This window comes from Phaenicophaeus curvirostris, chromosome 3 (genome assembly GCF_032191515.1).
Source record: "Phaenicophaeus curvirostris isolate KB17595 chromosome 3, BPBGC_Pcur_1.0, whole genome shotgun sequence".
Taxonomy (NCBI): Eukaryota; Metazoa; Chordata; class Aves; order Cuculiformes; family Cuculidae; genus Phaenicophaeus; species Phaenicophaeus curvirostris.
This window is the reverse complement of record NC_091394.1, coordinates 45,266,103-45,410,281: the sequence shown is the minus strand read 5'-3', so window position 1 is coordinate 45,410,281 and position 144,179 is coordinate 45,266,103. Positions and strand designations below refer to the sequence as shown.

Sequence of the window (144,179 nt, the reverse complement as noted above, 5' to 3'; positions counted from 1 at the left end):
AAAATGAAAACGTCAGTGTGGATCTGCTGGAGGGTAGGGAGGCTCTTGCAAAGGGATCTGAACAGGCTGGACCGCTGGGCAGAGTCCAATGGCATGAGGTTTAACAAGGCCAAATGCCGGCTCCTGCACTTGGGGCACAACAACCCTATGCAGTGCTACAGACTAGGAGAAGTCTGGCTAGAAAGCTGCCTGGAGGAGAGGGACCTGGGGGTGTTGGTTGACAGCGACTGAACATGAGCCAGCAGTGTGCCCAGGTGGCCAAGAAGGCCAATGGCATCTTGGCTTGGATCAGAAACGGCGTGACCAGCAGGTCCAGGGAGGTTATTCTCCCTCTGTACTCGGCACTGGTGAGACCGCTCTTCGAATCCTGTGTTCAGTTCTGGGCCCCTCACCACAAGAAGGATGTTGAGGCTCTGGAACGAGTCCAGAGAAGACCAATGAAGCTGGTGAGGGGGCTGGAGAGCAGGCCTTATGAGGAATGGGTGAGAGAGCTGGGGTTGTTTAGCCTGGAGAGGAGAAGGCTGAGGGGAGACCTCGTTGCTCTCTATAACTACCTGAAAGGAGGTTGTGGGGAGGAGGGAGCTGGGCTCTTCTCACAAGTGACAGGGGACAGGATGAGGGGGAATGGCCTCAAGCTCTGCCAGGGGAGGATTAGGCTGGACGTCAGAAAAAAAATTTCACAGAAAGGGTCATCGGGCACTGGAACAGGCTGCCCAGGGAGGTGGTTGAGTCACCTTCCCTGGAGGTGTTTAAGGGATGGGTGGATGAGGTGCTGAGGGATATGGTTTAGTGTTTGATAGGAATGGTTGCACTCGATGATCCGGTGGGTTCTTTCCAACCTAGTAATTCTGTGATTCTATGAAATAAACCCTCTAGCCTTCTAGTTTTTGTGTTTTAGAAAGTGACCATCCCTGATCAGGCCAGGCAGCTCGAGGCAGCAGTCGCCTCCACCGTGTGCAGCCGGACCGGGGTGGGGACAGGATGTGTTTCCCACCTACACACGTGTGCACAAATGTTCCCAGCAATCGTATCCCTATTCCGTTACTTTCCAAGGACGGGTTTTCCTGTTATTGGGACGTTCGCAACAGTCAAATCCGTTGCCGCTCGAGAGCTTCGGCTCCAGCTCAGCCTGGCCTTGCCCCGGAGCTGGGGAGAGGCCGCAGCCTGAGGGGCCCCCAGCAGAGACGCCTCAGCGCGGGGCGCACCGAGCACGGGGCAGCCCCGTCCCAGAGGCAGAGGGACTTCGTGCCTAACTTCCACAAGCCGGGAGGCAGCCGGGGCCGCCCGCCCAGCCCGGTGCCGATGGGGCGCGGCGCGGCTGCGCCCGGGGCGGCGGGGGCGGAGCGGAGCGGGGCAGGGGGTGGGGGCGGCCGGGGGGCCGAGGCGGGGCGGCGGGGAGGGGACGGGGCGCTTCTTTGTGCGGGGAGAGTTTCGGTGCGGCGCTGGAGGAGGAGGAGGAGGGAGGCTCCGCGTCCCCGCGCCGGGAGGGAGCGGCGGTCAGTCGGTCGGTCCGTCCGGGCCGAGGCGGGTGCGTTGCGGGGAGCGCGGGTCCCGCTGGCGGGGCGGGAGGGGGAGCCGGGACACCCAGTATCCCGCCGGCGGCCCGGGGCGCCCGCATCCCCCCGAAACTTGTCTTTCCCTGAGCGGGGAGGCGGCGCTAGCGACCCCGCTGAGGGCACCGCGGGGAGAAGGGCTGAGCCGGGCCGGTGCTGCCGGGGTTCGCGCGGTGGTTCGGTTCTGTGCTCTCCTGTAGAGCCACAGAACGGTTTGGGTTGGAAGGGACCTTAAATACCATCTAGATCCAATCCCCCTGCCCTGGGCAGGGGCATCCCACTAGACCAGGCTGCCCGAGGCCCCATCCGACCTGGCCTTGAGCACCTCCAGGGATGGGGCATTCCAGAACTGGACACAGGGCTGCAGATGAGGTCTCGCAAGAGAGGAATAGTTCTGGAATCCCCAACGTAAGAAGGATGTGGAGCTGTTGGAACAGGTTCAGAGGACGGCTGCAAGGGATGATCAGAGGGTTGGAGCACCTCCCGTACGAGGACAGGCTGAGAGAGTTGGGCTTGTTCAGCCTGGAGAAGAGAAGGGTCCAAGGAGACCTTATAGCGACCTTCCAGTACCTGAAAGAGGCCTACAAGAAAGCTGGAGAGGGACTGTTCATAAAGGCTTGTGGTGATAGGACAAGGAGGAATGAATATAAACTGGAGAGGGGCAGGTTTAGGCTACACATAAGGAGGAATTCTTTCACGATCAGAGTGGTGAGGCACTGGCACAGGTTGCCCAGGGAAGCTGTGGCTGCCCCATCCCTGGAGGTGTTCAAGGCCAGGTTGGATGAGGCCTTGGCAGCCTGATCTACTGGGATGTGTCCCTGCCCATGGCAGGGGGATTGGAACTGGGTGATCTTTAAGGTGACGTCCAACCCAAACTATTCTATGATTCTGTGATTCTATGATTCTGTGAATAGAGGGGCAGGATCCCCTCCCTCTCTCTGCTGGCCACGCTTCTTTTGATGCAGCCCACGACACAGTTGGCCTTTGGGCTGCGAGCGCACATTGCTGGCTCGTGTTGAGCTTCTCACGGACCAGCACCGCCCGGTCCTTCTCTGCAGGACTGCTCTCCATCGCATCATCCCCCATCCTGTACTGAAATTGGGGATGGCCCAGACCCACGTGTAGGATCTTGTTTGTTTGGGTATTGCTCATTGAGAGTGTGTGGTTTTTAGTTTATAAAGCAAAAAAACCCCACTTCTAGATACAGAAGGAAACCCTGTGCCCCAGTAGCACTTTTTCCGTCTTAGGTGAACAGTGCAGTCTTGCTATAAGCTTGCCCAAACATGGGCTGCTTTTTATTATATATTGGTATGGTGCCTAATGCAATAGGGTCCTCTTTTGACTGGGCTCACGTGCTAAGGGCAAGTAAGAATTCACTGGCACATCCCTAACGTGCTGTATTTGTAACAAATGCCACCTGCCAAGAAGCTGGGATTTCACAAAGAGAGAAAGGTGGAATGCTTTGAACAATCCCAGCTCTTCTGTCTGTTTGAAGTAGCAGATGCTCCTCTTCTGAATCTCTCCTACTTTTTCTTTAATGTTGATGGCTGTATTTTTTTTTTAAAAAAAAGAAGTTAACAACTTTGTGATGGAAGTGGAAGCCCATGTAACACCTAACTCTGACTGCATCAAAGATAACACAGCACTTACCTTATACTCTTCTTAAAAAGGTTGCTTTGTAGCTTTGGTCCTAGACACCTGTGTGTACCTTTAGCCTGGGGAGATGCTATTATATGTGAAACCTATCTGTCTGCTTTATGCATTTACAGAATTAGGTCGTCATTTCATGGACTTTTCTCTTCTGAGGCATTTTTTATTGTTGCTGTTTACAGGAAATCATACTTGATACTGCATACTGCAGATTGCTCACCTTGTGTTTATTCAAGTTTTAATCCAAATGTGTGATAGCAGAATGCTTCAAATGAACAAATTATCTTGGGGAGGAGGGCTTGGGTTTGTTGTTTAGCTCCCTTATTTGACCTTTGGTTTTATTTTTTCTTTTTTTTTTTAAAAAGAAAATGTTAATCTTTTTTGAAGGAGCTACAGAGGGGAAGGGAAGTAGGATTTAGCTTTTTTTTTTCCGACAGCCTTCTCAGTGGCTGGTTTTTATTTCAGTGCTGGTTGCAGTACTTGTGAAAATTGGTCACCTGCGTGAAACATGAGGTCACAGTACATCACAGCACCCACAGTCACTCTCCTTCTGTTCCTCCTGTGGATCCAGTCGTCAACAGGCTGCAACAAGGCTCTCTGTGCTAGTGATGTCAGTAAATGCCTGATACAGGTATGAGTTGTGTCTCCTCTATTTGCGTTTAAGTGTTAAAGAAACTGTTCTGAAGCTGCATCTTTAAAAGATCCAGTGATGCAAATAACCAACATTTTATGCTAAATGGTGGGTGGTTTTTTAACTTAACTTAATTTGGTCTTCTGTACATATAAATGCAGATTAACAACCATTTTATGGATAGTATTAAGTGCATGTATGTATGGCCACGTTTCTTTTGTTAATGGAAACATTTTCAGGTGGAGAATTAGGATTGTTAGAAGCCACTACCAGTTACACTGTTAGTTTTCAGTCTCTTTCTTCTTTATTAGTGATATTGCAAACAAGCAATGATTTAAAATGGACATTTTATTAAAAAGGTTTCTGGGGCAACAGTTGTTTGTTTGATTTAAAGTTTTTAAAGTTTGTTTTAAAGGTAATCTGTGATCCTAGCAGTTCAAATGTGCTTAACGTGTTCCTGTATCTGCCTGAGATGTTCCCCGTATCCGTTCCCGTTAACTTGCAATCCATCCACTTCCTTAACTCTCCCAGCCCAGGCAGAGTGTCAGTAGCTGACGCCTGATGCTCTTCATAACATCAGGTTCATACAGTTGATGAAAAGGCACCTAAAAACTCACATGAGAGAACTAACACGACTATGGACTTAGCTTGTCTTGAAGTCCCAAGGTGTATTTTGACAAGCTTTTTGGTCATGAGGGACCTGTGGATGGTAATGGTAATGAGCAAGCTCTGAAAGCATGCAAGTCTACCTTAAAAGAACCCAAACAACAGAACAACAAAAGCTAATGAGTTGAACTGGTTGCAATGGATATGAAACTCAAATCCAGCCATTGCTTTTGACTCACTGTGTGTCTGTCCGTACAGTGAAAGAAATTAACTGAGACCAGGTTGCTTTTCTTATAGCAGGAGTTGAGAGGCATGGAGTGCAGCAGAACAGAAGCACCTTTTGTAGCAGAATTGCAAGCAGCTCTGGATCTACCAAGTCTGTATTTATTGATGGTGTATAGAGCACACTTCTTGACTGCATATTGAAAAAAAAGGCCATCATGTGGTCAGTTGCAGCCTGTTTAAAAGACATGCTGCCTCTTCGTAGACTGGAAAGGCAAAAGCGGAGAGCACAAATAACACATGCCAGTCATGTGCTGGTGTGCTTTCTATAAAGGTATGATCACAGTATGAAGAGTGATGCAGAAGTGGCATGAGGCATTTCCACGTTTACTTCATTTCATTGACTTACATGTAAAATTTGCCTGGTTACAAATAAAAATACTTGTCAGATTCACAAATCTGTCCTGCAGAATGAAGACTGACTGTAGGCTGAACCGTCTTCTTTCTGGCTTCTGCACTGCCAGTGCTTTAAAGAAAAAGAACTTGCTGCTTATCCCAGCCCCACCGTGGTCTGTTGAGTTGTTAAATACAGGAGTAAGAAAGAGGCTTCTGACTTTTACCTTTTCGAAGACAATGCCAGTGTTTTCACAGTGTGTTGAGCATTGTGCACTGTGACAAACCGACACAGTTACAAGTTCTTTCTGTTGCGTTTTTCAATTCTCCAGTAGGCTTGAAACCTTTAAAAAGTAAGATGTGACTTGTGGCACTGGATATACGAGGCACTTAAATAGCAAGTGCCAGTGGTACGGATTTGTAAAAGTTGTTCTTCCAGAAGAAGGGGAAAATGGGCAAGATGTGTTGTCTTCTTTTCCTGTGCTACCAGTGGAGTCCACAATCCATGAAAGCACAGACAGCTCCTTCCCAAGTAATGTTTTACCTTCTGTTGAGTTAAGCTTGAGACACTCGGCATTTAAACTTTATTTTTATGAGTTAGTCTGAGTAGAGCACAGCCCAGAAGAAGTGGAGCTAATGCCACCAGAGTCCTTCCTTGGCTGGGAATAAGATGGCTGAGATTCAGCACTGCGTGGAAGAGGCTCACATTTACTTGGATGCTTTGCTTGGATTCTTTACTTGCTTTGTAGTGCTGCAGCCCTGTGCATGCAGAGACTCCTCTACTGCTTTATTTGTTGTAGGTGTGTTCTCTCTGTACCTGGTATAGGTGGTGTGAATCCCTTTTTAAAGGATTTCCTCAAAATCAAAATTATATGCAATTCTGAGACCCTAAAGTAACCCAGGCTGTGTGAATTGTGTACAATTATAGGGGAGTGACGCTGTTCATTTTCACTGTCTCTTCCTGTGAACAGGCCAGACATACCTGTCAGTATTCATTCCTTATAGAAGAACAGATCAGGTCAGACTAGTCTGATTGTGAACGTGAAGCCTTCTAAAGCTTTGACTTAAAGCAATTTTCATCTTTCTTCTTGGCTTGTTTTTTTTGTTTTCAAATGTTCAGCACTGCTGTGGCAGGAGCGCTGCACTCCCATGTGAGGTGCATGTTACCTCTTGGGCAGGCATACAAGTAGGGTATATCCACTTATTTTTTCCCCCTTTTCTTCCTTCTGGAGAAATCTGAACTTGAAAATAAATTACTGTGTTGAGTGAGTTTGCTTGACTGTCACATGACATTTTTCCCTAAGCTATTTTTATAACTGTTTTAGTTTGGCAAAATCTGTGGCTAGAAACCAAGATAAAGTCACTCAGAGACAACTGGACGAGCAAACAGATTGTGAATGTTTGTCATCTGCATCTGCATGCAGAAAGTGAGGCTACCTGTCTTGGAGACATAATGAGAGAAAAGACCTGGTCTCTCAAAAAGTGTACAGTTAACATAAATATTTTTGCCAGCATGGCTAGAAGTCACCACAGTCACTACTGCTACTCCTTAGGAGCTGCTGTGCTTAGGGGTGGTCCCTACATAAATATTTATTTTATTAGATCCAGAAGAGAGTATGTAATCAACAATTCACATGCGTTTAGCTTTTCTTTTACTTCTTGAGGCTCTAGCTCCATTGGTGGTTTCGTAGTCTACTTATTTTTTCTGTAAGCAAAGCCCTATAAGGAAATAGCTTCAGGCATCTCTGTACGTAAGCTTAGCCTTCACAAAAAAAACAACGTTGTGGCTTCCTGTAGTTGTTGAAGGGGTGGATAAGACTTGGGAGTCAGAGTAGGATCATAAAATTGGTTCCCTTGAAGACTTTGGATGTCGTGCCTTCCCAAGTCTCTGGGATTGGGGCACTGAAGTCAATAACTTACTGGTACCTTGCCTTTCAGGTAGGCCACCAAACTCTGGCTGCACGTGGTGTGCATATTGCAGTATTTATTCTAGCCCATCTGTTGTTGACTTGGACGCATGGTTGTTTTGATGTTTCCATGTGTGGAGGAGATGAGGAGGCCAGCTCTGCTTGCTGGGTGGAGCAGAGGCATATATTGTGTCCTTGCAACGTGGAGGAAATCCTTGAAGGCAGAATCCTCTAGGATGCGACATTCCCACAATTGTTCAGAGCAAACGGGTTTGAGGCAAGTCCCAGGCTGACTCTTGCGGTGCAGAGGTACTTGCAGTAGTCAAGCTTTGATGGTGCGTCCATGTTATGCTGGAAGCCGAGCTTTGCTGTCTCATCTGCAACAGTTCTTTAAACTGCTGCCCTCCGTAGGAAACAAACAGTGCTGTAGTTCAGGCATGGATTTCAGATCTTTTTGAAGAGGGATTGTTTTCTGGAGAATACAGACTTTTCTCTCCCTAATGCTACATGCCTGCAGTCTCCGTGGCTAGTGTGGTATTGTTCCGATTAAAACCTCTCTTCGTCTTTGTCTTCACCTCCTGTTAATTTTGCCTACAAACTTGTCACCGTGAAAGGATTTCCGAGACTTTTTAGCCCTGTGGTATAAAACAAACACCACTCCTCAACTCCAGGGCTTAGGCATCTGAAAATTACTTTTACTGCCTATGTTGTAGTTTGACTCCGTTACACAGTTGGGTTAACAAAACAGTTCTGGCTGGTTTGCTTCCAGGAGATTTTCTGTTATTAAACTGTTCTAGGAAAAAACATTAGTTTTTTTCCTTCCACTCCTCCTTCCAGTTTGCAAAGATGCTGCCAGTGCCTTCAGGTCCTGTTTCTCACTGCAGTGAGAAAATAGTCTCTTGTCGTTTCAAGAAAGCTTTGAAAAAATGCAGATGTAAAATATCTTGTAAAAAAAATCTTTATTTGCTCTCTAGAGCAGAAGTATCTTTATTGTATGAACATGCCTGTTTCCTATTTAACACTATATTTTTAGACTGAGAGGCTTATTTCTTGCCTAGCAAAATACATTCTTCAGTGCACCTTGGGTAGTTCAGCTTGGGAAGTTGCCAACTTGACTTATGAGTAATATTTTCTTTCACTTATGCCTCACTACCCCCAGCTATGAACAAGGAACATTTCTCATTCTGCCTCGCTTCACCCATGCCTCATGTAAGTGTTCGTTTAAAAAGATGTATCCTGTACAAGTATCCAATGTGGATGAGTCAGGCAGAAGGACTCAGGAGTGGTTAAGGAGACCATGTACGTGCAAACACATATGGAAAAACAGGCAATTATTGCCCTGAAGAGACAGTTAAACTATGAGAAGGAGGAAGCCGGAGAACTACGCACAAGATTAATTAGGTCGCTCTTTCTTCCCTCCTCCCCCTCCAAGCTGGGGAAAAAAAAAAGAAAAAGAAAGCAAAAAAATAGAAAATAAAATAAAAAATTACACTGCGCATAAGCCCATAAAGTTGCTAACAGGTAGGCATAGTGATGCTGTCCCAGGTTAGTGCTTACACATACTGAAGCTAAGCAGGATTATTTTTATTGCATTGCAAATGTGTAGTTTAAAGTTACATCTAATTCAGTGAGAATAATCTTCTCTTAGATTCACACAGTACGATCTGTAAAAATTGAAACAACTTCATCTTAATGAGTTTTCTGGCTTTGATTTATACACTGCCTTCAATAGTTGATGGAGAATTGCCTCCTCCCACACAGTGGCTTGTTGGTATTGTAATGTCTTTAATAAGTATGAAGTTATTTACCCATTTTTACTGTTGAGAAGCAAATACATAGGATTATTTTTAGTGCTAAGATGTTTTAATCCTATTCTCTGGCCAAGGTAACAGGACTTTACTCATGGTTGTTTTAAAAGTTGTTTTATTCAGGCTTTTTATTCTCAAGGCTGACACAATCTGTTTATCAAACAGTAAGATAAATATTTTAGAAATGCGTCATTCATTCACATAAGTCATGTTTCTAAGTTTGCGGTGTCTCCTCTTGTGGAAAAAAATTGTATATTTTATTAATGAGTGTTTTTCATCTTTCACTTGGAAACGGCATAGTGATAGGTGCCACTAATAAACTTTGAGGATGACAAAGTAAAAAATCTTGGTAGTTTTCCACTCTTTAAATAAAAATCCAAGACTTACTAAGACTGCATATTGCAGAAATGCATGTGGAGCAGGAGTTCACGCTTGATCACTCAGCAGGGCAAATAGTTCACATCAAACCATGCAGACAATAACATTTCTCAGTGTTAGTTTGTGAATTTGGTTTCTCTGATGCCTTCAAGAGATTTGTGACCTGGGGTGAAGAGTAACAGGTCAGTGACTTTATATTGCGTTAATACATGGTAGCACATCTGGAGCAGGCTTGGAAATTTGTGAAGCTGTAGTCCGGAATGGGGAGCCCTGCACATTCATTCGGTTTTCTTAGACCCTGTCCCCAGCTGGACTTTGCTCAGGCCTCACCCTCTGAAATGGATTTTTCGCTCTTCTGTGGGCCTGTGTGAGTTGGTGCAAGAGAGGAGCGATCCCCATGCAGCTCCACAGGCCACAGATGTTTGCTGTCGCCAGTTTTAAAGAACAAAGGTAGAACAGGGGTTGTGCACAATCCGGGGCATCTCTGTGCCTTGCCTAGCAAATGCACTCCTGATGTTTGGTGTAAAAATGTCTCCTTTCTTCACTGCCTGATGCTTCTAAACAATAGCAGCAAAGAATTACTTTAAAAGTGGAATTTTGCCCCCTCAGCTTCTTCCCAAGGCTGTCTGTTAGGAGTGGTGTCTCTGACCCAGCTGTGGTTAGCTGAGGTGGAGCCTCGGGTTTCTCCATGTTAGGCAAACTTCATGCCAAACCACCTTCCTGCCCTTCCCTCAGACCACACAGTGATGTGTCCGTTCCCTGCCTCTGAAGAAAGGGATCAAAGAGCAGGGATGGGTGTCGTCATGTCCCCAGTACAGTGTGAGGCAGAGATTTGCCAATGGCTCTTCCAATAAAGCTGGGGATGGGGAGGATCCTGTGGTCAGTGTTTCCAGTAACGGGATTTTGTTCTCTCACCAGTTGTGTGCAACATAATAGTTAGACAAGCCAAATACTTAGAACAAGCAGATGTGACTGCTTGACTGTCTACATTTTGCACTATGGCATGATTCAAGTTCATATATTGTCATCATATAGCCACAGTCTTTTAGCTGAACTGGAATTACTAGTACGGATTTGAGCTAGAGGAAAGGATACTGTCTGGATTTTAGATTTCCTTCATCTATGCAGGCTGTTTCCATGCTTTGAGGCCTACAAGTGTATGTCTTCAGCAGAACTTCAAAATCAGTGCCTTCAGATTTAGGTCATATGAAAAGTAAGGTTTGTCTTGCTTCCATGCCTTTTTTGTTTTTCTGGCTTAATAATGATTAAAGAAAAATGTGTATTCATACCATTTCACTTTCTGTAGTATGAGTATCCCAAGGTGTTTATCTGGGGAGAGGAGGGAGAGGTTTGTTTTAATAATAGCAAAAATTAATCAGCTGCATCTGGAGAAAAAATAATCCAGTCTCTGATATTGCAAGCGGAGAACAATGTGTGACAAGCATTCAGCAGTGTGCAGAATCCTGTGGTCAGATGCCATAACCAAGTAAGTTCATTTTAGAACCTACGAATAGGTGTACTGGTAGGTGTTGCGTATCTTCTCAAGTATGCACATGCTGCTTATAGTAACTTCCTTTTTTAGCTAAATTATAATGTATGCACGCTATTTATATATAAAGAAACATCCTTCTTTGAATTCCTCTTGTGATGGGACAAACATCCAAAGAACTTGTAGATTCAGGAAAACACAGAAGTGCACACACCTTTCCCACAAACAGTTTTGGGGTTTTTTTCTTTTTTTATTGCTTCTTTAGAAATCCACCTTTAAAAAAATAACCTTGCAGTAGATCCTTTTGTAAACTAAGATTTATTCTTTGGCTGGAACTGTTATACCATTTACTTACGGTATTAGCGCACTAAGCTTTTTTTAATGCTGTAATTTGAGTTGTGGCTTGAGGAAGCATTGCTGTGCCGTGCTAGCATTTTACATCTGGGGTTGCTGTGGTGTAATGGGATTATGTTGTTTTCAGGAACTGTGTCAGTGCCGCCCTGGGGAGGGGAACTGTTCCTGCTGTAAGGAGTGCATGCTCTGCCTGGGCACACTTTGGGATGAATGCTGTGACTGTGTTGGTAAGTTTGCATTTCTTTGGGATTTTCTTTTTTCTTATATTACTTCCTCTTGCCACATGCTGAGCTCACAGGCTTATAATAGAAGTAAAACACTGGACCTGAGTCTGTGCTTTAAACATCTTACAGCTCATTCTGTGGGTACTGAATGAATTACTGTGGGGAACCAAACGTCTGAGGGCTCCATGTGCCCTATGGAGTAGGGGGGGGCCATAGTCCAGATTTTGCTGGATTAATGTAATTGGCTCTTAATTTTGTCTGTAAAACATAAACTTGTTTTTGAATTGTCGTCTTGAGGAAACTGTGCAGCACCTGCTTTGTGGGGTTGGATGCTCTATGGAGGTTTCTAATTACAGAGTTTATTGACAGATACGACAGGTGAACAATTTCCCATCCTTGAGGACATGGAAATGGATATGGCCCAGCATTTTTATTGTTCTTTTATTTGCAAAAAGAGCTCTTTGTGGAGGGTAAGAAGGAGGCGTACAAGTTTTTACTGTAGGATTGGATGACAGTCTTTACAAGAACAGCATTACTGCTAACAGCTAGTGTTGAGAGTTGCCAGATCTCTGACAGTGAATGCTGCCATTGGTTAAGGAGGATATATTCTGGTTTTGTCTTGTTTTAAATGCACTGAAAGCTTCATCCTCTTCTGGTTGCTGCAGATCTCCCTCTGCTGCCATTCAAAATCCACCTGGCTTCCATGAAAGGAAGGTCTTGAGTGTTGTACCTGCTCTCAGCATCTCTGGCTGGCTGGGTCTTCTTTGAATTCATGAAGACGATGAGCTTCAAAATGCTCCTTTTCAGCACAGTCCATTGCTTCTCCTGTCCCACATGATGTGAATATGCTTTCTGACATCCTACTTTTTGCTTGATTCTGGCTAGCTTACCTTTGCTTTGGTGTCTTCTAGTAAGCAGTGGAGTGGCGTGGTCATGTGCATGTGTGATTCTTCCCAATGGCATGAAGTATTTTCAGCCCCTGCATCTGTGGAGAATATACTTTTAGAAATAGGTGTTAAAGTTTGTTTTTCTTATTTGATCGGAAATTATTTAGTGGGTTCCTCAAAAAGTAGGGAACAAAAAATGTATCTTTTTATTTTTCCCCCATCACCTTTGCCCTTCCAGTGTAATGCTGACGTGTGCTGTTGTCACGTTTGGTCATAGCGATAGGGAATATGATAGCAGGTTATTTCCCTAGTTCAGAAGCTTTATCTGCTGTAGAAAGCAAGGCTTAATGTGCTGATCTCCTCTAGGGAGAAGAAGAACCTACCGCTTAGGATTGTAAAGAAAAAGCTGAGTCCACACACAGGTTTTCTTTTTCTAAATTTGCAGATTACTCACTGTTCTGTTGCTCTTTCCCATGGTGTTATCCAGCAGAGAAGTTAATGAGGTTTTAGGTTCAGTTTTCCAGTACTGAGTAAACTAAAACATCTCCTGATGGTTCTGTGGATGCCTCAGACCTTATTGGTTCTATAATATTTTGCTTCTCTTTGGAACAGGGTTATCCTTGCTGTGGCCTTACTCGAATGAGGGAACAGGAGTGCATTCCATATCCAGCTTCCTGGAGACAGTTCTTTGCTCATACTTAAGTTGATATTTTAATCTCTTTATAAGCTGATTACAGCTAATGTAGATGCAGATAGGTTGTGATGTCTTCCAGGTCGTTCCTGCTCTGAAGTCAGGAATTACCTCCTACTTTCCAGCATTAATTTTACTTTCAGTCTACTGTTGTCCTGTGTTTTGCATGGATCTTCTCTCCTGTCTCTGACGGGGACAAAGCCACTAGAGTAAGGAGAACAACACGTTCCTCTTTCTTCTGTTTTTCTGAGCTTGGTGAGTTAAGCTTTTCTAGTCCCTTATGTAAAGGCTTGTTTGCTTCCATCATTTCAGTTTCCCATTTCTGCATCTTGTCATCCAAGAATCATAGAATCATAGAATCACCAGGTTGGAAAAGACCCACCAGATCATTGAGTCCAACCGTTCCTATCAATCACTAAACCATGTCCCTCAGCACCTCATCCACCCATCTTTTAAACACCTCCAGGGAAGGTGACTGAACCACCTCCCTGGGCAGCCTGTTCCAGTGCCCAGTGACCCTTTTCGTGAAAATTTTTTTCCCAATGTCCAGCCTAAAGATGGATTGGGACCGAGTACAATTCTGTGGGCTGGCTAAAACCTCCATGTGAGAACTGTGATGCTGGAAAGGAACTTGGATTTTCAGTAATGATAAGTACAAAGAGATAGATAAGAGGAAGGGACAAAAGAAGGAGAAATACTAAAATTGAAAGGTTTATTGTATGACTTGTTACAGTTGAATTTTTTTTTTTAATTTTTTTGTTGAATTTTTTGAATTTTTTTGTGTGTTTGTTTCTAGTGCAGAACACCTAGCTCTAGCATAATGGCGTAGTTCGGTTTTAAATTCTGGTTATCAAATTTTGTCTTAAATCATTGGCTTCCAAAGCAGTGATGTAGACATGCTTGTTCCTTACCAGTTGCACTTAAGCGTTTTTTTTTGCTTTAATCAAAGCTACTCTGTTGTGTAAATATTATATAATTATATTTATAATTGGAGGAATTTTTTTCACAATGAGAACTATCAGCCTCTGGAATAATCTCCCAAGGGAAGTCATGGATTCCGCAACATTGGATGCTTTTAAGATTTGGCTGGACAGTGCTGGGCCATCTTGCTCTTGACTGTGCTTTTGCCAAGAAAGGTTGGATCAGATAATCCTTGAGGTCCCTTTGAATCTCATATTCTAGGATTCTAATTATAATTAAAATACTTCTAAAAGTTGCAAGAGGGAAGGATCTTTGTGGAATGAGCAGTTACCCACTACACCACAAGCAATGGTTTCTTGTTACCACCTTAAGATAATACTTTTGCACTGGATTGATTGACACACATACTGTCCACATTCTTCAAGAATTTGATAAACAATCTTGATATTATTTTTCTCCCTGTGTGTCCTTCCTAACAGTGAGATTTATTTTCTGAATCCAGCCTTATGCAGAAGGGCATCTAGAAAGGCTCGCCAGTTTCCATTTCAGAGCATTAATAGAATGACATCAATTAAAGCCTGTGTCTTTTGATATATCTGTACAAAACTCTTACCTGGCTTGCTATCTTCCTAATTAAATGTTAGGTGGGCATCCTTTACCACAATTATATGGTGAATATTCCAAATGCTTACTAAAAAGTGATAATACAGTGACAAAAATATTTTATTAAAGCAATGAGTCCAGGGACATCTATGCAAAATAAACGTAGTTGAGATAAGTAAGAAAGTAACTGTTTATGGTAGGAAGTTTGTGTAAGTACAGTTATTTTTTTTCAGTGTGAACTGTTGTTGTTTGGAGGAGAAGCTTTTTTTTTATTTTTCCTTCCTACCTAATACTTGGCTCACCTTATTTTATAGGAGCAGACTGTCTTGGGTTGTTCATATCATTAAATGCTGGTAGTATTAACCACTTGCTTAAGATTTGCCAGATCTCCTGCTAATCTTCATGGACTAACTTCAGTCTGGTTTGTTCATTATGGAAGTCCATAGATTGAAAAGATTGTGGGTTTGCATAAGGCTCTGGTTAAAGACAATTTCTGAAGCTGGAGTCCTAATATATCTGCAGGGTAGGAGATGCTTCTCTGTCTGCGTGGGGCAGGTAGACTTTGAACATTTATGTCCCATATTGCTTTGATACTTTAAGGATTGGTGTGCTTTGCAGCTGTAGCTGTCTAAAACTGTGCCTGTGAAACTGCCCCAAATGGTATCCAGATGTACATGGATTTGTCTGTCTCTTGCCAGGTGACTTCTAATAGTGTTTTATGGCTTCCAAGTTGTATCTATCCAGATACAACTTTTCTTTTTTAATCTTGGTTGTTTCAATGTTCAGATTAAATCAAGATACCTTTCAGTTTCATTGCTAGTAATAAATGTTAGTGTTTGAATGGTTAATTTAAAACCGGGACCTGCACTGCAGGTCACAAAAACATTTTGTAGGAAGTGGCAAAAAAAATTACAATGCTTCAAAAAAGATACCGTGAAAGACGCAAAAAATAAGGAAGAGGTAACCTGGAAATAAGCATCTTGCCTGTAGTGACCCCTTCCACTAAGTAGCAAAACGAGGTTCATCTCAGCTGTCTCTGAGCAGGTAAAATAATACAGACTCTTGCTCCCCTCCTGGCAGTTACCTTTGCATTTCTGGTAGGCAGCTAGAAAGTTTCATGCACCTCTGGACTTGACAAGACACTACTATCTTCATTCAATTGTAAGCTTCCATTCTGGATTTACACTAGTATCAATTATACTGTTATTTGTCTCTTTTCCCAGGAGAAACAAACCTTTCTTTGAATTCTTCATACTCTAAACTGTAATGCTAGCATAAAAAGGGAAGCAAACTGCTGTTTAGGTGAGGTTTTTCTTTTCACTTGGGTCTCACAAGTCACAGGTGTGTTTTGTGAAAGGCTGCAGACATCTGAAACCTGCTCTTATGGAAAGCTTCTTTTGTTGTATTTGGTGGCACTTCTGCTCTTGACCTAAGAGTGGAAGATATATGAAAGGGCTCCCTGTTCTGCTTAGCAAAAAAACCCCAGTTTTAGTTTCCTAAATATCCCTGTCTGTTTCAACGAGAAGAGTTTAAAGAGTAACTTACCGTTTCATTCCTCTGCAGGGATGTGCAATCCTCGCAATTACAGTGACACACCTCCAACATCCAAGAGCACTGTAGAGGAGTTGCATGAACCAATTCCTTCACTTTTCCGTGCGCTGACAGAAGGAGATACTCAGCTGAACTGGAATATTGTTTCCTTCCCTGTGGCAGAAGAACTGTCGCATCATGAGAACCTCATTTCCTTCTTAGAAACAGTGAACCAGCCACACCATCAGAACGTCTCTGTTCCAAGCAACAATGTCCACACACCTTACTCCAGTGACAAAGGTAATGAGTGTGGTGTCTAAATTCCAAACATTTCCTCTCATCTCTTCCTGGATCCTTCTCAGTGCACGTTCTGTGTTTGTCTGTGCTTGCTTCTTCTTTTCCCATAAAGTGTGAAAAGTTCAGTCTAATTTTGAGTATGATGGAACAAAAGGAGTGAGGCAAAAGTATGGAGGAATGTGGAAGCTGTTAAAGTGAGTGATGATCTTTGGAGATGCTGAACCACTTCATCATAGAATCATCATAGAATCACCGGGTTGGAAGAGACCCACTGGATCATTATTTCTATAATTCCCCTGTGGCATGAGGCAGTTTGTTCATGTTACTTCACATGCACTGGAACAATTTGTTCTTTAACTTTGAAGAAGTTACCAGTAGCTTATGAGACAGGACAGATGAAAAACTGATTCCGAATCATGTGTCAGTGTAGAGGGAAGTAACTGAAGCGCATGGCTTCAGAGGTTTGAGAAAACCACATGCTGTAAACCATTGTATCTGGAGTAGATGTTCATTTCTTTCATCTGAGCTGGCATATCTTGAACTCTTTAGAAGGATGGTTTGTTGGAAATTTGGAATTAATAGTAAACCTGAGTAAGAGTAGCAAGATCACTCGTTATGTCAAGGAGGAATACGTGACAGACAGTCTTAAAAATAAGCAGTTTGGGGGTTGGTGTTCAACTTACGGACTCATTATTTTATATCAAGTGTTTTATATTCTCACATAATCACTTTAGAGGACAGATTTCAGAATATTGTTTGCTGGAGAGGCGAAGATGAGAATTTTTAGGTAATAAGAACAGTGGCGTAAGAAAAATACTCTCTGCTTTTTGATTTCCATACTATATCTGAAATATTTTTCCCTACAAATGATTATATCTGACTTAACAGAATCTCATAAACAGTTCATAGGAAAATTGCTGCTTAACAGGGAAAAAAGAGCATCTGATTTGTTTTATTAGTATAATTAATGCGTTGCTTCCTTCCTAATACACACTTGAAATATTTGAAACCCCATATGTTGCTGTGGTGGTGGCTTTTTTATCTTATCAATGAAAGATACAGCAATTGATGAACGTGTTGTTTTTCCATACCATTGTGAACCTTTGACCTAGTTAGGTTTCTAAGTGGGACTGCTGTTCATTAAATGGGACCGTAATGGCAACTTTTCTAATTTCCTTTGGTTAAGGCACGTTAGAAAAATAAATTAATTCCAGAACTGGGGAACCAGATGGTCAGAAAGCATTTCATTCATATGTCTTTGACGTTATTAAAACGCTTGCTTGCCATTATGAGAATGATGCAGAAAGCCATGTTAAATGGCAAGCCACAAAAAGCCCTGTGTGCAAACATTACAGTATTTTAAGATGTAAATTATATTTGGAGGGGTGGAAATTATGCTTAGAACAATCTTGAATATATCCCACTGTATTTAGGTACTGCAGCCCAGATGGCTGTTCCCTGGCAGTCCTTTACTACCACACCAACAGGATGGGCTAATGATAGTTTTGGATTAAACCTGGAATTTGAATTGCATCTCAAGGGTGTGGAGGAGTTTTGACTTTAACAACACAGACATACACATAACACTGCAAATTTTTCTTAGTCAAAAGTCTCCTCTATTTCATTTACTAAGAACACGTTAGAGATCAGGTTGAGAGAGCTTTCACTGGAATGATGACAGTCCAAAAACAACAGTAATATTTGGAAATAGTTACTGAATGCCACTGGTTTTCAGGCTTCAGTAGACATTTAGAACAGAAATAAATGTCAGAGCTGTTCTTTTAATCATTGGCTATGACTCCTCCATTTTAGTAATCAGCGAAGAACTGGAAAACGTAGAAAATGGGTTTCAACATCCTATACTTTAGGTATCTAAATATGTAAGCTTGTTGAGGAGTATCTCTTTTCTTGATCACAATGTGGATATTTTTGTAGTGTTTTGCTTTTTCAGAAGTCATATCAAAATTGGCTTATAAAAACATGGATGATTCAAGCAGTGAGAGCAGAAAAAGGTGGAAAGAAAAGCTGGCTGCTGGCCTTGTTCAGTTGATGTTCATTATGGTGGAAGCAAGGACAACTGTGGAATTGTACCTCTTATGCTGGGTGAGGTGTGAGCCATGGGGTAGTGTTGATTTTAATACTATTTTTGATGAGTTCATTAGGGAAGCAGTACCCAAAAGGTGGAGGGGTAGCAGGTCAAGGGAGTGAAAGCCTTGTGAGCATGGGCCTAGAGAGGGAGCCCAGGAAGTTGCTGGAGTTGAGTGGCTTCTGCCCATGCAAAGTTCAATCACAAAATCAAGGTGCTGTGGTTTAACAAGCTCACATGCGTTAGAGAACCATTGAGAGAGAGGGTGGGTCTGTGTGTATGTGTGTGTGTCTCTATATGTGTGTTTGTGTCTGTGTGTGTATGTGTGTGTGTCTGTGTGCATGCTCAGCCGCAGTAAATGCAAGCGTAGCCTGCAGTGGAAGAAACTGAAGACCATCTCTTTACCCTTTCTGTCTCCCCAAACATGCTGCTAGGCTTAAAGGCAGGTCTTGCAGATGGAGACATTCTTAAGGCGACTTGCTAAGCAGTTGTCTCCAGGGCTGTGATGTTCAGAAGTTTGAAAGAATATTCCTGTGAACAGGAAGATCGATGATATATGTTTATTTACAGTGCTGTACCTCCTCCGTTTTGTGGTTCTTCTGTGGCTCCTTGCATGCTTCACCCCAACATCTTCACCTTCTAGTGGGAGGTGTCCCTGCCCACAGCAGGGGGGTTGGAATTAGATGATCTTTAAGGTCCCTTCCAACTCAAACCATTCTATGATTCTGTGAACATGGTGTGCTGGCAGAAGCCTGTTATGTTGCTTTTAAAACGAGAGGGGCTAATGAGAGGTAGGTTTTTTGGTAAGGATACAGTGGTATCTATGCTGTCTCATAATTCGAATACATCCCAAAATTTGGAAAGGCTCTGCTTAAATATACCTCTTGCCATGTCATATGATGCAGTTCTGATTTTAATTCCAACTCACGTTTATGCAGTGATGGTCGAGGGTTCCACACTTGCTTGATGCAACTCTGGGTGAAGGAAAGGCCGCACCAGCCACAGGACCCAGCAAGTTTTTTTGTGTGAGTGGTGTGAAGCCACTGGCCCTGGGAGGGTGGCTGTAGATCCGGGAGGAGGTGGGGTGTGGTGGAACATAAAGCATTCCTTTCTCACCCCAGCCTACTGCGAGTCTGGCCACCAGACCTTGAACTTCCCCGTTATTATCTTAATGAGTGTCTTCCCTTTCCTCCTGTGAATGGCCTTTTAATGCTTTAGCTGCCAAAGTATGCATGTGCTGCTGGAGTTGCTGTAGTTCTTTGTATTGGTAGTTTCTGGTGTTTGAGCTGCTACTTCAGAGAGAATTGCAATAATTATTAATCTAGAGCTACATTTATACTTCATTCTTTTTGCTTTGCTTTTAGCTGATACCCTCAGACCTCTGAACTGTGAGTTCAGACGCTTAAATAAGCTTAATTGTTTCAGATGATGACAGGATGTTGGAGAGAGAGGGGGGAACTAGATAATCTTTTGGCAACTGGTGAAACACAATCTATGTTGCAGATAAGGGTTTCTGACTTACACTGCTTGGTGACACAGGGGACGGCATTGGCTCTGCGCTTCTGCTCCCCTCCAGTGCTAGCCAGGGAGAAGAGAGCTAGAAATCCAGTGAAGTGGCATTTACCTCCATATTTTTGCTAGGAAGATACATAAACATATACATTTTAATGTTTCTTTTTGTAAGCTCTGATTGGCATTTAACGTAGTGTGAATTTTAGGGTTCTCCTATGCAGGAGTTGTACTCGATGATCCTTGTGTGTCCCTTCCAACTCAGGAGATTCTAAAAAGTGCTATGGCTGCTGGATGGGCAATGACCTTTGTAAAGTAATTCTAGAGCTACCGATAAACAGACCAGCAGACAACTGAACTTACATAGCACCTTTAACTTCAAAGGTGGCCTGCATGGAATTGTCATTAAGTAGGAATTTTTTTTAGTGTAGATAGGCAGGGAAGCTGTGGCTGCCCCATCCCTGGAGGTGTTCAAGGCCAGGTTGGATGGGGCCTCCAGCAGCCTGGTCTGGTGGGAGGGACCATGGCAGGGAGGTTGGAAGTGGATGATCTTTAAGGTCCCTTCCAACCCAAACTATTCTATGATTTTTCCTTAATTTACAAGACCTGAATTGTTTTGTCTTCTCTGAGTTGCTAAATTCCTCTGTAGCGCAGCAATACAGATCTCACTTGCAGCACAGACAGTATCAGAGCAAAGCCTGATAACAACATGAAAAATGAGTTCTTCCGGTCATTTTGAATTTAGACTTGACTGTTGTTTCTCCCACACAATCTTAATAGAGTATGAATTGGAGGGGGCGGGGAGGTGGGAAAGGTGAGAAACTCAGATTCTGAATTAAAAAAAGGGAGAGGGGGTCGGCTCTGTAGCTGGGAGTTCCCTGCTGCTGCTTTATCTTCCTCTCCCCACCTCTAGCCTGTGGTCCTTACTGTGTGAAAACTGGCAAAATGCCAATGGAAAAGCTGTTGCTGCACTTGGTAACATGGTTTTACTTACGCTGAGGGAGTCGAGTGATGACTATGTAATTAGGTTTGTGAAATAATTTAAATACTCTCCTGGATCCCAACTGAGCCTGCAGGTATGTATTTTTTCCCCCTCTGTGTAACTTTGTTTCTGCAGCCTGTAAAGAGGGATTTATAATGCTCAAGGCAAGAAACAATCCTGCTTTCAGTAATTCAGCCTCGACACACGCGCACAGACACTGCTGAGGAAGGGAGCAGGAGTTGTCTTGTGACGCAGTGCACTCTGGGCAATCTGATTCCTTCAGACCTGGCAAGGTTTGGAGTGAGCAAGACTTTAGAAATTATTTGGTAGCATATACCCGGATCATGTACTACAGCTGTTTACAGGAGCTACTAGGAACCAGCCAGATCTACTGCTGGCTCTGGCTTGCCATGCGCAGTCTGTCCTTTCCCCTTCACAGTGTTTTTGGACTGGTCTTCTAGGACCTTTCAGTCCTTTGAGGAGATGATGCTTGAAAAGAGCAGAAGTTGTCTTTGTAGTGACAAGCTAGGTGGTGAGTCTGTGTGGGTCAGAACTACTGTACGGTTTCTCAGCAGTGCATGAAAAACTGGATGCTGCTGCTCTGAAAACAAGAGGAACAGCTGGGACTAGTCATCTCCTGCTATGTGGAGGAGTAAAAAGAGCCCTCAGGTAGACAAAGTCTGGACAGCAAGTCCTGCTGTTGGAGGAATAGCAGAGGCGAGACTATCTCGCACGGGTGCCAGTAAGAGACACTAGCTGCTTTATACATCCTGCTGCTGGAGGTGGACCAGAGCTGGGTTTTCCAGAAATGATATTGCCGGTTGTGCCGATCTGTACATGTGCTCTGGTGTTTGTGTTACAGCCTGCTTTTCCACAGGCTGTGCCTGTGTCCTGAGCTACCAATGTGGTGCATGCATTGCTTGGATTCCACTGAGCAGCAGACAGGAACATCAGCCATAGGCAGTTCAGTTGTTTTTGCATCCTAGAAATCACAGTTTTCTTCCACAAGAGGTTTATTTCAAGTTTCAGCAGGCATAAGCTGATGAATTTGGCTTCTCTAGAATATCTGGACTGGTTCTGTCACAAATAAGGCTGACATGAAGGTGAACACAGGCATCCCCTAACACAGATGGGACCGGTCATTCTCTGGTGTGAAGACAGACTGCAAGTCCTGAGAGCAGCCAACCCACCTCAGAGTGTGTACAACCTTCCTGACAATCTTCCCTGACCTACTGGCTCTCCTTTGCATGTTGCAAGTAGGAATGCAATGATCAACATGAAAGCAGTAAGCACTTCTAGTTACTCTTGGGAGAGGATTTTGGTTTCTTGAAAGAGTTGTTCCACCACTATCTAGAGAGAGCCATAACTCATTTTGCCTTTTCAAGCTGATCCAGAGTCTAGGTCTCTCAGGTAGAGATGGCATCTCAAAAGCTGATTTCACAGGAAGAAATTTTGTGGATTAGCCAGGACTGCATGTTTTGGGGCAGAGGCTGTGTGCCTCCAGCCGATGCCTTCTGAGACTGACCTTAGTCACGGCATTTAAGGTCAAACTTGAGAAATTACTAAAATTACTAAAAAGGGATCAAAGGAGTGAATTGGAATTAAGGAAGCTGGTAGAAAGAGTACGAATACTTAGACTTCTGTAAGGTTCCTGTGCTTGCACACCAGCACTGAACTGGATGACCGATGGGACACTGGTGCTTAGATCTCATGATGAACACTGAGTGGAGACTCGCCTCTACTTTTTCACACCTTTGTCCACTGAAAATCTCCTGTGAGGAGTGAGGGGGACAGATCACACCTGGGCCTCCTGAGAAAGGAGGCTGTATGCTCCTTCTTGGAACCCTGGCAGTCTTAGCTTTTTGTTGCTGGTGATGAAATATTGTCAAATCCTTGTGCGATCTCCATAAAAAGATGGAGCTGCTATGTAGCACCTAGGTGGACTCTTGTTTGTGAGGCTGTGGCTGCTGCGTCTCCCTACTGCTCTTCAGCTTTGGCTGAGCACTTCAGGTATGTACCTGACTGGTCAGTCTTTGCTGACGCTACCATAGGATGTGCTTCTTCTTTGCTCTTTTCCCCTCCCTTCTGGGAATAAAGTATTATTACTGAAGATCATAGAATCATAGAATCACCAGGTTGGAAAAAACCCACTGGATCATTGAGTCCAACCATTCCTGTCAACAAGATGTAGATATGTTTGTTGGTTTTAGGCAGTGATTTTGTTCTCTGAGAACTCTTCCTCTGGTTGTTGTGCCTTAGACAAAGGGTCATAGAAATAGAAATGCCAAGCACGGGACAGGACTTACACAGTATATTTTGTTGATAATCCCAGCAGTACTTCAGGTACTCCAAATTTTCTTGGGTAGTTGCAGCTTTACAGAGAGCACAGCCTTCCTGGGAGCAAAAAACTGCTTCAGCTATGGGTCTACTCTTCTTCCCCAAGATCTTTATTACCTGTGTTGCACTGCATATGGTGTCTGCAGGAAGTGTATGTCAGTTCAGAGCTGAACAATGCAGTTAATTGTCTTGCTTTCAGTGGGCTGGTGGCATGTCCTTTGACCCTCTTGCAGCTTTTGGGTGGTAGTAACGTAACATTTGACAGTGATCAGCATTCCTTCATACATGTTTTGACAAATGATAATTTTTAAAAGAAGAGGCATGGCTTCCAGATGTCATGGAGGAGGATGTGTCCACAGAAAAGCTGGCAGGTAGATTATGTTCTGCTCTATGTTGTGCTGTTCTTTGCCACGTGCCCGCAGAGATCTTCTTTGGGTGCTGGGGAGACTGTATAGATCCTATGATGGCCTGTTGGGTGTCGGGGATGCTTGCTGGCCTCAGCTCACCTTTGGACCTCACCTCAGGAGCTTGCCATGAGATGTGCATACTACTGAGATTGCTAATCTATGGAGCACCAGTGTTTTCAAGGGAAGATTCTGGTGCACTCCAGCCTCCCAAGACTTGCTCACAGATTAGTACTTGAATAAATCCTATGGTTAACAACTATACCGCTCTGAGAGTCCTTCTCCATATTTCCATAATCATTCAAAAAGGCCCCCACTGTCTTGATTTACTATTGGATTACTTTTTTTCTAATCCACATTGGAATGTGGGTCAGTATGTTTTTCCTGGATCCACACACTGTTATGTAGTAATAGGGTAGAAAGTTCCTTGACATCTCCTGCTTAAAAATCTGTCTTGTGCACAAGTGAGACATTCATGTTTGTAGACAGCTCTCAGTCATGCTTTTTCCCAAAGTGTGCCAGCTTACGCTGAGGGCAAGTGTGATGCAATTATGGTGCTTTGGAGGATGAGCAATGTTACACTGCAATCACCCAGTCAGCGGAAGAGAGCTGGTAGGGTCTGTTAGCTTGGAGAACTGGAAGTAGACTTAGGAGGGATGGTTTTGTTTTCTAGTTGTGGTGAATGCTTCAGCTCTAGCTTGAGGTCGCAACACCACATGTCGTGGCATTTCAAGTAATTGCATGGATATAGAAGAGTAAAGTTGGTGCTTAGGCAGAAGGAGTTTCTTAATCTTAGTAGTTAAAACTGGTGTTCTTGCTATAAAAATAAGAAAAAAGTATTCAGTTTCAAGTGGAGGAAAACAGGATTCTCTAGCTCTGTGATTAAGGTAGTTTAAGAATATGTTTCAGTTGGGGGAGGGGGATGTTTACAGTTAAATAAATTGGGCTTGGTGTTTTTCAGATAACTTCTCTGTAGCATATAGTAACTGCTGGCAACTGTGAAAGCAGTACCTTGGTGGTAAAGATACTGCCTTCAGAGGACACATGCTTGCTTCTTATTTTGGCATAGCCCATCCTTGCACTTCAGAAGATATCCTTTATAACAGTAGGACACAAAAAAAAATCCCAACAGAACATTCTGGCCTGTGACTATGGGAATAAATTAATCCAGAGCAGCCAACAGGTCGAGCTGTAGATGATGAAAACTTGGAATTGATAGATTGCACTTCGGGTCTCTGTCTGTTCTGTCTGCTTTCACTATCACTTGTTTCTTCTTTATGCCTCATGGTCATGATGTTTTACAATCCTACTTCAAAAGCTGCACATTTGATAAATTTTTAACTAACTTGAAAAGATGTTTTAAGTCCTTTTAAACCATTTATTTCTCCTTTTGGTTTAGAACACATGTGTACTGTGGTGTATTTTGATGACTGCATGTCAATACATCAGTGCAAGATCTCTTGCGAGTCCATGGGAGCATCCAAATACCGATGGTTCCACAACGCCTGCTGTGAGTGTATTGGGCCAGAATGCATCGACTATGGCAGTAAAACTGTAAAATGTATGAACTGCATGTTTTAAAGCAGGAAAATTGTAATATAGCAATACTGAGGCCAAAGTAACCTCTCTCAATTAAAGAGATGGTGGAGTGCTTACTGGTTGCAATGAAATATACCTGGTTGAAAAAAAGATGTATAAAATCTGAAAAGTTGCGTTTTTTGGTTTTTCTTTTTTTTTTAATTCATGTAAGCAAGGCTAACTAGTAGAAGTTTCAACACTATGTTTTAAGTTTATTTTCCTTTATTTCTACTCAAATGGTACGGCCACGCTCATCCTTGCTGTTCTGATTGCTTTCCTTTGATTTGAAAGTATTGACTATACTGGTTTTCAGAACATAGTACTATATCTCACAGTTTAGAGTAGCGAAACATTAAGATTATGGTAATGAGATTCCTGTCATCTAAGTTCAACAAATAATTAAATGGCTGCTAGGTTGGAGGGGTGCTTGTTCTCTAGGGGCTGGTTTTTTTTGGTTTTATTTCTCATTTTGTTTTTTAACTTTATTACCTTCCAGTTTTTGAGCTTAGCCTTCTATTGCAAAAATGGTATTGGGGAAAAAAGAAAAGCTCATGCTTTCTTTTCAAGTTCAACTCATGGGCTGTGATGGATAAAATCCTAACTTCTTAGAAGGGCTGCCCAACAAAACACTGTGTAGACATGAATAGAAAAATTTAGCTTATCATGAAGAAGTTGTTCTTCCTATATTTGACAATTCATGTTATCTTTTCTTCTGCTTGAGTTTCTTAAAATGAATGGAGAGACATAATATGTTAGAGTAGCTGTGATTGTTTTTAGCTGAAGGGTGATGCATCATCGTTCTGGACCGAGATAGGACACATTTAGTAAGCATTGCTACAGGTTGTTTGCATCCTTCGGATCCTTGCAACATTAAATTATTGGAAATGTTATAGTAGCTCAGAATCTCCTTGTGGGGAAAAAACAAGGCTGATGTTTCTGATCCGGTACCTGCTGCCCCAATGGATCTGTGACACCATCTCTATTTACATCACCGTGAGGTCAAGTCAAGGGAACAGCAAGGGTGGGAAATGGCTTAGCGGGTGTCCAGGAAACACTGTGGGCAACAGCATTAATATGTAAATACAGTTGTCTGTGTTGTAATGGCCTGGGAGTGGGCAGTGAGGATGCACGCCTTCTGAGGCTCGCCTTATTTTTTGCATTTCCTGATGCTGTCTAGAGTTTCCTGTAAGCGTTGTGTGTATGCAAATGTCATACAGCAACATCCAGTGTATTTTACTACAATGTCTGTTTTAAGAGGTATTTTAATAAAAAGACAGTATTGGTTCATGTGTTTTCTTTCTCATTATTTTCTCAGGGCAAATGTTACCCAGAAGCATAGTATAAAAGTTACTGACCTAGACGGATGGAAGAATAGAGAGGATTACGGAATCTTGAGCAGTTTTTTTCAGAAACTAAAATTTTAGTTTCCTTTTAAGTCTTTTTTTCACATAAATCAATAAAATAGAATTTTATTAATAGTCAAAATGTCCCTTCTGACAGAAAGCTAATCACTTGGAAGGTTGCTTATTTAGTCTTACTCCACTTTGCAAGAAAAATCATGATTTATTTTGGGGGCTTTTATTTTACCTAGGCCTGGATACCAGCAATCAACTACATAAATGCATTAATAACAATAACATGCTTCAGAAACTTTTCTGGGTAGGAGTCTTCTCCAAGTAAAACATCAGCCAGTTTTATCACTGTCCTTTGGGACAGAATTGTAAATCGCTGAAAAGGGAATGCATATGGCAAGAAATGGCTCTGACTGAGAAGGGGTTGATAGCCATTTGCTATTCTCTTTCTGTAAGTAGAGAAGATTTCATTTAGTTGCTTTGCTTTTTGGGTTTGGGTTTGTTTATTTCTCTCCACCAGGCACTTGTTCCTAAATTTCAGAAGCACTGATACCATGCAGAGAGGGTGAGTACCATGGTGGTTATAGTATGACATTGCTTTCCTGTCATTTCTTATGGTTCCTAGCTTGCTTTTATCAGTGCATTTAATGGATTTTACATCTAGTCCTTAAAAAACAAATATAAAAACACCTGCTCATATCTCTAATACCATACCTATGGTTTCTCCAGTATCCATACCAAAATTATGGCTCCTTTGATACCTGGCTCCCAAGCCTCCTGTCTTACTCACTGGCTGGTCTGGTTTGGAGTTTGCTGGTGACCACACACTGACATACAGACCCACAAAACATGCACCCACTCTGGTCTCTCCAGCCATGTGCATCTGAGGCACAGAGGCCCCCTTCCAGTGGCTGACACTTTAACACCTCTGTGCACACTGTATGGAGACTTCTCCACCCAGAAAAGAAGTTTAATAGGACAGGACAGATGATGGGTCATGAGGCACCTGCAGGGCACAGCCAGACAAGTGCACTGGCTGGCAATCTGTTTGCGGCTGGCCAGCCCTTTTTTGTCTTCTTAACCTTCTTTTTTCCCCATCTTTGTTGTTCCCCAAACAACCTTGATCCCTGCCTTTGGTCCTTCTGCTACAACTCCCATAATAGGTCTTGTGCCATCACAAAGTGCTCTTGCCCTGTGTCCCAGGAGTCACATAATCCTGTAGGCAGTAAACCCTATAACTAAAAGCAATGGCTGTAATGGGACAAACTTGGGAGATGCTTGTTTCTCTGGATACCATACTGGGATTCTCCCACCTACCATTGTGCTACTGTGCTCCTTCTCGTGCTCATAGAGAGAAGTGTTGATCACATATAATATAACATAACATTTTTGCTGATAATAATGTCTGCTGGGTTTTGCAAAAGAAACACCTGTACCAAGATTTGCCACATACTCTTGGTGTGACATCTTTCACCAAGCAGTTACATCACTAGAGTTTGTGCTTCTCACATAGGAAAACAGATAGAAAACATTGCAAGGAACAAAGCAAATCCATTTCATACAAATCTATCTAAGACGTAAGGCTGCCAAGACCCAAGTTTTCTTATATACTCTTCATTGTATAAGTATTTTTAAATGTTCTTCTTACTGCAAAGATTTTGGAATGGTGTGATTCCACAGGAGTGCTCAAGAGAGCTGTATAGGCTGAGGTCAGTGTCACAGCTCTTTTGACTCTCTTCACCTGCTGTGTGGTACTTCTCACAAATGACCTGCTTTCCCTCCGAAGGCATTAACTAATTATTCCTTCCAGGCTCTCATGGTTTTGCATGTGTATTTCCATATGTGGCCCACCGCTTTCTTTCATAAGCTACAGCTCTTCATGACTGCTGTGTATTGCTTTATTGCAATGAGAATTAAGTAGTGTGTCTAAAGCTATCCCAGAATAGTAGAGCCCATGTAGACTCCCATCTCTCCAAGATAAACTCAACGCCCAAAACAGCTTTCCTGAAGCAGTAGGATAACTGAGAGGGGATGGGAAGGAATTATTCATTCATTAACACAGCTCTGCCTTTCCCCCCTTTTTTTTTTCTCACAAAATGCTTCTAAAGCTACCCTCCATTTTTATTTTATTACATTTATGAGGCTCAGGTACATCGGCAAGACTGAATTTCAAAGCGGAAACCTTGCCACCACAGAATCCTTGCTTGACTTTGTCCTTAAAGCGGTGGATGTGGTGTGCTGAGGGTGTAAGGAAGTTCCTCAGTCTGTGCAAGCCTCAGACCACAAGTTTTATAAGTCAGAAGTCACCCAAATGTGTTACATATGGCAGTAAATTGGTATGGTCAGCACTGCACACAATCACTTGTTTGTCTGCAGCAAATGGAAGAAGATTCATTCTGGGTTCATTAGCTGATGGGCCCATTGTGTGTGAACTTGTGTTGGCCACAGCCTCTGATAATACTTACTCTTCAGAGCCGAGAGCCTCTCCTGACTGTCATTTCAAGTGGAGATCCTCACAGGCAATCATCTCAAATTACTACGGGATGTTACTGTAATAAACTTTCTTCTTTTGCCAGAAGTAACAGGGCCTTTGTGTAACAAAAAAACATGAGCTGTGACATTAAGTTAAATACACCAGTAAGCCTTGCTGTTAAGCTGTTTGTTCTGGAGGAGAGGAGATAAACTCGAGGTTGCGTGCTTATGTAATACGTTTCAGAGACAATATCTTTGTGCTGCAACACTAATCAGAGTGTTTACAACCCTCCCTTTTGTATTTTCTACTGAATAGCACAAATTCCTGTGGGGGACCTTTTACATTACCGCAGGAGGTTGCACAAAGAGCCTGTTTGACAGCAACTAAGCAGCATTGAATCTCAAGTGAATAAATGGAGCAGGTGGCACACTGCCACAGTATTCATGTGTCCAATAGCCCAGGGATTATGTTTGAGGCGGTGGGAATGAATCGGCCTGGTTCTTAGTGAAACAAATTCCCTTGTTGATGAGGAATCCTGAAAAGGCTCCAAGTTGCGCAGGTGCTTAACATAACAGAAACTTGCATTGTAAAGAGACTAAGAATACAAAATTCCTTTTAACATCACTGTAAACAGGATGCATGTTGAGATGGAGATGTGTTTCTTGGCACAGGTCTCCTCAAGTCACATCCAGAGCGTTTCTCCGTTTTCTTGTGTTACAGAGAGTGGCAGAGATGCGTGCGAGTAACAAACAATTCAAGGTCAAATTCCTTACGCAAGATGAAGCCAAAGTCAACGGCTGCTCCCTTTTGAGCTGCAACCATGGGAGTCAGCGGCAACGTTATACAGGAAAGCAGGCCAAACGCAAACGCTGACAGAGCCGTGTGAGCTCTTGCACTGACATTTGCCGACTTTCCACTGCTACACATTTTCTCTCACAAGGGGTTTGGTCATTTGCTGCTTTAATCATTGCCGACGCTTACATTTCCTCATAAACCTGCCCAGAAGAGCAACTGGGTTGCTGACCCTCAGCAGCTCCAGGAAACTTCTCCAGTGTTTTCACCGCCCTCAGTGAAGCAGGAGGGGGGCGACGGCTGGACTCGATGATCACAGAGTCACAGCATGGCCTGGGTTGGAAGGGACCTTAAAGCCCATCCAGTTCCAGCCCCGCGGCTACGGGCAGGGACACCTCCCACCAGCCCAGGCTGCTCAAGGACCCATCCAACTTGAACACCTCCAGGGAGGGATCCCAGAGGTCTTTTCTGACCAAACGATTCTACGATTCTACGACACTGGGGTACCCTCCAGCACCCCCTCGCTGCCGGCTCTCCCCTCTCCCCCCATCCCCCCAGTCCCAGGGCACTCCCGCATGAGGGAAGACCTTCAAAACACCGAGGGGGAGCAGGCGAGCAGTGTCTCGGACCCCCACCTTCGGGCGCTCCCCCCGATGGAAGTTGTAGTCCAGCGGCTGGAAGCCGCCCGGCCACCCATACGGAGCTGCGTCCCCGAGAGAACTACAATGCCCATCATGCCGCGCGCGCGCGCGCAGACACCCTCCTCGCGGTGCGCATGCGCAGCACAGTGCCCCGCCGGCGCACGCGCCTGCCGCCCAACAGGCCGCTCCCCGCGCCGCTCCCCCCTCCCCCTCCGCCCCCGGCCGGCCCGGAGCCGCGGCGCGAGGCGGCGGCGCGTGCGCGGTGCGGAGCTCGCGCCGCTCCCGAGCCGTCCCTTGCGAGCCGGGCGGCGGCGGAGGCGGCGGCGGAATGAGGGGCGAGGCGGGGCCCCGCGCCTGAGGACCGAGGCGGAGCTCCCTCCCCCCCGCCCTCCCCGGAACGGTGAGAGTGCCCGCGACGGCGGGCGCGGGAGCGGGGGCGGGGGGGGAGGCGGGGGGTGGGAGCGGCGGGGGAGGTGCGGCTGCCGGGGGGGCGGGGAGGGCCACGGGCTGGCTCCGCCCCCTCACCCAGGCAGGGGGCGGGGCCGGTAGAGACCCCGCCCCTGCGCTCCACTGGGGCTGTGGGCGGGGCCGAGAGGGCGGGGGTCGTGACCAGCGCAGACCACGCCCCTTCAGCTCCGAGGGGCGGGGCCAACTCCGTAGGCCGCCCTCAGGAAAGCCGGTTTCATTAGAAACGGGCGGGGTCATCATTGACTCCCTCCCCCGAGCCTCAGCGCAGCCGGACTGAGGGCGGGGCCAGCACAGACCCCGCTACACGTATCGACTTCTAAGGGTGTGCGGGAAGGTGGCCGTGAAGGTGCCCGGTAGGAAAAGGAGCTGGGGGTGCTGGTGGGCAGCCGGCTGAATGTGAGCCAGCAGCGTGCCCCGGTGGTCAAGGAGACAACAGCATCCGGGCTTGCGTCAGAAAGTGTGGCCAGCGGGACCAGGGAAGTCACCGTGCCCCTGTACTCAGTGCTGGTGAGGCTGCACTTGGAATACTGTGTTTGGGTTTGGGCCCCTTACAGCAAGAAGGGCATCAGGGTCCTGAAGCGTGTCCAGTGGAAGGCAACAGAGCTGGTGAAGGGTCTGGAGTGGCTGAGGGAACTGGGTGGTTTAGCCTTGAGAAGAGGAGGCTGAGGGGTGACCTTATTGCTTTCTCCAACTACCTGAAAGGAGGTTGTAGAAAGGAGGGTGCTGGCCTCTTTTCCTGCATGACAGGTGATAGGACAAGGTGGAATGGCCTCAAGCTGCACCAAGGAGGTTCAGACTGGATATCAGGGAAAAAAATTTCATAAAAAGGGTCATCAGGCACTGGCAGAGGCTGCCCAGGAAGGTGGTTGAGTAACCATACCTAGAGGTATTTAAACATGTAGATGCTCAGGGACATGGTTTAGTGGCAGATAGGAATGGTTGGACTTGATGATCCAAGAGGTTTTTTCCAACCTGATGATTCTACGATTCTAGAAGTGTTATGAGAAGTGGCTGAGGGAATTGGGGTTTTTCAATCTGGAGAAAAGGAGGCTGAGAGGAGACCTTATCGCTCTCTACAACTACCTGAAATGAGGTTGTAGCGAGGTGGGTATTGATCTCTTCTCCCAAAGAACAAGTGATAGGACAAGAGGAAATGGCATCCAGTTGTGCCAGAGGAGGTTTAGATTGGGCATTAGGAAAAATTTATTTGCCGAAAGAGTTGTCGAGCATGGAACAGGCTACCAAGGGAAGTGTGGAGTCTCCATCCCTGGAGGTGTTCAAAAAACACAGAGATGTGGCACTTCAAGACAAGGTTTAGTAGGCACACTTGATCTTAGAGGTCTTTTCCAGCCTTGATGATTCTGTGATTCTAAGGATGCTGTGTTTTCTACCCAATAATGCAGTTGAAGAAGCATACGTCATTGTATGTTGTACGTCAGGATGTAAGGTATGAGTAAATAAGCAGTTCTTGCTTTTAAGTGCTGATGTGTGTTAACACAAACCACAGAGAGAATGCCAGCAATGCACACTAGTAGTTTGAAAGCATCTGTTCATGAGAGTGATGTGGTTTGGATTTCCACACTCTGTCCCGGTGTCCCTTAGGTTAATGGTCATACCTAATGAGGAGTAATAACAAAAAAACAGTAGGCCAAAGCCTTCTTATCAGTTCAAATCAAAGATGGACTTTGTTTGAGTCTTCTGTTCCAGCACAGCAATCCAGTCATAATTACATTATTTTGCCTATTTCTCATCTAGAAAGCGCTGGAAGCGCTTACCGTGCATGTTCAGCATCACTATAATGCACTGATTCAAGGGTGATATTAAGGCTTTGTTGGATGTGACCTAGGATTGTAAGGCATGTAAATTTATCAGCGAGCTTAAAAATGGGAGAGTGATCTCTTAGATTTGGGCTTTGATGTCATTTGAGATGTTGCATACAGCTTCTGCTGAATGATTCTATACGGCTTCTTCAGTTCTTTTCAGTGGAGTCCATATGTAGTACAGTTATGCAGTCAGTGTGACACATACTCTTCAGGGGCTCTTTTCTACAGAGAAGTAACATAGAAAGGAAAAAAGCTTCCAAACTGTAGTGCTTTTGAGTGTTTGCTATTTCTAAGTGTCTGAAGTTTACTCAACACCTTGCTGTAGTGTTCTAGGTAACTTGGTCAAAAGTAGGATGTTTATTATGGAGAAGAAGGGAACTTTACTTTCCTTGTTCTCAGGTTCTCATTTCTAGTTTTGAGAAAGTAGATTGTGTTTTTAGTCTTTGTGTATCCAAAATAGGAGATAGGAATTGCTGCCTGAGTGCAACTCCAGCATTATTCTGCCTTAGTTAAGGTGTATTCAGGGGTGGAAGGGTGTGTCAGATGTTTTGGTTTGTTTTCTCTTCCCCCAGAAGTAAGAACTTCACTGTAAAACCCCTGATGTGATTGTAGTTATAGTGGGAGCAAATTTTCTTTCTGTGTAGTAGCTTATTTCCATTTCTGTATATGTGTGTCTATACTGGAATATGTTGGTTTTTATGTTTTTTATGGTTGGACTCAATGATCCTGTGGGTCTTTTCTGGCCTAGTGATTCTATGATTCTGTTTTGGTACTGCAATAACTGCATTCTTGCTTCAGAGCTGCACGGCCTCGTTCAGTACAAGTAGTTAAATCAAAGCTGATGTGCACATGCACTGTATCTGACACTTTGGGGTTCTGGTCTCAGCTGTACTCATTAGGCACCTCCCTGACACATTTTAGCTGTATTTTCTCACGTGAAAGGTTTGGATATTTTCTGAGTAAACACTGTCGTTTCTTACAAGCTCTTTTTAAACTAATATGGAAGATTATGCTATTTAGCAAAAAATACCAACAAATGCAAATTTCCTTTCCTTCTATAAAGTTTGGTGTCGTGTGGCTGACCTCAAAATGCCAAAGTGGAGTATCATATGATGTTTATCTTACATTTATTGTACATCTAGTATAATCTACTAAGCTGCTCCCTGAACTGATGCATCTGATCATTTTGAAGCAGTGAATGATTTACTACCTGTAAAACTATCCATGGTTTGCCATGTTCCTGCTTCCGATTATCACCTAAAGAATTCATCAGCTCTTTCTGCTGTTCACCTCAGCCTCGTGGCCCACAGTTTTCTAAGCGTTGTTAAAAACATACGTATATATCAGTTGAGGCCATAATGGGGCTGCAAGTGGCCTGTGGGAGGGAGGCTTGCACTTAGGCTGTGTCCCCAGACATGGTGGTGTTGAGCGGTGGTAGCTTTCCAAGTAACAATTATGTTCTCTGCCAGGTGTGGCCAAAACTGAAAGGGTGAGGATGCAGGTTTATTTTACAAAAAGGAAGGGTATTACTTTGTTCCTGTCCATAATTATCATTCCCATCACAGTCATCCCTCACCTTTTGGGTTAGATATCAGCGAATACAAACTTGGTCGAAGCTGTGAAGGTGTAGTTGAGTGACAGACTCTTTGACATTGGTGGCAGCAGCGGCAAGCCTTCTTCTCCGAAGCTGTACAGCAGCAGGGATCCCGTGCTCCCTGCTTCCAGTTTTTCTTTAGGCTGCAGTAGAAAGTGGGGGATAACAGCTTACTCAGGGCAGGTGCTGGGAAGTGGGATGGGGAGGGATATATACAATCGCCTTGAGGAGTGGTGATCCAGTAAGTAGGCTCACACAGCACTCAGTTCAAATATACCCAAAGAGATTTTACTTTATTCTATCCTGTTAGTAGTAGACAGTGTAGTAGGAAAAATACCTTTATTTAGGTTTCATCAGTAAAGTGTGGTGACAATTTTGAACCAACAGGGAAGAATTCGTGAAAAGATAAATACAAAGTGCAGTAATAAAGGCAGTGGATAAAGTTATTTATTAACAAGGTCAAACCCAAAGTTATTAAGTATAATACTTCTGACCAAAAATATTAGTGAAATATAACTGGGGTTTTTAGCGTCATTTACTATTAGTCATGCACTGAAAAAGCAGAAAGTGTCTTTTTTCTTGTCTAATATATGAATTCTAAGTATGCATGGGAGACTGAGCTCTATCAATTCAAAAAGCATGAGATCACAGCGTTTAGGAGCGATCAGTTCACTACCTAGAAGTAGTTATTTCCTCTGATAAGTAAATGTATTAAAATAGAGAACATGTTTTGGTATTTTTTTCCTTGTGAAAATTCTATAATACTAAGTAAACAAAAGTACGGATAATGAACGTGTCCCACTTTCTTCCAGAAGCAGCTTGATATAACATCATGGTTAAAAAATAGCAACTAATTATTTAATGAACAGGGAAATCTAGAGGAAGGGATGGAGGAAGGAAGGAAGGAAGGAACGAAGGAGGGAAGGAAGGATTTCTCACCACTTGTAATATAAACCTGAATAAGTTGTTTAATAGCGTGAATTAATGTGGCGTGTAGCCCTATATAAAAAAAAGTTAGTAGAGAAAATGGTATGTTTGGTTTTAAATAAACAAATTCAGTATTGTCTTCTATATGCAGAATTAAATCATGCAATTATTCTGATAGGATAATAATTGAAGGATGTGACACAAGTTGCTTCATCCTTGTTGGTGTGTGCCTAACTATTAGTAGTTTGTCACCTGTCCACTTGTTACTGGTGCTGGGAAGAGGTGTAGAATTATAAACCTTGAGCAATCAATGCGACTGTAAAAATTATTTCAAAAACCGTTTGCGATCCTTGGTGTTGCAGGTTGACTTCGTAGGCAAACCCTGGCTTGCTTCCATCTGGGCAAACGTCTTTCCTGGAGGAACCAGGGAAGCTTAACGATTCTTGCCAGCTGCAGCCCAACACAAAGCACAGTGCTGTGGAAGGCCTTGCCTAAATGTGCAGAGATGCATTGTTTTAATTTCTGGGGGAAATGCTTTTTCATAGGAATAGTTGCTGCTGTCTTCTTCAGAGCAGTGCAAGGGGCAGCTTTGGAACTATTAGGAGCACGATTTCTCAGTTTCACACTGCCTTCTTTATTCTTCTCGCTCACAAGGAACTGAGCTTTTTTTAGACTGGTTGTTTTGGTCACTGGAGACACACAAGTAAAAAAAAGGGACAAGTGATGACTGCTGGTATGAGGTGGGAAGGGGGCCAGGTGGTTGCTGTGAAGGAAGAGTGAGGAGTGAGTCCTTGGTAGTAAGGTTTGACATTCCAAATAAGAGCATGAGTTTGGATCAAACTGAAAATTATTTTAAGAAAATAAATTTAGTTTCAGGTTGCTTGCTTTGTACATTTAATAGCAGTGAATAACTCATCACTTGAGTCAATTAATTTAGTTCTGTATAAATAAAATATATTTCTGTTTCATTTTTGCCCTCTGTAACATGAAAATTTTACATTTCACTGATCTGGCTTAATTCTTAGATTAGACATCGCATGGAATTCACCTCCTGTTTTACAGTTTCAGTAGGATCCCGGGGCTTCTGTATTATGAGTAACTGAGTTTTGTGCTATAAGACAGACATCTGACTGGAGGGGACTGAGCATAGACCTCTGGTGTTACCAGTGCTTGAGCTAAATGCATGGGTTTAAAGAATGTATGCCGATAACACTGTTAACTTGACATTTGTGGAAAAAACTATCACTGTGACAAAAATTGCAGCTTCTCTTTTTCACAGAAAATTTAGGAAGAATTCTGCAAGACCATCACTTCTCTCTAAAACCAGACCTAAAATAAGAGTTACACCTAAGAATTGGAAACTATAATTTTAATGTTTTTTTCCATAGTAACTTTTGTGAAATTTAATATTTAATTTACTCTGATAATTAGGCTTATTGTTACTTTAATATTTCTGTCCTGTCTAGGTGGGTTGTTTAAATAAAAGTGTCACCTGTCAAGGTGTGAAATTTTTTTGGACGTTGCAATGAAAATACATTTTCACAGACTTTTCTAAGCATGAATTGCCTTGAATGCAAAACATAAATTCTAATTCTATATTGGTAGTGTTTTTCCATCATGTTACTATGAAAGCATGTAATTCTTGCTTATTTTTTTCTTCTGTCCAATACACTGCTTTTACATACTTAATATTGAGCGTATTAATTTAATATTGTGTCACATAAGGTAATAAAATTGGCAGGTATTTTACTGTATTTGTAAAAACGGAACTCCGATAGATTTTAATATTGTGAAGCAGATGCTATGTAAAAATGTAATGCTTATCTCTACAAATCCTAAAATACCTTTATTTTTAATAAGATTTGAAGAAAAGTGTCATCTGACACCCTCATCTTTTAATTTTCAGTTGTGATGGCGTCAAAGGACATGCTGTTCTTCTAAGATAGCCTAAAGAGCTTTTCATATTTGATGGTGTTTTTTTTTTAATTGGTTGAATGGACTTAGAGTGTAAGAGCTTAGGGAATAAAAAGCCAACCAACCAATGAACAGATTTACCCAGAAACTCCTTGAATTATTTCAGCCTTGTGAGTTTAGCTTTTCTTGTTCGTTAGGTGTTTTACTGTTTACAAATTCTGTTAAGTTTTCCTTGTGCTGGTCACTTGGAAGCTAATCTCAGATGGACAGATCTTTCACAGATCATGCTTCTGAGGTTTCAGTCCTGAGATTTGAGGTTGCAGTTCTCCAAAATTTATACAACTCTTGCCACTGGTAATCGGACAGGTTTTCTCGGTCATATTTTGAAAAGGATCTTCAAAGCTGTTGGAGGAAATGAAATGCAACTTATCAGCTGAAAGAGGAAGTGATAAATATGTGGAGTTCTTACTTTGTTGTCTAGATGGTTCACTAAATTAACGTGACTGACATACTGCAATGTAGATTCAAATCCAAGTTCCTTGACAAAGATAATTAAGAAGAACTAATTTTGTAGCAGTTACTGTTGCGTATGTATCTTGGAATATGCCAAAATCTGTATGCTTTACCAAAAAAAACAGCGGAGATGTTGGATTGGTTGGTTGTTACCTGCAGCGCTCCTTTTGTGCTCTACAATTTTATGGTATTTTGCTTATTTTATGATAAAACTGGCTTACAGTTTTCTGTAGAGGTTTGGCTGCTTCTGGTTCCTAGTTCTTTATATATCCTTATTTTGTAAGTGGGTTTTTAGTATGCTTTTTCAGTCAGAGTTTGAAGACATCTGAAAGGCACACAAATGTGTATCATCGAAGATTGCAGTTTGTATCCTTAGAACAGTCAGTTACAGATATATATTTTTGACAGGTGATTACTTTTTGTGGGTTTTGGTACTTAAGAACAAGCGTTTTGCTGCTTTAAAAATGCCTTATACTGATAGAGGCAGTTTATTTTCTTTTTGTGGCGAGGGGGAGGACAATGGCACTGCTTTATCTTATGTGTACTAGGGCTTCCATTAAACTACCTATGCTAATTTTATTTAAAGCAGCATGATTTTTCTTGTGTAGATAAGGCTATGTAGCAGATTTGAGAATCAGATACTGAACTTTTTTTTTGCCAGCTGTGAAACATAGATATTTTTATTGTCTATTTTTGTTATTATTCAGTGCATTTTTATTACATTTGGCAAGTAAATAGAAAATGACGATCATTCTCTATTTCAGAAGGCATGGGGGGTTTTATGATACCCTGAAGCCATAAGATTGCCAAAAATTACTGCATTAGGTGATACAGATTGAGTGGAAGTCTGTTTTAGACTATATATGTGAATTTGAATTTAAATTGTAAGGGTGTTTATACATTTTTCTAGACAGCTGGTGTTTCGTGTGGGTTTTCTTGTAAGGCTGATTGGCTGTGTAAATTGGTGTAGAAGACAAATACTGTGAACTTGTGGGTCCTGCTGCTGTTTCAGTAATCAGTAATTTAACTCATGAGCTCCGAAGAAGCCTTTGCTGGCTGTGGAGGCAGTTTCCTGCTTCCCAGCCATTTGCTGCAGAGAGGAGCACTGGAGACCAGCTGTTGCCCCAAGCTGGGTGGTGCCACACCTTGCCTTGAATGTTTTTGTAAGTGTTTTCAGTGTTCACATGCGTGATGTTTTGCAACATCTCAGCCCTGGAGGTGGTGGTGTTAATCATAATTAATAATCTGCTGCGTTTATAAATATTTAAATTTACTTTCCTCTTGGGTAGAGAGTGAATCTGGGGCAGAGGTGGAAAAGAGAACTTGTTTATCCCAACTCTACATATGAGTAACAAAAAAACGCCCTAAAACCTTAGAAATTTTCAGAAAGACTAAATACCTCATGTGGTCTTAATGAAGAATTGTCATTGGCATCAATGGGAATATGTCTGAAAAGAAGAGATGATATAGTCCTCCTCTTGTGTGGACACTTTTAGACCATGGTAAAAAAAAAAATTAAAAAAACTCAAACCAACATAGTTTTCTTTAACATATAGCATGAGTTTGTCAGACACCAGCATCTATTCCAGCAGGTTGCGCTGCTATAGATGTAACATGGATCAATAAAGCTACTATTTTGGTGGCTTGGCTCAAAACAGATCACCAAATGAAATCAGCTGCACCAGAAAAAGTCTTCTGGTGGATAAAACTGCATCTACAACAAGGCTTTGCTGCGAACAGCTGTGCTGGCAGCACAGAAGCATTGTAGTCCTATCCATTATATTTAATTTGGGAAAATGTTTGCATCCAACCGAATCTCCAGTTGATTTTACTCAGTATAGGCCTAATGAAACAACTGGTGAATGCAAAGGGGCGGACTTCAGCTTTACTTCGGTTTCTAGGTCCATAGCCACTAGTGTTAGCTTGATGATTTACAGGACTTTTAAAGTCACCAACTAAGGTCCTGCAGACAGACATAATTATTAAATAATTACTGAAAATAATCAGAGAAGCTGTTATACGAACAGTTTTTCTAGATCAAAGTCTTTCTTTTTCTTTCTGCTGTTATAGTAGTTTTTATCTTAACCACCATAGTTCTATTTTAATTTTAATATTGACTAAAAGTTGGATATGGTCGCCTGTGTTACACCAGAACATGCAGCATTTTAAACATGAAAAAAAATCATACATGGAAACTAGTCATCTATGTCGTGTCACAGTATGAAAAGATCCAAGCAAAGCTGTTCTTAGTTTCTTCTTACCTTGTAGAGTTGTCAGTTGAAGTGACTAATTTATAGATCTCTTCACATGTCTCCAATATGTGGTAGAAAACAATCAATGTAATGCACAAGAAATTTAATTTTTGCTATTTTAATCCTAAAGGTTTGTGTGTCATTAGTATGCTTCCAGAAGGTGCTTATTTCTGAGAATGATAAGTCCTTAGGATTAAATATTCTTTGTCTTTGGTAAGGTAAACTAGACTGTTCATGCTGACCTCCCAGTTAAAGGATTATCAAGTGATTTCTGTGAAATGAACTTAATGGTGTTTGAAATTTCTGTGAATAAAACGACGATCACAGTTCAGCTAATTCAGCGAAGAAGCATGATGCCTCTAATCGATTGTTTTTCTACATCCAGTCTAAAAGATAATATGTCAATACTGGATTAAAAAGCAATGCTGTGGATTCAGTGTGCAGTATTTTGTGCAGCATGTGTGCTCTTTGTCATTCCTCTGCATATGAAGCAGGTTCATGCAGCTGTCAAAGCGTAGCTAGGCTTCGTTTGTACTGAACTCAGGGGGCTAGTAGGTGGTAGCAAGTGGCTTTTGAAGGACAAATCAGCAGACCCAAGTTAAGTGATGTTTGTAGGGGGTCATACGTGTTCCATTTTTTTTGTAATCAGCACATGTAAGAAATATGATGATAACGCAGCAACATTGGCATCTGCCTGTACACATCAATGGAGTATGTTCCCAAGATTTCCATAGAGCTTGAACTTTACCTGCTGGTAGGAGCTTCACGATGTGTTACTGTATCTCCACTGCTGCTGTTGCTTTTGCCAGGTAAGTTATTGCTGTTACAGAAACACCACTGTGTTATGTTACTGGTGTGTAGGCATGTCCCAAATTTGTTACCAGTGGTAAATCCAAAGCAAAGTGCCTTTAATATTTGTTGTTACCCTTGTAATTTCTAGTGTTTTAGCACTCTTTAAAAAACAAAAAAACCCCTAAAAAACCCCATAAAACGGCCACAGAAAATCCCAAACAAATACACAACCGAAAACCAAACACAACCTCTAAACTAGGCTATGTATAGCCTTACATTGTTTTAACTGGGTGATGACTACACCCAGTCATTAAATTTTTTTGACTGGGTGATTGTCAGGGCAATCCCAAGCGCAATTACAGGCTTGGCAGAGGATGGATTGAGAATAGTCCTGAGGAGAAGGACTTGGGGGTGTTGACTGATCAGAAAGCTCCATGTGAGCCGGCAATGTGGGTTGCATCCCAGACAGCCAACTGTATCCTGGGCTGCATCCAAAGAAGTGTAACCAGCAGGTCAAGGAAGGTGACTCTGCCCCTTTACTCTGCCCTCATGAGACCTCCCCTGGAGTCTTGTGTTCAGTTCTAGAGTCCTCAGCACATGGAGGATGTGGATCTGTTAGAGTAAGTGAGGAGGAAATGATAATAGAACTGGAGAACCTCCCATATGAGGACAGGCTGAGAGAGTTGGGCGTGTTTAGCCTAGAGAAGAGAAGGCTCCAAGGAGACCTTCTAGGAGCTTTCCTCAAGGGAGATCTGTGGGAAAGGTGGGGAGAGGCTCTTTATCAGGGAGTGCAGTGATAGGATGAGGGGTAATGGTTTTAAGGTGGAAGAAGGGAGACTTAAATTATATATTAGGAAGAAATTTGTTCCCGTGAGGGTGGTGAGGCACTGGAACAGGTTACCCAGAGAAGCTGTGGATGCCCCATCCCTGGAAGTGTTCAGGGCCAGGTTGGATGAGGCTTTGAGCAACCTGATGTAGTGGACAGTGTCCCTCCCCATGGCAGGGGGCTTGGCAATGAACGATCTTGAAGGTCCCTTCCAAACCAGTCCGTTTGATGATTCTGTGATGGTTCTAATGAACTGAGTGTGCAGAGCTCTGCCTGTCTTGAAAACTAGATTCTCTTCTCTGTTGTGTGATCTGTCATGGTCAATCTGTAGATGATCTTGAAAGAATAGCTGACATGTTTAAAGCTGCAATAGAATATTTGATGTAAAGTCCATTGTTGACTTCTCTTCTGCTTAATTTGGTTTTTGGGTTTGGGTTTTTTTTTCACTGTGTTGATAAGCACTTGGGTTTTTTAGCAGTAGTTGATGATACATTCAGCTCAACTAGTTAGGGTTTTGTGGTTTGGTTTTTTTTTAACTGACTCCACTAAATGAACAGCTGTTCTCAAGTTGGCTGTGCTCAGATACAGAACCATGCTGTAGTTGAAAACTCTGATAAGGGGAGTTTGTCATTAACCAAACAGCCTGGGAACTGGTAGAAGTATAAACATTACTCTTAATTCGCTAGATCATCAGTTGCTGTATGACTTGCTGCAGGCTTTTGGTGACTAGGGATGTGAGAACTCTTCAAAAGACTTTTCAGAAAACATGAATTGTATAACACTTGTCTGTAGTCTTGAGGGAAAAAAAAAAACTGAGGTGATACTATGTTTATAGCAATTGCTAAAAAAGTAAACCACAAAGCTTTATTGTATTTTGCTCCCTTCCTCTGTTAGGTGGTAAAAGTAAAACTTCCTGTTCTGTTTTCCAAGCATTAGTACTGGCACAAGTGGGAATTTGAAGAGGTGGAGAGAGAAAAGGGACAGGTTTGTTACACCAGGAATAATTCTAAGGTTGATCTAAGCAATAACAGGTAATATATTATGTTGTACAATGTTGTATTTTTCAGAAGTATAGGAGAGTTTGATGTTCTTGCAGGACAGTTCATAGTATCCAGCTCTGCTTTGTTGTGGTTTAGCCCCAGCTGGCAACTAAGCATCACATAGCCACTAACTCATTCTCCTTCCAATAGGGTGAAGGGAAGAGAAGTGAAATGGTAAAGTGAGGACAACTCATGGGTTGAGATAAGAACAGTTCAATAATTGAAATATAACAATAAATTGTAATGAAAAGAAAAATAACAGAGAGAAATAAGACACGAGAGAACTGATGCAAATGAAAACAATTACTCACCACCAACCAACCAATGCCCAGTCGGTGACTACACCCCAGCCAAAACCAGCAGGAGCTCTCAATAGTTAAGCCCTTATCAAAAGTTACCACAACTTTCAAACATTTTCTGAGGATTAAACTAGCAGGAAAGAAAATCTCTTTACTGTAATTAAGAGTATTTTGGTAATCAAGCAAACCCTTTTAATGCAGTTTGTATTTTAGAGGAGAAACGTACATTTGGCTGGGTCTCACCTCCAAACTTCTTGCTTATGTGTGGGGTGTAATTTTCAGAAGCCTTAATTAGAACACAGTGTGCAAGAAATGGAAGGTGGTAAGGGAAAGCCTGGGAGACAGCAAGCAGCCAAAAGGAGAGATTAGATGAGGCACTGGGTGTGGAGAAGAGAAATGGTGAAACTGAAGTATCACGAGTCTAGGTGCTGAACCACCCGTGCAGTGAGGAGGAGGAGGTTGTGAGAGAGGAGAGGTACAGTCCCAATGGCAGGGGAATTGGACTGCTGGAGAGAGGAATAAAGAAACTGATGGAGACAGACTGAGCCTGGGAAGCAGCAGGACTAGACCACAGAATGGGAAACTGGTCTGCTGGGCTTGAGTGTGATTGGGGGGGGAACTGGTATTGGTTTACTTTGTGGTGACAAGACAGTGAGAACCAGGAGCAGGATTCACAGTGCCTAAGACCAAAGAATCTGTAAGAGTGGATCAGCACTTTCCCAAGAAGTCTGAATGAGAAATTATTCCCTGGGTGTGCAGTAGCAGTTGTGATGCAGGTGCCTGATAAGTCAAGGTACTTCTGCAAAAGTCTGGCCTGGTTGACGGTATCTGTCTGCTTCACAGTGAAGAGTCCAGACCTTCTACTTTTTACTTTCAGAAGGTGTGATGTAAAGCAATCAAACAGTAATCTTTCTAGTTGTTAGCTGGCCATTTATTTCCAAGAATGCATCTTAGATAAGCGGTTGTGATCATAATGGAATGCACCACTGAAGCTCCTTTCATGGCAGTTGGTTCAACTGGGGAAAGACATGTGGCAGGGCTTGCTGAGGTACCCCTGAAGGATGGGAATGAGCATGGAAGCCACATGTAACCTCTGTACATTACCCTGTAAAGATTTGTTCCTAGGCTTTTCTCCTAGACTGTCTGCCTTAGCTTACTCTGGAAGAGACAGTTGGATGTGAACAACCACAGCTTGCCTCACCAGGGAATTAGGATGTTAATGGCAAGACAGGCAGTGTGAAAGAATAGCCAGGGCAGGAGGCAGAGTCAGAGTCATGGAACAGGGACTTTCGTGTGCGGTTATAGTCAGTCTCTTATCAGGTGCATTTTATCTGTAACAAAGCAATTAACTCTCCCCTGGGCATCCAAGTTTTGTTTTCCCCAAGATGTCAGTTGGAAACGGCCTGTGAATTGCTTTACAGAATTTATAGAATAGAAGCTATCGAACTGTTTTTCCTGAAGTGAACCAATCTGGAAGGTGTATGCTAACACATACATATGTGGAGAATTTATACTCATGTGAGTGTGAGACTTTATCATAATATAATCAGAAGCCTTGCTTCTGGTATTTTTACAGTATCTATAAGTGTTTAAGGTTTTCGCTCCAGTGAATGGATTCATGAAGAGCTGCAGTAACCTTGATAAAAGGGAATAACCTGGACAGTGCTACATATTCTGAACATGAGCTGGCTCCTACAACAGTCTGCTCAAATATGCATGTGGTCTATGGGTCTGATTGGGAGAGCTAAGTACTTTGTGTATCACTGCTTCTGAGTCAGTATGGACTCTCAGAGCAGAACTTGAAACTCTTTAGATGGTAGTGTAATTGCAACAGAATTTAACCACCTCTGGGTAAATGAGAGAGCACACAAACCTGTTTAAGTTACTTTAGAGCTGATCTGATGCTGGCATTATTTTTGAAAAATGTACAGCTTGTTCCTCTGTGACTACAGTTGTGTGATTGCACGCTCTCTTTTAAAGTGAGTTTCCTGACATTCTCACGTATCCTGTAAAGACATCTTAGGTTTAGGAGTTGCATGCTGCTGCGCAGCTTGTATTTTATTCTTTTTATCAAAAAAATCTTGTGAAGGCCCTTCTTGAGGCTTTAATTATTGCCAATTACAAACAGTGCGTGACTCACCAGGGAGTTACTTAATGCCCTGTTTATGTGATTACTTGTGACTTGTGAAATTTTAAACTTGCTTTACCTGTCTAAATGAAGCATTTTCCTTTTCTTTCCCCTTTTACGGTCATGATGCGCTATTAAAAAAAGGAAAGGCCACTACTTATGTACTTGGGTACAGCTTGTTAAAGAAAATAGATGGCATCTAATATAATTTCACTCTTTGACTGCATGGCAATATTTCAGTCCAAGAAATGTCTGAGTGAAAGCAACGTTTTGTATTAAGCTTTTCAGTATGTTGTAAAAATGCATCTTTTTAAGCCTAAGCACAGCTTAAACTGTTGTGTTTTATTGCAGTAATAAAAATTCAGAACAATTTGAGTAAAACATTAATGGTTTCTTAGTTTTAAGCTGGTTAAAACTTTGCTCTTTGCCTAAGCTGTTGTTGTAGCTGACAACCATCAGCAATTACAAGATGATTAATTTAAGGTGTAATTAATGGTGTCCTCTCCTCTTGGAAGGCCCATGATTTTAATGGCCTCTCACACATTGCAATTATCTACTCAAGATATGGAACTTAAATGTGTCTCAGACATTGTATAGTCTTGGTAAATAACATCTAACTCTTTTTTTCTCATTGCTAAGACATCTTTTTCAACCATCTCAGAAGTTGTGTGAGCACCATTCATGGTTTGTGAAGTGTTTTGACATGCTTAGCCCACAAATGATAGGTTTTGTTCTTTTCTGTTATGGTTCATTACTTTCCAAATTGGAGCTATGCTTATTACTAAGATAATTTTTGTCCAAAACCAGGGTTCCTCATTTCTTCAGGTTACATCAGTTTCTTTACATACATGCGGATCTTTTGTCTTGAAGGCCTACAGTGATGAGGTGCTGCTGTGTTCTGGGTCTTCCTTTTGGGTAGTTACAATAGAGCAGGGTCTGTAATTGAGTGAGTGTTCCCACTGGGCCTCCATCCTTTGATTACTGACTTCTTGGGACTGTTTTCGATGCAGCACTCAGGTTTTCAGAGTATGCCTGTTTATGGCAAAATGGGATGAACTGGGAGCACCCACTGTGCTTCACGTGTGGTCTTGCGTAATGCTTCTTGCAGAAAAATTCCCCGTGTCCTTCATTCCACACAACAGCTTTACAAAATAACATTTGTGCATGCAATCACCTGCTCTAATTTGCTTCTGCTGTTGCAATGGGTTGCAAGGCATAAAGTCACAATACAGACTTAGTGCAAAATAGAAATGATGGAGCCTTCTGTACTGAACGAGAGCTCTAAGTTCAGTCTTTCAACCTGTGCTTCTCTTTAATGTGTTCAAACTGCCTTAGATGACATGCTGTAATAAGCAAGATCTACTGAAGTTGGTTGTCATGGGTCTCTGTTACTTCTCTATGTTTTTTTTCCAAACCTCAGCTGTTTAATTTTTACTTACTAGGTATGTAGCTTAGGCTGAATTTCTTAGGAGAGAGTTCAATTATTACAAAAAGTGAGACTAGGGAAAATACATTCTTTTGTCCACGCAGACATCATCCATCCTCTCCCCAGCCTGCATTCCTGTGCTTGGTGTATGATCTTGAAAGATGGTGGTGCCACAACGGCTAGGAGCTTTTGTGTTAAGGACGTACCTTCTGCTTTCCATGTTTAAAATCTCTTTTAATTTAGCCTTTCCTTGGGGTATAGAGTGAAGGCTGTTTATTTTTCATACTCAGTTATTCTGAAGGTTCAACTCCATGTTGAGCAGGAAGGTGGTTCAAGAAACTGCATTTGGGGAGTACTCAAAAGAATAGGTACATCTAAGCAGGCACTTGAACCTCTGGAAGCTCTCTGATGCTGTCAAGTAACAGCATTTGTGGCTCCTGTGGAAGAATCAAATGTTGAGTGAACGAGAACTGGTGGGAGTCAGGGAGGCTGCTGTTGGCAAGGAGGAAGGAAAGATGACTTCTTGTGATACTGGGGAGGACCGAGAGCCAGTGGGAGAAATGGGGACAGGGTGAGAGGATGAGGTGGTAATCATGAGGAAACAAAAGACTGTAGCAGAGAAGAAAGTCCAGAAGGATTTTGGATAGAAGAAATAGAGGAAGAAGAGGGAGAACTATTTTTGCAAGGAAGCAGTTTGCAGCTGGAGCACGGGAACCTGTAGGAAAATGAATATGGGGAGGGGAAAGTGGGAGACTGAGCAAGGAGCTTGGGTCACAGAGACCAAAGCAGAAGAACGTGTTGTGTGTGAGGGTGAAAAAGATAAATCAGTCAAAATGGCAATAATGGGAGTATTGGAACTAGGTGGGTCATAAAGAAATTTGAGCTTGAGGATATGGGGAAAAATACTAAAAATGAAGTGAAATCTTGGAAGATAAGGCTGTGCATGCAGTATCGCAGAACCAAACTGCCCAAGGAAGGGGTTGCACTCCTGGCATTGTGACTCTGCCTCTCCTCTGCTTTCCATCTTTAGTGATTGTTGAGCTTTTCCATGAGCCAGCTCAGCAGCAGAAGCCTGTTGGAGCAGCCTGTAGATCAAATTGTCTCAAAAGGTATCCTGGGAGAGGAAACTGGAATGGGGTGTTTGTGTTAGTGGGCGCAGCAATGTGACCTTCCCCACATGGCCATAGTGAGCTGGTAGATCTTCTGACAGATGAGAACTGTGTAAGTGGTGAGATACAATGTGAAGCAAAGAGCCTGCTGCACAAGAGAGGCAGGACTGAAGCAGGAACAGATTGGTATTCTACCAGTCTGTTGTGTCTGGTAGGGAGAAGTTGGCGGAAGAATCAGCCTGTTAGAAATGTTCCTTCTCAAAATGCTGAGAGGATCCATGATTTTTCAGTCTCAGCATTTCTTGCTATCAGCAAAAATTTATAAAAGTGAGAGCAAAGGTGTAGATCTTCATGGCATTAACATCGACACCCGTTAGTAAAAGTGGAAGAGGTTTTTGCAGTAGGCCTGAAGGCTCTGATTCTGCTGATAGGTATTGATACAATTCAAGCACAGAGAAATTTCTCCCTTATTTGAAGGCCTAGGAAATCATGCGTGCAGGAAAGTAAAGCTTTCTTGAAGTTGTAAAATAAACAAAAATACAAAACATAAGTGCAATCTGAATTTTTCGCATTTACAGATATCACAGAATCACAGAATCACAGAATAACCAGGTTGGAAGAGACCCACCGGATCACCGAGTCCAACCGTTCCTACCAAACACTAAACCATATCCCTCAGCACCTCGTCCACCCGTGCCTTAAACACCTCCAGGGAAGGTGACTCAACCACCTCCCTGGGCAGCCTGTTCCAGTGCCCAATGACCCTTTCTGTAAAGAATTTTTTCCTAACGTCTAGCCTAAACCTCCCCTGGCGGAGCTTGAGGCCATTCCCTCTTGTCCTGTCCCCTGTCACTTGGGAGAAGAGGCCAGCACCCTCCTCTCTACAACGTCCTTTCAGGTAGTTGTAGAGAGCAATGAGGTCACCCCTCAGCCTCCTCTTCTCCAGGCTAAACAACCCCAGCTCTCTCAGCCGCTCCTCATAAGGCCTGTTCTCCAGCCCTTTCACCAGCTTTGTTGCTCTTCTCTGTACTCTCTCCAGAGCCTCAACATCCTTCTTGTGGTGAGGGGCCCAGAACTGAACACAGTATTCGAGGAGCGGTCTCACCAGTGCCGAGTACAGAGGGAGGATAACCTCCCTGGACCTGCTGGTCACGCCGTTTCTGATACAAGCCAAGATGCCATTGGCCTTCTTGGTCACCTGGGCACACTGCTGGCTCATATTCAGTCGGCTGTCAACCAACACCCCCAGGTCCCTCTCCTCCAGGCAGCTTTCTAGACAGACTTCTCCCAGTCTGTAGCACTGCATAGGGTTGTTGTGCCCCAAGTGCAGGACCCGGCATTTGGCCTTGTTAAACCTCATGCCATTGGACTCTGCCCAGCGGTCCAGCCTGTTCAGATCCCTTTGCAGAGCCTCCCGACCCTCCAGCAGATATGCACCATTATAGTTATTTTTAGTCAGTGTTTCTACTTTACCCAAAACAGAGAATGAACAATGTTAAAAGGCCTCAGGAAGATGTTGTTTCTCACGGAATCATAGAATCACTAGGTTGGAAAAGACCTCTTAGATAATTGAGTCCAACCATTCCTATCTGCCAGTAAACCACGTCCCTAAGCACTTTGTCAACCTGTCTTTTCTCGTCATAATTCTGTGTTGCACTGTGCCCTATTCAAATCCAGATCTGAGTAACTGTTAATTTCCATAAGCACTCTGTGAATGGTCTCCTGTGGTGAGATATTTTATTTCATAGAACTGAACGATGAGAGGGTTTGTTTTTGTGTGTTGGTTTGGGGTTTTTTGTTGTTTTTTTTAAACCTACCACTGCCCAAACCCACTTAGCTGCACATGTTTATGATTATTAACCTGGAAAAATGCAATTCCATGTTATGTTTTTCTGTACCAGTCTGTAAATAAGGCCCAGGAGTTGAGTAACTGAGTAAAACACTGCTAAAGAATATTTTCGGACATATGGGCTAAGTCTGGCTTCATCCCAGGAGCTCTACTGGGCTCCAGAGGCAAAGCACATGTGTCCTCATTTCCCAGGGTGATGTTCATGTGCCTTTGCAATAACAGTGTCCTTTCCCTCTGTGCATTTGCCCGTCTTACCCACTCAGGACGTGGACTGATTTGTAGGTGTGGTTCATCCTGTTACATGTAATATTTCTAATTTAATTCCTTGAGTTCCTATTGTTTTAACAGCTTTTCATGGGGTGGTTTGGGTTCCTTTTTACGGGGTAGAGCTGGGAGTTTTTTGGTGGATAAAATACAATGGATGCTGTGCAGGGATTTTACGGATCATTCTCATACTCAGATGAGATGCAGTAGTATTGCCAGTCTGTGTCATTGATGATATTGAAAATGGTTGTGTAATGGAAAGACCTGACCTTTTTTTTGGTATCTGCAGGTCTGAAGCTTTAGATAGCTGGACATTTCTCCTAAAATGTCTTGTTGGAGCACTCCATTTGTTTGTTTAAACACAATATAAAGTTAGCCTAGCATTAGAGTATTTGACACTTTCTGCTTTTGCATATAAAATTGTAGTCTAGTTTGTATGATCATAGAATCATAGAATCATTAGGTTGGAAAAGACCTTAGAGATTATCAACTCCCACCGTACCTGTCTGTTACTAAATCCTGTCCCCAAGCACCACCTCTACTCGCCTTTTAAACACCTCCAGGGATAGTGACCCAACCACCTCCTTGGGCGGCCTGTTCCAGTGCTTGATAACCCTTTCTGTGAGGGAATTTTTCCTAATGTTCAATCTAAACTTCTGACACAGCTTGAGGCCATTCCCTCTTGTCCTGTCACCTATCACTTGGGAGAAGAGACCAACACCCACCTCTCTGCAACCTCCTTTCAGGTAGTTGTAGAGAGCGATAAAGTCTCCCCTCAGTCTCCACTTCTCACCTGCTCCTTGTAAGACTTGTTCTCCAGCCGCTTCACCAGTTTCATTGCTGTTCTCTGGACACGCTCCAGCACCTCAGTGACTTTGTTATTGTGATGTATCAGGAGTCCCTGCTTAGCCAGTATGCATTGTTTATTTCTCTGAATGAGGATTTTATACGTACTGGGCATCCATGGTTGCTTACCTAACTTAACGAAGAGTTGACAGCTTTCTTCTTAATAGTAATCCACAGTTTAACATTAAACAGCAGGAGTACCAGAGGTGATTGCAGAGTCTGAAGGTTAGTGCAGAAGCCACAGTTATATGTGGATATATTCTTATCATAACTAAAATATTTATGTAAACAGGTTTGATATGGCTTTTGTGTGCCATCTTATAATGTATTTTAATTCTGTTATTTTGGGGCCATGGCTCCACAGTTACCTTGATCGCTATAAGTCTGCAGTGCAGGGTACCATCCCTCCCCAGTTTCCTATTGCTTGCCCTGACACTGGTAGGGCTGCACAGAGAGCCATGCTATGAAATGGATGAGTTTTGTGTTGGTTTTTTTTAAACAGCTTTTTTTCTTCCAATTGTCTTCCAGTAGATACATTTCTTTTCAGCAGCAACACAACAGCACACATTTAAGTTGGCTTAAAGTTAGCATGTAACCGTGATTTGACCTCTCATCCAGGCATACCAGTAGGTGTGGAAAATAGCTTTTTCTTTTTCTGGAGTTTGTTCTATTTCTGTTTTCTTTTCATCCCTTGAAAGAAGGGCTTGTATCTGAGGGTGACCATTTAGACACAAAGGGCCAAATTCAGCAAACGCTCTCCAGAAGTGTGATGTCCTGTACAGCGTATCTGTTCTGTGGAATTCCTGAAATATATGTGTGCTTATGAGTTCCATTGTTGAGAATTTATGTATTGGCTTCCTTCAGCAATTTTAATCTTAGCTTTCGTTTGGCTGCAACTCTTAAGCAAAGAATGTACCAGTGTCGGGGTGCAGATGACCTGATATAGCCTCTTCAAATGTGAAGTTGTTGTCGTATACCAGAAAAATGTAATCATTCTTTTTCTACCTTCTTTAATTTGCATTAGCAAAATTAGAAGATGGGTTTGACTTTAGGGCTCTCTTTTTTTTTTTTTTTTTTTTTTTTCCCTTGTTGCAACAAGTTAGGCAAGTTCTTATTTGCATCTGTGAAATATGTTTGGGAAAGGTGAAAATTATCTCACAAACACTTTCAGCTTCCACACTGACCTATTGTACGCAAAAAAATTAAAGTTAAGCAAGTATTATTAATAAGTATTACTAATTGGTAGGCAAGCTGCCTATGAATTTTGAAAGAATTATAGGAATATTTTAACATTTGAAATACTTAATATATGGTGCTTTATGTAGGCTAAAGTAGAGATGGCTAAAATAGCAGCTCTCATGTTAATGTGGCTTAGGAGTTATTGGACAGATTCTGCAAACACTGAGCTCAGGACCTGAGGTTTATATTACTGTGTCCTGACATAAGTTGGAACCTTCATTGTAGAAGGTACTGCCGTTTGTTGTGTTTTCAGGACAGAGTTCTAAACAAGGTGTTCTGAAACCCATTGCTTAAAATTTTGTGGGGTTTCTTTTTGTTTTCCCCTGCTGCAGGTGTGATGGACAGGTAGCAGAAGACTTCGCTTTGATATCAGGGAATCAGAATGACCGAGTGCTTCCTGCCTCCCACTAGCAGCCCCAGTGAACACCGTCGGGTAGAACATGGTGGAGGTCTTGCTCGTACTCCCAGCTCTGAAGAAATCAGTCCTACAAAATTCCCTGGATTGTACCGCACTGGTGAGCCTTCACCACCTCATGACAGCTTGCATGAGCCTCCAGATATAGTATCTGATGATGAAAAGGAGCATGGGAAGAAGAAAGGAAAATTTAAGAAGAAGGAAAAAAGAAGTGAGTATGCAACTTCTCTTACTTCATGCCTATAATTTCTATTTCTCTCTTTCATTCTCTCAAAATTGCTTAATGTTCTCAATGGAATTTGTTTAGGTGTGAAGGAAGTTAAATTGTCCAAGCAGGCTTTGTGCAATGCCTGTTTCTCTTCCAAGGAAATCCACACCTTAACCAAAAAATGATTTGGTTTTTGTTGCGCATATATGGATGCCAAGCGCATGCCCAGTTACTAATAAACATGTTTATCTAAAACCTTTAGCGACACATTGGTAATGGCCTGGTATGGAGTTCTTCTAATCTCATTACCTGTTCACGTTCTGAGTGGAGGTTTCCAAGTGTATTTCCAAATAGGTGTGTGGTTTTTTTTAAATTGTAGCTGAGGTGCTAGCTAAAATAAAACTCTTAAGTTTGACCTATATTTTTTACTTTTAAATGTGGAAGAGTCAGTTTCAACAACTTTGACCCTTCTCCCTTATGTCTCCCATATTCCCAGTTTGCTATTGTGCACCATCTCAAATTTTCCTGTGCTTGCTGCACCATTATTTGAGGACCAGTAAAATCTGTGTCCTTTCTTTCCTCTAGCGTCTGAGTTCAGTCTGATCATGCAGTTTCCTCCAGGTGTGCCTAATTATTATTGCAAACTTAAAAAATGTGCAAGCCAATGTTGGGATCTGAATTTACCAGAACTGACAGAGTAAAAGTTAGGAGAAAGTAAAGTTTTTGCTATAGAATCCATTGTTTGTCACTGTATCAGTGTCCAGAATAGAAGTTTTTTCTTAAAAAGACGTACCCCTCCTCCTAAACTACAGAAGAGGCATCTTCTTGCCTGCCTTTAGTTTTGTGCAGAAAATATTGGAAATGTGAAATAGTTTTTTATTCTAGCTTTTCTACACATTCTGAAAGAGCAAAGCACTTGGATATACTAAGCTGATATCAGTACCAGAAAGATCATTACTGTCTAAATATTCCAGTCCAAATGTTAGTGCTTTTTCAGCTGATGTTTCATTTAGCAAAACTTCAATATAAAGTTTGTTTTCTACAACGCCCCAATCTCTGATGCCTGGAAGTTCTGGATGCCTGTGTGCCTTGCTACTCCTTATATGTGAAATATATTGGGAAGTTCAAAACTGATGAGACAGCACATGATATTCTGGGACATTAGGGTGAATATGGGGACTCTTTGTAACATGCATGCACATATTTAAATAATTACTCTTTAAGAACTTTCTGCTATTGCACTGCTTTTAATCAAACCAGTCTCCTGGAGTGCAGGATTTGTTTCTACCACAGTTTAGAAAGGCTATTGTTATTAACTAAAGACTGTGTGTATAAAGGACACCGTAACTAAAAGATATATTGTCCTCCAGTTAAAAACAGCAGTTTAAATTCCTGCAGATTTTAAGAGAACTGATTCTTTTAAGTTTTTCTCTAATGCAAAAAACATTAACCTAAACCAGAATATTGGATTGGTGATGAAAATTCGGTGTCGATTTTATAGGTCTAAATTTAAGCTATTATTAGTAGCTTCTTTTTTTCTTCTTCGCATATCTGCTTTCTGTTATGGGTTAGACACCTCTAAATTTGGAATCGTTAGAGGTCAGCATTATATATAGTGTGGGTTTCTTTATGGTGTAATTCTGTATGTCTCATGGTGATTGTCTGAGCGAAGAGGGAAAATGCTGCTTCAGCAAATATGAGCAAGTCTGTGCACATTAGCACTGTAACAGCTTTCTTCCACAAGTGATTACAGCACATTTTATAACTGATGTAAAGCAATTTCTGATACTTAAAAGAAGCTTTAAGCGTATGAAAAATCCTCAAAACCACAAAATTGAAAACTGTAGGAAGAATCAAATTCCTTCTTGCAGCTATAATGTAAAAAACATTCAACATTTCTTAGCCCTAATCTGTGGAATAATTGCCATAAGTTGCATACAGAGCATTTTAATATCTCTCGTACAGTCCAAAAATGGTCATTATTGTAAATATACCCTGAATGGACATTTTACTTATGTAAATGACAAGGACTCTTTACAGTTGCTTAACATGGTTGTTTTTTGAAGAATTCCCCTTCTAGTTTTGCCTTTTATTATTTCTCCCATACTTTTGGTTCTTCGGGTTCTCCCACATTTTAAATTCTACTGCATGTGGTTTCTTTTCACTTTTTGGGCCACCTGCTTTGCTTCAGACAATACACAACCTCATATGGGCAAGTAATGAATGGCAAGGTCTTCTAAACTCCTGTAACTTTAATCCTATAAAGATTTGGTGGTATTTTGATAATACTCTAAGCTTCAGAAATGCCTGAAGAGCAAGTGGATATGTGGAGAGGGAAGGATAAATATTCCAAGGTTACTGGTTTTAATTTTTCAGGTAAATCCTGTTTGCAGGAGTAATGTACTCTTAGCTCTAGTATTATTTCCCTGATCAAAAAAAGCATTTTTGTATGTTAGCAAGGGATCTCTTTTCTTATGTGGTTAATACTAACATAATGATTTGATATTTTTCATGTTAATGGCAATAACCAAATCATACACAGCAGTTATCCTGTGGGGATAGTGCTAAAAATGTTTTGGAGATGGTAGAAAATTCAGGGAATTGGGAGTCCAACTGCTCAGTTTTAGCTGTCAAAATTGGTCGGGACGGGGCTAAATCACGACAGTGGAAGATTGTTTTGTACGTGGAATGTCATCTGCTGGAAAAATGTTTCAGCCACTAATGTAGATTCTTCACTCCTCTGTGACAGTCTGTGTGTTGGTTCACTGTAAAACGAATTGGTTTAAGGCCTCTAGTAGGGATTAAAATGATTTATCTTTTCCCTGGGATAGTTTTAACGCTCATCTGTTACCTGGCTCTAAACATCCCTTGCCCATACTAGAACTTGTACTGGGCAGCAGAAAAGTGAAAATAGATTTTTTTTTTAAAGCAGTAATGATTTATATGAGACAGTAGCCAGTTTAATTGATTTTTTCAAAATGGATGTTTAACCACCTGTCACTAATCACATATCGATAAAGTAATAACATACACAGTTCTCTGCAGAAGAAAAAGGTTATAAGAAATACTTAGGAAGAAAAAGCTATTCTGCCTGTTAGAATTTCTATAGATCGGCTGTATGTAGTAGGTCTTACTGTGCTCATTCATTTCACTTCTGAGACTGATGGCTGCCCCATCCCTGGAGGTGTTCCAGGCCAGGTTGGATGCAGCCTTGGGCAGCCTGGTCTGGTGGGAGGTGTCCCTGCCCATGGCAGGGGGGTTGGAACTGGGTGATCCTTAAGGTCCCTTCCAGCCCAAACTGTTCTGTGATCTTTGTTCCCCAGCTGGATGTTAACTTTTATCTTCTTCCCCTGGGTGGCTGAGTTGAGGTTCTAGCTACCTGCAGCTCTCTGCTAGATACCACCAGGTAGAAGACACCAGCCTATTCCCTCATCCGTCATTTTAAGGGATTTTTCCGCCAAGTAATTTCTGCTCAGGAATGTGGGTATCCAGCTACCATGCAAAAGCTCTAATAGTATTCCAGCTGTTGCAGGTAGGGCAGTGACATGGTAAGGTGTCTCCCTGATCTTTCATTTCTGTGCAGAGTACTAATGGAGACGGGTTCTGTGGTAGCAGTGAATGCTTCATGTCTGTAGGGGGAAGTCTGTTAGAAATTGTAAGGAGGCCATTGGCATCCTACAAAATAAACAAGCAGTTGCTATTGCAAACAAAACATTATTTTTACTGACCTGTTGTGTGGAGAAGCTCTAAATACAGTTTCTAGATCTACAGAGTAAGAAGTCACTAGAATTGTCTAGCCGTGATAAACATTAGAGGCTCTTCATACCAAGGTTTATCTTTCTGTGTTGCTGTATCCTATTCTGCTAACAAATTACTGTGTATATCTGCATACCTCTGTTTGCTTCTTTAGCAAAGTACTATTTGGAAATAGTTTAAAAGTCTGCCTTTCAACACTAGGAATTATTTTGAATCAGAACAAAGTAAGGCAAATCTCATATTTCAACTTCATTTGCTGTCCTTGCATAGGGCTGCACGGTAACCTGAATGCAGAATTTGTTTGGGTGTGCTGTGCTTGTATCAGTGAGTTGGAAGTATATTAAAAGCAAACTGGTGTAATTGAAAGTTGGATACTAATTGTCAGTAGTGTTTGTGAGGTTTCTGTTAGTAATAACAATATATCTTGTGGGTGAGGAGAGGAAATGGAAGCTGCCTACACAAGCTCATTGTGCATCCATGTCTGTCTTACCATTTTATTTACAAGTGGCGTACCAGTGAAAATTACAGATGCACATGTATTTCTCCAGGAGCCAAAATCAGGTGTAGAGATAGAAATGACTTAAAAACTCATCAGAGACCTAATATGCAAAATGTATCTTGCAGTGGTTTTGAGAAGTGGCAGTTCTAACCCTTTGTGTTAACAATCGGTGCCATAGCCTGAATTTGTAGCTTTCTTAGAAGAGTTCAGCAGAAGTATTCCTGAGTATGCAGACACAGTGGCCTCACTGAAAAACAAAGCTTTTAAGTCTGTGAGTTAGTTTTTTTCTAGAGTAACATTGGAATATTTTTCATTATTGTTTTTAAAAGACATTTTCATAATTTTCAGTAAGACAAGGGCTGTACGTGTTACATCATATTTAAAATAACTGCAGCAAGGCATGCTTGTGGAAGATCTGATGAAGCCTGAGCAAGGAACTGGCAGATGGTCCGGTCACTATGCCAGCGTAATTACAGTACTTATTAAATCAGTACTGGTCTCATATAGGTTCAGGAAAATGGTGCTGACATCCATGAGAGTGGTTGGAAAATGCAGGCTATTTGTACTAGGAGTCTTGAGGAAACAGTGAACAGAAATACCAGTTTACTAACAGTAGGGAATATTTTCCACATTTAATATCAAGCACTTTTGATAACTTTTCTTCTCCATAAATTTAGGTTGCTTGTTTTTCAATATATCACTACTAAAGGAATAAAGCAATTATGTTACTAGAAGTGTGGTTACGTTTAAAGAAAATTGGTCTACTCTGAAGGGTTGGGAGATTCTGTGTGAGTTTGTAATTAGTATGTATTTCTGAAGTTTGTTGACTTTTGTTACCGAGACAAATTAAAATAGACTGTATTTAACTTGCTCCTTCATGTCTTTTCACACAGTCAAGAAATACCAGTTTCAGTAACATGCTATTGCTGGTGTAACATTCCCACAGATCTAGAAAAGCACCAAGATTTGTATTGCAACGTGGAGTGTTGAAACATGTAAGGCAGGTGCTGTGTTTGATGGTGAAGCCAGCCTCCAAGCTTGGGTCCCCTGCGCTGATCCAGAGGGTGCGCTGATGCACGTGTGTGGGCCACCCTGTGTTGTCTGACTGGGAGCTGTTACAGCTAGCCAGGAGGGAAGGAAGATGAAAGGACAGATTGTTCTGGGCACTGGTGAATATTTGGCTTTCAGATTGGAAATTACATCTTTGAACCCCTTGAAAACTTGGTGCCAGCCCCATCTCGTTCTCGCAAAACACAGTGGGGATGCCTGCTCCTCCTTTTTCCCATAGCTGGTCCATCAGCTGAGTGAGATTTGAATCCTTAATTTATGCACTGCAGATTTTCTTACCCATTTCTGGTTGTAGTTTACGAAAACAGTGAATGATGATTTAGCCAATAAACTGGGAGGATGAGAGCTGGTTGCCAAGTTCTCCAGTTAACATTTGTATTTTTATATTAAAATTCATTTGGACGGGAACAGTGCTACTGCTGCTGAGGTGTTTTCTCAGTCTTCTGTGGAAGTGCATGTTCATTACTCCTAGGGAAGAGTCCAGGATGGAAAGGGTGAGCTGCTCACACAACTGTAATTAGTTTTTGGCAGTTCCATGCTTTAATGAATTTCTTACTTGATTATTTTAAGCTGCCTTCTACAGAGGGGCTGAGGAGGCTTCAGAATGTAGGCAGCTCCTTGGCTGTGCTGAAATAATGCTGAGAAACCCTGAAGCTTGGTTTAGGTTAGAATTGAAAGAATAAAAGACCAAAATGAAAGAACAAAAGGCCCCTGGTCTTTTGCATAAGATCTTTCACCTGTGAAAGTTACAGCCTATGATCTCATCTGTGATGCGCTCTCTCAAATCTAAAGGTGTAATTTTCCACCACCTAAAAGTACTCAGCACAGGAGGAGCACTTGGCTGTCACTGTGCTTCCTCGCTCAGGCAGAGGCACTGCCTGTTGGTAGCAGAAGAGCCCCTAAGGGTCTGTGTAGTGGGGGCTTCACGTTGAAGCAGGAGCTTGCTGCTCGCTGCCTTGGGGGACCTGGCTGGTGCGAATGGTATGTAAAATGTCATCTTTTTTTTGACCAGGTTTCAGGCTTACTTCTCTTAAATGGGGTATGGTGTGTGTAAAAACAGTTAATTGTGTTGGAGATCCTTCGCATGTTGTTGGGTTTGGTCGTGGGTTGTTCTTTGGGGTGGTTGGTTTTTATTTTTTGTAATCCACCTTTAAAGATTTCCTTGTTCTTGCCAGAAGAGGAGGCAGGGCTGGCTGCAGAGGTGTAGTTAGTTAAAAGCACTGGCGCATGTTTTAGATGGCACTTGGTGATTTGCTGCTGGAACAGTGTGCTCTGCCCATGGACTTGTTTGAAACTCTTGCCTATTCTTTTTAAGGCAAATACGGACCTTCACTGACAGGTATTGTGGTAGCGTTACTGGAATTGTTCTCTTTGTCTAGTGGAAAAGTAAGTGTGCTTGGGCTCTTTTACTTTTTTTTTTCGGTATTTTATTTGAGGCTGAAACTTGATTAATTTCATACTTATCTTAAAATTCTGGAGAGGAATTGGGGAGTTAAGTGGCTGAAATTTAGTTGGTTCTTAATAAAAAGTTTGTTAGACTTCTGTATATGTAGTGGATGATCCTTAACAGTGACTCTTATACTATTGATTACAGGAACATAGAGAAGTTGCCAGACAGTTGTTTTTATTTTGCATTTCCTTGACTATTAGATGGGAAACTAGCCCATAAGATGGACATTGCCATTATGAGTAAGTATATAAAGTATTAACTGTTTGGATTGTTCAGGAGCTTTGTGGCTTATTTTTTATGCGATTATGAAACCTGGATTTAATCCCTGTCCGCTTAATTGTGTAACAACTAAAGACAACCTTCTGAAGAGTCAGGCAGGTGCTGTGTTTTAATTCACGTTGCTTCTTCTTGCTCCTTCTTCTCTCCCTGTTACAATAGGCTATCTAGAAATTAAACAGATTTACAACTGCCCTCTTGCTTTCTCTTCCTTTGCCTTATAGCGGAAGGTTATGCGGCATTTCAAGAGGACAGTTCTGGTGATGAAGCTGAGAGTCCTTCAAAGTTGAAACGGTCCAAGGGAATACATGTCTTCAAGAAGCCCAGCTTTTCCAAAAAAAAGGAAAAGGATTTTAAAATCAAAGAAAAACCCAAAGATGAAAAACACAAGGAAGACAAGCATAAGGAAGACAAACATAAAGAGAAAAAATCAAAAGACTTAACTGCAGCAGATGTTGTAAAACAGTGGAAAGAGAAGAAGAAAAAGAAAAAGCCAATTCAGGAGACAGAGATACCTCAAGTGGATGTTCCAAGTCATAGACCCGTCTTTGGCATTCCTTTGTCTGATGCGGTAGACAGAACCATGATGTACGATGGCATCCGCCTGCCAGCAGTTTTCCGTGAATGTATAGATTATGTAGAGAAGTATGGCATGAAGTGTGAAGGCATCTACAGAGTTTCAGGTACTCTGGGCATGCTGACATGCAGGTTCCTAAGGTCTTTACTTGCAATTTTCTTATTGTTGTACCATTTTCAATGCTTAGAGACACTGTTTAAAGCTGCATTAATTTTGATTATCCAGAAGATAAACAGATTGATAAAGTTAAGCAAACTCGTAGGTCTGAAGTACCATCGAGAAGTTATTAAATATGGTGGCACCGCTTAATGGCAGTGAAATACACTTGGTTTGGCCTTTTGTGATAGGATGGTAACAATGGATAAAATTTGTCAGTATGGTCAGCTTGTACTTTTGTACTTGGGCATCAGAAATGCAGTCCAAGTTGATTGCAGAAGCGAAGATAAGCTACAACCATTTCATCATCTAACTTCCCCACTAAGTTGATTTTTTTTTTCTTAAAAACTTCTTTCCTTTGAGAAAATCTACTAATAAGCAGAAAACGCAAGTTTCACTGTATAAGCTGAGCAACAGCCGGCTAATTTACCATGGTAGTTGCGTAACGTCAGCTTACATAAAAGAAACATCAGTTTTAGTCACATCAAACAAAACAAGTCCCTTTATTTGTGAACTGCATCCGCAGTAGACTTATATAAGTAGTTCTGTGGGTATATCTTAAGGGAGGAAGAACAAGCAAGAAAAGGAATTTGATGTAAACCATTGGAAACGAGCTGCCTAGCACTGTAAAACAGTAATCAAATGATTTCAAAGGCTTAATTAAGCTTTTTTCATGCTGTCGATCTCCATGGTATTTGGTAGGCATGCATAAATAGCGTTTGGGCAGTTTCTTCATCTTGCCTATTGGAACATTCTGGTTGTGTGTTTCTTTCAAGACACAATGTGTTGGGAATTTTCACTGAAGAAGGTATGTTTACTGTAAAGCATTTTTGAAGTTTGTGCTTTCTAGATGTTCTCCAGTGCAATAGCACCCTCTTGTGTGTGCGAGGGTGTTTAAATTGAGAGCTCGGAGAGGATTGCAGTGGCTGAACAACCCCCCAGCCCTCATGATGCCTGACTAACTTCATTGGCTATTAAACTGAGTGTATTTTACCTGGCATTTACCCTGGGCTGAGTGCACCCAGTGCTGCTTATTTATTGTGTCTGAGCCAAGCCATGCAGAGCATCCAGTCGGTGTAACTCAGGTGGGAGTTTGAGCTTTAAGAACGAAGTTTCCCTGAATCTGGGAAGATTGGAATGTCACCCAGTTATAAAAACATCTTACCAAAAATCTTGGCCGGGTTGAATAATTGTATGGACACGCTTTTATTCATGCAGTGTCTCAAATCGAGAATCCTGTGTTGGATCCCTCTGCTGAGGAGGGACAGCTGGAAATCTGGAAATTAAAAAGTATGGGGTTTGTTTTGACAGAGGAAAGCTGTTCTAGGTGGAACTTGTTTTACAATATTTGGGTTGATAACATATTTGCTACTTGGCTTAGGGCTGTATAATTGAACAGCCTGAAAGACGCTGAATGCAAACACACATTTGATTTTACATTCCCTTACCCTTCCTCATCCTATTTCATGTTCCTTGATGTGAGGGAATGCTGGCGCCAGTTCTGATTCAGAACTCCAATGGTGCTGTGTTTTTCCTTTACAGTAGTAGTCAGCGCATGTAGAAGCAGCGATTGCATCATTTTGGGTCACAGTTTTAACTTTGTTACGTGTGGATAACCTTGAAAAGGTGCTCCTCAATTAGCTTAAATTGTAAGGAGAGGTAAAATAAATGCACATAAAAAAAAAAAGCATGCATGTAACTATTATACATTTACAGTCGAAGATTTCTCTTAATTCTTGATCTAAATATTTTAAGGAATAAAATCAAAAGTTGATGAGCTAAAAGCAGCATATGATCGAGAAGAATCTCCCAACCTGGAAGAATATGAGCCCAACACAGTAGCCAGCTTGCTGAAGCAGTACCTACGAGAACTGCCTGAAAATTTGCTTACCAAAGAGCTAATGCCCCGCTTTGAAGATGCTTGTGGAAAGAGCGCTGAGGCTGAGAAAGTGCAGGAATGCCAGAGGTTGCTGAAAGAGTTGCCAGAGTGTAACCATCTCCTAATTTCTTGGCTGATTGTGCATATGGACCATGTTATTGCAAAGGAACTGGAAACAAAAATGAACATCCAGAATATTTCTATAGTGCTCAGCCCTACTGTCCAGGTGCGTACCACACAACAAGGGTTAGAGCCCAAGAAACACTTCCTTGTAGGATTCTCTTGCAGATGAGCACTGGGTGTTGTCTCATAGAGTTAAGCTGAATTACAGCCTCTCTTTATACCTTGGAAACCTTAAATGCTGGGTAATGGGGGAACAAAAGACTTTTTGAATGTATATTTGCATACAATGGGTCTGATATTTGGGTTATTATGAGACTATTTCAAAGGCTGCTGTCAGGGTTTTAATTCTAGTGTGAACAGCAGTAATTCAGTGTTGTATTCATACAGTAATTCACGCAGATACATTATTTCTGTGGGTTTGTGATTCAGTGACAATTTACTGAAGACTATATTGTTGCTTAATTTTAATACCAAGGCAATTAACCCTGTCCTGCAAATAGATCTTCCTGGTGCAGTAATGGCTTTGGTGTCTGCAGTCAAATGGCTGGGAAAAAACAACTTTGTTTTCCAGAAAGGTTTTGTGGTTTCTGGATTGATTAATTCCTTAATGAGCATCTTGGAAATATTTAATTTAAATACAGCTCAGAATCAGTCCTGTGCATAATGGAAACATGGCATTATTGGGTATGGGTCATCCAGAAAAAAACTCACACTGCAGGAAAACTTGGCTTTATAATTAAGAGTCCAGGTGGAGGCCCAGTAGCAAAAGGGCTGGGTATTATTCTTGGCTATTTTGCTGTGCCAGACACTTTCTAGCTAATAAAAGAAGTAACAATTAACGTAAAACAATGCACACCCAGTCATGTTTTGTTGTTAAGTAGATTTTAGCAAGTAAAATGCAGGTAGTGACAGCACTCTAATCAGGATAAATTTTTGAATTTTAATATAGAAGATCTAGTATCAAAATAAATGCTTCTGTCTCACAACAGGAATACAACAGCAGCTCCTTTCAAACTACTTTTACTACTGTATTAAGTCATCTGAGAGAGAAGTTGTAGAAAATGCTTACTGGTTGGGGGAGAAGAGAGAAGGCAGCCAGCAGCCGGCTGTGTTCCCTCTTACCGCTGCTGCCACTGCCTTTACATAAGTAAAAAGGAAAGATTGAATACAATTTGAATAATTTTGAATAATTGTGGTAGGCTAAGAAGTGTGAAATTCTGAGCTGAGTATGAAAAATGCCTCATATACACAAGTAAGAGAGACAGTGAAATGATTCCTTGAGGCCAGCACTAGGCCATTTAAAAGTATCATTTTTAATCCAGAGTTTAATCTCTGAGGACACACTAACATGACTGTGACTCACAGAAAGGCAAACTAAAGGCTGCTCCGTTTCTGTAGGAAGATACTGTGTTTCACAGGTAAAGATGATGTGAATAAACCATCTTAACCAATATTCTGTCTGTCTTTCCCTTGCAGATCAGCAACCGTGTCCTGTATGTATTTTTCACACATGTTCAAGAGTTCTTTGGGAATGTGACCCTAAAGCCGGTGACAAAACCTCTTCGCTGGTCAAATATGGCAACAATGCCAGCACTTCCAGAAACACAAGAAAGCATCAAAGAAGAAATCAGGCGACAGGTTAGCAGTTACTTTAGTGTTTTTCTGTTTACCTTTGCCCTCACTTTTTATACATTCAAGTAGTAAATTCTCATAACCTTGTAACATGCTCTTTCATTCCACCACAATGGTCCCATTAGTGGAGACTGGAAAGAGGTGGTGATATTCTTGCCCATTTCTTGTGTGGAAAGTAGTTTGTGATGGTTATGGCCGTGTCTTGTGTGGGTTGCTTTGCAATGTGGTTCAGTACTTTTATAGTGGGACGAAGGTTAGGAGAACATGTTAAAGCCTGTGGTTTCTTTAGCATCGCTCTTAGCTAGATCCAGAGCTTGTGCTGACTGTATGTTAACGCTTGGTGTTGTTTGATGAGTGAAACATTACACACCAGGACTCTGAGCCTCTTGTCATGAAGCCAACAAGATTTTTCTTTCCAGCCTGCCCTGCTGTTAAGGACACTCTTTATCCATTATATATTAAAGACACTAATTTCTTTGGCAATATTTCTAGGAATTCCTACTGAACTGTTTACACAGAGACTTGCAGGCAGGGATAAAAGACTTATCCAAAGAAGAGAGACTCTGGGAGGTGCAAAGAATTTTAACAGCTCTTAAGAGGAAACTAAGAGAAGCTAAGAGGCAGGTGGGTAACTTTTTTGTTTATTGGCCAGACATCTGAATCGTGGATCCCTCATTTGTGACAATGCAAAGGCACACAGTTAGATCAAACCACATTTCAGTCTTTTCACTGTAGATGTTTTCATCTTAGCCTTACGTGGCTGAGGAGCAATTGCATTTTCTGGTGAGCAGGCTCTCCCTAGGGGATCTTCACACTCCTTCACAGCTGTTTACAAAAGAAAGCTGTGTATGATTAAAAACTCAGTGTGTGACAGAGCACGTGTTCATTATATGCTTAAAACTGTGTCCTTGAGTGCTAGGAGAAATTACTGGAAGATTCAAGGTTAACAGACTTAAGAAGCATTTTTTTTTTAACTGTCGTATGTCCCAGAGAGGGGACACACCTTCCTGAAAACTCTCAAGACAACTAAAATGATAGTAATAAATTTGGAAAATAATGTTAAAAAATATCTTTTTGACAGTAAAGAGAGTGACTGAGGAAGCTGACCTCTTAACAGCCGTTCTCTTTCCCTGGCAGGAGTGTGAAACAAAGATTGCACAAGAAATCGCTAGCCTTTCCAAGGAGGATGTCTCCAAAGAAGAAATGAATGAGAACGAAGAAGTTATAAATATTCTCCTTGCACAGGTAAGTGTCAGGCATTTACTTGTTTGTCTGCTGGTATATTTTTGTTCTCTATCTTCCAGAAATAATAGAATCATATTTTCTTGTTCCATATCTTTCAGAAATACTAAATACACTTTTGTTCCTTCTAATGCAGTGGGAAAACCTTAAAGAGGCCTCTCTGTCCATTAAAGGCTGTTTTAATGGTAAATAAAGCAGGGAAGGAATGCTGACTGCAGGAGCGAACCCAAAGCAGAGGACTCTCAACAGCAGAAAGAAAGACCCACTGTGCAGCAACAACAAAGTAGCCTTTGTTGTTAATGTACTTAGAAAGCACTTCCAAATCTAAGCAGTTTTAATACCACTAACTACATTCCTGGTGATCAAACGAAGTAAGGCAACTATTTTGGCTTTTTTTTTGCCTTCCTTCGCTTCTGTTGGTAGCTTTGATCTTCTCCCGGCTGTACTTCCCTCCTTGTAGCTATCTTCAAAGACGTATTTCGTAACAATTTTCTTCTAGTTATTTAACTGGTTAGCCAGAGCTTTCCCATGTGATTTCAGGAAATAGGCAGCCAAACATGCATGGATTTGGTACATCATCTCCACAGCTCTTCAGCACAGCGATCACCTTCAGGATTCAGAACAGACAGCATTGGTTTTGAATTTACGTTTGCTTTGAGGTCTTGATGACTCGGGGTTCAAAGCAGGCACGCTAACCACTTCTCCTGAAAAGATTTCAGAGCACAGCATCATCTCCTACTTTATCATATGTTTCTGTAGAACGTAAAGCGAAGGCTTTAAATGAACTTATTGGTTGTTGCAGGAGAATGAGATTTTAACTGAACAAGAAGAGCTGGTGGCCATGGAGCAATTTCTGCGGAGACAGATTGCCTCGGAGAAGGAAGAAATAGATCGACTTCGAGCAGAAATAGCTGAAATACAGAGGTAAAAGGGAGATCGCTTACACCAGGCCCCCTGCCTGGCGGGGCACATTCTTTGATGAAAAGTACTTCTGAAGTAATACTCGAAACTACACTTAAAAGCTCACCCCATGAACGTCACAGCTGAGAACCACCCCTTTTTACTGAAATCTCAGCAACTTTGGACCTTTTGGGATATTTTCTGTTAGTATAACTATGGAACGATGATCTAAAGGAACCTTGACCCTGGGCACTAAAAATTCCCCCTAGGAAATCACTGGCATTTTAAATTAAGCTTTGAAAAGGGACTCTGATCTTGTTTTTAAAACCATTGGAGATTATTCAGTGGATGTAAGTCAGCTCTTTTACGCAGCTCTAGTTCTGGGAGGCTTGAGGAAGTGTTTAAATCGCAGTTTATCCTTGGTGTTTCAGTCGCCAGCAGCACGGCCGAAGTGAAACTGAGGAATATTCTTCTGAGAGTGAAAGTGAGAGTGAAGATGAGGAGGAACTGCAGGTCATTCTGGAAGATTTGCAGAGGCAGAATGAGGAACTGGAGGTAAGATTTGAGTTTGAGTATTAATTGCTACTCTTCTCCTTAGCAGTTACTTGATTTTGTCTGTGCAGAGATGTTTGAATATGTGCACACTGGTGACTCTGCAGCCGTTTTGCTGGGGCATAACCCACGGGCTCTGTTTTTAAATCACTGTTGTGTGCAAGTCATGCTGCTCTCTGGTTTAACTGCAAAGCTTCAGCGGGAGATGTTAAATGGCCCTGTTAGAGCAATTTTCTGTCGGTAGGAGCCCTGACATTTGTTATCCTTGTTTACAAGATAAAGAACAATCATCTGAACCAAGCGATTCATGAGGAGCGAGAGGCCATCATAGAACTGCGCGTGCAGCTCCGGCTGCTGCAGCGAGCAAAATCGGAGCAGCAGGTGCAGGAAGAAGAGGAGCCAGAAAAACGCGGGGGTGTTTCTCAGCAGCAAAGAGACAGTGTCCTGGAGACAAAAGCAGCCAAAGAGCAGCCAAAAGCAAGCAAGGAGCAGCAAGTCAAGCCATCGCCAAGTAAAGACAGGAAAGAAACTCCAATTTGATCAGGCTCCTTAGATATGCATAAAATTAACTGAACTGTGCAAATTACTGTAATTTGAGTCAAACTGCACAAATTTATTGCTGGCTGTGTACATTCTGTAAAGAAACTTTTCTTTTAAGCCCTGGAGACTTCTGTCTCTAATACTTGTGGCTTCGACTCATCAGACTCAGGTGAGTTTGGAGAGGCCAGAAGAGTTTTCCAGTTAGTATAAGATTATTTCAAGACTGGTTTCCTTCAGGTGATTTAAAATTATTCAGTAACAGTTTTGTTTTAAACCAAAATCATTATTTACATTCATTGGAGCAGAATTGGAAGATCTCATTTTCAGTAAATAAACAAAAACTCACCCACACTTACTAATTATTTGCCTTGTGAATCTATTCATCCTCATTCACTCTTATTTCTGCTTATTAACCTAGTCACTTCTTGCTTGTGCCTTTGATGCCTTTCTGATGCAGATTATATACAAGGGAGCTTTAATTTTATTCTGGGGTGGCTGAAAAGTTGGAGACGACGGGGTGTCGCATTTGCCTAACATGCCCTTAAGCTTCAGTTTTGTTCTGAGATGTACCGAATAAATGTAAAAACTTGAGAGATGTTATTTATGTCCCTGTATGATGGAAATACGTTTATCAAGAGCTGTTCATGTCTCTTAGCGATGTAGGTAACCCATTTGCTCATTTATAAACCATCGTCATCGCACCTGTTTAAGAGAGGCCGTGTTCACACTGCTGCCATATAGCTGAGAGCTTTTTCTACATCCATTTTAAATGTTTCCAGTCCCTTGGAGAAAGCCACTGATGGATGCTTTAGGCAGGGACGGGGGTGGGTGATGTCACTGTAGGTAGATCCGCCTGACCAAGCAATACAGCATTTCCATTGGCAGAAAAGCAAGTCACTGGTGTTTTCCAAATAAGCCTGAAGAACGATGCCAAGGGGAGGCACGGGGGGGTCAGCAATAGCCTCAACTCGGGGCTTGCTTTTGGTTTGGCTGTTTTACTGCTTCTGCCCATCAACAGCCTCCAGCCACGCTGGCATCGATAAGGGCCGTGGAATGTTTCGGATACACTCCCCAGGCTCGTTCATTTACAGACAGCAAACTCCACAGAGTGCAGATACCTTATTTTTTAATCTGGATATTTATTTTCAGCACCTGTTGGATGCGGTTGTTAGTCTTTATCTATTGCACTGTTGTGAATCATTGGCCATGATTTGATTTTTGTACAAATAATGCTTTGATATGTTAGAGAAAACAGCATAATATTTTTTTAAAATTTGGGGAAAAAAGTTTATAAACACAGATAATATGGTCAGATGACAAATGTAAACTAAAGCATTCTCCCTTGCCTTCGTTACATACATTTTATATTTGCTGGCAATATTTAAATGGTTTTTTTGTTGTTGTTTAATTCACACTAATTCCTATTGAATTGTCGTGGATTTTTCTAATGTTCCTCAGACAAATCTCTTAATATCAGTTAACTTTTATTTTGTTAGGACTGTATTTATCAAGCAAATAAATTCAACAGCCATTTGAAAGTGGTTTCTAATTTCCTTCACACCGTATGGGATCTGCCTCTAACACAAATGAATTGTTATTCTTAGGCCATTTGGGCTTGCGAGCAGCTCTCTGAAAGAACAGTCTGCAACCCAGTGTCATAGAAAGGTTCCATAATGTAGCTGAAGATCAAATTTAATTTGATCAAATTAAAGATTTTAAGACTTTGATTCTTTCTTAATACAGATATTTCTCATGCAGTCTTACAGCGCCCTTGAAGCGTCACCACTGAAGTCCTCAACTCAGGTGGAGTTGCTGCTCCTGCAGTAACGTAGCAACTGTACCCAGAAATTTAAGTTCCAAAACACATGAAAGATTGTTCTTCGAAAGAAAATTTCAAATGGAGCATCCAGTGCTGGACAGTTAGGGAGAGAAAGTGCGGTAGTTCAAGTCAAGTCATGCGTGTGAGTCAATGCTGGCCCCGCTGATGGGATGGCAGCCCAACAACGTCCAGCTTGTATGAGCCACATGCAGCAGCACAACCTCTGTCAGACCCTTTGGACAAACCACCAGGTTCACTGACCTTTACTGAAATGAAGAAATGGGCCCACAATGTTAATTCTGGTGTTCTGCAATTAACAAAACCTTTGTGACAGTTCAGTGTGGCCCATGTGCTTCCCTCTTGAAAATGTGTTCCCACCAGAGAATTCCTTCAGGGAAGATGGAGGATGACAACACAGGGGTCAGTGTTTTATAGTCCTTTGCAACACTACCCTGGGACAGATTTCCTCAAGTGAGTCAGTCAGAACCCCCGAGGGGCACAAAGCACCCTATGACTACACAGCCAGTGTGATTGGGACGCAAACCTGGTTTGTGCCAGCAGGAGGTTGTTTGCACCCAACTGCAAACATGACAGTTTTTATACTCCCTGAAATACCACAACTGTACAATGAACCAACTCCAGACATCTTGCAGACCCAGCATGTTTTTCCTCTCAACCGAGCCTCTTTACTCTAAAAAATAGCAGCCTGAAGGGAACTGTTACTCCCTGAATGGTTGAACAGGCTGGGTTTTTATTAATTTATTGGGATAAGAAAGAAAAGAGAAAACAAAGAGCAAGCAGTAATTCCTCAGGCGACGTCCCTATTACACGCCTACACCAACTTACATCCAACACCGTGCCGGACTCCAGCCGCCTTCCAGCTTTCCTGGGCTCAGCGTTGCCCACCCTGGGTTTCTGATGCCAGCTCAGCTTCCTTCTCACAGAAGCAGAAGCTGCCAGTTCTGGTGGGATTCTAAAAGGTGGCCTCTGCAGTGCAGTGAGGTGCTTTGAAAGCAGGGTAGGGAGCACAGTCCTACAGGGAACCACGAGGGGTTCTAGAAATTAATCAGCCTTTATGATGAAGACCTGACCGTGTAAGACTGTTCCTCTTTCAAATAAAAGAAGTCCCAGGCCAAGACCCCTGCTGCCCCTCCAACCCCTCCTGGCTGCGCGTGCCCAGTGACCCCTGCCAGGACAGACCCCCCAGGCCACTCTGTGCCTCCAGCTCAGTGCTGGCACAGCCACTGCTGCCCCTCCTGCGCACAAGGGAATCTGCTCCCAAGTTTCAGCTGGAGTTTCTTGTGTTGCTGACTATCTTAGCACAAGTAAGTTCTGCCAAAGGATTATGCTGCAATGTATCTGATATAAACCAGATGACCCTACTCCCATGCACTAGAATTTCTTATCTGAACCACAAAACACAAGAGTTCTCATTACAGTGAAGTTACGGCGCAGCCCTTGCTGCCCTGCCCTGTCACTGGCCGCACCCTCTGACTACAGGAGAGCCAGAACAGTGGCCGACAGCCCTTATACCGCTACTGACTGTATCCAAGAGGGTAGCCTGTGGGGAACAGAGGAGAGCAGGCATCAGCGAAAAGGCCAGGACTAAAGGTCTCTGCATCTTAAAATTTCTAATGTCGTTTTGACTTGTCACTGACCCCTCCCTAGGATACTCCCAGATGCTCCCCCACGGCCTCCCACATCAGGGGTGTTCTCATCTCCAAAACAGGAACACACCAAAGGCCACTGGGGAGACCAACCCATTGTGAACTGGTGCTCAGCAGTGTGGGCCTTCACCTTCCCAAATCCCTCCTCTCTGCTGGATGCCCTGTTCCAGGAGAGGAATCACAGCACTGTTCTCCCCCACAGGTTAAATGCCCCTCACTGGAGCCGGCAGCACAGCCCTGCGTTGCTACAGCCCAGCAGATGGCTAGGGAAGTCAGCAGTCTAAGCATCATGATTTGTCAGATGGGAATACTGCATCCAAGATTCACGCACCAAGGAAGGCAGTTTGCTGACAAGAGGTCTGCTGGGAGTCCTGATGAGCTCCTGTTGCTGCACCCTCCCTTACACAGAACCTCACCCTGTACTGCGAGCCACTGCCTGTTTTATCACAGTGGGGGGCCTTGAGGCAGATAGGGGAAGGACAGCTCTGCTCAAAGTCCTGCTTATTGGGAACATTGTCAGGCACAAAACCCCAGAAGGGGGCCAAAAAAAGAAGAAACAAACAAAACAAAACATATCAGTAAGGCAACCAGGAGAAACAACTGTGAAATAAATGAGCAACACAAGAGTAATGACCCAGCTCCCATCTGAGCCTTTGCTGTCACTTTCCTCAGTTTACCTGGGTTCCGTCTTGCATAGGAAACCTGGACTGACTACAAAAATAACTGAAACGCCTTTTGATGTTCAAGCAGTGCCCTCTCCTCCTCTCAGCAGCATTGTTAAATGCAGGAGTCTGCTCAGTGCCTTCATTTTTCAGACAGGATTCAATCCCCCCTGCAGGCAATCCTTCCAAAATGTCACCTGTACAGAAACATTCCTGCACCTCTGCAGAAATGTGCCAGGCTACTTGAAGCGGACTGCGATCAGAGTGCTGTGAGAGATTTCAAACATCTTTTTACTTGTCTCTGCTAAGTCACGGTGTATTGTCCATTCTCGACAGCAACTGAACCCTAAAATAATACCATTACCTTTGACTCTTATAGAATCATAAAGGTTGGAAAAGTCCTCTAAGACCATCCAGTCCAAACATCAGCTCAACACTACCATGCCTACCAAACCATGTCCAAAAATGCTACATCTACGCGTTTTCTGAACACTTCCAGGGATGGAGACATGACCACTTCCCCAGGCAACCTGTTTCAGTACCTCACCACTCCTTCAGTGAAGGAATTCTTCCTGAAGTCCAATCTAAACGTCCCCTGGCACAACATGAGGCCATTCCCTCTTGTCCTGTCCCCTGTCACTTGGGAGAAGAGGCCAGCTCCCTCCTCTCTACAAACTCCTTTCAGGAAGTTGTAGAGAGCCATAAGATCTCCCCTCAGCCTCCTCTTCTCCAGACTAAGCCCCAGTTCCCTCAGCCGCTCCTCATAAGACTTATGCACCAGGCAGAACTCTTGCTTGTCAGCAAATGGTGTTCCTTGGTGCAGAAATCTTAGAGGCAATACTCCCATTTGTCACATAAAAATAAACCCCCCTAGTCCAAGTAAAAAGTAAAGTAAAACAAAAAGGCAGCGTCTGAAAGCACTCTGTGTTGGGGGAAGAGGTGGTGGTCACGGATATCTAAAATAAGCTTTCCTATCACAGGCTTGTATTTTTAAGGTGTCTATCAGTGTGTCCCAACTCTGCACATAAGGATTTACTTAAATGTAATTTCCGTGTTGTCCAAATGCCTACACAGGTAGGCAGACGAGCCTTTTCCATCTGTATCAGAGAGGGGAGAACTGACATGAGAGAGCACATAGAGTAGAGAACCAGCTTTTGTCCATCTGGCTTGGACAATTTCTCCCATCCCACCAAGAAAGAAAAGTCCCTGGGATGAAATCAGGTCAGAAAACATGAGCACTGCACGTGTTTCCACACCAAAGGACAAGGGAACAAAAGGAAAACTTGCCAATGGCAAGGAACCCAATCAAAGTGGAAGAGAGTGTCGGAGCCACAGGACAGGCTTCGCTGTTCTCCCTTTTCTGCCCATCCACTACCAATTCCAACCAGCCATCTCTGAGCCCCGGCCGCTGACAGTGCAGAGGAAAGGATGAAGCACTAACAAGTAGGTAACAAGTAACAGAGAGGATAATGTGATCCATTGAACGTGAAAACCATCAGAGCCAGACCTACACTGGCACAGGAGGATTGTCAACCTTATGCAAACTTTTATTTCAGCTGAGCTGAAATCACCCTGCTGTGCTGCAGTCTTAATGAACATCCAACTTTGTCGACAGCGCCAGGAATTTGTGCAACAGCTATCTGGGACATTCAAAACCAGCAAAAACTGATTTCCAAGCATCAGTCTTGGTTAAAAACAAATGGCCCTTGAGAAGGTTTCAAACATTTGCCAGTTTTATTGGTGTGAAATCTGCAAGAAAGCGTGGCAAGGAAATGGCCCTACCAAATCCCAATGGGTCTCTGGGAAGGAATATCTGAAGACAGAGAAGCCAGTGTTAAAAACAACAAGCAGGAGAAAGGAAGACAGTGCTGTAACCAGGACTTGGGGAAAAGGGGATTTCCCATGAAGAGGCTCCAAGATGAGGGAGTCAAAAAATTAAATGGAAACCAACAAAAATTGCTTGTGGAGGAATGATGTGGTACTTCACCAAGAAGAGGAGAGTAGACTTACAATACTGTTTTGGGGAAACTGTGGACCAACAGGTAACAATTTGGGAACCACCTCACCTTCTGCTCAAGAAAAAAGGATTAAGCTACAAAGCTTGAATCTTTCTTTAGTGGAGACTACAGGAGAGAATTCACCAGAATCTTTGGCTGTGTTCCTAGGCAACACCCCACAGAAGAGACAGCTCCTTTTTTCATCATCACTCAGAACAGAGACATGTTTCCCCAAACTCATATCCTTAGCGACAAGTTGAAGCTGGAATTACTGGCATCACTAACACTGCAGGCATAAGAAAATTCCCTTTCAGAGTTGAACAGAGACCACATCCCTCAGGCTGTAGCTCTAAAGCCGTTGGGCAATGCTGAGAATCACAAAATGGAGCAGAAAAGAGGGAGACAGGTCATGTTGGGTGAAGGAAAAAGGAGAAAAACTCCTCTTTCCGGAAGACAATCATCATTTGTTACATGTCAGGGGAATTCCAGCATTCTCCAAGTGAAAACACTCCATCTTAGGAAAAGTTTCAAACCCTCCCTTAAAGCTACACGCCTTCACCAGTACTGAAGAAACACAGAACAGAAAGAACTAAAGCATTCAGATCTGTGTCATTTTTGAACTTAGAAGTGTCTTACCTTTAAATAACTAGAAAATACATGAAGGGATCAGATAAAATACCTGAAGGGAACAGGAATGCTTTATTTTACTGGACTAGCGGAACAGTATGTTAGGGCAGTAACAGAATTAGGTTAGGACATGTTCATTCCAGACTCCAAACACTAGGTTTTCTTTTAAACTCCAATACTTGGCCAGTCACAGTTAGAAGACAACCCAAAGAATGCTCCGGTCTGAACAAAGAGCTGATCCCAGTCACCGCAGAAATCACTCACGTGACCCAACTGCAATTCAACCCTCATTACAATGAGGGAGAGAACAGACAAAGGGATTTATGTACCCCGAGCCTCAATCCCTGATGGGATTTAGGAACCCTGAATGCAGAAATTGACGGGACTTAAATGCGTATTTCTAAAATGTGAATAATCTGGCCAGGAACCGGACTAGTTCATTTCAGTTTTCTCTTTACGGCAGCAGGGAGAGCTCAGAAATTCTCTTGTTCGAAGAGATCACTGCTTTCTGGCAACCTGCTGTCACCTAGACACAGTGCCATCCCACTGCCCAGTCCTCCAGGGGTTTGTATGCGATTTCTGAACAGTTATTAGAGAACATGAGGAACAGAAAACCTGACGAGAATATTACCTATACTACAGGAACTTCTGACCTGGGCATATAGCTGCCTTTCCAAATTCAAAGCCAGTTTTGAAAATGGACAAGAAAGGACAAACTTGTGGAAAATAAAAAGGCAACAAATCCAAACCACAAACCTTAAAAAAAACCAACTAAAAAACCCCAAAACCAAAAACAATTCACCTCCCACCCCCACGAAAAAACCAAACCCACAAAGCTTCACAGCAGACAGAGATGACTCTGTATCTTAACCACCTCCATTGACCATGCTCAGGAGTAGAAAAGCAGGCCTTCAGAGAGTAAATAGCAACTTTGTTTAATGGAGAAAAAACTGTAGAAGACTATTTTTCCAAGAAAACAAGGGGGAAAAAAAAGGCACCTGCCTGAGGCTGAACTTCTAGGGTACCAAGCACCTGGCTGATAAATGAAAATGTTCTGCTAAAATACATCAAAGACGAGCTGCCATAAACCATTTCTACCTCCTCAGGAAAATAAGCTTCACGTACTTCAGGTTCAGCAGGCTGTAGGAAAGGCAATTTAAGCAAGTTCCACTGGAAGACACAGGGGGAGATAACGGTATCAGTAATTTTAAATGAGAGGAAACCAAAGCAGTCAATGGGCTGAAGGGCATTTTGAGCTCAGTTTCCTGTAAATCTGAACTGAGGTGAATATTCAGATATTCTTCAATAAAGAAGCAACTTCACGCTGCAGTGACAGGTTCCTAAGTTCAACAGAGATGCTTGAAAGAGAATCTTGCAAAACCCCTTCCCCCTGCAACAGCCATCCAAGTGTAAAGAACTAGAAAAAGAAAAGGCCGCTTAAATTTAAAACTTATTCTTTTAATGTCTTAAAAAGGTCACAAGATTGCTTTCAATCTTATTAATAAATTTTATTTGGACAAGTAGAGAACAACTTGTATCACAACAGCTTTAAACAACATGATTAAAGACTGCAGCACTCCAAGGAGGCTCACAGATATGTACAGCATACGAAGAAAAAAAGTTGCACCTCAGAGCCGATCATGATCAAGTTAAAAATACCTGACTTAAAGTACACGTGCTAATAAATTTCCTTTAGGTCATGACCAGCATGAAAATAATTAGGACACAGGTACTCAGCACAGTTTTCTGCTAATGGATACAGCAATATGCTGCATTTAAGGATTAAAATCAAATTCTAGTTTAGTGTTAGCACTGAGCCCTTAAGAGAAATCCAAATTTCTACTTTTCCCCATTTACAAACATCAAAGCTATTCCCACTTAAGGGTGTGCTCAGCTGCACACAAATCAAGTCCTTGAACGATAAAAATTTTTAGATCTAATACTGGAGGTCTTACGTCCCGGTATAAATTTGCCTTTCTGGCCATTTCATCTATCAGTTGCTATAGAAAATACTTGCTAAGTTAACTCCTCAGGAGAAACAATGCAGGTCTCTGAAAATCACATCCTTTCTACAATGAAAATGATCTGCCAATTCAAGTTTCATTTGTTCAGGAAGACAGAAGATTTAAGGCTTCGGTGGCAAAAATAATCCTCTGAGCAGTGTTTTTTCTAAAGTCAAGCTGACACAGGCATGTTTAGATTTTCTTCACTTAAAATCCCTGGTATCTGGTTTAGGTAACATCCACCTGTTAAGTCTGGCAAGAAATCTCTCCTTCCAAAGAGGTTGTCCTAGATCAACCATTTTAGAGGCATTTGAGAATAGTTTTAATTTTTTTTAATTACAGCAACATTGAGAACTTTTTAATAAGTTGATGAAGCGGTGCTCATGGCATCATCTGCAATTTTAGTACTGGCTGGGTGTATGCTTGCAAAGTATTTGACATCACTGTCCTCATCCATTTGAAGCGCCATAATTGTTTGTTCCACAGCTTCTTGATGAGAGTTGGCAGAATTTAGAAAGTATTCTGTAAGAGAAAATGCACAAGACTTACAGGAAGAAAAGACAGCAGATACTTAAATGCAAGCCTCAGCACGCTCTCATGAGATTAAAAATCCCAGCAGACAGTGTACAGTCAAACAAGAATATCTGAACTGGCAAACAACACGCTTGTGAATATACCTACAAATTCACCTTAAAAAAAGTATAAATCATTTCACGTTTCAGAGCGCAGTTGCTTTAACAGTGCTGTTGGAGTTCAGGATTTCTAAGGTCCTTCAGTATAAAAGTAACCTGACATACTCCATGACCGAAGAGGAGACTCAGAAGGTGTGTGCTTGTATTTGTGATAGAGGGAAAAAAATCACAAACCCATGGCTGTGCCACACTATTTCACTGGCAGCCTTGCCAAATTATTATCAAACAATAAAACTAAGATAACATGAAATAAAGAGTGGAAGAAGTTCCAACATCTGACAGTTCTCATGAACTGGACAAGTTGTTCAGTTAAATAAAAGCAGCATAACTACTAACAGCTCATCGGTCACTAGGAAGGGCAATTTAGATCTGAGATTTAAAAACTTCTCAACTTTTTTTTAAATCTGTCTTTCATCATCTATCCACCATTCCTAATCAGTATCTTTGAGTCAGGGACGACCTGTATTATAAACCTACATAGCGGCAACGTAGAATGAAGGTGTTCCTTCCAGGTGAGGAACACAAAAATAACAAGAACAACAAAAGTATCAATACGACACGAAAACAGGAAGAACAGTGACAGCCTTAGCACAGTTAACAGACAACAAATTACTGCAACATCAGCTGATCCATTTTAACTCTCTCCATAAGCTTACTCAGAGCCTCCAGGATGCACAAGGCAGCTACCAATAGCCTAGTTCCCGCTGTGTTGGCATGCTTTGTGTTGTTCCGTGTTTCAAACATCTTGCATTCTTCTTTACATTTTCTGTGCCAGAAACAGCAGTCCTCAAGCCAGTGTATGGTTTTGAGGAAGAAAGCAAACAGAACTGGATGAAGTGCTCCAAGGGTGGACCCTCTGCTGGTTTACAAAACAGCGTAGTATTTCTAGTGTCATTTTCCTTTACAGTGCTTTGGAATCTGAGCACTGCTGACTCTTCCGGCACCTGCTGTGCACTGGAGATGCTTTCCTAAGCAAAGCCTGCAATTTGAAAGTTGCATGTCTAATTTCCCTGAAGACACTCCAGAGACACCTTCTTCCCACTGCTACCATAAAATATAAAAACCAACAGCAGCCATCTCTCTTCCTCAATGAGAAAACAGATGGTGGATTTGTATGGAAGGATTTTTCTTGTATCCTTATAACACAGAACATCAACAGATTTTTATTTTTTTAAAAAAACAAATAAAAGGCACTACTGAAGCTTCACAGTTGTTAGTCATTGATTTGTGCTTTGTTAGTCATTGATTTGTGCTTTCTGTGCCCTGATGATACCTCCAAAACCTAGCTCATTCAGGGAAAAGTGGTACCAAAAGAACAGGCTGGCATATGAGCAAGAACTCTTACTTCCCCAGCATTACACAAAGGTGACTCTGATACCCCACTCAGCTAAGGTAACATTCCACAGCAACAAGACTGTAAAAGCAAGAGTGAACCACATCTGACATTGTTCCTTCTTTCCCAGCTTACTACAGGAAAGTGAAGGGACAAAAAGAAATGCAATCAGCCCACTGCAACTCTTTCTGATCACTAACCTTTCTCTAAAAGGGTTTGCTTTAACGTTTTTGCCAGCAGGACTCGAACGTTTGGAACCCTGTCAGATGCCAAATGTAGTAAGTGTGGCAACAGATGCACAGCAAACTGGTCCATGGGCAGGCAGTCATCTTCAGTGATAGTCTGGCAAGAAGACAGAACCAACTGCATTAGATTTTAGCACAGTGAAGATAAAATCCCAATGCAATCAAAGCTAACAGACCTTACTACCTCCATCGCATATGTACAAATCCACAAATTTTTAAAACGCAGCACAATGCTTTCTAGCACAAAGTCACACATAATGATGTGAGTTAGGGTTGAGGAAATTCAGGCTCAGTTAAAAGTCTGCTTTATTTTCTATCAAGTCTGGCAACTTCCTTATTTTTATTGTGTTTTTAATCACTGTATAATTTGAAAACACAGAAAAGCAAAAGGCTTTCCCAAACCTTTTTTTAAGATTGATTTAGCCTTTATTTTAACTAGACAAGAATGGCCCATCTCAATAATCACCTTCTGCACCCAGACACGTCTCCCTAAATAAGCTCAAAGCTCCCATTTCCCCAAATCCTTCAGAGAACTGTCCCACTTGGACAGCAGCCACGTTGGCTCCCAGTCTGCACCTCTGCTACAGCCTCCAAATTTGACCATTTCCTTGGGACCCCAGCTAGTTTCAACTCATCTGCTCATTCTGCTGAGAATACATTGGTTTTGACCAACCTGCCCTAGCTGGCTAAGGAGAAATAGGCAACTCTTAACACTTGATTTCTAAAGGGTAACCCAAAAATGTGGGAAACTGCTGCAGCATGTTGTAAAAATTTCACTTTAAGCCAAGTAACAAAGCAGCTTCCCAACTCGGGGATTATTTTGTTGTGCATTTGTTTCACATTCAACATTACATTCGATAACTTGATGCTAATATGCTAAGCTAAAGATGCATTCATCTATTGAGCAACAGTGAAGAAAGCAGCCATGAAACCTATTCCCTTGGAAACAGAAGTTCTCAAATATTCATTAAAACAGTGTTAACAGAAAGCAAGAGAGTTCCAGCTGCCTATACCCTCCCCCTACCTTCATTCTCACCACCACACCATCCCACGATACCAAAGAGATGAACAGAAAGACATTTTACCTGGCAAATAAAGACAAAAGTTTGCCGACCAGACCATTTGCGGCATCTACAGAACTTTTCAACAAGTTCATTCATGAGGTCTACCACAAAGGTTGATGTTGAAGCCATGTACAGCTTTTTTACCATTTCACTAACCTTGAAGACACAAGAAGTAAAAGTAATACAAAAATTACTTCTGACCACCAACCCTCACCAGCCTGAAATCCTGAATTTACTTATATTGCTTTACCAGCTTGTAAGAAATCCAGCGGACAGAAGACACTTTGTCTGCACAGAGGCTGAAAGCGATAGGTCGCAAGTAGTCATAGATGTCTCTGGCACTGTACAGATCTAGAAGCAAGATCAGTTGCCTAGAAGATGGAAGAAGAACCAGAGTGTGTTATAATGAGCAGAAAGGTAGCTTTAACTGTGAATATTAACATTTATATGACAAGTTGCCAAATATGCAATATGGCCATAGTAAACTCACTGAAAAGTAAAATCTGGTTTTCAATGCCATCAGTTTGACTATGGACCATTTGCACATTTTTAATTGGCATTTACTCACAATAATGGAAAAACGCTGCATGAGCTCAAAGAATGCAAAACTAGGGGAGAGGAAAGGGAACTAAGGTGTCATTTCCAAGGCAGGGACCCTGATACTGGCTACAATAAACATGCAGCACAGCGATCCAGCAGTGAATGACACTGCCATGTGCACATACATTTGAATACCTGATAAAGACATCTCTCACACTTAACACACATACAGCTACAAAGCAACTACTCTGACTTAGTTTAACAAGTATCCTTCATCACTTAAGAATGTTGATTTATGAAATCAGTTAGCATCTCCTACTTCAGACTAAACTGGACAACTAAAGAAATTATTAGTAGTCTTCAACTTGTAATGAGTTGATTAAGATTTCAGTAGGTTGCAGACACAAGTATGTGTCATGAATGGTAGGAAATACGTCAAAAAAAGAGGCACAACAAGTTACAAGCAGTTGATTGAATGTCTCCATACCAGCAATAAGTCCAAAAAAATCCACTTGAACAAGCAAAAAGATGACACTATGATCAGTTGTTAAAGTAGGTCTCTTAAAATGCAATTCAAAAGATACACTGTCATTACAATATGTTTATTTCAGCATTCCTGCTAGAGAAGCCCTGGTCTCATGGTCTCTTCTTGACAGGGTACGTGCTGCAGCTTTGATAATCCCAGTGGCCCTCTGCTGAATTTGTTCCAGTTCATCAGCATCTTTCCTGTATTGGTACAGATGCATTTACTCCAGATGAGACCTAATGAGTGCCGACTAGAGAGGGCTAAATCTACTCTTTTGATATACTGATTTTGCTACTGTTGATACAGCCCAGGATTATAACGCCAAGACACACTTCTGGCCCATGTTCAGCCCACTGTCCTCCATGATACCCTGGGCCTTTCCAGCAGAGCTGCTCCCAGGACAGCCAGTCCTCAGTCTGTCTCACTGTCAGAGGCTCTTTCTTCCCATGTACAGCACTGGCCGCTTGTCTCTTGGTGAATTTCTATATTGAATATATGAATTTCTATATCGAATTTATATATTGAATATATAAAAAATCTTTCTATAAATATATAAATAATAAAAGGAGGACTAGGGAGACCATAAAGTCCCTATTGGATGCAGAGGGAACAACAGTGACAGGGGATGAGGAAAAGGCTGAGGTACTTAATGCCTTCTTTGCCTCAGTCTTTAATTGTAAAGAAAGTTGTTCCCTCTGTGTACAAACCCAGGAGCTAGAGGAGCAAAATGAGGCTCCCATGATCCAAGAGGAGGTGGTCAGAGCCTTGCTAGCCCAACTAGACACCCACAAGTCTATGGGGCTGGATGGGATTCATCCCAGGGTATTGAAGGAGCTGGCGGATGTACTGGCCAAACCCCTTTCCATCATCTTCCAACAGTCCTGGAAGACTGGGGAAGTCCCACTGGACTGGAGGCTGGCTGATAATGTGCCCATCTACAAGAAGGGCCGCAGGGAGGATCCAGGGAACTACAGGCCTGTCAGTCTGACCTCAGTGCCAGGGAAAGTCATGGAACAGGTGACCTTGAGTGCTATCATGAAGCACATGCAAGAGAACCAGGTGATCAGGCCCAGTCAACACGGGTTCACAAAAGGCAGGTCTTGCCAAACTAACCTGATCACCTTCTGTGACAAAGTGACTCGACTACTTGATGAGGGAAAGGCTGTGGATGTGGTCTTCCTGGACTTCAGTAAAGCCTTTGACACAGTTTCTCACAGCATTCTGCTTAGGAAACTGTCAACCTCTGGCCTGGGCAGGCGCACACTCTCCTGGGTGGAAAACTGGTTGGATGGCCGGGCCCAGAGAGTGGTGGGAAATGGTGTGAAATCCAGCTGGAGGCCAGTGACAAGTGGGGTTCCCCAGGGCTCAGTGCTGGGTCCAGCCCTGTTCAATGTCTTTATCAATGACCTGGATGAAGGCATCGAGTGCACCCTTAGCAAGTTTGCGGACAACACTAAGCTGGGTGGAAGCGTGGATCTGCTGGAGGGTAGGGAGGCTCTTGCAAAGGGATCTGAACAGGCTGGACCACTGGGCTGAGACCAATGGCATGAGGTTTAACAAGGCCAAATGCCGGGTCCTGCACTTGGGGCACAACAACCCTGTGCAGTGCTACAGACTAGGAGAAGTCTGTCTAGAAAGCTGCCTGGAGGAGAGGGACCTGGGGGTGTTGGTTGACAGCCGACTGAACATGAGCCAGCAGTGTGCCCAGGTGGCCAAGAAGGCCAATGGCATCTTGGCTTGTATCAGAAATGGCGTGACCAGCAGGTCCAGGGAGGTTATCCTCCCTCTGGACTTGGCACTGGTGAGACCGCTCCTTGAGTACTGTGTTCAGTTCTGGGCCCCTCACCACAAGAAGGATGTTGAGGCTCTGGAGCGAGTCCAGAGAAGAGCGCCAAAGCTGGTGAAGGGGCTGGAGAACAGGCCTTATGAGGAGTGGCTGAGAGAGCTGGGGTTGTTTAGCCTGGAGAAGAGGAGGCTGAGGGGAGACCTCATTGCTTTCTATAACTACCTGAAAGGAGGTTGTAGAGAGGAGGGTGCTGGCCTCTTCTCCCAAGTGACAGGGGACAGGACAAGAGGAAATGGCCTCAAGCTCCGCCAGGGGAGATTCAGGCTGGACATTAGGAAAAAATTTTTCACAGAAAAGGTCATTGGGCACTGGAACAGGCTGCCCAGGGAGATGGTTGATTCACTTTCCCTGGAGGTGTTTAAGGCATGGGTGGACAAGGTACTGAGGGGCATGGTTTAGTGTTTGATAGGAATGGTTGGACTCGATGATCCGGTGGGTCTCTTCCAACCTGGTGATTCTATGATTCTATAAGGCTTCTGTCAGCCCCTCCCTCCTGACTAGGCCCTGCTGGACAGTAGCCCTGCCTTCAAGCACACGTTAACTGGAGTCCACCATGTCACCCCCTCCAGGTCATTGATAAAAGGTCCCAGAAGGGTTAAAGGTCGAGTATAACCTATCACGCACAACCTCCTGAATCAAACTATCCAATGACCAATATCCAAACTGTCCAGCCTCCATCCATCCAGATCATTATGGCTTAACTTGACTACAAGAATATTGTGAGACATGACATTAAAAGCCTTGCTAAAGCAGAGATCAATGACATTTACCACCCTCTCCTCATCCACAGATTCAGTTGTTTAATCACAGAAGTTCAGATGTGATTTACTCTTGGAAATACATGCTGATTGTTTTCATGGAGGACTAATTCCTCACATGTCCAGAAATGGTTTTCAAGAGTATCTGCTCCATGATTCTCAGGGCCTGAAGCAACACAGACAAAATTTTAACTCCCCTGATAGTACGCATCTTCTAAAAGGCTTAAAAGCCTTTCTCTAATTTCTAGTGACCTTCCTTCATCTTCAGAGCTTTTCAAAGTTGATGACTAATGGCCTCACTATGACACATGCCAGCACTCTATCAACAGCCTTAGTTGTAGCCTGTCTGGTCTGATGGATATCCATGGGTTGAGTTCTCAAGTAACCCTGGGCTGATCATCAATCACCACTGAAATCTGCTCTAAGTGCAGAGGCCTGGGAAGTACCTTGAGTACCTTGTCAGTACCTCCACTTTTGTGCCCACTACCACTAAATCGTCCACCTCATTCAGCAACGGTCTCACGTTATCCATTTACTGGGGTTTTTTTGCTAATATAACAGTACTTGACACCCCTTGCAAGTTTCGGCTGTAGCTGAGTTTTGACTTTCCTACATAGATGCCTAGGCAATATTTCTAAATTCCTTCTGTGCCCCCCATTCCTGCTTTCACCTCCTGTATAACCCCTTTTGGCATCCAAGCTCAGTTATGAGTTCCTTTCTTAGCCAAACCAAGCTCGATACATCCCTTACTTTTCTGAGTATCAAGATGAACTACTCTTTTATTTAAGGACAAGATCCTCCAAGTATCTTCTGGCTTTTCTGAGCAACCAGACATTTCAAAGCTGCCTCACATAGCAGTCCACCAACTAGTTCCATGAAAAAGCCTTCATCTGCTCAGATGAAGTCCAAGGGTTGCTACTTTGTTACTTGCTTAATCTTTACTCCTCCAAACATCCGGATCTCCTCCATTTCATGGTCCTGAATTCAGCCTTCTCAGACACAGCAACATGGAGTCAAACTGCTAGAACACTTCTACTGACTTCAAGAGCAAGCACATGTGGCATTCTCTTTTGGCAGCTTTTTTATAGAAGAGCAATGCTTTCAACATACTGTGATGGAAAAGACATTCAAATTCCTACTTGAGCACTTATAAATGATACAGAACTACTAAGAAGTTTTAAGCAAGGGGGACAAATGGAGGAGGATAAGAACTGTCCACTAATTAAAAATGAGATTAAGAATGTCACTGTAAGACATTTATTCTATGATTTTAACATTTTTCTATAACTACAACAATTAAAAAAAAAGGACCCAGAAAACTACGTACTCAGCCAGCTCTGCTCTGAAACGCCAATTCCTGCTGTTATCAGTTACTAGGAATTCCTGGAGTTGATAAAGATACTCTCGTCTTTTGTCAAGATGAAGAAGCTGTAACAGTAAATATACACTTACATAAAGAAATGTAGGCTACAATCAGCAGATAAAAGAAGAGCTTTAAAATACAACTAATGAAACACTTGCTTTCATAAAAAAGAATTCTTTAGCAACAGTGTTGCTTTTCTGAGCTAAACCCTACATGCTTAAATCTACAGAATCACCTGGGGTACTACCAAAAGCAAAATCTGACCTAGTTTCTGCTTTTACTCTAGAAAACAAGAAGGGTAAGCAGAAAATCTAGTACCGATTTTAATGGTTTTATGATTTGGTTTTTTCATCTCCAAAAATTTGAGGCAGTTACAGGAAAAACAACTAAAGAAATTTGAGATGTTGGGCAGAAAGGTTAGAGCCATCAAAAATCTTAATACCACCCACCAGCACCTAAATATTGATTAAACGTGCACAAACCAGGCTCTTTGGAGAAAAGAAAGTATCAGCAACACAGATGCTCTGCAAAACATACTCCAGGACTCAAATGACATCTGGATTCTGTCCAGCTTTGTATGGATTCCCACAAGAAATTATGCTAAGAAGTAAGTCCATACAAAGAAATGAAGTGAAATACCTCATTTCACTTGACCAGAGTTGAACACAGACATACCTTCAGAAAGTCATGCAAGTGTTTTAGCACACCTATCCTGACTTCATCTAGATCTTTTAAAAAGCCATTAAAGACAGGAACTAAATCTCCAGCTGTAAGCTGGTCTCCAAGGATGACAGCAAGTTCATGTATAGAAAATGCTAGCGTCCGCCGAACCTTCCACTGTAAAATAAATAAATAAAATTTATTGATGTATCATCTAAAGTGCTCTGTTTTAACTTGAGGATCAGCATCCAAGCTGGACTCCCAGCAAGCTACAGTACTCAGAAATACATTCAACAGTGCTTCATTTAACAGTTGAAAATGAAAATTGGAAAATTAAATGAATTAGTTTCTTGGAATATCAAGGAATTAGGCAAATGAAAGGAATGAAAATATTTTGATTTTCCAGGTGTTGGGAAGGGAAATGGTATTCCTGACATCAGCACTCTTCCATACAATACTCTCTGCTTTAAATGCTTTTAGGTAAATTAGTTCCACACTACTACTATTCTCAATCATTTAATTTATAAAACAGAACAAGATATATATCCCACAATATTTCAGCTGGCATATTTTAGCTTCCATAACAGGTAAAGTCTCACCCACACTGAGTGCCCACCAGTCCAAAGACCAGTAGAGCTTCTACTGACCCTAAACTCAGGGGGCACTGTTCTAAGAGTAGTTATTTCAAGTAAGACTTTTTAAAAATAAAACAACATCTGTTCTTTAGCCAGCCCCTTCCAGTTAGCACGGGTACTGTTCTTTCATCGTAGTCTGGTGATTCAGCCTTAATTCCAGTGAGACTGGCAATAAACTCCAGACAGTTTCGAACATAGGTCAATTTGGTTTTACTTATGTTTTAAATTTATTAGCTGGTTGTTTTTAACGGCCACAAAAGAGTTCGGAAAATTTGAGCAATAGCTATGCATGAAGTTACTTGCTACATATCACTGAGAACTGCTGCTCTGACATAGCAAGCAGCAAGTTCAAGAGAGGGTGAAGTAGTCTGAGAATGTTTCAAAAAATAAAAAGAGCATCTCCAAAAAAGGAAACAAGGGAAGACTGAGAGCCACCGTAACCCAGTAAAATGCACAAAACCATCTCCTAACCACCTGACAAGGAAAATGTTGCTATTTCCAGTATTTGTTTTTAAAACAGCGAGGCTGCATGGCGATAGTGATGTTACTCCCTTATGACTAACTGGATGCAGCACCAAAAGGCCACCAAAAGGCCTGGCATGAGGCTGACTCACTGAGCTCCAGACATGCCTGCAGGGACACGTCTGATCATGCACAGTGGTACAATCCAAATTCTCATACCTATGAAAAACCTAAGCACTGCCATAAGACCTCAGAGGAAACTGTAGATCTCTCCTCACATTCCCACCAGAGATCTACCGCCTGCTAAAGTTGCCCCACTTCTTTACTACCTGAGCACCACATGCACCCAGCTCCTTCTGAGACAAGTTACACTTTCATTTATGATAAGAGAACTAGTATCAGCAACAGAAAGCTCCACACAAAAAGCAGAGCAACCCAACACACAGTAAACAAGAGAAACTGTCATGGAAGTTCAGATTATTCATTGTCACATCACAGAAGTTCAGATCATTCACTGTTGCAACTTCTTGAGGTTACCTGCATGTCAGATGCCAGCGTCTCATAGGTATCCTTCAAACAGTGCCAGTTCTGTCTGCCTAATGTAAGTGCCACACCTGGCAGGCTGTAGGCACAGTGTTTGGCAATCTCGGTATCAACTGTTTGTGCGCGAGACGGATCAGTCATTGATAAATACTGATCCAGCAAGGCTTGAGGTACAACATCCTACAGAAGAAAAACGGTAGAGTCTTTACACTATTTTCAATAAATCCTCCTACGTCTTACTACAATTCCAGGGCATACTACCAGAACAACATTTTTTTTCCCATAATGACAGAATATTATTTAAGTACAATCTCTTAATAAGGACGTAAAGGTTTTGTATTTTGTATGTTCCATCAAAAAGTTCTAAAGAAACGATGACACAACTAAGTCCTTCATAAAAACAGGCAGAACAGCAAGTTATGAGACTTGCTCAAAAGTTATTTTCCTATTCCCTTCTACATCTTGGGGAGGTGGGGAGAAGAAAACTGAATCAAAACGCCTTGGGGAGGGAGGGAGGGAAAGGGAAGAGGCAGAGTATAGTGTACCCAGTGTTGCTTCCAAACTCCCTAAACAGTCAGCAGGAAGGAAAAATGCTTCTCCAGAGAGAGATATTTCTGATGAAGACCAATCCTTCTCTCACTGAGAAACTAAAGCATCTGAACTAAAATTCTGTGAAAACCTCTTTCCTTCAGCTGTTGTCAGCTTATGTCAGGCATTGACTCTACCTAAGGGGGCATTTCCCTAACACAAGAGCATTTCCCTAACACAGCTGCAGAACCTCAGCTCACATAGGGAACAAGTGACAGAGATTCCCACTTGAGTAATCAAGCTGGTGCAGGGTGGCACACTTGGTACTGTACTATGTAACAAATATTCCCTTCGGGAGAAAATAACAAGGAGACAGTCTGAGCTTAATGAAACACTTTCACAAATCTCTGCACAAAGCTGTCATTGGCTGAGGACAATTCCACTCAAAATATTTAATAAAAAATACCTGTTTCTTCACTAACCTAACTTCCATTACAGGACAGTTTCCATAGAAAATGAAACCAAATGAAATCAGAGCCTGAAGTCTATGACAACCATTACCTCATGTCAGAAAACACTGTAATCATACATAACTAAAAAAGAAGAAATGGCTTAATTTAGCAGTTGTTATCTCCAGGAACATGAAATATTTTAAAATTACTTAAAGAGGTTTTCTGTGTTCAATAGAAACTAAATCACATCAGAAATGACTGAATGAAATACGTGAAAAACCCACCACTTATCTGATACATGTAGGAAAACCAGAATTTACTGTCATTTACCTGTACTTTGGATTTTCTTTCTTCTTCAGGGCTGAAACTACTGTTGGTGCTCAAATCTGAATCATGAATGTAGTGAAGTGTAGAATCCATATTCTATGAAAAAATGAAATAAGTCATGCAAAATAGTAAACAATTAAAACAAATGTCAACATCAAGAAGTGCTGTCCTCACCTCAGAGATTAAAGGAATACATGGTTTAATATCAAATACAATTTTCCTACAGCCCAAAATCAAAAGGTTCAAGATAAATCTTTCTGCTTTCAACCTCAAACATAGGCTCCTTTTATCCTGCTCCATTTTGGTTCTTATGGAATGAAAATAAGAAGAGTACCTTTGAAACTGCATTAAGGAAAACATAAGTAACATACAGGTCACACGGCTTCTCCCCCGAAGGGAAAACAAGAAAACATCTGTAGCAAGTTTTGTTGGATTTGTTGCTTTGGATTTGTGCTAGAAAACAGTCAAAGCAAAACCACTCACACACTTAAAGAGTAGAAAGTGATAAGACTTAGCTGTTGCTCCTTTCCTAGAGGTGATTATTCTATTATCTTCCCTACAGATGAGCCTCACCTTATAATACAGAGTTGTAGTGGACCATGGCTGCTGACACTATTCATCACCCCTCTCAGTAGTTTTACTGAACTAATTTTTAACAAACATTCAATCATCCTGGCTACATATCTGGGCCATGAAGATAAGGACTTGGGCTCTGTTTCAGAACTCTACCAAGCAGTGTAAGTCTGATACACTATGATAAACTGCTGTGAGAGGATGAACTGTCACTTTCTATACCAGCAGAGTTCCCCAAATACAATGGGGTTTGCATAATCAGCTGTGAATGACAAGAAGTACGTGACAAATATTTGAAAAGTAGATCAGGCTGCTATCTGGTAGAACAGGACAAAAGCATTTTTGCTAGATAAGAGCCAAGGTATTCATTCACAGGGTGAGCTCTCAGGGTCAGCACAAGCACAGACAACATGCCTACTCTACCAGCTGCTCAGATCAGCTTGACAATGAGAATTTTCAGGCAAACCACAAACTTCTTTTAAAAAGCCTCCGGGATACCATCTGTCTTCCTTGGTTTGACTTCAGACAGTTGCTTTTTCCCTCTTCATGACCTGCTTTCATCTAAGCACTGGATTGTAATTTTAGTTGCTGAGGTATAATTACAGGTGATAAAAAAACCAGGCAGAGCTGTGAGGCAATCACGTATTGCTGGCACAGCAGCTCACATCACCCTTCAGGCTAACCACGCACCAGCAAGAAGGCATCAGAGAGACAAGGAAAGAACAGATCTGCAAGTGACTCTAACTGTATGTGCCCAGCCACATGCAACTTCAACTCCAGAAACTCTGAAAACCATCTCTGCAGGATTTTAGTCTGTCAGTCAATTCTTCACTCCATTTTAGTGTTTATTTCAGATAAAGAGATAATTTTCAGAACTGCCAGGAAGCTACTAGCTTTAAACTCTTAAATCAAGAAATTATGAGGCAGCCAGCCCAACTTAGCCACAGTGCTTTCCATGAATTGCCCAGGTGCATGGGACTGGAGGCTAATCACCCATTCTGCTACAATCAAAATTGAAAGACTCCCCTCTATGACCTCTTCCACCCCTGCTGTAAAAGGCCAAGTTAAAAAAAAGGGATGAAAAAAATACTTTATTGATTGAACTAAGTTAAACTAAATATACTGAAGGGTGTTACGGATGGGAACATTTTTACACAGCCACTTTTAAAGTTAAATACACATTCCAGAAAGGAAGAGCTTCAGTACAGAAGAACCACAGTATTGATTGTTATTTAAGTCAATGCAGTATCTCTACTCCTGTACATGAAACTCCATCTGTACGTAACATGCACACCCTGAACTGCGCATTGCACAGAGCCAGAACATAAAAATTCAGCAGGGCTCAGTCTGAAAGCTTCTTGTGCACCAAGTGGTAAACCACCACCTCTGAGATGCAACACACTTTCTCATGGCCTTACAAATCTCTCACGTGAAGTCTCCTTTAGTTGCAGTATTGTAAGTGCTCTCTGCGCCTGTGTTCCACAGACTGCTGCTCTGCAACATGGGTTGCACACAAAGCCCACAGCACAAGGACAAGTGGTGCTGGTGTTTCCCAACAGGGCAGCTGGCTTGAACACAGAAAGAAGAAGCCACTGTTAAGGGCCCAGTTTTCTCCTGGCATCCCTCCTTTTCTTAGAGAGATATTTGTGCCAGAAATGGATGGGGTGATTTTAGTTGTTTCCTTTCTCTTTTCCTTCCCTTTTCCCTCTACCTCCAACCAAAAATAAAAGAGAGGATTCCCACACCCATTCACTAGGAAGATGATTTGGGAAATTTCTTGTGGCTTACGTTCATTTATCAATGCTTTTACAGAGCATACCACCTAAAGAAATAAAAATGGTGGTTCAAGAAAAAACAACAGCTACCGTCATCCTCAATGAACAAGCTTAACCTACATTCCAAAATCTGCTGGCATTTATTTTTATTTGAATATAGAAAACATGTACCATTAACTCCCTCAGGAGTCAACACAGCTGCAGAAGGACAAGCAAAGTGTAATTTTGCTTTGTGATACCTGTGCAGAGCTATGAATGTTGCTTTCAAATATGAAACTCTGTAGCCTGATTTTTCTAATGTGTCCAGTGCCCTATTGACACATTGCTCTGCTGAGACTTTAAAAAAAACCAATCCCAAAAAACAACAAACAAACCGAAACAATACTACAACAACAACAAAAAACCCACTAGTGAAAATCAGTGTTCTTCACTGCGAAAATCAGAGCTCTTCACTGCTAGGGGGAACAGTGCACTAGCTCAACAGATCACAGCTTGATTCCCAAATTCTAGGTCACCTCTGTGATATCCTTTCACTTGTAAAATGAGGACTTGATTCAGTGCCAGTAACAAACAAGGAACTGACAGATTAAGATCATACTTTTAAAGAGGAAAACTGAAAAATGCAAAACCAACATAGACCAGCAATGTGACAGGTTTCTGTCAGCATCATACTCTGTAGTGGTAAATTATGACTATGTATAAACAGCAGCACCCAAGTAAATGTCACTTTCTCCACTCCCCAAATGTTTTCAGGCTACAGGGTAGTTCAACAGCTTAGGTGAAAAGTTAATTAAATGTCATCTGGAAACACTGTTCTAATTAAAGGTTGAAAATGTTTGCCAGGGACTTACGTCAACTCCTAGACTTGTCAAAGGCATTTATCAAAGTATCATCTGAAAATATCATTTAGGCAATATGATACAACAAATCAGTTCTGTGGTTTTATGGAGCATATTTTTGAACCTTTGCTTTCTACATAGCTACAGCTTTTAATACCACCAGAGCTTGCGCCGCTACATGCTGTGAAGAACATGGTTGGTTTGGCCTAATATACAGTACAGAACGAAAAACGGCATACAATCATAGAATAGAATCATAAAATCATTAAGGTTGGAAAAGACCTTTAAGAGCTGGAGCACCTTTGCCATGAGGACAGGCTGAGAGAATTGGCGTTGTTCAGCCAGGAAAAGAGAAGGCTACGAGACCTCATAGCGACCTTCCAGTACCTGAAGAGGCTACAGGAAAGCTGGGAAGGGATTTTATTTATAAAGGCATGTAGTGTTAGGACTACAGAGAATGGCTTTAAATTGGAAAGGGAAAGATTTAGACTAGATGTAAGGAGGAAATCCTTCACAATGAGGGTGGTGAGGCACGGGCATAGGCTGCCAAGAGAAGCTGTGGATGCCCCATCCCTGGAGGTGTTCAAGGCCGGGTTGGATGGGACCTTGAACAGCCTGATCTAGTGAGACATGTCCCTGCCCATGGCAGGGGGTTGGAACTGGATGGTTGTTAAGGTCCATTCGAACCCAAACTATTCTATGATTCTATAAGCATCAAGTCCAACCAAATGTATCAAACACCACAGATTTCAGCTGGGCAGCAGGTAGTGGTGGGGCACTGAACATGCACAAAAAACTTCAAAGCCTTATTGATTACTAGAATCCACTTCCTCTTTCAGCAGTCCACAAAACACCCTAGACTGCAGGTCCTGAACTCCTCTTATGTAGGCCAGTGAACTACTAGAAACCACTTTGACAGGGAGCACAGGGAATAAAGTACCTCTTCCGCCAGAGGCAGCAGGGAGCACAAGGGGAGGATGGCACCGAAGGAGATTCACTTATTTGAGTAGGGCACTGTTTTAAGGAAGGCAATTTCACAGTAATAAACTGCAATAGCATTAAAATATCTTAAAATGTGACAGTCACAAGAGATTTAAATGGTAACAATTTCAAGAACTTACATGGACAAGCACAGAAATGGCAAGAGCAAAGGCATCTAGCACAAGTATTTGTGTTTCCATAGCTAGTACTTCAACACCAGCCAACAAAACTGAACACCAGACTAGCAGAAGTGGGAAGCATTTGGCTGCAATTACTGCATGAACACAAAATACAGCTCTATTACTGGAGCCCTGGAAATACTAATGGTTGGAAAAAAAAAACCAAAACCCAAAAGAGAAGAGTGTAAAACTCACTTCTTACCTCAACAGTGTCACCAATTAAAGGCACAATATCACCCAGTATAGGTTTAAAATTTTGTTGCTCGTTGATGGTTAGTTCGGTCTGAGAGTCTGTTCCCTTGCCCATGCTGGTCACTGTCTCTTCTTGAGGATCCAAACTGGATGCTCTGAGTGCAGCAGACAACACCTCCACTTGTGCTGCATATGAGAGAAATGCATGAAACCGAACTGCAACAAACTTTTCACAAGTCAACAAATCAACTTTCAGACAGCGACTAATTAACTGAAGGATGGTGGAAGAATTATAGGGAGGTACAAATTTAAGATTATTGACTCTCAGTAAATCCCAGACTGAGGACAATTAGAGCAAAATGTAAGGCAGATGAATCCTCCGCTCTTGTCTCAGGGTGGTCAACCATACTAGGGCTCAGTGAAATTCACTTTTAAAGCAAATAAAACCAAACAACCCAAGAGTAAGAGATCCTGTTATGGCAGGCTCAGTTCTTTAAGAATCTCAGTACATATTAATGGTGCAAATAGTCTTTAGGGCAGAACACATGAATACTAACTTACTGACTGGGCCTGTTGTGGGAGGTGAGACTAAGACAGAAGGGAAAAGTAATTAAAATAAAGGTTAAGAATAGGTTTATTCATGCACAAAGGATTTTGATTCTGCAAAGCTGTGTCTGTGCCTATGCACAGTCATTAAATGCTTACATTTTCATAGCAAATCCAAAGCAAGATCTATATAGGATGATGCTAGACAACACTAATACTTTTCTGGACAGGATACTTCAGACTTCTTGCATCCTCCTAACAAACAATGAAGGTTGCACTGTTCGCTGGTCTTTTGTTAATCAGAAGAAAGCATTAGCACTTCACACTCTACCATCCACCCTCTTGAAAAACATCAAGCAGTTTCAAGACTGCTGTGCTTACTACTAATTAATAAAAGCTTTGTTGAGCAACGTTCCCTGGATATAGCCTGACCTAAGCATATCGGATACCTGAGGCAATCTTAGCTGCAAGCAACACAGAATTCAGTGCAGACTGATCTAAGATGCCTTCTGCCTCCTCCACTTGTTTCCAAGAACCTAAGGAGGAATAGTCTCCTGCCCCCTTAAATTTACCCAGCCATCCAGAAGCTCTGTTCCTCATAGGTTTTGGCTTTCTCAAGGTTTCTTAAATGCTCATTATGAAATAGAACAACAAACCACGAGCTTGTTTTTAAGCCCACGTTGATGTACTAAGTTACAGAATCTGAATTTCTCCCTTTAGCTTTTATTGATAGGGTTATTAACAAGAATTAAACACAGAAAATTAAGAGTAATTTGTAGACATAAAGATATGCAATACTTCTGTTACCAGAAGCAAATTTATAACTCAGCACAACCTGAGCTAGCAAAAACTGGAAAAGACACTACAGGTTTACTGGTTTCTAGGTGGAGTCTGGTAAGCAGGTGTAAAGACAGTTCTTTACAATTTGCAATGCCAGCTCTATAACTGTGTCACATCTCTGACAGAATAACTGAAAGATATTCTTGCTGTATTAACTGTAATTCACTTTCAGAGGAAAAAACACAGCAAGTTAGAAACACAAAACCAAACCCACCACTTTCACTATAAAACACATTACATTGGAAAATAGTTTCAATGTATATCTATAGTATATAATATATAATTTTTGTATATATATATAAAAAAATATAAAAATTAGGAAGTTTACAACTTGCAGGATTAACAACCACATTTTATCTGGCCTCATTAAATTTCCTAGTCCTCAGGAGCCTCTGTCTTTTCAAAATGTTTTATTTTTGTTTTCTGTTTCTCCTGATGTTTCACTAGATGACGCTGATATTATTAAGTGGCATGTTTCCTTCTTTATTTTTGAAGGATCTGCCTTACTCATCCTTTGCCTCTGACTAAGAAATGAGGGTATGAGCTGTATTAAAGGGCAGAGAGATGCAAGTAATTAAAAAACAGGAAGTTTCTTCTCCACTTCCTCCCCTTACGTACTGTTCCATTACCAATATACTTTAGAATTTTACTGCAGGCAGTGCTAGTAGCCTAACTTCTAAACATAAGTTTTAATAAGGGAATGAGATCAAACGATCCCACATTTGGGCTCAATTATCCCTAGTGGGTCTTCTTTTGGCAAAGCACCTTGTAACTGGCCTAAGTCACAGTTACAACCAGCAACCTGCAAGTCAGGCTTTCTCTCTTCCCCCAAATAATATTAAGAAAAGCTGACATCACATGATTTAGCACCTGCTATGCAGAAGATAAGGAGATAAATTAAGCTGAAGAAAGCATCCCTGGAAAGAAAAATATAGAAATAAAAACATCTTGGGAAAGAAAATAAACCTCTGAAGCATCAGTGAGCTGGAAAAAAGTGACCTGAATAAAGACCCTGTGATAATTTTAAAAGATCTGGCATACTTCAGAGGAACATGCAGGTTTCCATCTCCCAGTCTGAGCGGATTAGAAAGGTCCTATTAACAAGGATTACATACTGCATAATGTATATGCTTAACTTTGCATAGCTTACGTAGCTCTGTTAACCAGTAGAGTTTGTCTAGAAGACAGGACGTCTTTATCTTGGTTGCTGACTGCTCAGCTGCCAATTACTCAGACTTATCACTTCGGCAACCAGCTAGTTCTGGAAAGGAAGCCTCAAGGTAAAGATTCTTAGGAGTAAGGCTCAGTCTCATCAGTTCACCCCCTTCTGAGAATGAGATTACAGAAAAAAAAAATGCTCTATGATGGTTGCTGGCCACTGTTAAAAAAAAAAATGGAAAATGCTGCGATGATAGAGAAGTGCACTACGGAAACAGAGAAAATACAGTCAAGTTACAAACCTACACCCCCCCCCCCAAACAAACAAAAAAAAAAACCCATATACAACCACAGTTTGTTCTGTGTACATAAACAGTAACCCATTAGTGCTTGGCAGCCAAGAAATCTGGAAGATTGGAGTATGCCATGAACATACAGTACTCTGGGCTGCTCAAGCTGGCAATGCCTTTCTCTTCAACTGATCCCTCCCCTTGTCTTGGTATGCTGAGGTAAAAACTGAGCTACTTCCCCTATAACGATGCAAGTAGGTGATGGAAGAAGCCTCCTGTACAACAAAGAAGAGGCGAGACATGTGAAGTACAGGAATGCAGAAAGGTAGAGAAATTAGAACAAAAAAGAGATAGGAGGTGAAATGCATACAGAAATAACGGATGGGGTACAAAAGTATAGTAGTTGCTATGGACGCATATACAGACAAAGCATGGGAGGATGGGTGGAGGAAGAGGAAAAAAGCTTCTCCTATGCCTCAGACAGAATCCTTGGCAGTACAACTCCAGTACCAAATATCCACACCTACCTCAGCTGTCAGGGACTGGGTCTGAAACCAACTAGCAAAATGGAAATTATTAACTCCTGCTTACTGTTCCAGAAAGGATAGCACATGTTAAAAGAAGAACACTGAAGTCAAGCACTGAGAGGTGAGGTACAGACAGAGTTATGGTCATCTGAACAACTTAACCTTATTAACACATGCATAAAACCACTCACTACTGTATCATTCACACACTAGCCTTTTGCTAACTCATCCTCACTTCTTTTTGTGATGTCTCAAGGATGCTTGTCCAATTTGATATAGAAACCAGAAGATGTGTACCTCCAGTAAGCCAAGCCTCTGCTTACCCACCGTAAAGAACATGGCATCTTCTACTCCCATCTCTTGGCTGGGAACACAGCAATAAAAGACAGAGGCACAGCATGGAAGAGGGAATCCCGGACTTTGGTGACAGCAAACCAATGAAGAAAGTAAGTGCAAAGAAAGGTCACAGGGATTTAAAAAGAAAGAGAGAGAGAAAGAAGAAAAAGAAAAATTCCTAGCTTGCTCAGTCTTTGCTGTAAAGAACCAGCCCACCCACAGTAAAAGATTCATAAAAACATAATGGTTAGTCTTATGGGGTGAGGGGCAGGGAAGAATCCTAAGCACCAACCAGGACCAGAGCTGTTTAGCAAACACCTCTAAGCTACATAGATAAGAGACAAAATCATCTGTGAAATCAAGAAGTTTCATAAAAGTTCTAAGAAAATAAAAAATTAAAGACAACTCTTAGGCTAAATATTTATACCATCGGTTAACAACAACAGTATTAAACGGTAAAGATGGAAGCATTATTCCTGGGATCACCACAGAGAGGCAGACAGGGCTCTGATCTTATGGATCACCCCTAAACGGAAACTACCTCCCTTTTGTCACCATTTACAGAGTTCCAAGCTCAAAACACAGACATTAAGTCAGCTATTCAGAGTCTAGTCTGGATGCCTACCGCTTCTCTGTGTGTTTTAGTGTTTGAGACAAGCATGCAAAATGAACATTACTCTATCAGTTTCAGTCTCAGTCTCCTTATACCTCAATGCACTTCATATAAAAGTAAAATAGCAACATTAGAAAATCAAAACAGGTATGTTGTTAAATTCCAGCTTATTAAGTATTTAGACTCAATAATCAAGAGTACAGGCAAGATTTAAAAAAAAAAAAAAAAAAAGGAGTGTTTCACACAGCTTCACCACATAGCCTTGACCCAAATTACAAGTACAGAACAGACTATGAAGGTAACTAAGTAATGAAAGCCACTCACCTCACCTCAATTAGAATAAATGGCACTGGTAACTCTAATTCAAACCTTTTCTAACTTGTGGGTACTGGGAACCCATGCTGTTGGCAATCTAGTAACTGTTTTCTTCCACTGAAATATGCAAGTGCCAGTCAACAACTGCACAGAAAACATCTTGATGCCTACTCAAGAGAGCTACAAAAAAACCCCAACCCTGCTCTGACAAAAGACATGACCACAGACATAACCAACAGGGGACAATTCTGGATGTACAAATAGATGTCTACCCAAATCTTCATTCAAAGTGTTTAAGACATGTTCTATAACTGGACAGAACAAGGTTTTATAAAAACAAACCTAAACAGCAATCCAAGTTTAGCAGTGAGCTTCAGAGAGATGGGTTATGTGAAGACTGAGATCATTAGCAAGGCTGATTTTTTTCTTTTTTTTTCTTTGTCTCTTTGCTTAGAGAGAAAGTGCCCAAAGCACTCTTAAAGCAACAAAGTTTCAATTGCTGACTTCACAACAGATTAAATAGAAGAAGCCCAAAAATCCATTTAAGAAAAGTTATTAGCGTATCAATCTTCTAGCAATAAAAAAGTTGAAAGTATGAGTTTATTCTAAAATGTTTCTTCCCCACTCCGAACTTGCCCTGCTTATTCCTTCCTACTTTTTCTTGATACAGAGGCATGCTTTCCCCTAGAAATTCTTCAGCTCCAGAATAACAGGGCTTCTTCCTTGGTGATACCACCGGACTTGGGCTGCGACTATCAAGCTTGATGTGCCTTTAGAATTGATTCAGCACACAAATGAAAAAAGAAACGTGTCTCCAGTAGGTAAAGTGTGAAACAGCCAAGTCATTTTAGCCCAGGAGGTATCTCTCCAAGTTGCTCCTCCACCAGCTGCTTGTACTTATGAAACCCTCTCCACCCTTCAAAAGTTTTTAAAATGGAAGCTGTACATTAACTTCAAGAATGCAGTTTGGATCAATTCTCAGTATGACCAAACAAACTTGGTAAACTTAAGTCAACAACATGAGACTGCAATAATAAAAGGCTATGCAGAAAAAAATAATTAAAGAGAAAATAGGTAATACTTAAAAAACATGTCACACTTCAGTGTTTAAACAAAACCCCAACTTAATCTGCCTTCTTATTTTGTATGTATGCTGATGACAAATTAAGTTTCCTTATCAACAGCTTGTGCCATTGAACCATCTATTTGATTAGTGTCAAAACAGGCAGGCAGAAGTTTACACTGCTAATTGAGTATGTTTTCAGTTTAGAATAGGAAGCATACCGCCTTTAAACACCTTTACACAAATGCAAGTTCTCTTCTAGTTCACCATGAATTTTCACAATTAAATCAAAATAGATAAAATCTCTTTGAGGACCAGGAGAAAGCTATACTTACAACTTTTAAAACAAAGCAAAGGTTAAAGACCAAACTGCTAAAGCAACATGTGCAGGTGTCCAAACACTAAAAACTCTTCAGTATCTTTACTATACCTTTAACATCTGGATCATCTATATGAGGTTCCAAATTTTCTATCATTTCTTCCAATTCTTTCCTTGTTGCCATAGGAATGTTTGAAGACACTGGCATAGTGAGTTCCTGAATTTCTCTATCGAGTAATAGCTCAGAAGTCTGCTGAAGCTCATAATCAATATCTATTTCAGGAAGTGGAGTCCTCCAGAAATGGAAAGAGTTGTACAATTCCTGGTCTGAAAGAGAGGTTTCCTGTGAATTCAGCCCAGTCTCCCGCAGACCTGCTGTACAGCAACGAGAACTTCGCTCGTTCTCATCAGCCATTTCCTCACAAGATTCTGAAGACAAAGTGCAATGGAAAGATGCCTCAGTCTGGAAATCACTCTCCCCCAGAGAGTTATTTGATGCTGTATTTTGATCTTCCATGGCATTTTCAAGTTTTGTTGCAAAATCGTCATTATCAGCATGTGAAGATAGATCCTCTGTCCCATTGTGCCCACTCTTTGTTGTAACATCTTCTGAAGTCCTGACTTGTTCACTGTTGAGTGGCAAAACAAATGAACATTTAAAACATAAAATCATCTTAGTGCAAACAGATGCTCTTGAAAATTCACACAAGTGCTATGAGCTTGCTAATTATCAAACTAGATTTACTTACAGTATAGCAAAATAAATCATAGTAATTACAGAATGGCTGAGGTTGGAAGAGACCTCTGTAGGTCATCTGGGCGGTCATCAGGGGGTTGCTCAAGCAGGGCCACCTAAGGCCAGCTGCCCAGGACCATGCCTAAATGGATTTTCAATATCTCCAAGGATGAAGACTCCATAACCTTCATGTGCAGCCAGTGCCAGTGCTCAGTCACCCTCACAGTAAAAGAAAAAAAAAAAAAAAAGAAAAACCTAAGTGTTTCCTTACATTCAGAGGGAACGTCCTGTGTTTCAGGTCATGCCCGTTGCCTCTAGCCCTGCCACTGGACACCAAAGAAAAGAGCCTGGCTCTGTCCTCTTTGCACTCTCCCTTTAGGTGCTTGTACACACTGGTAAGATCTCCCTGAGCCTTCTCTTCTCTAGGCTGAGCAGTCCAAGCTCTCAGCCTCTCCTCACAGGAGAGATGCTCCACTTCCTTCATCATCACAGTGGCTCTGCGCTGGCCTCCCTGCAGTATGTCCATGTCTTTCTCACAACCATAGAAAGGTTAGCGTTGGAAGGGGCCTTAAAGATGATCTATTTCCAACCCCCCTGCCATGGGCAGGGACACCTCCCACCAGCTCAGGCTGCCCAAGGCCCCATCCAACCTGGCCTTGACAACCTCCAGGGACGGGGCATCCACAAATTCCCTGGGCAGCCTGTGCCAGTGCCTCACCACCCTTACTGTCAATCTCACCAAACTCATTGTGAAATTATAATAACGATAATAATGAGGAGCCCTAATTGGATCCAGTGCTCCAGCTGGATCCTCACCAGTTCTGAGCAGAGGGCAAAGGTCACCTCCCTCAACCTGCTGGCAACAATTCTACCTAATACAGCCCAGAGCACCACTGGCCTTCACAGCAAGGCTACACTGCTGACTCATGGTCAGTCTGGACCACGGACTAACAAGAGTGCCAGGGCCTTTCCTGCAAAGCCACTCTCTGTCCAGTCAGACCAGCAGCCTGTACAGCTGCTTCACGTTATTCCTCCACAGGTGCAGGACTTGGCACTTATTGCTGTTGAACTTCAGGATGTTTCTGCTTGCCCATTTCTCCAGCCTACTGAGGCCCCTCTTGATGTCAGCATGACCCTCTGTCACACCAGCAAGCTTGCTGAGGGTACACCCTGACCCATCATCCAGATCATTAATGAAGATGTTCAACAGGACTAGACCCAGTACTGACCCCAAGGTACATGACAAGCTGCTGGCCTCCCAATTGTATTGCTGATCAACACCCTCTAGATCCAACCATTCAGCCAGTTTTCAATCCACCTCACTTTCTGCTCATTCAGCCCACACTTCATCAACTTCTCTATGAGGACCTTATGGGAGGCCTGTAGTGACAGGACTAAAAGCTAGGACTAGGGGTAATGGGTATAAACTGAAGAGGTGCAGATTCAGACTAGAGATACGTAAGAATTTCTTCACTATTAGAGTTGTGAGGCACTGGCACAGGCTGCCCAGGTAAGTTGTAGATGCTACATCCCTGGAGGTGTTCAAGGCCAAGTTGGATGGGGCCCTGGGTAACCTGATCTAGTGGGATGCCCCTGCCCATGGCAGGAGGGTTGGAACTAGGTGATCTTTAAGGTCCCTTTCAACCCAAACTATTCTATGATTCTACGATCATGTCAAAAGCCTTACCGACATCTATGTAGACTACATCCACTGCTCTCCCTTGTCTATCAAGTCAGCCATTTCATCACATAAGGTACATCTTAAGCTCTGCTAAGTTATTGTACAGTCATATGTTTTTAGTTAATAACAGACCATCAGCATTTTGAGTTAAGTAAGATGAGAAGTTCCAGATCTTGCCACTTGCCAAGATAAATTAACTTTCCTGTATAAATTGAGTACTTTCTTAAATTGCAGTTCATATAGAAGGAAAACAAGGCGAAAGAATAATATGTAGATTTAGCAAATTTTTTACCTGTTTTCCTGTGCAGAATCTTCTGGGTTTTTACCATCTTCTTCTTTAAAGTACTGGCCACTGCTGGATGGATTAGCAAAAGTTGATATGAAAGGCCCCAGAGACTGAAAAGCAGCTTGGCGAACCTAGTGGTAAGGATTAATGATGAAAAAAAGTTACTTAAATATCTATAAAGCTTGCCATCCTATAAAATATGAAAGTCAGCTACTAGGAATTGGAAAAGTTAAAAGCTGACTGAGGAAAGCAACAGAAGCTCTTGGCTGGGAAGAGTCAGCCAGCCGTATCCATCTAACGCTAAATGAAAAAGGTTTAGAAAACACAGGGTAAAAACACTTAAATCACGGTTAACCAAGCTGACAGGCCTAATCCCCACAACTAAAGAAATCACAATTATTTAGATAGCAGAAGCATGTAAATATGAAAGCTCAGTTGGGAATTTTAACAATTTGAAAGGAAAATATTATGCGCGGTGAACAGAAATTTCACTAGAAGAAGTCTGACTGAAGACAAGCTCTGCATTTCTTTACCTTTCCTATTTGGTTATGCTGTTCATTTGCTCCTTCCTCCTCCTCCTATTTATTCTCCACTTCTCAACAATAACCTTATCTACCTCCATTTTTATGATTTGATTAATTCTGCTAGGCTACAACTTGCATGACTTTCCAGGATCAGAGAACTCATGCCCCCATGCAAGAGATGTACTTCTGGCTCTCAGAAGAATTCTGCTCAATAACAAACTTAACAAGGTTTCAAGAGTAGATCTTGCAGCCAAAAAAAAAACCAAAAAAACAAACCAAAAAAACGAAAAACACCAAAGAACCCACCACCACTACCCAAAAAACACTCACAAACCACCAAAACAGAACATACTCCCCTCTCTAACTACCCTGCCAACACAAAACCCCACCCAAACAAACCCAGAACTAATATCAATACCACTCCACTGCACCACTCTGCCCCTCAAAAGGAGGTGATGGTAAGGGTACCTGAAGCAATACAAACAAGTCATCAAATTTTCCAGTTTGGTAATATTTTTCAGCAATGTTAAGTCACAGGCAGTTCTGTAGCTAAGAAAAGCTATTCCACTGTCACAGCTTTTCTTACATGCTACAGTGGAAACGTGCAGGACTCTTACACCCATTAGACAAGCAGTCTAAGAATAATTTTGCTTCAGGTGCATGAAACAAGTTGTTATCCTCATCTATGAACAGAGGTTCTCTATGAAGCATCACAATAAAATTCTTTCAGTACAACGGCTATTCAAGAAATAAAAAGCAACTCTTACCCATCGCGAAGGATCACTAATCAAATTAATAAAAAGGGTTGACAATTTTGTCCTCCGGACTTCCTGTGATGTTGCACAAGAAACTGCCATGAAGCATTCAGCGCAGGCTTTCCTAACTCCCCACACATTATCAGAGCAGAGCTGGAAAAACCTCGGCAGCTGTTAGGAACACAGTGAGTAAGTTTGCAAGTTGTAACAGGCAGTATTTGTTTCAAAGTAAGTTCTTTTTTCACATTCATTACCTTCACCTGGTTCTCTGCCCTCATACTCTGATGCAATAGTTTAACGTGCTACGCTTTCAGTAGCACCACCCTTCTAATGAGTTGCTCTATAACTTATGGATACAAATAAGAAAAATTCACTTGTCTGAAGAGTAACAGGAAAGTGTTGTCTAACCTGATTTATAAAAACAAAAAAAAACCCCAAACTCACACCTCCAGAGAGAAACAAAACCTTTATTTTCCACCTTAACTTCTCACTGTTAGATTTACCAATCTGTCACTATCTACCCTACAAAGCTTGAACTGCACAGAGGAATAAGGGAATGAGAGAGACACTGCATTTGGTGCAAGACAAACCAAGTTTGAACAGATCAGTGGGTTTACTGATAAAACTGGAGTGGTTTTAAGTTGCTTAGGTGCTCGGGTTTTTTTTGAGACAGCAACGATGGAATGGTGGATGTAGTGTAGTTGAGGCAGGTAAAGACAAGCAGGTCCACAGGGCTGCTTTTGCTTGCAGCAGGCAGACTGGTAGGATGCAAGTAATACAATGATTGTTGCTACAACTCTGTTCTCGAACACTGATGTTCACCTGTTCCTACTTTATGCAGCAAAGTTTTCTGGACTTTACTTCTGATTTAAAAAAAAACATTTGTTACAAAATAAAGTCTCATCTAAAGCCATTCAGCTTTCTAGGTTTGGGTTTGTTTGGTTGGTTTTTTTTAATAAAGCAAAAAGAGCAGAAAATGGCATTTTCTGTTATGGAAATGGATGCCCAGTTGTCGAGCCACATGTTACAGTTCTCACATAAAATACCACTACCTTTTTATTTCTTAGTCTAATTGTAATCTCTACCAATTTTTAATCCAGATTTGTGACATGTATCACTAGGAGAGCATTTGTGTGAGAGGAATCAATTTACATCTCCAATCAAGAAACACATGGGATGTAAATTTGCATAATGATACTTCATTATCAGATGGCTTGAATTACATAATACAGAGGGAAAAATGCAGCAAATTATGTAAGAAGGCAAGAAATGTCCCAAGAGTCACACTAGGTGTACCTGCTCCAATACCTCATCTGCAACAGCTGCAGAGACCCTTGTTGAAGTCAAGCCTGCATTTACATTCTCTCCATACAAGTCCCTCACTAATTTGTAGCACTGACTCATCGACCTCCTCTGGCCCTCAACAACCTCAGTGCTAACATACTCAAAAGGAGAAAGTCTGGAGAAGGATCCCAGTGACTGTCAGTCGTCTGATTTCTGCTCCCTAGTCCTGTCACATTTCCAAGCCTAACAACACCCACCAGCTCCTTCGAACTGCCAGGGGAATGTACGGCACTGCTCATGAGCCTCTATTCACTGCTCCATCCAGTTCACTGCTTCATCATTTTGAACTCCTATCTCTTCCCTTGACTTCTGTGCTGGTTTTGGCTGGGACAGTGTGAATTTTCTCTACAGTATCTAGTACAAGGCTATGTTTTGGATTTGTGCTGGAAACAGTGTTGATAATACAGGGATGTTTTAGTTATTGCTGAGCAGTGCTTACACAGCATTAAGGCCTTCTCTGCTTCTCACATCACCTGGTCAGCAAGCAGGCTGGAGGTGCACAATGAGTAGGGTGGGAACACAGCTGGGACAGCTCATCCCAAATGCCCAAGGGGATATTCCATACTATATGATATCATGTTCAGCATATAAAGCTAAGAGAAGGAAAGGGGTATGTTAGGATTGATTGCTTTGTCTTCCCAAATAATCGTTATGCATGACAGAGCCATGCTTTCTTGGAGACAGCTGAACAACTGCCCACCAACAGGAAGCAGTGAATTAATTCCTTGGATTGCTTTGCTTGCATGCATGGCTTTTGCTTTACTTAAACCCATAAGTTTTCTCATTTTCAGTCTTCTGATTCTCTCCTGCATCCCACTGGGGAGGAGTGAGCAAGCAGCTGCATGGTGCTCTGTTGCTGGCCAGGGTTAAACATTCTTGCCTACTTCTTGCCTAATGTACTTTTGAACCTGGAAACAGTCTCTGCCTCCACAGCCAGAGATATTTTCCTTCAGTCTGGTTTAAATCCTTCTCCCAGCTCTAGAACTGAGTATCCCTTAGCTCTAGACTGTGTGACTTGGCAAGTAAGAGTTCTGTATTCATAGTAACTCTCTTCAAGACTTTGTAATTATCACAAATTCACATCAGCAAAATTAAAGAGTCACAGCTTTTTAAGTCTTTCCTTACTAAGGGAATGTAGCAGTTATCTATCATTTTAGCTGACCCTCCCTGTACCTTGTCTAACTCCACTACTGACTTATATCAAAAAGAAAAGTCCTTTAAGAAATGGCTTACCAGCATTTCTTCAGTGGCTTGCTGACCAACTACACTGCAGATATCTCCAAAATTGGCTGCACACACCTTGCAGACAAAAAGCAAGAAATAACCACTAAGACCATAGCTTTAATACAGCAAACAAAGCAAAAATTTAAAGAGATTTTAAAGCCATATAAACACATTAGGTGCAAACTCAGTATCAGCCACTTCTTCACTCCATGAGTTCCCATGGTTAAATTAAAAATAAATATTGCTTTGTTCATTTCAAGCTTAATCAGCCTTCTTTCATGATTAAAGAACCACCCTGGAACTTAAATGAAAGGAAAGGAGGATAAAAGATAAAACATGTTCAAAGTGCTGTCAAATGAAAGAACACAAGCAGTTATCAAGGAAATAAGCTATGCAATGGTAGAGTAAAACAAGAACACAGTCTCAGCACTTAGTACTATGATGGAGAACTGGTTTGTTTCATCTTAAGGAGCATCTTTAATTCCATCTACACACAGATTTGAGCTAAGGTGCTGATGATGTATCAGCTACAGCTGGTTCACATTTTTGTGGCATAAGGACAAGCAGATTTTTTTTTTTGTTTCTGATAATAGAGGTAGCAACTCCAGAAAAAATGCAGTGTAAAATATAAAATCTGTGGAAATGCAAACTACAAGGAAACCCCATAGCTTTCTCTTATACACGTCACACATGACATCTAGCAAGGAAAAAAGTCATTTAGACAAATATAAGTTCCAAGTTCATGACATAGCTTTCACAGGTAATCCAGACCAGTTGCTGATAATTCATACCTTGCGAACATGAAACATTCTGCAGTCACAGCACATCTCGCAAAACCTTGGAAGAACAAGTCTTTCCGTGATGTCCTTTCCCACCATGGAGGCCATTTTGCACATTATCTAATAGCAAGACAGACAATAATCAGGAATACTTGCGCAACACAATTCTGTGTCAGTTGACAAGAGACTTCTTACATTGACTTTTCATTTTGATGCATATAATTTTTTTGAGACTTGTGAAAAATGTTGAAAAAAGAATCCATATTTTGAATTGAAAATGTTTGGTCGCTTTTGCAAAAAAGTGTTGGGTATTTTTTTTCCCCTTTGTACCCTCCCCCTTGTCATGATGGAACACAACTATAGAAGATACTGGTCTTTCACCAAGCTAAATCAAATTCCAAACTAATGGCAACAACCAAACTTCCAGAAATTACTCATATCTTACCAAATAGGCTTAAAAAAAATTAAAAAGAAAACCAAGTACAATAATCTTTCACTATTCCAATACAATCATATAATTTTACAATTCACAGGAAATTGACAACTAATATACTGAAGTAACTTTTACAGCTTCCACATGCTTTAAAAATTACGGCACTTCATACCACACATATTCAACTCCCTAACATAAAATTACTGAAAAAGCACATCATAACAAAGAAAGTGACATCTTAAAATTGACAGCTTTGCCCTCTACTCTTTCATTCTGATTTTTACTAAATTGCTTTTTAAATAAGATAATCTAGAAGAATTTTTTGTTTAGCTTTCCCAATCACATCAGTAGAACTATTTAAAGTAATTTTCCTATAAGAAATTATTATTTTTATAACTTCTAGGTGGTTGGTGAGCTACACAAACCTTCAAGAAGTTTCAGTATCTTCAGAATCATGACGACAGGTAGAGCAATTTTGCTCTGAATAGTATTCCCTTATGTATTGGTAAGTTTCTTGAAGAAAGTACGAAAAATTTGGTGCCAAATGGAATAGTACCCAGCCTGCTTATTGTTTATGAGTCCAGTCACATTAAGAAGGCAAACCACTAAATGACATTTCTCTCAAGCAAAAAGACTAAAAAAAAAACCCAAGTTCAACCAGCAGAAAGTATCAAATTGCAAAAATACAAACGAAACAAAGGCATACAGCTTCTGCTATTTCTCCTTTATAAATTAACTTATTAATTCACTTACTAGTTTAATTTGACATCATAATTTTTAACCATTAAGGTTGTGTCTAATGCAAAAAGGAAAACCACCAACCATGAGTTAATCAACTCAGATCCTTGTTGTTCTCTCCAATAAAACAAAATCAATACAGAAAACAGAGATATAGCAAAGTCCATCAGAAAGCAAGCTTAAATATTTTTAATTTCTTGAGAATGTACACAAACAATTTGAACTTCCATAAAACAATCAAACCTGGAAAAAAAAAGCATCAACAATAGCAGATGTTTTAGGAGTCAATAATCCCCTGCACTGTCTCGCCCAGCTGGGTTTTTCTTCACAGCATTATGAATTTAAATCTAACCTTGACTTGAGTGTAACGCAGCATGGAAAAAGCTACATATTAGTTACAAATAGCAATATTATTTTTTCCTCTTAATACCACATGGATGTGCATCTTGGAAACACACTATCACTGTAACATCAAGCATTCCAGCAAAATTTATACTGTATGATTTGGTATTACTGCTACTTACAGCCACAGCTTCTGTCTTCACATCATCATTGCTGTCTGGAGCTGTCAGGTCTATCAGGACAGGGCACACTTTGGTCTCCACATCGTATCTCTCTATTAGTTCTTGCTCCAACAGAACTAACAATGCTGCCTGGCTTGTTTTTCTTACCTATCATAAAAAGACAAAAATCGAACCAAGGAATTCAAAGACAGTTTCGTTTAAATGTGTCCTGTATTCTGAAAGCTGTACCTACATACTGCCATACACCTATACCCACTGCACTTGGCAAGAGGACAAGTGCTCTAAAACCACTTTTGCAAACACTTCAGGTTTGAAATAAACTACGTTTGAATCCAAGAACACCTGCATACTGTAAACGAAGGCAACACTATTATAAAAGCATCCACCTACGTACTTCCTGAAACACAGGACAGCAATGTCAAAACCAAAAAGCCATGGTAAAGCTCATACAGGAAAAGCAGTACAAATAATTGGGAATAACAAAGCTCTAAGGAATGTGAATTTTATTAACTGAATCCTCTTTTTCTGAGATAACAAGCTTGGCTGACAATGAATAACTGCATTTATTTTGAATGTATTTGAAATTCTGAGAGACAATTTTGCTCAGTCCCACCTAACAAAGAAATACCGGACAGAAGATAACCATTAATTGACTTCAAATGTGACTAACCCCTGCCTCTCAAAACATAATTTAATCATAAGAGAAAACATTACACAAAATATGAGACTACACAGTGGAATAATGAAATTCTGAAAACACTTCTGAGATCTTTGTTTCAGAGCAGACCAGCTAATTAACTACAGAGTATAAGAGTTGAAAATGATAAACAGACTCATTCATCTTCTAGTATAAGAATATCAAGCAGAAGTACAGTCATCGCATTATACATGAATTAGCAAACCAACTATTACAAAAATATGCTTTGGCACCCATTTTTTATTGTGAAAAATCTGGAAACAGCAAGGAAAAAAACACTGACAAACTCAGACGCCTGAAATACTTAAAATAATATATCACTTCAGACTAATCTAGTCTGAAATGACATGAAGAAGCCCACAGAACACTTTAGAGAAACTACCTCACACATGCAGAGAAAAAAAACCCATGCAAGTCCAATCTAAAAGCACTATTGGACCAATATACAAGTTATGAAGGTACATAATGGTGTTAGAAAACTGAATTATATCAATGAGTCAGGTTTTTGTAACTATTGTTCCTTTTTGCCAAATTTAAAATTATGTCAGCTCATCAAAGTGACTGTTTGATCTTGTCCACAAGAATTCAATACCATATCTAAGGCCCAAAATCAGAACAGATAATATTAGATGAAAAAATGTTGGAAATTTTATTTAATTAAAAGTTCACAGTGCCATGTATTTTGTGTCATTCCAAACATCTTTATCCTGAAATATTACACACTTGCATGATACTAAATTGTTTAAATTCAAAACCTTCACACCAGGTATAATCAACCACCTAATAAACTATGTGTAAAAGACACTTACCTGGTTATTCTGGTCTGCGAGGTATCGTACCACAATAGGCAGTAAGTATTTGGAAAAAGCATATGGGATAGAAGGTCTGTTTTCTTGACAGAACATAGCAATGTGAGGCACCTGTTCCATCAGCTCTGCCCGCACTGTTGGCTCTGTCAGGGTCAAAATAAAAGCAAACAAGGCACAATAAACATTTACAAGCATACTGCCAGAATAAGCTTTTTGCAGTCCTGTACGTAAAAGCTATGCTCTCTAGTGTTCACGTCAGCACATTTATGTCAAGCTTCATTTTGAGGAAGCATCCACTTTTTGCAAAACCAGGTACAACTGCACTCTGTACTGCTAAACTACTAAAAAGACAGGTCCCATGTTCTCAGTCAAAAAACAAGAAGAGGTATAAGAAAGCAGGCCACCAAACACTATGAGTATCCGAATCCACCTAAACTCCCTACGAGTATCACCTACTTCCAAGTCCACTCGTGGGCGCAGCCTCAGGAAAGATCCCATTGAGCAGGACAACCAGCCACAACCACCAATGCTCTTTTTCATCCTTTGCTTTTTAAGGCTACTTATATTTTTGCCAGATGGAAAAGGTCCTGCATCTTTGTAGTTGCTTCTGTTAAACCTTTCAGGTACGTTTTCCACCAAAGTTGGTGACTATTTAAGAAAAAACTTAACTCGCTCTTTATTCAGAAAACAATGCACTGTTTGAGAGAACCCTAATCCCCACAGAACATGCACACCTATTTGGGGGATGAGAGAAACAAAAAGAAAATAAATTAAAACATGGATTAAATTCCAATTATTAAAGAAAAGCTTCATTTAGTAAGTAGGTAATTATCACATGCCCAAAGAAAAAAATCCCCATATAATTTCAGACCTTACTAAGTACGTCTATCCTTTCAGAATTTGCTGATATCTGTAGCTATTATTAGAGAACTGATTATCTGTCAAAAGCACATAATGAATATTCATCAATTACTCTTAATTTGCAGAAAGTTGATTTGTAATACTTTAGATAATAAGGTGTATACTGTTGACAGGATGCACATGCCTTACTAAAATGTTGCATATAAATTGTCCAGGTAAAACGTAATAGTATGACCAGAATCATCTTCCTTGGAATAGTTGGAATTAACAGAATACATTAAAAATACAACCTGCTGCTAAATAGAAGCATGTAACTTGTATTTGTATCTAACACAGCCAATGCATGCAGCACTTCGTTTTCTTGCACGCTAGTTACAAGTGATAACTTATGCCTGAATAAACCAAAACAAAGACAAAGCAAGTACCATGCTACATGCAGTCTCTGTGTCACTGAGGACAATGAGAAAAGAACAGCTCATACCACACAAAATAATCAAGTGGTCTATGGGGTCCATTTATTCAGCCACAGACATAAATTACTTTTTCTACAGAAAAATATACTAAAATCCTCTGTAAAAATTGAGTTGCTGACAAAGTTTCCAAATACAAAATGAAATCAGCTGTTTTCACGACTAAAAATTTTATTCCTACATTGAATTCTGGTCCTCCTAACTGACAAGGCCTAGCTTCTTGACTTGTGAAAGAGGGGCTTGAAATGTGCCCGAAAATTGAGTCCTTTTACATCTTAAAGTGTTTTTCCATCTGTGTAAAAAGCTGCTCAAAGGTGGCTGAGATAAGGTCTTGAAAACATCTTCCATTTGCACCTGCCCAGTGACCAATAGAGAGCACAGCAACTACAAACTCAACAATCTTTCTTTGTTAAGCACATTTTAAGATGGAAAAAGCCATCATCACTAAAGACACCCTGCACACAGCCCCCTTCCCAAGAGGAACTCTTTTCAAAAGACTGCAGATGGGAAACACATCAGAATGAGGAACCATGAGGCAACAAGGGATGGAGGGCCGAGAGGTGAGTGACAGGAGACAGGCCTAGCAACTAAAGGGAAGGGACACTAGAACGTGTTAGACAAGAAACTGGAACCACGGTCCAGTGCCAGGGCTTGGAGGGACTCATTCCCACCTTTCTCACAAGGCTGCTATCTCAAGACATGCTCAGGACATGATCCAAGGGTAAAAGAGGCTTGTGCCATAACACTCTGTCACTTGGATCTTGTTCTCATTCCTGCCTCATTGCTTGCAGCAGATAGAAGATGACTTGGGGGGTGGGAGAAGGACGGTGAGGAAGAGAAATCGGCTGAGGCTGCATGTTTGGCAGCAGTGCATCTTAAATTGTTTCTGAATTTGCTTCAGGCAGTTTCCACCCTCACAAACCAAAAAATTGTGGCTTCCATTATGCCAATGCAACTGTTTGTGCAGCCAGACAAACTGTATCAAAGAATTGATTTGGCTGACGCAGCTTTTGACCCACCACAGCAGCATGACTGAACAGCAAGAACTGGCACTCAGATTCATTTCCCTGTGCAATCACACACTTCTCTCAAGGGCCAGAACCATCTGATGATGGGAGCAAGCAAGTGGTGGTAAGAGAAGGCACTGCGACTGCTTGCTGTTATATTACTGCAAAAGAAGCAAAATGCTGAAAAATCCCAATTGATTCCTTTTCCTAGTGTGAAACTATACAAAATACTCAAGGCAGAACCTTCACAGAGTAATCATACACTACTCATCTGATTGCAGTCTGAACTCTTATCTCTTCACTGCTGAAGAAATGCCATCACTGCAATCAAAGCCAACAAGAGCTCTGTGGTATCTTGTTATCAAGAGCTATGTATAAAGCTTCGGCCATAAGGCACTCAAAATAGGCAGGGAGTTTTGACTTTGATACCTCTGCAGTTTGCCCACCCACTTGTAAATTAATGGGAACGCTGCCTTTCCTCAAACTGACTGGGAAACCAAATTCATAACAGTTACGAAGCACTCCAGTAACAGACCAATGAGTACGAAACACACAACATCCTTTTTCTTCAGAACAGGGTTCATCTATTATGCAGCACTTAAGACAGTGGCCACATTACCTGCAATATTGAAAAGCTGCTCACATAAAGCAGGCCCCCTTCTTCCTGAGCTACTAAGTAAGCTCTGGCTTTGTGGGGAACACAGACACATGAGATGATGCAATTAAAGATTTGAAAAATTAATGCCCAGGAATGAACTAGATCTGCAAAGTCACCTTAGTTCTTATATTCCCTGACTTGTAAGCACATGGCTCTGCGATTTTAGTAAGGTCAATTAAAACCAACAGAACAAACCAGCACTGTGCGTATAACCGGCTGTGTAATGCAACACCGTCAGTCACTATCAAAAAGGCACTTGTGCTGTTCTGGGGAATTACCGCTGCTATGCAAGAACCTGAACCTTCAGCTTTCCAATTCAGATAAGAGCTCAATTCTTGCAAATACTGAAGCATATGTTCCAGTGTGCACTGAATAGAGCCTAATCTTACAGTCTGATGGGGTTACAGTAGAGGTTTTCTTTTGCATTGTATTTCCTAAAGATGCAAGTAACAATGCCAAAGATTTCCTCTAGATACAGTGCTTTCTAACTCCTTTCACCCATTCCTCAGCTTTGTCTTCGGGTTAGAGGGCTGGTAGCTCCTAATACACATTCCAGCAGGCTTCATTAAATGACACCGTCCAACATTTCAGTTTAAAATTTTCTATTCTATGGTTTAGTTATCACCACAGTGAATGGAGTATCGCAATATCAGTTAAAATCATTATACATGGCTTCTTAAAGGGGAATACATCTGTGTGATATATTTTTTGCACTGTACAATACAGTCAGGAGCAGACTTGGACACAGTATTAAAAAATCCGTGTGGATACTTTTACTTCACATCAAGACCAGAAGTTTCTATTTTACGCATTCTGGAAAAATCACAATTAGGTTCTCCATAACATTTCAGTTTTAGCTAGATCACCAATCACCATTTAAATTGACATCCCAAACTGACTCCAAAATCATAGAAGTCATTAGCTGTTCCTTTCCAATCCATGAAGAAACATTCACATCGCTCCTAGAATTTCACATAGTCTCTCTTGAAAGCAAAGTGTCACATACTCACCTAGCTACTCCTAGCACATGCACTTAGCTTTCTCATATAGATGTGTAAAATTTGTTTTATTCCTGCTAAGGCTTCAGTTCACTCTCTATTACACTTCAGCTATAAGGAAGTGAGCCACTACAGTCAGCTGTACACTGGAAATGAAAAGGGGATATTGCAGAGCTCCAGAGCTGTTATTTGTAAACGAAGTCATTATTCCAGAGCCAGCTCATAACTAAGTTTATTTCACAGTAGCTTATTCTAAAATAGCATATGGTATTTAGAAGAAATTCTGCAAAGCTTTTACTATCACAAAACGACAATTCTGGAATACAAGTAACAGCCAATTACCCCTACATTTGTGAGTGGTTGTAAGGGTTTTGTGTGTACAAGTGTGTACGAAGAACAACTACTGGCGATGTTAATGCTGTTTTAAATGACAATTTTGATGAATGTTAAGAATATCCGAGTATTAATAATATTAATATTTGTTCTATTAAGGTTGTGAGTAAGCAGTAAAAGTGCATAGCTTTGCATTTATATTTTCATTCATTAAAAAAAAATATTTCGGTGAAAGGCAAATGAAAATACCGATGCACATGTACTAGAGAGAAACAAACGGCACAGAAAACATATGCATGGCCTCTCCACTGTATAGATCCCTATTTCTGCATTCAGCCTGAATAGAAGGTGCACAGCATAACAATACGCCAATGTGCCAAGGGCATGGCAATTGTACTAGATTTGTTCCAAGTGAACAACATTTGCACGATTGAAGTTCAAATTAAATTTACAGTTCATCAACTCAAACTTTATCCCCTTCTTTCCCACATACAATTTTCCCTTCCTCTCTTTTTCCTTCTAGTGTCACCCCATATTCCCTTTTCAATTTCCCTCATTTCCTGTTTCATCCATCCCTGCAACTTTCCTACCTCTTTTGAAGGCAAATAAAAATCTAGACAAGTGAAAATACAGTGTAACCAGAGCTTGTCCCTTTTAGCTTAGGAGTCCCTCGGAAAGACAGATGTGTCCCATGTGTGCGCTAATTCAGTAGTCAGGTTCTTTTCTCTTACTAACCAGAAACTGACTTCATTACATGATTGTCAGTGCACGGACTGAAAGACACTCATGACAGACGGTAAAGTCACCATCAGAAACATGAAGGGCCAAAAAAAAAAAAAAAATTGATCATATCAAGCAAAGGTAAAACTTCTTAGTGCATCAGAAGATGGGAGAAGAGGTACGGAAAATCCAGAAACACGAAGATGTGGGAGAAGGAAAAAAAAAACTAAACAACAAGTGGAGCTATTGACACCCGAGAAAGGCAAATATTAACATTCCCATTAATATTACTTACACATGACGGTTTTGTTACGTGAAATGCTGTAATATGTGTTACTCAACAGATATCGTTGGCACCTCTCACTATGGCAACAGCAGTAATTTAAATGGTCTTACTAGCATAGGCTAAGTACACTATTAAGTAATTAAGGTTGTGAGGCCATCACATTAAGCCTGATTATACAGCTTCAGAACTTAATGACCAATTAGTCTAATAATTGTTTTTTAAATCAGTTTGTTTTGCAAACTACATTCACAACTGATTCTATGCAGTAAAGAGACCACTTTTCATTCCAGTTTGATACATTGAAGCAAATAAGCACCAGTCCTCCAGGTACTCCACCTTCTTTTCCCCCATCACTTCTTTAGAAAGATAACCTATACACATCTATTTCACAGTACATAAAATAGCACGTACGTTTTAGGAATTAAGGTACAGGCTCTCTCTCTAAAAAAGCCCTCAGAAAATAAGATTTAAAGCTTCTAGTAGCTAGTTTTACATGTTTGAGCAAAATGGCAGTAATACATTAACTCTGGCTTAAGCTAACTTTCAAAGCCAGTTAGTTGTACTTATGTGCACAGTAATTAAGCTTTGTATCAGATAAGCCATTCACAAGCAGGTACCAAAAGTCTGAATGCTATAAACTTATTCAAACGAAAAAGGTGGACATAAAGGACTTGTTCGAGCTCACTTAAGCCTGCAGCTAGTCTACATTTGAAAATGGAGGTTGGTCCCAGCTGTTTCAACCCAAAGATAAGCACTTTATCACAAACAAGGGTTTATGGGGGATAAGTTAACATTTGCAAGGCACTGAGCTTCTAAATGAGCAGCCATAGCCAACATCCCTAAAGAAACAGAGAAATTAAAAGTGATTCAACAGCAGATTCAAAAGCAATCAATACAAGGTAGCACCTTTCTTACCAAAGCTGTAACTGTTTCAGGGAACTCACTACCAAAGACAGTAGGGAAGTCCGGAGTTCCAAAAGGCTGAAAAATATCAAAACTCCCCTCTTAAAAAAACCCCCACAATAATTACAGACTCAGCAGTAACACTCAATGTAATTAAGCGTTTGCATTCAGTACAACAATGCATACTACATCAATGAAGACATTGAAGAAAATAAGCCTTCCAAACCACCGAGATTTAGAGAAAAGGTTTCTTTAGCAAGTAAGGGGCTGGAGGCAGGCAGATTATTCTCTAACTGCCACTGATGGGCTTCTTCCACTGAAACAGCTATTCTGTGCTACCATTTACATAAAGCTAAACGTGATACCAGGGCACAGCAATTCCTGTGTTCCATCAGTACTCGGAGTGGCTCATTTCCAGTGTCACTTTAAGTAGATATTTTTTCCCAGCAGAAACACACTAGGGATCAAAGGCTGCAAAACCACATGTAACCCAGAACTAATTCATTAGAAAGAGGTCAAACTGCCCAGTCAGGAGAAGACCCACTTTATATCATTTGTATGTGCAGTTACACAACAGTAGTCAGAACTCTCCTTTACACATTTCCCTACAACTCGCTGTCTGTTCACCTGCAACCCACACACTGGCTGTTGACAGAAATGTTAGAACATCACTTAGCACTCTTCAGGTATAGGCAATACTCAATTCACTCTTGCCCTCAAGAAACTTTCATAAATTACTGTTATTAATAACACATTACTCAAAGTCCAAATTAGTTGCCAACAAAAGCCATCCGTTTGAGAATTTTTTTGTGAACAGCTTTTTAAAAAACATTTTAGAGCTGTTGTTTGCTTTTGCCATAATGCCTCAAAAATCTAGGTCATGGCTAGCCAGCTGGTATGACAAGATCTGTGTCAATCATACTAAACCATACTCTCATCATTTTTTGTGCCTTCCGCCCTACAATGATGTTTGGATCTGGATCTTCTAGCGAAGATGAATTTTTATTTCACGTTAGTGCAGTGTTTACCACAACAGAATAACATTTAGCTTCTTAAAGTGTTATCCAGGACATGGGAGACAAAAATAATCATGGTTTTGAAATTCTCTTGCTCTCAAACACAGACATGGCCGTGTCATTGTAGCCCCAGCTTATTAAAAAAGAAGGCAAATTCCAAAAGCCAAAGACCACATACACAAAACCAAAAAAACCAAAAACCACAAACCAGCCAACCAACCCAAACCAACACCCCCCCTCCGCCCTGCCCCCTCAAACCTAAACAAGGAAAGGCCATGTGAAAAACATCAGCTCCTGAAGGGCTCCTGAAGTTGCACAGTATTAACAGGAGGGAGGACTGCACAGGCAGCTTTAGGGCAGTGCATATTCCCAGCTCATTGCTGTACTCATGTTTAAGACAGCTGTAGCAGTAACACAAAGATAGTGTTGATATTGCACAATCTGGGTACATTCTTTAATTCAAACCAAATTATACCAACTACTGCCAAAAAGAGGAAAGTATCTTGTTTTCTGTGACTTGAAAAGACAAATACCTCCCTATGTTAAAACACAGGCATAAGACTAATAAGTAACAACTATTAGAAATGAGAAATCCTGTGCAGAATTTAGTTGAACTTCCCAACAGTGTGTTTCAATGCTACTTACGCATTTAAACATGAGGGCTTGACCCCAGGGCAGCTCTAACTCTACACTCATCTGCCTGTAACCACGCAAATCAAAATGTAGATACTTTTATAAGTGTTTTCTTATTCCAAATTCAGCTGGGTATTTTTCGCTTACAGAACAAGTTGGAAAAATATTGTAAGTGGAAAAAAAAGCATCAAATAAGAGAAAAATTTAGAAGAAGTCTAGAAATAGTAGCCTTAAAAAAACAATAAAACCAAACCCCTCAAAGCATAAAAAAACCCAACAAAAACCACTGTGCCACAGTTTGAATAATAGTCAAGAACATATATTAAGAAGACACAAAGCAGATCTAGTTCCCTAATGAATTTTCACGCAGTTTAAGACACAAAGATATTCTCATTACCTGTCTTACAGAAGCAAGCCAAGCCCAATACTGAAAGGGCTCGAGGCATGAAACTCACAGTTAAGTTCGCAGAAATTTAATTTGTGGGGCAGCTGCAGAATCCAGCACTACTAGTTTGGCAGATCCAAGGCAACTTCTATATCGCGGGAAAAGCCTGAAATGCTGCTTTTACTGACGCTGAGAAAAAAATCAACCCTGACTAAAAAAAATGTACACCACCTTTGCTAAAGGAAACAAACTGATTTGAACTCAACTCATGACTTCCATTACATTTCTACCTAAACAAACTTCAATTTGACACACTTTGTTGGTAAGCAAGGAAATGCCTAAGACTACAAAGTTGCTGCAAAAGGCCATTTTTCCCTGGACACACATCTATCTGTCCTATTTTCCAAAGTTTAAGCTCAAAGTTACTGATGTACATAACTGTTAACCTGGTCACACAAGCAAGCACTCTATATACACATTGCAGAAGCAGAGCTTTGCTAGGTAAGCACTCTAGAAATACTAGCACACCACTGTTCTCAATTAAAGATATGTTTAATCTTAAATGAGTAGTGACTTTTTTTCCCTCTTAAAGGATCCCTGGAGAGGTATTCAATACAATTTTGTAATACTTAGACTATTTTTCCTGGCTAAATAATGACACTTTCTCAGAAAATAAAATTGTGCATTTTAAATGAAGACAGTAATGACACAGCAGAAATTAGCAGAATACTTTTCTATCCTTGGAAAGCATTATGCCCTTCAATTCCTGCAGAAGGAAGAAAAACTAACAGACATCAAACAGAAGAAACATTTCTTCCCGTACAAGATTCAATACAAGTTTCTCTGTATAGCATCCCCTACACTGACAAAAGAATGAACTTCAGATCTTCTCTGATGTTTTGCCTCTAAAGCCTTCCTTCTTCCTTCTGGTGCTTCAACTCTATCAGCTATGTTGAAATCAAGCCCTTAATTTTTTCTAGGGCATCTTCAACCTGGTATGTTGTTGCAGCTCTGCCCAAACCATTTTTCTCTTCATTCACTACTGCACTGCTTTTTCATAGATTCATCAAACAGTTTGGGCTGGAAAGGATCTGAAAGATCATCCAGTTCCAACCCCCCTGCCACGCACAGGAACACCTCCCATTACATTAGGCCAATCATGGCTTCATCCAGCCTGGTCTTGAACACCCACAGGGAGGGGGCAGCCAAGACTTCTCTGGACAACCTGTTCTAGTGCCTCACTAACTTCACAGGAAAAAGAAAAGTTCTTCCTAGTATCTCATCTAAATCTCCCCCCTTTTAGGTTAAAACCATTACCTCCCATCCTACCACCACACTCCCTGATAAAGATCCCCTCCCCAGCTTTCCTATAGGCCCTGTTTAAGTACTGGAAGGCTGCTATAAGGTCTCCCTGGAACCTTCTCTTCTCCAGGATGAACAATCTCAATTCTCTCAGCCTGTCCTCGTAGGGGAGGTGCTCCAGACCTCAGATCACCTTCCTGGCCCTCATCTGGAGCTCTCTTTAACAGATCCATGTCCTTCCTGTGCTGAGGACTCCAGAACTGAATGCAGTACTGCAGGTGCAGTCTCAAAAGAGCAGAAGGGAAAAAAACCACCTCCCCTGACCTGCTGGTTACACTTCTTCTGATGCAGCCCAGGATACGGTTGGCTTTCTGGCCTGCAAGAACACCTTCTTGGCTCATATCCATCTTTTCATCCACCAGCACCTCCCAAGTCCTTCTCTTCAGGGCTGCTCTTAATTCACTCTCCAGCCAGCCTGTAATTGTGCTTGGGATTGCCCCAGCCCACACAGAGGACCTTGCACTTGGCCTTGTTGAACTCCATGAGGTTTGTACAGGCCCAGTACTCCTTTTCTTTCACATTTGTTTTTCATTATTCTCCTGCTTCTGCCTTTTATTCTCAACACCCAGTGGTCTTAATATATTTGGGAGCAAAAATTGCATCTACAGAGGCCTCCTACTCACTACGTGTATCTGCATCTTGCTTACCAATTCTTGCTGCTTCTCTTATCTTCATAACAGTCTGCTCAAAAGAGACCAAGGGAACTGCTTCAGCATTTAAAATCTACCAAAACTAATGGGGAGTTTAGCACAGATGCTTTGCAAGAGTCTTTTCAAGGCAAGCAATTAATCTAAAACCCTACAATAATCATGTAGATCTGCTGAGTACTCGAAGTACATAATAAAACTTATCAAAAAAACATACTGATGGAAAGTGGAAATCCTGCATTTTGAGGGGGCTTGATTTGTAGAGGAAAATAGGAAGGAAAAAAGTGATCCGGGGGGGGGTGGGGGGGGGTGCGTTATCTAGCAAAATTATTTTTTTCTATATTTTATTGCATTTGTAGAAGCCTAGTTTGAATACTGAAGACTAGAAAGAACATACTGGTCCTGTGCTGAACACAGGTTCAACAATTTTGACTTTCCCTCATTAGCCCAGTAAAATGTTGAATGCTACCTACCTGAATCATCAGCTAATCTGCTGATCCTCTCCAACACAGCAATACAATCTCTCTCATCATCACTGACTTCCTTCAAAGTGTCCAGCAAACTTCGAGCCACCATTTGCCTAGTTTACAAGAAAGATTAAAAATCAGCATTATTTGTGTCCAGAAATACAGCCAAATCCAAAAGTTGTTGAATCATACCAGCTTCTTAAACCAAATAGTAAAATCTTACATATATTCACTTTTAACTCAGTTAATTTAGTTAGTCCTGCTTCAAGAATTCTTAATTATGATACCTGGCAGAATCCTAAAGAACTGTTAATTTTAAGTGTGAGATTAAAAGTATCCCTTTGGCTTACAATAAGAGAAACCAGCCACAAAGATAAAAATAGTAATCATCTGGCAAGTAGGAAACAGGAGCTGAATGTTAGGAAGTCAGTATCAGCCTTGTAACATCATCTCTGAATTCCCTAACTTGTTCTATACAAAGGAAGACAACACCACTATTGTCAGAACAGTTTTAAACAGAATTATGACCTTATTTCACAAGCAAAAATATGGAATTCAGGCTGAAGATTTCCATACTGACGGTGACACTTAAAAGCAAAACTTCATTCAAATGCTATGTAGAGCAATGGGTACATACTGTGAAAATAAAATGTACCAGCCCACATGTGCCTGGGGCATGCATTAAACAAAGTAGAAAATGAAACATTAAGAAAATATGAAACAAGTCACAATCAACTCTGTTACTACTGCTAATGTGCAAGAATTTTTTCAAAGGATTAATTTGTCAGGGACAAGATTGAGCCAAACTTGGGGTTTTATCCTCAAAATTCTGGTGCAGTCTATGTTACAAAGTTATACCTATCAGCTACATAGACACCCCTAAATAGTAAGTTATTAAACAATGCGTGGCAATGTGTGGCAACCAGCCCTTCTCTCCTCAAGAACAGCCTGAAATGGCATAACCCCTTTTTCCCCCATCATTTTGGACAATGTTTGTTGAACAACAGTTCAGGGAACTGATGTTCAATCCACGCTGTCCATCATCAAGATTATCTCAACAGTGGAAAGGGCCAAGAAACTATGTCCAACACACTCCTAGCTCTTGCATTGCCCTGGTGCAATTTATCAAAATGCTGAAGCAGCAAGGGTCGAGTGCCAGAAAAATATGCAAACTATGCCAGAACTAACAGAAACACTGTTAGTCAGCAGCCTAGATGCAGCCTAGATATAAGCACTGGTGACAAACCACAGTGCTGCAGACAAGAGCAGAAGCATTGCTAAAGTTGATCATGTTCACTAACAAACAATGAATATCAGCAATGGTCACAAACTGGTAAGAAACAGATGGTTGCATTCCTGGTATACAAGGGAAGCTTGAGAATTTTGCAATTCCATGCACTTGGATAAATGCAGTACATTTTAATCAATTTCCAAAGCCAAGCAGACCATGCCATTCTGTCAAACTGAAAATCAGTAAGTGTTTCACATTGGCCACTTGCAAAATAACCTTAAACTAAACTGTTTTGACATACAGATTAACAAAATCCTCCCAAAAACAAACCGTGAAAAGCTGTTTGCCTTGAACAAATTTCTTCTCCCTCATTCATTTCAACTCGCTAAAAGTGCAACATCTCTCAGAAAAGATCCTGATATGCTGCAGGAAGTTCAACTATCAAAATCCTAATGGAGGGAAACAGACTACATGACACACTAACCTAGAAGCAGAGTTGACTTGGTCTTTTAAAGAGCTGGACACCTCTGAAAAGAGAAGAGGAACAGATGAAGCATATTTCATAAACCAGCCTGCTTGGATGCATGTGGCCTCTACCTATTAAACATAATCTTGGAAAATGAGAGACAACTCAACTGAGCACTGAGTTGGTCTCAGCAAGTAAGGAACCACATTAAAGAGCGCTGCATCCCATCTGGCTCCTGGGGATCATGGAATTGCCCCTTACTATGCTGGAAGTTGTGAAGAGTTGGGCACTGGAACAAGATGCCCAGGGCGGTGGTTGAGTCACCATCCCTGAAGGTATTGAAAAGATGGGGAGACAAGGTGCTCAGGGACATGGTTTAGGTGCAGGCAGGAATGGTTGGACTCTATGATCCAAGAGGTCTTTTCCAACCTGGTGGTTCTATGATTCTTCATAGAGCTTTGTTAGCAGTATCCTGAACTGCAGAGGCTGGATCCCACAGTAAGTCTTTGCTAGTTTCCTATGTCCCTTCTTAGGACTTATTTATTAAACCCACTCAAATCTGTCTACCTCAATTTAGTATTTTGGGTTTTATCTCTTCCTCTTGAGCAGAAGGTTTGTAGCCTTCAGCTTACAGGGACATTCAGCTTCTTCCCTTGGCTAAATGTTGAAGAAGGCTCCCACCTGCATTCAGGTGGTATTTCCTTCTTTGTCTTGTAACAGAATAAATGGGTCTACAATAAAAGGGAACAGTGCAAGCTAAGTTTACTTTAGAAAATTTAACTGCGTAGGCAGCCAGTAATGACAGGGTAATCTCTAACTCCATCCATCCTGTTCTGGGAGATGATGTCCACTCACGTCCTCCAAATATTATAGGCTCTGACCTAGTTTTGCCACTATCCCCACCAATCCGCCAAAATTGTTGTTTCTCCAAGGCGCAACATAACACACAGGGCTAAACCTGCCTCGAATTTGCCACAGGCTGAGAGCTAGCCTGCAGGCAACCAATGTGCAATGACTTGAGCCCTGCAAGCTCACACTTCAATGTCCTCTGCTTGCCACAGAGCAGACAGTAACCAAAGGGTTCCCGGTGCCCCGTCTAGCAGTCTGATTTTCCTTCTCATGCAAGCATTAGCAGTCAAGCTAAGAAAGTCTACAGAGGACTGCAATGAACTATCAAGGCATAGTAGCACACCTGGGACACAGAGCTGCCCCGTTTGAGCTACTGACCTGGCCAGGGCTAAATCAGGACAGCATGCAGTACAACTACTTTGGCTATTACGTGCAGAAGTGGAGGATAATTAGCAAAGTTCAAAATTTCATAAGCATGCATGGGGAGAACTTGTCCAGTGGCAGAAAAACTGATTCACTGCAACTAGCAGGAGTTAACAAGAGGATAGACTACAAACACCCCCACAATCATGTCCACATACAGGGGACAGATATTTTGAAGACTCTGCACACACAGACATAATTAGGATTTGTGACACTATACTACAAGACAACCTATAAATCTCTTCGCTTGGCTCATCTAAACTCCTTTTATATACTCCTCTGACTTTATTTGGAATCAATACTGGGAGTTCTAAGTGATATAATTACCATGTACAGATCACTATCATTAGCCCTTTAATAAATTTCTGCTGTGGAATTTAAATGAGTTCATCTGCACACAGACTGCTTTTAGCTAGTATGGATACTTTAGAGGCAGAGGGAAAAGAGACGGGCGAGGGAAAAGAGACGGGCGAGGGAAAAGAAAAGGAAAGAAGATTTTTTTGCCTTCATCTATTTATTGAGAACTTCTAAATCATGTTTAAGTTAACACTAGTAGCAATAACTTAGCATGGCACTGTTTTCCAAATCTCAGAAGACATTCTGAATAAACGCCCAACTTTGAAATCAACATCTTTGTATCCTTCCTAAGGAGAAAGGTTTAATATGCAGAGCTAAATTCAGTATTGCTGAAGTAATTAAGATGTCTCCTACTGCTTTAGAAAAGCTCTGTCCTTTGATAGTTCAGCTAATATCATTTTAATATATACTTACCAGGTAAATTTTCTCAATCTACACCATCAAAGTTGAACTTATGTAACTTGTTTGGTATACAAATATCAGCAAATTTGCGTGCAGAAAAGTGTGTTTTGAGGTTTGTTTCATTTTTTACTAAATTTTATATTTGACATACACTGGGCTTAGAAGGACTGAAACATGAGAACAGAGAAAAAAAGAGTCAGTGGTAGGAGAAATAACCTGATTTATCCTAAAATGATCAGAAGTGTCCTAGTCAGAATGAGTGTCAGCAGCATTTCATCAGCATAGCTTTGCTAAGAATCTGGCACTTCCTTAGTGTCAACGGTCAACAAATACCCCAAAAAGAAATAGTTTGCATCATGCTAGGCTGCACAGGCAGGAGGAAAATGAGTGAGGAGAAAAAAAACCACGCACCATTCAGAATTAACTTGATGGTTACAATCTGATCATACCTAAATGAAAATAAGTCCTTACAGTTAATAAATCTTGATAAGATTCTCAGCATCCCACCAAACGTGCTGTCTTCGAGAGGTTTTTGATACACATTACAGCACAAAGGGATGAAAAAAAGCCTTCTGTTTTAGTCGGGGTACTGCCTGCAGGCAAGTCTTAATTTTTAAATACACAGTAAAATTATGTCCTTGACTCTGCAGAATGTGTGGAAAAGTGGAAAGGCTTATGGTATAGCCCTGATACATCTAAAAATTTGTCATTCCCCCTAATTCCTTGGAAAGAAATTGATTTCTTAGTTCCTGAAACAGAGTATATATTCTAAAAAAACTTTGAGACTACTTTCCAGAATCACAGACAAGTAAAACTGAGATTTATATTGTGACTGTGAGCCAGGAACTGGATAACCACATTGAAATAATTCTTTGCCACATGTGCTACAGTCTCCTTTCTGATGCCAATCTCTCTTCCATCTAGAAAAGCAAGAGTCTAGAAAGTAAGGCTACCTTCTGATGACCATCTCATGGCACATGCCTGTGCCATGAAGTCACAGGAACATAACCTTTAGCCAAAAAAAGACAAGTTACCCAGAATGCTTTAGGCCAAATCTTAATCTACACTGTAGACAGTGCAAGTGCTACTGCTACACTGTATGCAAGTACAGCCATGCTTAATACATTACATTCTCAGTTACTGCTGACTGCTTCTCTACCAGTACTTTGAAGTTACACTGTTTCAAAAAAAAAGCTACTTCAAAAGACATCACTTATTCTTCCAAGGGAAAAGCTAAGAAGTACTTCAGAACACAAAGAAGCACGGCAGCCTTGTCTAGTGGGAGGTATCCCTGCCCACTGCAAGGGGGTTGGGACTAGATGATCTTTAAGGTCCCTTCCAACCCAAACCATTCTATGGTTCTATAAAAGGAAAGCTTAAAATATCTAAACTGATACGTAGATAAAGTCTTAAGGAAGACTCATCGTGCAGATAAATGAGCCAGGTGTCAAGATCGGTGTCAGTTTGAAGAGAAAGGGCAACAGCAATTCCTCAAAGTAGGCTGATCAAAAGAAAGGGTCTGCTGCTTAGGAACTGCCTCGCTACTGGAGAGGAGAGTGTTGTATATTTATGAGCCTTCCTAATGTGGAATGCAAGTGCGTTAACTGGCAACAAAGCTTAGGAAAACCCACAAAGGATTTGTGCAACAAGAAAAGACAAAAGCCATGCTCCAATCTACACCAGCAATTGTTTTTTTAAGCAAATAGTAAAAGGGAATCTTCATCCATGCATGCATGTATGTGTGTGCATGCCTACCCATCCCTCCACCCCCGCATGCTACAAGACACAAGGAGACCTTGTGTTTCAGAGTAATGGTCTTTGCTTTCTGCTCAGCATCTACTCTTTCTGCAATGGGATATTGGATTATTGAGATGTATGCTAGAGATCCTTCTAAAATGTGGTCTGAAGGCTGCCCCTTTATTAATAAAACCATAATCAGAGTACTACTTGCCTTGGTTTTCAGATACAAGAGGGGTCAATTAATGTCATATCTGTCTGGTTCTCCCCTCTGTTCTCACAGACTAAGAATGTGCTAAAATGGTGAGGGTATAGAGCATAATGAGCTAAAACCCATCACACAGCAACTCCTTACACCATTTGGAAAACTGTTAAAGGATTCCCTGCCTCACTCTCCTTTTTCCAATTCATCTTATCAAAAATCATATATATATATATATATATATTTAAATGAAGAAGCAATTCCTATTTGCAAGCTCCAAGTCCAAGCTGCTGAAATTTCTCAGGATATAGACAGAGGTCTATTTCCATCTCAGAGTAACTGGCTTGAGCCTTCAGACACCAGCTGACAAATTATGAGTGTTCAAGGAATACCCTTAAATGCAATTACACTTTTGTAATAATTGTTTAAAATCACTTCACTTTAGTCATTCAGTTTAAGTGCACACTGCTAATATGATACATATGTAGTTGACTAACCAGACAGAAAGGGATAACAAAAACAAATGCAAAGAGAAATAATGCTTAAAATGAAATTTAAAGATTTTTTTTCAAAAAGAATCCCAAACACTAAAAGCAAGTTCATCCATTAAAAGAAAAAAAGCCTTAACCTACTTTAACCAAGATCAATGATAATGTTTCAAGGGTTTGGGCATCTATAATTTGAAGCTTCCACATAAATGGAGCTTCAAGGTCACAGAAACAACTGACATACTATTAACTCAAACATAATATAAAATAATGTTAAACTACACATAAGTAATTGGATGTGATTATACCATACTAAGAGAAATAAATAGCAATAATGCCCAAGACTGACTAATGCTGAATCATCATAAACTGCCTGCAAAAGTTAATATCACAGTGATATAATTGCTACTCACAGTTATATCACTAATGGCGATTGTATGCTATTTCCTACATTTTCTTATGCTACATAACACAGTAGGCCTACAAAGACAGCTAGGATTAAATAACACGTTTATACCAGGAAAAAAGCCCAAACCAGCAAACAAAACAAAACAAAGAAAATAAAAACACCTCAAAACCAACGGAAACAAGGAAACTCCACCCATCTTCCCCTGCAGGAAAGCGCAAGCAAGCACAACATGCATAAAGCTGGACAGCGTCATCAAAAAGATTTCAAGCTTATGCATGCCCCACATCCTATGCAATCCACACCAAGAGACTGAGTGAAACAGTTTTTTCTTAAAGAGGCAAGTAAAATATTAGGACCACTATTCTTGTTTAAAATTCAAGTCACACAACTGGAGTTTCTGAGTTTGTTCTCTTCCCCACTGGTTTTTATTACAGAATTGTCACCTATAGCCCTAGCAGCTCCACTTTCCTCCCTCCCCACGAAAACTCAAACACACAAAATCTCTCTCCTAGTTGGCAGATTGCTGATTTTATCTCAAATCGTAAAATACCCAAAACTTAGCTTTTCAATAGAGAAGAAAACTTTAAAATCAGAGATTTCAGAACTAATGTATACTGATTTATGCAATTATAATAAGAGAAACCATTCTACAATTGTTAGCCTCAGTTCAATCAGAATGAAAACTTTCCAAAAGAGGATGCCCATACACGTAGTACAGAAATTTAAGTACACTTCACATGACTAAAGTTAAGAACAGGGCTAAACACTAACAGAACTCAGGCCATGAACAACGGAAGAGGCTAACCTATAGGGTGGTTGATCACAGACTAATCTTCCACATACTACTGAATTAAGAATTCAGTGTAAAAGCAAATATCCCTTAGTAAAGACGTACTTGAAGCCCAAAATAAACTATATTAAACTAAAACACTAGAAAACCTCCACCTTAGCATATTTTTATATATCTCTGTGATCTTGTAACTGTTCACAGTTACAATTAAAATAAACACTTGTTTAAAAAAAAAAGAAAGTCTCCAGCCTATTGCAGAGAGTTTGTACATAGGGAATGGAGTGTGGGGGGCGCATGCCTGTCTTAAGTATGCTACAATACCCATGCTTTTAAGTGAAACGAGCTTGGTGACATTACAGAAATAAAAAGGGGAAAATACAGATCACGGTATTAACTGGCTAAGACAAGACTCTCTTCAGCAGGCTTTTATTTTCAATAAGAAGCAGCAGCAATACTTAAACTGTAAACTACGGGTAAGGATGCTCGTGCAGAGCACTTCTTGGTTTCCTCTGGCACCTCCTACAGTGCTGTGCATTACCCTCTCCTGCCCTTGCATAAATTATTTTCTTAAAGTCACTTTCCACAGAGTTATGGATGCAGTCTACTATTAACTTCTAGTTCTGTATCAATGGGAATGTCAGCATCCACAAAAAAACCCTAAAATAATGTGGTTCAATTAATGAAAAAGTTCAAGAAGCCCTCAACTACTGCTGCTTAACTTTTAAGCAAATATTGTTCTGTTATCACTAGTAATTCTCTCTCTAAGTAGGATTATCAGCAAACAGAAGGAGGAAGGGAAACTGAAGAGTTTTGTAAGTCATTGGGTATTTTTAAATTATTTTTATTTCATGCAGTTTAACTTCAGTCAGATTCAAAACAGACGAATAGTTCGCAAACCATTAGCCAGACAGGACATTTGAAAAACATACCTGTTAAATATGTTCTCACTTGCAGCGTACTTGTCCAGTCTTCCCAAAGGCGTCAACATTTCATCTTGTGAGACAAAGTCCAGGGCTGAAGGTATAATAATCACATCAGACTCTGAGCTGTAGTCATCCACACCAACTATCAGAGACATCAGAAATATTCCTTATAATCACAGTAGTTTAACACTAAAATGATGTCTGTTGTTTGGTCTGAAATAGAGAAGTCTAGGCAAAGCCCCACTGACAACGCATTTCCTAACTGCACTACATCATTCCCCCTAGCTTTCCCCAGCCCACATAAAATCTTTTCTATACAACAGTGATTGATAACGTATCAATTGGACTAAGTGGATTTTGAGTAATCTTTGAATTCCCCAATATGGTGTTTCACTAAATATCCAAGTTTTGTGATATTTTTAGCTGACAAACAGTATTTCCATACCTTATATTTTTATTAAGCAAATGACTTTTACCCACTTCAAAAGCCACAGTTTTTAAGACACAGACTAAAATCACAGCAGTTAGCCCAGAGATAAAGAGTTAATACATCATCATCTAACAGAACAAAAAAAGAAGCTTTTCTAAGAAAGAAAAACCGAAGTTAAGCATGTAAAAACTTCAGATGTGTGTTGCTACATCTGACTAACAACTAAAACAGACATAATTCACCCACTGCACAATTATTCACTAGCACATCTATAGGGAACTTCATATAAACAGACACCATTATCAACAAGGAAACACAATGAAACAGAAAAGGGGTCCAACCATGCTCTGCAGAGCCACTTAAAGAATCAGAATTTGTATGACCTTTTCTGGCTTCTATATGCCCTATAAAACTGCTTAAAAACTTAATCCTGTAACAACCACCTTCGCCTGCAAATGTAATCACTTACTTGCAGGTACTATCCCAGGTCACTTGCTTTACGCCTGAAAATACAACACCACAGTACACTACAACTATTTTTCAGTCTAGCCAAGTTTCTCTGAAAATCCTTTTGAAAACTGGCCAATAGAGACAGATAAAAGACAAAAACAGATCTCCAAGTCCAACAATGTGAACTCTACAGAGGAAAGAAGAAAAGATTATTGCCCTCTTACCTTCCATACAATTATACTATATCGCATTAAATTATCAGACTTTGTATCATTATCCTCAACATTTAGAATACACAAGCAATGCTGCTACCATTTTCTGAATGTCTTCCTTAACATATTTCAAACGGCAAAAGATTTAACACAAAACTCTTCAAAAGATTAATATATTTAGACATAATCTCAGTTAATACCGTCCCTTTACCAACAAACTAATTCCTTCATTTTCTCAGCAGATGATCAGTAGACATTGTTTAATTGGTCATAAATAAACCTCATTCTGGGAGGAGGGTTCAAATTCTGCAGTAGCTGATAGTACATGCAATCTTATTCAAGGGCATAAGAAGAATCTGGGAGATGGGGCAAGGAAGAAAGTGTGCTAGGAGCTGTGAGACGAAGTAGACGGAAGAGCAATTTGGGGACAAGAACTAGTGCTCTTGGGTACACCTAAGGCAGAGAGTAACAAACTGCACGGGGAGGAAGGGAAGCCTCAAAACGAAAATAAAAAAAGGGGGTCAGCTGCAGGGAGCTATTGCAGCACTAAAGGAAAGCATTTAGCAACCAAAGGTTACACAACTGTTTGAATCCTTGTTTAGTCTGAGTTTTGTTAGGGTATTTTGTTTGTTTCAGTTTTTTTGCAATAATTCCTTTTACTTTCACAGGAAAGGTGGGAGAAGGTAAAACTGCATTTGTAACACAAGTTAGTATTTTATGCCAGGTTAAGTTAACAATGAACAAGCTACATCCTTTGACAGGCTCACAGGCCTTTAATTCAAGCTACTGATCCAAGTAAAACCAGCAGTTTTCCTGTGTTGGTGGTTATGCCACGCACCTTTCTCACAGAAGCAAGTCTATTCAGAACAAAGTAGTTCAGTCAAAGGGACCTAGACAATTATCTGGTCCAAATCCCTGGCCACTTCAATGCTGACCAAAAGTTTAAGAAAATGAAGAGCACTGTCCAAATGCCCCCTAAACACCAACAGGCTAGGACATTGGCCACTTCTCTAGGAAGCCTGTTGCAACGTTTGACAGCCCTCTTTGAAAATAAATACTTCCTAACATCCAGTCTGCACCTTCCCTGATGCAGCTTTGAACCATTCCCATGCAACCCGTCACTGGATACCAGGGAGAAGAGACCAGCACCTCCCTCTCCAAGTCTTCTCCTCAGGAATCCGCAAAGAGCAATGAGGTTGCCCCTCAGCCTCCTTTTCTCCAAGCTAGACAAACTTAGGAGTCCTTAACTGCTCTGCATAGAGCATTTTGTTGTATGCAAGCTCCTACTGTCAGAGGGCTAACTCAAGACATTCTTCGAGGCAATAAAGAGCATCTGCAGCATCCATTCATGAAATAAGTTACACAGATCCTCCTCATTTCAGGACTGTTTTTTTGGTATCATAATTGTACCCTTCACTAGGGAGCTAAATCACTGCGCTCAGATCAATTTCTAAACTACAGAATTTTAATTAATACAGTTAAGCTGAGTCGTAACCAACTAGGGGTAAAAAAAATCACTCCAATATTCAGTCAAATTATTCCTATGACAGGGTCATTATGAATTTACAAGCATAAACTGAGGAAATTATGTTGAAATACCAACATAATTATTAACAGGTAAATAAAAATAATTATATTGCTATCAAACACATGAACAATAATTTAAAAATAGCTAATCATTATATCAACCACCACTAGTTTTACTTCCTCCATTTCTCTATCAATCTCAGCTTTATGTTCCATGTTCCCCTCTGCCCCCTCTACATTTACTTTCCCCTAATACTGCTACAGTGAGTGGTCCAGTGCAGGTGCCATTTTAGACTGCAGAACACGGCAACCACTCACTCTACACGTGTCTCAACACACAAACATGCACCGAAGCTGACTGGATGTCTGATGCCTTTGATTTATTAGTGCACTGAACGTTCTGATAATTCTTTGCATTGTGAAACCAGTTAATTCAACCAAACTGCTAAATCCAGATGTGAATATCACTGACAAATTGTAAGCATCTGCTTATATTTTTATCTGTTTGATGTCTCATACTAGTTCAAACAGAAAATGAGGCATATGGATTAGACTCTTCTGTCTACATTGTAAAGTTAAGTTTAGTGCTACAATGGGCTTAATATGCCTTTGATGTTGAGCAACATTTACTATTTAAATAACCCCAGCATCTCAGTCACAAACAAGATCACTCAAATGGCAGCATCCTGATAAACACAACACTAATACTAACAGGAAAGAGAGAGGTGATAAAAATAAGTCAGTCAGAATGTGCACAGTATTTAGTTACAAAAAGTACCATTACAGTTATCTTGCATATTAATTTTCACTCCCAACATCAATCCAAGTAAAAAGGAGCACTAGCCCAGTAAAATTCCCATTCTAACTAAGCCGATCAAGGAGATTTGTCTTTAACTTGTCCCAAATACAATCAGCTAACAAGCCATCCAAAAGGCTGTTAACCAGATACCATCTCTTCAGCCCTCCTCTACTTTCCACGCAACTCTGAGCACTTCCTTAAGCACCACAAGACCTTCTGTAAATTTTACAAATGCGAAAACCACCCTTCAACACAAGTGTACTGGGTTTTTGCTGGGATAGAGTTAAAATTCTTCATAGCAGCTTGTAGGGGGCTATTCTGTGCAGTTACAACCTACTCTCTGGAAGGGCAGAGTGAGAAGTAGAAAAGGCCTTGACAGCTGGGCAGTAACTAAAACATCAGTGGTATCAACACGAGTTTCAGCACAAATAAAAACCAGCCCCAAACAAGTTACTATGAAGAAATTTAACTCCATCTAAGCCCAAACCAGTACAAGTCCTGGCTAGTCCAAATGCAGAATGTCCAAATTAATTCCCACTTCAGAACAGACCAGGCAATGGGGCCACATGTTACCTTACTCTCCTGCAGAAGAAAATCTAAAAAAGTCGCTTTTCTCATTTCCTACACTTTTCCAAACCAGTACAAATCCAGACCAAATCCGCACCACTGAAAACTAATGCCAGTTCAGAGCCTAAGTACCTTTTAATCTGGTCTTACACATTCACATGAACATGCAAAAGAAGTAGAGCTAAGAAATTTGAGTTGCTATAAAAACACCCTATCTCAGCAATTTGAAGTCATTAATAGTTATGGGGGGAACAATAATTGGACAACAGTTTGAAAAGCAACAGCAGTGCCCCTATTCTCTGCTCACGCAAGCACCAAAGCAGAGTGAAATGAATAAATGCATTATCTAGACTACATAGTCTGCAAACTTCTCTTCAGAACTCCACACTATTGTCACTAAACACAAGGCACCATTGTATAACAAGATAAGCACTGATTTTTGCTTCAGTGTCTGGTAATCACTGACCCATTCTATGACATAAGCCAAGTAACTCCTCCCCTCTGTACCTTCATTTTCCTGACCAATCATTTGACTGGGTTTTTTTTAGAAGTTGTTCAGGCTTGCCTATCTATCTTGCATCTGATCCCTACTGTACCAAGAACATATTAACACCCCCTGCTTTAAATTCTTCTCTTTCCCTCAAGTTCTCCTCTGTTTTATGGCAAGATAGAACAATTTCTTGCCACAATTATTAACATGGACCATAAAGTAATTTTGCTGAGGCAGACTATGTTTAGAGGTGCTCAGTCAACCACTGACAAGCTTGGCTGAGCACACAACAAAACAGAGGTTCATTTAAAACTCAGTCCTCTACAAAACCACAATCTGTAGGCTGCTTTCAAGTCAGCTGATTTTTCTATTGTATCTCTCACCTTCGTGGTACCTTTCACAGAAATCTTCATCACATTGTGTCTTTTACAGACAGGTGCAGAAGGATCATGTTTGAAAAAATAATTACTATTTTCCATTTATTTAATAATGCACAGACTCTTTGCCATAGACTACTCAGTAGCAAGTCCAACACGTATTCTTTTTGTTCTGTATCTGCTATGGGCTCCGTGGCAGAAATACATCCTTCCTCATTTTGGCATGGAAACTCACTAACAAGATGACAGGTATTCTAAAAAGGAGCAATTTTCACTTCTCAAAGCTGAGCAACAAACAATTTTAAAGATCCAAGATTTCCAACTAATATTACCGACACTTCCCTCATTTTATCTTCTGCATTCCCAAAGCATTCTCAAGATCTATTAAGAAGTCTCTATGGCAGTTACTACAGGTATACCTAGTAAAACAGACTAATTTTTGTTCAACTGGTACATGATACTTGCTACGATCTACATCAACTGTTATCATAAACATGCTCAGGCTGATACAGTACTCGTACGCAAGAAGGACTTAGGTCTGTACTGCTGTTCAAGCTAACAATTTTTCTTTTTAATAACAGACCAAAAAGAGTGGTCCTACCTAAAAATTTGCTATCCTAATCACAAAATAATAGCAGCAATTTTTGTTCCAATTCAACAACTTCAAAGCTATGAAACAAAGTCACTGTACATAAAGATTTCTGCAGAACGCAAGCAGTGTTCTCAGACCTTCAATATTGTAAATACATAGAAGCTAAACAATTAAATTTGTCTGTGGTTAGGAACTTGTTACTCCCATCCTTTCACACTGCACTATGTTTCAGCTCTGGTGGTCAGTGACGTCACTGCAGCGAAGTGTCAGTCACCCTACTTCAGCTTCATTAGCCACCACAAATTTGCTACGCTGCTTCAGTACTGTTAACCAAGCTCTATTGCTACAACAATTATGCAAATATTACAAAATGTGTTTGTGATGCTGAGTTCCCCTATCGTGCCTGCCAGATCCAGGTACAACTCACTGGAGATCTTATACATCACTGACAGAAAATGGGAGTTGATTTTTCCAAGACACGTTTAAAATATATCATCTCTGTTCTCCCGCTGTAGCCTGAGACTGAAAATGCAAATGAGAAGCCTCACGTTTACCCTGATACTGCAAATATTTTCATAAATTTGCTTGGGCTAAATGCTGTAAAGAAGCTAAGTTCTACGAGTCATACATCCATAGTCTGTATAACATGGCTTTGCAACATATATCACTTTGAACTTCCGAACTACACTTCTCCTCTCTCCACTTACACAGCAGACTACGCTCTTGAGATGTTGTTAAACAGCATTCAAAAATCTTGGGAGGGATAAGCCTTCCTGTTTCCTGAGTGTTCAGAGGCAGATATTCTTTCTGCAACTCTTGACACTTTTTTTTCCTTTTGCAATTCTCCACGTTTTTCCTGTATGTGCTCAGTATAAAGTATAAAACTGGTCAATGGAAGAAAGCTGAGCAGTATGAACACAGTGGATTCACTCTTAGAAAAAGTAAGAGCAGACACAGGTGTTAATTTCAGTGTTATTTAAAACAGAATCTCCTCTAATAAAACATACAAGAAATCTTGTACAAGCAAGTATCCCTACAGACTAATCAAGCTATTCATCCTGCAGGCTAGAGAGGAAGGAAAAGATGGTCTCTCATTCAAATACATAGGAACTGTACAGGCACTATGGCAACAAGACTAAAAAAATACTTAAGCAGACTTATTTATCAGACAAGAACGCTCCAACAGCCTGCATTAGCATTTATACAGAATGCTACTTTTATACATTAATATATTTAGCTCTTACAGAAATTGTATCCCAGAATAATGGATATTTCTATACTATTTCCCCTTCACTTTACTTTCCCATCAAACCAGTACTCAGTGCAGTTTTCTGCTGTTGCACATGAATACCCTTCACAAACATATTTTGACACTTTATTCAATCTATACATTCGGCAGGATTTTCACAACCTATAGCCAGCATCCCCCTCAAGCTAAGAAAACGCCACATTAATTTTTCTTATGCAAGACCTTCCAAAGCAGACAGAGAAGCCCTGATGTTATGGGTTCCTTTTGCAGCAGCTGTCCCTGCCTCCCTCTTCTGAAGACTGAATTGCTACTCCAGCTCTCAAAGAAGAGGCTACCCTTTCATCCAGTTCTGCTACTGTTACAAGTCATCTCTTGTAGCTACTACTCTAACAATAAAAGCTTCCTGCCCACACAAAGGGAAAGTCTCTGGGAGAGTCTCCGCAGCAGAAGACAAACACAGGAAAGAAAGACATTTTCTCTTCAGCTGTGGTCTGCCACCTCCACAATAGGTCAGCAGACAGAAACAACTGCAGGAAAACCAAGGTTTCAGTCTACCTTAAGCTTAACATCTCTTTCCTGACTCATTCACATCTTCTCCTTTGTTTGTTTGGTTTTTTTTTTTCCAAATGAGAGAGAAAGGGAGAATACCTGAAGCCCTTGAAGATAAACAAGATGAAGACTAAAAAAAAAAAAGAGGAGCTGGCAACTTTAATTAAGGATTCCTGCCAGATACAAGAACAGAAAAGGTGGCTGGTAAAAAGCACATTTCCACATCAGAAGCAATGCTACTGACCTGGGGAAGCCGAAAGCCTAAAAAATTACCTCTTCTTCAATCCTCTGCTAGATGCAATGGAGAAAACATGTACAGCTGCATAAGGAAGGTTCGTTAGCCTGTATCAAATCAAGCACAACTGTTTCCTTGCATCACCTGCTCTCTGGGATCCTAAGAGGTGGCTCAAGAAAAAGACGCTAATCATTACCCACCGAGACCACTAAAACTTCTCACTCCTCGGGACACAGACATCCACCTGAGTCTACCAGTTTCTATGAGGGCCAATCACCACACTGAAAGACAAACAAACTAACTGAAGAGTCAGGAGAATTAAGACTATTGTTTCCCCTGGAGATCAGGTTTTGACAAGTATGCTTCATCAGCATTAAAACCAGGTTATTAGGTTCCCAATGGAACACAACCTCAGTCACACTAGAGAATTGAAAGTCAGTAATTAATTTCTGTTATTATTTTTTTGCAACACAGACACTATAGACTGCAGACTATTGAAATGCCAACCCAGTAACTCAAACTGTCTCAGCACTCTTTTGCTATTGCTAGGTCTCTGATGGAACCAAAAGGTCAGTACTGCAACATGGCACCCAAACATTATGCTGGAAATTTAGCTGTATTCAAAGCTGCAATTGAGTACAGGAAGTGACAACTTGCAGTCTATACAGCATAACAAAACATACAGCGTAACTAACAGCATAACAATTTGCTAATTCTTGTTCCACAAGAAAAGAACAAAGGAATCACAATACAAAAACTTCTACTATTACTACAAACAGCTGCCGGAAATATAAGGTGACTTTTAAGATACTGAATGCATGTTATCCCAGCGTAATTCACTACCAGGGAATAAGAACTACAACAGAGCATCAAGCTGTGATTGTGATTTGACACCACAGGGAAACACAGACTGTTTTAATTTAGAAAAGAAAAAAAACCCAAAAACAAACCAAAAACAAACAACAAAACAACACCAAAAAAGCAAACAGCAACAAAACCCTTCTGACTCCAAGCACTATGAAAAAAACAGAAAAAAATTAAAAGAAAAAAACTGAATTAAATTAGCTTCTATTTAAGAAAATATTTGTGCACTTTCTGAAGTCTAATGGTATAATTTAATTAAAAGCATGCAACAAACAGGAGCTCACTCCTAATGCCAGATGATTTGCTGATCACCTAGAACCAGGACACAACATCAAAGATAAACCAGTTTTTAACACCTGCAGATGCACGAACAGTATTTCCTTCAAGCTCAGCTAAATAAATGGTTCACACAGAGCTGAGAAACCCACTGGGAGGAGAGACAGGAAAGACTCATCCTCCCTTTCCAATCAATGAAAAATAACTCAACATAAAACTAAAGGTAATATTAGATTACAGCTATGATATGATATTTTTTAATCTTCAGAACTGTTTAATTCACTAGTAAAATCCAATCAATACTAGATTTGCTAGTTATAAAAAGTACCTTATTGTTAAAATTAAAATCTAACTTACTGTTAAACTCTTAGGCTAAGGAAAACAAGTTTACACACAGGTGTGTGTGTATATATATGTATTTTTAAAAGCTCATTTAGCAGTTCTAAAATAGAACTGTCTAAACTAAGGTTAGATATTAATATACCATTTTCTGCATTAAATTAAAACACCAGAACACTTAGCGTACAGAAAAAGGTTAACTACCACTCATCATTTTTCAACAGGATAAAAGGTATAGCTTCAGAATCTGAATGTTAAGCTACTTGGCCACCAAAGCACAAATACAGGACTTGCAACTATCAAAAGCCCAAAATTTGTACATAAATGCAGCTGCCAGTTATCAAAAATAAACATTTGTTAAAAAGTACAAAACCAAAACAGTATTAAATCCAGTTAATAGATAAAAATTCTTTTCTTGCCCTAATTAAATCAGAATTAAAGTACCAAGCTAAAGCTCTCCTCTCTAACAATCTGACTTCTAATTACAGAGGGCTCCTTTGTCAGAAGACACATCCTGCAGCACATGTCAATGGACAGACTGAAAGAAGTCAGCATCATGGTGCATTTTATTGCATCTATTCATACTGATCAGTTCAGTCTTCAGTAATATCCAAGGAGGTAAGGGAGTGTGAAACACAAACTATCTAGGAAGAGTCATAGAGAACATTTTAGTTCTCATCAGAAGAAAATAATTCTACATAATTCTACAATCTCCCATGTGTGCTTTTTAGCCATTTCTGTTGCTTATTTTCTTCTCTGTTCTGTACTTAGTTTATACAGTTAGGTGATTCTATTTTGATTTTGTATGCACAAACCAAAGATTTGAAGAAAAGTCAACTTTTCCCCAACTTCTTCTTGTGTATCATGCAAGACTTTAGACAGAAGACCAAGGAAGCCAATAGTTCAAGCAGTGTTACGGGTAACTGTTCAGTTTATACTGAACCATTACCTTAATTTTGCCACTTTAGATGGGATAGGGAGTCTTCTGTAGGCTTCCACTCTGAATTTTCAACCTATTGACTTTAGAGTGGGGAAATTTTTTTTTCCTTAATGGATATTGTGCCAGAATTCTTGCTAGATGCACCTTCACGCTGATGAAATGCAATGATATTATTACTTATTTGGAGGGTCAGAAGGTTGACTTTCACAATAAGAACTTACATTTAGGAATTAAACGTTTTTTACAACCTTCTGTACATTCAGTCAGGATACACTCACTGAATATTTATTTATTTATTTTTCCACTTCAAACTACCAAACAAGGAAAAGCCACCAGCTGAATACGGGAGAACCAGAGTTTCTTTAATGATTTATCACAGCCTCTGACATCAGGAGCTACCTCTACAGAAGCAAAATATTAGCTAAAAATAAAGTACTGAAATACCACATGCAAAGCTATGTAACAACTTAAAGCAATCATCTGCGTAATGTACCATCAGGTGTAAAGCATACCTTCACCTGGAAAAAAAAAAAATCAGAGCTCTCCAGTGACTACTAAGAAACCAAAAGCAGAAAATAGTATGAAACTTTCAAAGTAGAAATGCAAACCAAAGCTGAAATTAATTATTTAAAAGTCAATCCAGCTGGTTTATCAAGTACTCTCTAAAAGCCTTTCTTATAAAAGCTCCTGTTTAATCTCTGACCTCTTAAACAAATAAACACAAGGCATTTTTTAGACAGATGCCTTCTACAGAATATATTCTGAAGGTCTCCCACTATTCTAAAAGCAGATTTACTACTCTGTTGAAATCCAGGAATGTTCCACTTAACCTAAATATTTATCAAGTTCTCTCTGGAAAAAGGTAAACTGTCTTTTACAAGCAACTATCAAAACAGTACTCCAAAGATCTAATAATTTACTGTTTTAGACAACTAGCATCCAATGAGTTGGCACAATAAATGAGGGTACAACTCCAACTTCCCAGTAAAACACTTAATTCCAGAGACCTTAAAGAAAATGATCATAAAACAGCTGTTCTGTGCATCTAGAAAGACAGACGGATGCTTGGTTCACTACTTCTAGCAGCAACCATGTGTTGTTGTTTGCTCGACTCCAGGACTTTCTCCTACTGCTTTAGAACATGACCACTACAGGTTATCTACTACTCACCTTAATGATTCTTTCATTTTCTTTTCTACTTTTATTGCACTGGAGAATTGTGAATCGCATTGCAAATTAGCATTATTAAAAAAACCCCAAAACATAATTTTGTGATTCAGAATCAAACCCAGACAACTGATGACCTAAAAAGGAATACTTAATCCAGTAAAATATCCTAAACCATATGCCAAATCAGGGACCAAGCTTCAAATGTCCAATACAGATCTGTACCCATGCATCTAGTCTCCATGACTCTCCAGTGTACCTCATGGACGTTTTACTATTGCTTGATACCGGATCAATCAAAAGCCCAAGGATCTATTGAAAACTACACTGTTCACTTTTCAACTAGCCAAACAACCAATCCCATCTCAGCCTTTTCTTATAATTCATCATATTTTACATTTACTGAGTTTCTCCTCCTAAATTACTCCACCAGGGCTACAGGTACGCCCGCATGCCTTTTTCCCCATTTGGGCTTAACTATAGCTCAGCACATTTAATATTGAGATGACAGCTGCCAGAAACACACATGCATAAAAGCTGCCAGCACTTCCAGGTTTCTCTTAATTGTATCACTACTTCAGGAACACACCTCTAAACCAGTGTCTAACTACTGCTTGAAAGAACTGTAAATATTCGAAATATTTACAACTGAGTGGTACTGTAGCATGGGGTTCGGGTCTGGTACATCCAGTCAAATTGCAGCTTTTTTTTTTTTTTGACATTGTCTTTTTTGTATGTGCAGCCATGAAATGCAATCCTAAACAATGCAATCAATTTCAACGCTTTCATAAATTACGCAAGACCCGTTGTATGTACATACAAAACATTTTTATTTCAAAGAAATACCACTGCACAAGGAAGAGTGTTTTTGACTGGATATGTACTGTCACCCTGGTCTGTATTATTCCTCTTTAGCTCAAACCTACCTCACAAGAACAAAACCACATACAATTTGGCACATAAAAGACATCCTGTGATTGAACCATGTCCAGACAGCACACATTGATTCATACAGATTCCTGTTTTTTCTCTTAAAACAATATGCATAAAGTATGAGGTTATTCACTTTTATCTACTTCCATCAAAACCTCAGTAACTTTTAATGAGGTTTCAAATTTTCAGATTTCCATGGCTCCTGCCTTCAGGATGCTCTCATCTGGACTGAGTCACAGCTCCACACATATATTATGTTTCTCAAGACAAGCTTTCAAACCATCACCAGAAACCCGCGGGTTCAGAATAATCTCTCCAACGACTACACTTATATCTTACTTCAACCCCTGTCAAGAAAAACCATAATCTAAGCAGAAATTAAAGACCACACCTTTTTTTTTCTCCCTCTGCAAAAAAAAAATGTCACTTCTGAGAAAGTCCTCTTGCAATCACAGAAGGTTTATGAACAGCTATGCTTTCAATCTGAATTTCAAGCAAGTAGAATTGACAAAAAAGGCAAACCGAAAAGCCTTAGCGAAAAGCTCCCTCTTTGTGCAAGGCAACGCACAATAAAAACCTTGTAAATATCAGATGACAAAACGGAAAACGACGTAAAATATTCACAGTCAAATTCTGAGTAGTTAAAAAAATATATCAATCCACAGACATAAACTGAAAGCTTAGAAAAAAAAATTAAATCACTCCCCTAAAAACGTAAAGGCACAAAAAAGCAAGCTCTTCCTCCTGCCTTCTAGTCCCGGTGAGCGGATCGTCATGCAAGACTGCACATCAGGCAAAATCCCTCCTGATAGCAACAAGGGTCCCTACGCCCACCGCAGGCTGCGAGGCAGACGCCTGCCTGCATCACCAGCCACCTCCGCCTCCATTTTCACTCTTCCACCGAAAAAACGTATCCTCCTCCACTTCCTAGAAGCTCCCTGGGTACTGACATTGCCAACAGACGCCTTCTCACCTGAGTTAACGTGTTTGTTTTTTTTTTTTTACAGCCTGCCCCAGGCAGGCTTCACACCCCCGAGTTAATAATTTAGCACCAGAGCCACATTCTGCCATTTGCAGCCTGACATTAACTCTTCTCCACACATCCCCTCTGTTCCAGGGCCAGGAGGAAGAAGAGGGGGCCTGGGGAAGGAGGTGGGGGAGAGGAGGCGAAGGGAGAGCGAGGAGAAAGGCACACAGGAAAAACAACAACGAAGATATAAAAATACACCGATACAAAAGGAACAGGCACCCCTCACGCTGCAGCCTCTGTCCTGGAGGGTTTCTCCTCCCCGGAGGCAGCGTCTCGTCCCCCCCACCCCCGTGCCCGCTCCACGAAGGAAAGGCTTCCCCCCATTCCCCTCAGCAGCAGCAGCGGCGGGCGGAGGGGGGGGGGACGGGACGGGGCGCGCGTGCGCGGGCGTTAACGGAATACGGGCACCCCCCGCGCGCGCTCTAAGCGCCCGGAGCCGGCCGAGGCAGCCCGCAGCGCGCCCGGCGCGCCCTACGCACCCGGCGTCCCGCGCCTTACGCACCACCCCGCGCCGGCCAACGCACCTCGTACCGCGCCCCCCGCCCCCGCCAGAGCGCCCCGCCGCGCGCCGCCGCCGCTCCCGCTCGCCCGCGGGGAAGCCCGGCGGAGCCCGGCCTGCGCCACGCGCGCCCGCGTGCGCGTCATGTACGCGGGGGAGCGCGGAGCATGGCCTCCTCCTCCTCTTCCTCCTCCTCCTTCTTGCCTCCCACAATGCACCGTGCGCGCCCCCCGCCTCTCCTCCTCTCCACCCCCCGGTTGAAGCCACTTCCTCGCCCGGCAGCCACCCCCACTCTCCCCCCCCCCGCCCCCAACTCCTTTTTCCCGTCCCCCACTCACATCCGTCGATCTCCTCCTGCAGGTCCTCCTGGAGCAGCGACAGATCTGCGAGAGGCACAAACCGTGTCCCAGGCGCGCCGGCCTCACAGACACCCCCCCAACTCCCTCCCTCCCTCCCTTCCCCCGCGCTCCGAGCTGGGGCGGGGGGAAAGGAAAAAGGAATTGGGGGGGGGGATGTGTGGAAAGAGGGAGGTGGCGCGGGGGGGGGGGGAGGGGGAGAGCGCTACCTACCCGCCATGTTGTCGCGCGCTGGCCCCGCGGGGGGAGGGGGGCGGCCCCGCGCGGTGCGGCGGCCGCGGCCCCGGGAGAGCGAACGGCGAGGGAGGGACGGAGGGAGGGAGGGAGGGGTCTGAGCCGGACACGCTGCCCCCGCCTCCGCCCGCCGCCTCCCCGCCCCTCGGCCCGAGCCGGGATCGGGGAGGGGTTGCCGGGGTGGAAGGGCGGCGCGGAGAGCCGGGCGGACGGGGGAGACGTCAGAGGGAGCCGAGCCGGCAGGGCGAGGGAGGGCGTCCGCCCCCGCCGGTCCTCTCCCGTGAGACCCCGCCTGGAGCCCTGTGTGCAGCTCCGGGGTCCCCGACACGAGAAAACTGTTGGAACAAGTTCAGAGGAGGCCACGGAGATGATCCGAGGGCTGGAGCACCTCTGCTGTGAGGACAGGCTGAGAGAGTTGCGGTTGTTCAGCCTGGAGAATAGACGGCTCCGAGGAGACCTTATAGCGACCTTCCAGTACCCGAAGGGGCTACAGGAAAGCTGGGGAGGGACTGTTCACAAGGGCATGGAGCAATGGAATCATAGAACAGTTTGGGTTGGAAAGGACCAGTTCGAGTTCCAATCCCACCCTGTCGTGGGCAGAGACACCTCCCACCAGATCAGGCTGCCCAAGGCTCATCCTACCTGCCCTTGAACACCTCCAGGGATGGGGCATACATAGCTTCCCTGGGCAACCTGTGCCAGTGCCTCACAGCTGTCATTGTGAAGAAATTCTTTATGTCTAGTCTAAATCTGCTCCTCTCCATTTTATACCCATTCTCTCTAGTCCCTTGTAAAAAGTCCCTCCCCAGCTTTCTTTTAGGCCCCTTTCAGATACTGGAGGATGAAGGGGAATAGCTTTAAATTGGAAGGGATTTAGGCTAGACATAAGGAGAAATTTCTTCACCATGACAGTGATGAGGCACTGGCACAGGTTGCCCCGGGAAGCTGTGGCTGCCCCATTCCTGGAGGTGTTCAAGTCCGGGTTGGATGAGCCTCAAGCAGCCTGGTCTGGTGGGGGTGTCCCTGCCCATGGCAGAGGGGGTTGGAACCCCAACATTCACACCATGTGTCTGAGTACATTGTCCAAATGCTTCTTGATTATTGTTAGGCTTGGCACCATGACTGCTTTTCTGGGGAACCTGTTCTGGGAAGGAAGGCTGCTGACAGCCAGGGAACGGCTGTGCGTCCTGGCCCACCAACTTGGCCTGGCCTCTCTTCCTCTCCCCCTTTCCCACTCTACTCAGTACTATGTTCAGTTTGGGTCCCTGCTATACAAAAAAGATGTGGACAGGCTGGGGAGGGTGCAAAGAAGGGCTATGAAGATGATCAGAGGACTGGGAAACCTACCATAACAAGTAGGGCTGAAAGAACTGGTTTTGTTCAGCCTTCAGAGGTGAAGGCTTAGGGGAGACGTTACTACCATGTTCCGGTACATAAAGGGTGTCTTCCAAGAGGATAGAGATTCCGTTTTTACTAGGAGTCACATGGAAAAGGCAAGGGGTAATAGGTAAAAGTTGCTCCTGGGGAGATCCCAACTGGATTCCAGAAGAAATTTTTTCACCATGAGAACAGTTAAGCATTGAAGTAATCTCCCCAGGGAAGTGGTAGTTTCCTCAACTCTCGAGACTCTTAAGGCTCAGCTTGACAGGGTGCTGGGTCATCTCATTTAAACTATATATCACCTAAAAAGGTTGGACCAGATGATCCTAGAGGTCCCTTCCAACATGGCATTCTATGATTCTGTGATTCTTTCTTCCCTGCTGCCATCTCAGGGCTTGGGCTCCTCCTGCTGCCACAGGTCGCCAGCAACACTCCCAGTCCTGCCCTGGAAGGCTTCATTGTGGGGTCATCTGGGAAGAGGGGCACCCTCACCTTGGGCTGCATGGGGTGGCTGCCAGAGGAGAGGGGTCTCGGTGGAGCAGCAGACCCACAGGAGCAGGCTCAGGCATCATGGGGTCACCTGGGGAAAGAAGTGGCTGTGGCACTGGCACACCGTCCACCAGCACCCGCCTCCTCTGCACCGCGAAGCTCACAGAATCATAGAATGGTTTGGGTTGAAAGGAACAACGAAGGTCATTCAGTCCATCCCATCCTGCAGTGAGTGGCAACATCTCCAGCTAGGTCGGGCTGCTCAGAGTCCCATCCAACCTGACCTTGAACATTTCCAGGGATGAGGCATTTACCACCTTTCTGGGCAACCTGGGCCAGTGTTTCACCACTCTCAGTGTAAAGAATGTCTTCCTAACATCTACTCTAGACCTCTCCTCTTTTACTTTAAAACCATTACCCCTTGATCTATTGCTGCAAGCCCAGCTAAAAAGTTTTGCCCATCTTTC

At 41.5% G+C, this 144,179-nt stretch overlaps 3 protein-coding genes across 8 annotated transcripts; 2 read left to right on the top strand and 1 right to left on the bottom strand.

The window, feature by feature from the left end:
* Positions 1–3,668: 3,668 nt before the first annotated feature.
* Positions 3,669–26,331, top strand: TWSG1 (twisted gastrulation BMP signaling modulator 1). The gene is made up of 4 exons (XM_069853881.1): positions 3,669–3,834; positions 11,119–11,218; positions 15,881–16,147; positions 24,862–26,331. The coding sequence occupies exons 1-4, from the start codon at positions 3,712–3,714 to the stop codon at positions 25,041–25,043; spliced, it is 672 nt and encodes a 223-aa protein (XP_069709982.1). The 5' UTR covers positions 3,669–3,711; the 3' UTR covers positions 25,044–26,331.
* Positions 26,332–30,506: 4,175 nt separating this feature from the next.
* RALBP1 (ralA binding protein 1) lies at positions 30,507–68,418 on the top strand. 3 transcript variants are annotated; one of them, XM_069853875.1, is made up of 10 exons: positions 30,507–30,698; positions 51,940–52,233; positions 59,504–59,962; positions 61,768–62,117; positions 63,491–63,652; positions 64,139–64,270; positions 64,784–64,891; positions 65,691–65,812; positions 66,220–66,343; positions 66,617–68,418. In XM_069853875.1, exons 2-10 carry the CDS (start codon positions 51,990–51,992, stop codon positions 66,878–66,880), a joined length of 1,965 nt encoding a protein of 654 aa, XP_069709976.1. In that variant the 5' UTR covers positions 30,507–30,698; positions 51,940–51,989; the 3' UTR covers positions 66,881–68,418. The 3 variants fall into 3 exon arrangements, with proteins under 3 accessions (XP_069709976.1, XP_069709978.1, XP_069709977.1); XM_069853877.1 differs by lacking the exon at positions 30,507–30,698 and adding an exon at positions 59,148–59,242 and having other exon boundaries at positions 52,094–52,233; XM_069853876.1 differs by lacking the exons at positions 30,507–30,698; positions 51,940–52,233 and adding exons at positions 58,809–58,939; positions 59,148–59,242.
* A 6,727-nt stretch (positions 68,419–75,145) lies between these two features.
* Positions 75,146–141,845, bottom strand: PPP4R1 (protein phosphatase 4 regulatory subunit 1). 4 transcript variants are annotated; one of them, XM_069853871.1, is made up of 20 exons: positions 141,823–141,844; positions 141,592–141,636; positions 127,735–127,870; positions 119,458–119,564; positions 108,706–108,848; positions 107,200–107,346; positions 105,517–105,624; positions 104,735–104,800; positions 102,170–102,328; positions 100,885–101,009; positions 98,287–98,804; positions 92,179–92,354; positions 87,633–87,725; positions 86,317–86,502; positions 84,698–84,859; positions 83,987–84,087; positions 79,240–79,360; positions 79,011–79,145; positions 77,881–78,022; positions 75,146–76,177 (listed from the first exon to the last, which is right to left on the bottom strand). In XM_069853871.1, exons 1-20 carry the CDS (start codon positions 141,827–141,829, stop codon positions 76,014–76,016), a joined length of 2,841 nt encoding a protein of 946 aa, XP_069709972.1. In that variant the 5' UTR covers positions 141,830–141,844; the 3' UTR covers positions 75,146–76,013. The 4 variants fall into 4 exon arrangements, with proteins under 4 accessions (XP_069709972.1, XP_069709973.1, XP_069709974.1 ...); XM_069853872.1 differs by having other exon boundaries at positions 127,735–127,819; XM_069853873.1 differs by lacking the exon at positions 102,170–102,328 and having other exon boundaries at positions 141,823–141,845.
* Positions 141,846–144,179: the final 2,334 nt, after the last annotated feature.

Excerpts from the sequence above, each read along its gene's own strand:
- PPP4R1 (XM_069853871.1), bottom strand. Across the intron at positions 127,871-141,591 it reads GCAGGAGGAGATCGACGGAT|TTGGTGTGGATGACTACAGC; the intron begins GTGAGTGGGGGA and ends TGTCTCTGATAG. Across the intron at positions 107,347-108,705 it reads TCGCAGACCAGAATAACCAG|GTAAGAAAAACAAGCCAGGC; the intron begins GTAAGTGTCTTT and ends TTTTTATGATAG.
- RALBP1 (XM_069853875.1), top strand. The coding sequence starts at position 51,990 with ATGACCGAGTGCTTCCTGCCTCCCACTAGCAGCCCCAGTGAACACCGT. Across the intron at positions 52,234-59,503 it reads TAAGAAGAAGGAAAAAAGAA|CGGAAGGTTATGCGGCATTT; the intron begins GTGAGTATGCAA and ends TTTGCCTTATAG. Across the intron at positions 65,813-66,219 it reads GAAATAGCTGAAATACAGAG|TCGCCAGCAGCACGGCCGAA; the intron begins GTAAAAGGGAGA and ends TTGGTGTTTCAG.
- TWSG1 (XM_069853881.1), top strand. The coding sequence starts at position 3,712 with ATGAGGTCACAGTACATCACAGCACCCACAGTCACTCTCCTTCTGTTC. Across the intron at positions 3,835-11,118 it reads TCAGTAAATGCCTGATACAG|GAACTGTGTCAGTGCCGCCC; the intron begins GTATGAGTTGTG and ends TGTTGTTTTCAG. Across the intron at positions 16,148-24,861 it reads ACCTTACTCCAGTGACAAAG|AACACATGTGTACTGTGGTG; the intron begins GTAATGAGTGTG and ends CTTTTGGTTTAG.